Raw genomic sequence first — 144,179 nt, 5'->3', positions numbered from 1 at the left:
ATCTCTGGGCTGCCCCACTCCTGCCACCCAAACTTAATTCAGCTTCCCAGCCCGCTCCAGGCCCTTGTGCATCCACAAGTATCTCCAGCATCACTCCAGTTCTCTGAACTGGCATCACGTTGGAAACTTCAGTCTTTCCCTTCTTCTTTTCCTCAGCCATGGGCAATGGAATGAAGGGGTCTAGAGTATATTTTTCTCCTTGATAGGAATGATACTATCTCCTGGATAAAGCCAAAGCTGCTATGGGCAGTTTATAACTATACCTTTCTCTGTCTGTTAAATTCACACTCCCACCTTACCAACGAGGAAGCTGACACTGAGGATCGCCCAGCTGAAAAGTGGCAGAGCTGCAGCTCACATCCAGGCCTGACTCACTCTGCTGGTCCCCTGCATCAGCGGCTCTCAAACTTGCATGTTGCTGAGAATCACCCAAAGGACTTGTTAAAACAACACAGGTTGCTGTGCTCCAAGCTCTTGGAGCTTCTGAATCAGTAGGTCAATGAGGGTGGAGCCCGAGAACATGCATTTTTATCATGTTCCCAGGGAATGCTTGTCCAGGGACCACACTTTGAGAACACCACAGTAGACCATGCATGGTTTGAAGCCAGGGTGTGTGTGTGGGGGAGGAGATCATGGATATAAATGGTAACCTTTGTCCTTTTCTCACAATCCTTAAATGCTGCACCCATTGTTTCATACAATCTATGCGTTATATATAGTCTCAATTACAAAACACTTTTCTGAAAAAGAATTGCCACCTTGGGGTCTTGTAGTCTGCTGACCTATGTTGCTACATATCAGTTTACTGTCATACCAGGGGTTGACAAGCTACCACCCAATCCAGCCCATTGTCTGTGTTTGTGCAGCCCATGAGGTAAGAATGGTTTTTATATTTTTTAAGTGAGTGAAAAATTAAAAGGATACTTGTGATACATGGTAATTATATAAAATTCAAATTTCAGTTCCCATAAATAAAGTTTTATTGAAACACAATCACGGCCATTCATTGATGAATTGTGTGTGTGGCTGCTTTCCTGCTACCACAATAGAGTTGAGTAGTTTTAACAGAGACCCTATAACTTCCAAGTCTAAAATACTTAGTACCGTCTAGTGGTCCCTTACAAGAAAGTTGACCTCTGGTCTATATTCCCCTTATTTCCATCCTCTGATTCCCTTAGATAAATTTAATTCACCGGGTTTTCTTATAGTCAGTATGATTCTGTATTTTTCTACTTAACTTCCACTCTTCAGAGCAGCTACTTGATTGTCTTCTAGCCGTGGTGGGATATATTGATCCTGGCACGTTTCTCAGAAGCGTTAGTGTACACTTACCTACCTTTTCCTCAGTTACAAGTTGCCCTGCCTGTATGCAAGTTTGGGAAACAAACATTTCAATTTTCTTAGAAAGTTTTTGTATATACTGAAATTGAATATGATCATTTCTTTGGCAACTAGAAACCTGTAATATAAAGCCTTGAATCAGAAAATTCCCAGCTTCTACTTGGAACAATTTGCTCGAGCAACTGTATCTCCCTATATAAAAATTTTAACACATACATTGAGACATGTAGTTGACGCTTGAACAACACAGTTTTTTGTTCAACAACACAGTTCAACAACAGTCTGAACTTATATGCTGACTTTCTTCTACCTATGCCACCTCTGAGATAGCAAGACTAAGCCCTCCTCTTCCTCTTCTTCCTCAGCCTACTTAACCTGAAGCGGAAGAGGATGAAAACCTTTATGATGATCCACTTCCACTTAATGGTAAATATATTTTCTCTTCCTTATGATTCTTAATATTTTCTTTTTTCTAGCTTACTCTGTTGTAAGACTATAGTATATAATACATATACAAAATGTGTTATGTTTAACAGAATTTCAATACAAAACTTTCTAAGAAGCTTCAAACAGATGCAGGGAATGTTCGGAGTTCATGTTCTAGTTCCTACTCAAGAAAGCGTGTGTAGCAATATGTTTCCTTACCCAAAAATATGCTGGGATCTGCCTGGAAGTCAAATGCCTTCTTTGGCTTTCTGGGCAGATTGCTGCATGGTCTTTATCTAGGTCCCCTTAACAACCAGCGCAAAGGCACAGATTTTGCAAAACCCTGACAATAGTCATCCTTTCTGAATAGAAGACAAATTTCTTTGCCTGAGTAATAATTTTCTAGCATCTGTGGAAAAGTCTTACATTCAGGGAAACGCCACAGTTCTAGCACCAGAAAAGAAAGAGCCATCTGGCCCCTCTTGGGTTCCTTGGCTTGAGTTCCTGGGGCCATTGTTACTCTCATTTGGGAGGCCTAATGCAAAGGCATTCCCTAGGTGAATGGGGACAATAGGAGACAGGTAATAAGCTGGAGCTTGTGACAGGAGGAAACACGTGAGCATTGAAAACCCTCCTTCCCTTTGAATGAACCGACCACAGCTGTGCGACACCAGTGCCAGGGGATGTAGAAGGTGGGGATGTAGGAAATCTGGTCATTGTGCAGTGGGGGGACTGCAGTGTTTATATAAAGATTTCTCTATGTGCTCTCTTGACAAATGGTGGCCCATGTACAAGTCCTTGGAGCTATATTTAACACATTAACTGCCATGTGTGTTGTATTTAACTCATGCTAATTTTGAGCCTGGGGCGTCGTGAAGCATATGTAACTCACACATGTCTTCACCTTGGAGCTGCATGAACTAATTTTCAAGTTGCATATAACTCATGCACAGAAAACAAAAAATAACAATTTTTCATTAAATTAGAAAGTATCACTTTGTTTTCAAAGTTTTCATTCTATTTGCATAATAAAACACAGTGGACCCAAGGCAAAAATTTTTTTTTTCTAGTGCAGCAGTCACTGTGTTAAAGGGGGAACTCTTTTCCCAATAGGGGAAGCAGAGAATACATTTCTGCCAGAAAGATGCAGAAAGGACATTTTTGGAAAAAATGCTTTGTAGAAGCTAGGTCCTTGGGGGCAGAGTGTCCACAAAGAATTGGTTTAGTGCCTCAGTAATTAGCCGCTACAGGAAAACACTGCTGTAGAGATGGCATTCCACAGCACGCCTAAGTGGTGCAGTTTTGGGGTGTCAGTTGTACTTTCCTCCAACCCTGTGAGCCCACTGTGTGCCTTGACAGCTGGGGTCCCAAGCAGCAGAGAGACGAAGCCCCTCCTCCCAGGAATGCCTGGAGTGCTCGGAAACCAGTGTGGACTTTTCTTCCATTTGCTTTAATCCTCCCCCACCCAACACTCAGTTGATACCGGAGTTTTTCCGTTTTCTTTGAAGGGGTTTGCCCGTGTGCTTTCCAGACTCCGCCAGCCTTGGTTCCGGTGTGGACTTGGTGGCTCCAGGCAGCAGTAACAATAAGCAGATGGCGTCTGCCATGCCCCTCGGATAAGCAGCCACTGGAGCAAAAGGCACCTCCCGATCCAGGGTGTTGGGCACCTGACCGGGCAACTTCTTGAATCAAAGAAGAACCGGCAAAGAGAAAATTCACTGCCGGAGGACACAGTTCTGGGACATGGACAGTAAGTGAAACATTTCTTAGCCTCGGTGGTCTAATTTTATTTATGAAATCATACCATGTACTGTTCCTTCCTCCTTTCCCATTGACTGGATTTATAAACAGTTGCCTTTATGCAGTTGGCATCATGGTGGGGCAAGAGGAGGAAGCCCTGCCATAGCTGCGGTTACAGTCAAGGCCAGTAAATAGGTCGGAAAAGCGAAGGATGGGAACATAGCTCTATGGAGCATCTAGAATACGCCGGGTGAGCACTTTATGAGCATGAGGTCATCGAATCCTCAACACAACCCCTCCCACCCCCGCAACCCAGCCACAAGTTCAAGGACACCCAAGAATAAGAACTGAGGGAACAGAATTCCAGCCCCCTTTCCAGACAGAAAAGTACCTTTGCCAAATGTACTGTAAAAGCACTCACCAGTTCCTGCATTCTCAGAAAGTCTATAACGGAGCAGGAGGTATTTAGAAAGAAGAACAAAAAATGTGCAAACATTTACAAAAAGAAGTTCCTTAAACATCATTCTGCGGGCATGGCAGGTGAGGACTGTGGACCCAACCACGCTTTGTTACTCTGACAATGGTGACTTCTGCTATTTGCCAATAGTGACTTTAAAAGCAGGAAAGGATGGCAAATACTTGGAAAACATGAACCGAAATAAAGCTAATGCTTTGTAAGTACTTACAATGTGCCCTGCACAAATCCAAGCACGTGGCATTGTTGACTCATTGAACCTTTCCAAAAACGCTATGAGGTAACTGCTCCAAATAGTCCCATTTTGCAGATGAGGAAACTGAGGCAGAGAGTTAGCCAACTGCCAAAGCTCCTAAGGCCAGTGATCACAACAGTCAGGATCCAAACCCAATCTGACTCTAAGGTCCCTACGCTTAGTAATTACACTGTTTTTGCCCTTGGACATAAGCAATTACACCATAAAGAAACACAAAGCTCACTCGACAGGTCAAAGGGCTAAAAAAGGCAGATTCAGCCTCATTCATTGATGTCATTGCCAAGAAAACCTACAGTGACTGCTGTCAGCACCAGGCGACATGGGAGACATATGTCTAATTAAAACAAAACATATCTTTTAACTGAGCACACAATTCTCTTTGAGTTCTAAATATAGCTGGGTTTAGATTTTAGTTGGAAATGGCCAGAGGCAAAGCAACTGTTAAAAGTAGCTTGGGGCCGGGCGCGGTGGCTCACGCCTGTAATCCTAGCACTTTGGGAGGCCGAGGCGGGCGGATTGCTCAAGGTCAGGAGTTCGAAACCAGCCTGAGCGAGACCCCGTCTCTACCAAAAATAGAAATAAATTAATTGGCCAACTAAAAATATATATACAAAAAATTAGCCGGGCATGGTGGCGCATGCCTGTAGTCCCAGCTACTTGGGAGGCTGAGGCAGTAGGATCGCTGAGCCCCGGAGATTGAGGTTGCTGTGAGCCAGGCTGACGCCACGGCACTCACTCTAGCCTGGGCAACAAAGTGAGACTCTGTCTCAAAAAAAAAAAAAAAAAAAAAAAAAAAAAAAAAAAAAAGTAGCTTGGATGGCTGGGCGTGGTGGCTCACACCTGTAATCCTAGCACTCTGGGAGGCCGAGGCAGGTGGATTGCTCTAGGTCGAGAGTTCAAAACCAGCCTGAGAGAGACCCTGTCTCTACTAAAAATAGAAAGAAATTAATTGACCAACTAAAAATATATATGTATAAAAAAAAATTAGCCGGGCATGGTGGCACATGCCTGTAGTCCCAGCTACTCGGGAGGCTGAGGCAGATCGCTTGAGCCCAGTAGATTGAGGTGCTGTGAGCTAGGCTGATGCCATGGTACTCACTCTAGCCTGGGCAACAAAGTGAGACTCTGTCCCCCCCCCCCCAAAAAAAAGGAGCTTAGATGGTACAAGTCAGTGTTCTGCTTCCTGTGTCTGTAGGATTTCCCTTTTTAAGGAATACAGGAGACACGCCTGAGGTTAAGTGTGTGAGTAAATGTCGATGATATTTGCTCACCCTCCCTTGTTAAGGGGAGGGTGCCCACATGGAAGGAGGTGTATCCTTAGCAAGACACTGAGCACCCAGTGGGGTCTAAGGGTGCTCACAGTCCAGCCGCAGCGCCCCCTGGAGTCTGGCCCTGCGTTTGCAGATTGCAGAGGTGACGGCAGCCAGCCAGGGGGAGGGCCTGGCAGTTCTAAGGCATCCCCACTCCACCACCCTGCTAACATGTAACCCGGAATGATCTCGTCTTTCTGCCTTGGGCAGGGCAGTGGGTTTGAGTGAGCGCTGGCAGACCCTGTGAGAAGGGGTACCCAGGGAAGGCGGGTGGAAGAGTCGGGGTGTTTCACTCATTCCTTGTCTTTTTCCTCCCTCTCTGAGGTAGGTGCAAGCTCCTGACATAGACAGCAGAGGCCTCCTTGCCACAGATCGCCTTGCCGCACTGCTAGTAGCTGCCACGGGGCAGAAAGCAGCTTCTCAGAGCAGTGGCCAATGGGCTGTCATTGCCCAGTGACCGCTGTCCCTTCTCTGCAGGCTCCTCTCCCTCCCTTCTTCCCTGTTCTCCTTGCAGACAACTTCCACTCACGTCACATGCTGATGTGCGTGCAGCCCCTGCCCAGTTAATTTTACAACCACGGTCAGCAGCATCTCTGCTAGGTGCCCAGAAAGGGGTCCCAGGAAGGCTTCTCGGAGCCAAAGGCTCTGGGGCAATGCCCAGTGTCATCCATGAGGTTCCCTTTGAAAGGAAGCACAGAACAACTGAGCTGTCAACATAGTCCCTTCCACTGCCTGCCACTGTCCCCAAATCCTCCACACCGGAAGGCTCAGACTGTCTATAGGAGGAAGCTGTCTAAAGTCTGAGGACCATGGACACAAAAAAGGCCACACTCAGACCCCCCAAAGTAGAATCTCTGGGGGTAGGCCTGAGGAATCTGCAGTTTTAGTAAAAAGTGCCACTAAACTTGCAGAACCACTGCTCTAAACAGCCTCGATCCCAGTGGGAACACCTTACCGAGCAGGTGACACAGTGATGGTGCCCGGGGGAGGCCCAAGAGAGGGAGCAGGAAGCCCAGCCTTGTCCCTAGAGAGCTGCTGTGCCCTGAGGGCCCGGGGGCCTCCCTTCCTGGAGCCCCGGCTCCTGGGAGCACCTCAGAAGGTGAAACCCCTTCCCCTCCATCCATCCTCCAGCGCAGGGCCTTGCTGGTGTCAAGGACAGAGTGGAGGCCCCCAGGGTGTGTGCGCTCAGGTGCCCTTGGTGGCGAGTGCCAGGATTGCACATTCCAGAGAGGACACCTCGCTGGACTCCTTCCAGATAGATCATATGGGGCCAGATGGAAGGGGGCGCCGTGAAGAACGAGGCAGGGACGGGCTGGGCTCCTACAAGGGCACAGGCCTGCTCGGGAGGTGGAAGGGAGGGGAGACGCCCGGGGCATCTGCATGATCCCCTGCCGTCTACCAGGGCAGGATCAGAGAGCGTCCCAGGACAGAGCCCCCGTGAGTTTAGGATGTTGCACCATGGGGCACCCCCCACCCCAGCCGGGACTCAGGCCGGAGCGGCTCCAGGTAAGGAGCTGGTAACTCAGGTGCAGGCTGCATACTGGGGGCAGCCACAGCTCCCGGCCTGATCCAGCCCCTCTGCCCTGTCCCCTGGAGTCCCCTGGCACCTCTCCGCATTTGCTCAGGCCTCACAAGTGACCTAACACTAGTAGAAGGTGACCCCCATCTGTGGATCCAGATTCTTCGGGGAGCCGACCAGTGTGGCCGTGGGCTCCGCCGCATTTCCAGGGAGGTTCTACGCTGGCACGGGCCCGCTTCCCTTAGCTGCCGCAGCAGTCCGCTGGGGTACTGTACCAAGTGGGTGGCTGAAACCACAGAACTGAATTCTCTCACAGCTCTGGAGGCCAAAATGTTGGCAGGGTTGATTCCTTCTGGAGGCTCTGAGGGAGTCTGTTCCCTGCCTCTCCTCCCGCTTCTGGTGGCTGCTGGCAGTCGCTGGCGCTCCTTGGCTCACAAGTGCATGGCTCCATCTCTGCCTCTGTCGGCTCCCGGGCTTCCTCCCTGTGTCTGTGTCTCATGTCCTCTTCTTATAAGGACACCAGTCATTGGATTAGGGACCCAGCTACTCCAGGATGACCTCATCTTAACTCAATTGCATCTGCAAAGACCCCATTTCCAAACAAGGTCACATTCACGGGTACCAGAGCTTCAGACTTGAACATATATTTGTGGTGGGGGGTGCACCCAAAAAACACTTGGATTGGAGAAGACTCAGTGACCTGGTAAGATGTCATTTAACCTCCCTGGGCTGCAGCTCGCTCATTTGTGAAGGGGTTAAATTAGACAGTGCCTTCCAGGTTTAATGGTCTCTGAATCTACTTTCTCCTCTGTTTACTCTGCTTCCCCCTCCAATTGGAAATGGGCTGGTGTCTGTCACCTGCCCTCCCCCTCCCTCTCAGTCCCACTTGCAAGTCTTAAAGCAAGGAGTTTTGTCCGATATCCTGGGTCCCACACTCAGTTTCTGGTGTGACAACAGAGTAAGCCGTCTCCATGTGCATACAAATCCCCTCAGCTCCCTCCCGCAGGCTCCCGTCTCTTGGTTCCTTTTATTTGTTTGCATTCCCCACTCTCACCCCTTTCCTACCCAGCCCCGGCTCCAGTCTCTCTTTCCGCCCATTGTCTAGCTGCCAGCCTGCCTGAACACTCTATTTGCCGCCTTTCTCCCCACAAGCACCTTTGTTTATACAGAACACACAGTGTTTGGCATCTTGTCTACAAACTGTCCGCGGCTGCAGGTGCCGTGGGGCCAGCTCCAGGCGGAGACAACAGGCCCGTGTTTTTACCAAGATGTGCTGCTCCTGGCCTGGTGTGGTTCCCTCCCCCTCCTGTGCCTCAGTTTCTCTCATGGATAATGAAGGAGTTCAGCCTCGATGGGACTAACAGGCTCTAAGAGTGTGAATGAAGAAGGTGAGCCGGGAACCCCAAACGCACCCTCTTTCCATCTCATATTTGACCCACTCAACTCCAAAACGACAGACACAACTTCCCCAAATATGGGGCTCCCCCAGCCTTGAGGATAAGGCCAGGGCTTGCTTCTGCTTGTGCAGCCCATCCCCCAAGTATTGAGATAAAAGCTTCTCAGGATGGCTCCCTAAAATAAGCTTCTAGAGATCAAAACCCCAGGCTTCAGGGGCTCGGAGGAAGCACAAATGCCTGCATTGAAGGCAGAGCACTGGTCACCTATTTTGACTCCAAATTTTGGGAGGAATTCAGTGAGCTGTTTTGTAAACTGCACTGACGTAAAGCTGCGTCATGGCAACCGATGCAGGCAAGATCTCTCGGGAGAGGCCGTGTTTACCCTTGTCACAGAGACTAGAGGTCAACAAAAGTGTTTCAGAGACAGGGGTCAGAGCAGGAGCAGCAAATGGAGAGTCCAGGAGGGAAGGTGGCAGGTTCAACCACTTTCCAACAACTTTGGCCATGAAAGGAGGAACCCTTGGGACCTCCCTGTTCCTTTGCTGGGCACTTGCACGCACGATTTCCCTTTGGCTTCATAACTCTTGCAGCATGGCTATCACCATTTTTGTTGCTGTTTTAGCTGAGGGGAGAGAGGGTAAATCCCCCAGATACGCACAGTGAAAGAGAATGTGAAGATGTGGGCCGGACGCCAGCCCATGCTTTTCCTGACATGCCCTGCTCTCTGTGCGGTGTGAGGGGAGGGACAGCAACACGGTTGTCCTGAAGGGGTAACAGGTTTCAGGAAATGATTTTGCTTTTATGTCAGGAGAGAGGCACACATGGAAAAGGAGCTAGCAGCAAGGGGAAGAAGAAGGACTCCAAGACCAATAGGAAGGTGAAAACCAAGAGGAGGCTGCTGTTTCCCTTCTTCCCAGAGTTGAGGAGCTGAGTTTGGAAGGGAGGTAAAAATCAGAGATCTTTCTCCATTTGGAACGGTTTGCAAATAGCCTCACACTTGCACCTCCCCACTGCCTTGTACCGGCCTCTTCTCTAACAGGTGTAAGCCAGCAAGGTGTTCCTGTGGCATCTTTGCTGAGTCATGGCCAAGTTTGCCTAGAAAAGCTCAGATATTGTTGATTCAGTGTTCATTCCTCTTACTACTGTGTTTCCCCGAAAATAAGACCTACCTATAAAATAAGCCCTAGCAGGATTTCTACGCATTTGGGCAATATATGCCCTACCCCGAAAATAAGCCCTAGTGATGGGCGTGGCTACGCAGCGCATCTGCACAACCCATGCATTTCATCCTGGAGTGGTAAAGACGACGAGCAGCCCTTCTCATCTGCCCCATGAGAGCTCTGTTGCTTGACATGAGAAATTGGGGCCAATGGGTCTAAAGGAAATAGAGTCGCAAGAAATTCAGGATGGAATTCGGAGTTTGGAGAGTTATGATGATGTTCCAGAAGATGACGGCTTAACTATATTTGAACAAATGTAGATTGTTGTACCATACTTTAAAAAAATAACACATTCCCTGAAAATAAGCCCTAGGGTGTCTTCTTGAGGAAAAATAAATATAAGACCCCGTCTTATTTTCGGGGAAACACGGTACCAGCCTTCACTACCCCAGATGAGGTCTTCGCTAGGAGAGGGCAGAGACCAACAACATGAAAACAGAGAGAGGTCATGACCTGGATCAAGTCTGGTATTAAAACACCTAGAAAAAAATGGTATTTTTAATTTCTCTGTCATCAAAGTGAGTCTTTGTCATCATTACAGAACTTAATGCCCCAAGATGACACCTTTTATTCCTAAGCCTCCTATACACAATGCTAGAACCTGACTGAACACTGTAAGCTCCACTTCAGAGGGGGAGAAACTGAGTCAGAGAGCGAGCACCAGACCTATCTGAGCTCAGCGGAGTCAGAGACTCAATGGAATAACAATCTTGGAGAAAGGATGAAGTTCAGTCTTCCAGCAACGGGCTAAGGTGTCTTATTTTGTCTCAAGTAATAAAAATTCAGGATTTCAAAGTACACTTCCTTACTTACCCTGGAGGCCTCAAGCACTCTTTCTTTTCGTTTTTTATGGCTCTGTTTCACCTATAGACGTAAGTGGCACTATAAATCCCGAATAGCTTCCTACCTGCTGTTCCCTAGCGAACTTCGCAGTGATTACTAGAGATGGTTCCAGGCTCTGCAAAATGATAAGAAACTTAGAGAGAGTTTGCTTTCTGCTCAGGTTTACCAGGGGGAGAGGGTAATTTAAACGGCATTTCATTATCTCAAAAGAGGTGGCAGTAAATACGTTCTTCCATTACCGAGGACAGGTACTTAACTAATTGCTATTACTGGAGCTGTTTCCATTGGAATTAGAGTAAAACGTTCAAGTTTGAACACGTTGCCTTTCCTTATTAGACAATCTTATAGTAAAATGTGACTCTTTAAGACCAGTTGCAGTGGGAACTCGGCATTTCTTTGAACAGTGCGGGGAGGTAGGGAAGGGAGGATGGTAGCATCTCCCCTGCCTCAGCCCCCAGGAGGCCCTACTCACGCTGGACCAATATCTAGGCTGCCTCCCCGCTTCCAGATGGGAAGAAACTGGTTGACAATCTCCAAGTTGTCTTTTAAAGAAGACAACACCTGCTCCAGGCCCCAAGTTATTAAGAAGTACACATTAAACCAGAATCTCATTACAGCCGTCAGAATTGCAATGATTGACAGCTGGGAAATCTCATTATGCATTTCCACAGCATTGCAGCAAAGCTTTGATTAGTACTTAGGTATTCACATTTGCAAAAGCAGTTCTTTTATTTGCTCTTAAAGAATTTCTGGTAACGCTCAGACCCAGCATTGAAACTCTACGGTGTGCTGAGGAGGCAGGCAGTGCCACACGAAAAATCAAGCTGTGTTTTGTTTTGTCTCTACTCAATTTTAACCTGGCTGGCTCACCTCTGATTTTCCTTCTCCTGGACAAAGAAGGAGCTGAATAGAAGTTATTCAGCCTGTGATTTGTGCCAGGAGATGACACAGACTTGCTCTTGACCTCTGAAAAGCATTTCCAAATTTTTATATGTAAGGAATGAATGGCAAAGCAGGCCATTTTAAGATGAATAAAACGAAGTGCCATCTTTATTTGCAACCAAGAAGGATCAAATCTATACATTTGGCTAAATAAAACTCCATAGTTACAAGAAAATTAGCATATGGTCAGTAAAGATATTTTCACAGGATCTTGACTTAATATTTAAAGTCATTGCTGACTAATGGTGAAAAATGAGATTTTCACTATTCCTACTGCTTTTGGCAGAGCATATGGCACTGTTGCACAATAGAGGCTATAAGTTCCACTATTGGAATAGTTTTTGGAAATAGTGATTGTGTTGGTTTTGGAGCTGTCGCTTCTCCACCCCAAATCCACTATTCCATACTCTGCTTTGCGATTCTGGAGTTGGGATGCCATAAATCTCATTTCTCCTTTTTTCTACTCTATTAAAATAGCCCTTAAATGATGTAGAGAGTTTTATTTTACTAATACCTATTCCAAATAGAGAGAGATTTTTGAAATCCGGTATTCAGAGCGTTTCATTCCCATCACAACTCTTCCACCTGGGGCACTTTATGGAAATGGAATGCTTGCTGAGGCCTCTAAGGTCAGGGACTGCCCTGTAGATTAGACTCTCATCAGCGATGAGGAGCCCAGACCAGATGTGGACGCCGCAGATCTATCCGAGAAAGACCTGCTCATTCTACGATCTTGTGATACGTAGATAATTATAGAAAACCATCACAAATCTCCAAGGCCACATAAAGCTGTCTATTCCCTGCAATACCCACCCCAGCTAACCACTCTGAATGAGGAAGAAGTAATCATTGGAAGCCAGGGCCCTGAGGTGTCTCTTTGTAGATCTCGCACAACAGGACAGGAGCACTCAAGTTCCCTTCCAAAGCACCACAAACCAGAGCCCTGTGTGCCCTTCCTACCCAGTGGGGAGGGCAGAAAAGAGGCTCTGATGAGCCAAGTGGCCAAGGGGGTATAGGACTCACCAGGAACATCAAATTCTACCTCCGAATCCCCAAACCAAACTTAATAATTCCCATGTTAGCCATTTTTAATATGTTGACAATCAGTCTCTGGACGACTCCAGAGACTTTCTCTTGAAATTTCAATATGCATAAACACTACTGATAACTGTAAGCATTTTCCCTATAAAACACATAAAAGAAAACACGAAGAAACTGGTGTGGACGCTAGGTAAGCCACTATGAATGTGAGTGACCGGCCCCCACTCCCCCGCCCAGCCTCTTAGGACACAAACTCCTTCAGAGCACAACAATGCTGTCAGGACATTTGCATTTCATTGAATCATGTAATTCATTCATTCAGATCATGTCTCAAAAAATTAAATTCCTAAGTCACGGCTCTTCTAGGTCATTTGCTAATGGTGCCCAAGAATAGTCTAGCAAACAGTCAAAGCTGGGAAAGTTAAATCTACAAATGCCAGGGGTCTAGTTTGTGTATTTACATTGGTTGGTCTATTTTGATTAAAATTTAGTAACTAAAGCTCATATGAAGTGAGCATGCAGCACCATGCATTGAAAACAGAAGGAAATTTGGAGGTAGGCTTTACATATAAGTCCTTCGGCACAGATTTGACCTCCTGAAACCTTGGTTCCTTCATCAGTAAGATAGAACCAATAATGGTATCTACTTCCACGTGCTGTCATGAGGATAAATGCAACATTTTATGCTGAAACACCCTACCACAAGGAGAACTTCTAAGCCCAGGAACCACTTTATGGCCCCTGATATCTCCACGGCTAATACAGTGTCGGGCATGTAACGGATGTTGAATAAATGTTTGATGATTGAATGAATTAATTACATGATTTAATGAAATGCAAATGTCCTGACAGCATTGTTGTGCTCTGAAGGAGTTTGTGTTGATCTTAAAGGAGCCCATGTCAGGGGAGAAGCAACCCAGACACTGGAAGGATTCGAACCATTTAAAGTCTTAGACTGTGTTGTAATTCGTTTCAATATGATCTTTCCCCTGAGGAGCTTTAAAGAATTTTCCAGGAATTATATCATTAATCATGAGTCCTGATAAGAAAGAGAGCGAGGAAACTGCATCCCAGCTACCGCAGCTGTGCTGCAGGGAAAGAAACCGAGGGGCAAGCCTGTTTACCTTGATCCACTGTACCCTGCCCTTGGCCTTGTGGGACTCAGAGGTTGGCTGTTTCCAGAAATCAGGGAAAAAGAATGGCAAACACCTGTCTTTGGGCTATAAGTAACCTACCTGCATTTCTGCTGGCAGACAATATTCTTATTTCTTCTTCACGCTTCTGAAATGGAGAAAAGGCGTAGATGTTCCCCACTGACCCTTGATACGGTACAGCCTGCTGGTGGAATTTGCTCAGTAAATATCGTTGCAGGTTCTGGCTTCTCTGCAAAATAGCCTCGGTACTGAGATGAAATAGGACATGGAGATCATCTGACCAATACCCATTCGGTCCTCTTATTAACATGTCTGGCCTCAGCTTCATGCTTCTAATGAAAACAAGACCCCACAGCTTAGACTGCGGCAGGGGAAGGCGCTGACTGCCCCCTGTCCCTCGCCAGCCCTGTTTCAAGGCCACTGAAAATCTGTGACCAGCCAGATGAATTTCCCAAGCATTATCAGTAAAAATATTGTTGCTTCGAGGAATCCAAAGATGCTGTTTATGTTGCTCAGAGCACTGGGCATCATACTTAAATGTTAGGCAAAGCTATAAATAAAACTCAGGTCTATTTATATGTGGCCATATTCCTTCTGAATCCCCTCGGTAAGACACCAAGGACAACAGCAAGGATAAAGGCCCCTCACAACACCCTGAAAGGGCAATGCAGTAGCATCGCCACCAGCAGCTACTTAGGAGCGTGAAATGTCATATCAAGGTGATTTGTTCTTGGAAACAAAAAGTAGTAGGTAACCTGTGATGAATGGCAAAAACTGATTTTTTTTTTCCAGAGCAGTCAGATGTCAGGGATGTCAAAAATAATAGTTTGGGGGTTAAGTTCTATAATCACAGGTGATTCTACCAACGTTCAATGGTTCCTAATAACACACTAAATCTGTGGCTGCATGTACCTTTGTAAGGCACATTTAAGTGAATTGTCTAGAAGCCTGTCCTTCCCCCTTGACCATGAGCTCCTTGGGAGCCTCACATAGAGTAGACATAGGAAGAAGGAAAGGAAGGAAAGGAAAATATAAGTCACTGCTAAAAGCGCATACTAGGGAAGACCCCAGAAATCTCCATAGAAGCCCCTCTCTTTTGAGGACATAAAGGGCCATGTCATAAATGGGAGCAGAGGACCCCAGGAGGGACAAAGACTAGCCACAGTGGGGACACATTTTCAAAGTTGACCAGCTCCTTGAGTTGAGCTCAGTGGTCTCCCCGAGCAGAGGCAATACATGACAAAAAATACATATTTATGTTCACCTAACATCAGTTTCACCATCTTTTCAGCACTTGCCCACTGATAACCCACTTCCTCGGGCTTTCTGGATGCTTCTTTCAGTCCCTGTTAGGCAGAGCTTGGAGGATGGAATCCCAGATCTGCCATTCACTAACTCTTGGCATCTCCTTAAACTATAGTTCTTCAACTGAAAATAAAGACGATAACAACTACCTGAGAATAACGTGAAGATTAAGTGTCCAAGGAAGTCTATCATAGTTTGCGATAGCACTTGATTTAAAAAAAAAAACAAAAAACTATTGGATATGTGCTATATTCTAGCAACCTCCTACTGCTATGGGCTGACAGCTGTCAGATTCTATAACACACTTGGGAGGAGTGAGAAGATGGGTGGCCCAGAAGTGTTAAAAAATAGAGATTATTACAGGAGAGTACTCATCCAAATACCCACGCAGCACCATCGTTATCGCTCCATAAATATCATTATTCCTTCTTCAATTACAGTAAATGATTGTGACCCTAAAAAGTCATAGTTGACAACAGAGTAGAGATTCAACAGAGCAGAAGATGTATGGGCACACAAAGACCTTCTCTCTCCTGTGATAATTCAGATCAAAATATCACCAGTTTCATCTTGGATAGGCAAATAAAAAAATTATATGCGTAGGAAGCCTTTCTCATCTCTATGTTCATCATTTAACTGAATCATCTAAGAGGCCTGTTCAGAAGCACTGGGAAAGCACAGCAAGGATACGATGAAATCTTGGGAGAATTCTTAGGTCAGATGCATCAGAAGCAGTGTGGTATAACGGCATGGGCGCTGGAGAGCCAGATCCTAGTCTAACTGGTTGTATAGCCAAAGGCAAGTTCCTTAACTTCCCCAAGACTTGGTTTCTGTCTCTGCAAAATGAGGCTGTCCATGTATACTTTGCAAAGTTGCTGGGAGAATTAAATGAAATGAGGTCTACCCAGCCTATGGCATATAAATATTTGTTTTTCCTCCTCTTGAATTCCTCTTATGATGACATATCTGGTTTATACCATATCATCAATCATTGGCTTATTCCATTCATTATAATAAGGGCTGACAATCTGCATTCTTACTTAAGGGCACATATATCATTGTAAAGTAAGTACTTTGTCTAAGAGAATTAAAGAGATCTGGCAGTGGTTTCAATTACCCTTCTGTCATGCAAGCTTCTGGTGGGCAAGGACTGTGTCTTACTCATCTTTTTATCCTATAAGGTGTCAGACACAGTGCTAGTCACATAGCAGTGCTCAGTAAATATTTATGGAAAGTAAACCATTTGTTTCAAAATATTTAGATGGTCCATTTTATTAGTTCTACATGGCATCTCCAAAATAAATCATGGCGAGCCTCAAGGACACATCTTGTTCAGTGGTTCATTTCCATCTTGAGTTTTTCAACTCTTGGGTTTCCAAAGGGACCTATAGAGTTGCAAAATTTGGGAATCATGTCATTTATTCATTCTTTTCATCTTTTCATTTCTCCCTGTTGGGCAAGGCAGTGAGTAGAGCCACCAGATAGTGTGATAGGATCCTGGACCTGTCATTGGCTCCTTGTGAGACTGCAGACAAGCTTCATCACCTCTTCAAAACCAGATTATTATTCCAATCTTACCCAAATTTATCTAAATGAAACACAAGGGATGGATCTGTTATTCCAGGGATAACTATAGTAGCTTTTGCTTCTGGTTATATTCAGCCTGGAAGAACCATTTATAATTGCAGATAGAAAAAGTGGTGACTACAGATATTTGAAGTGTTCCCTCCAACTCAACTCACAAAAAGAATTTGTTTTTATTCTCACTAACTTGTCCAGGCTTCTAAAATCCCATATACTAAAGAGAGATTCAGTCTCTGGCATTGTCCAGAGGCATTGTTAAGGCATTGTCCACCTGCGGTCCTCTTTCTCAGAGTCCACAGTCAGACTATTTGCTTATGAGTTTAAAAATAAGAGGCTGGTTCCTCAAAAGATTAAACATAGAATTACCATATGATCCAGAAATTCCACTCCTAGATTTATACCCAAAGAATTGAAAGCAGGGATTCAAACAAATATCTTCACGTTAATGTTCATAGCAGCATTATTCACAATAGTCAAAAGGTGAAAACAACCCAAGTGTCTGTCAACAGATGGATGGATAAACAAAAAGTGGTATATACATACAATTCAATATTCTCCATCCATAAAAAGGAATGAAATTCTGATACATGCTATGATACAGATGAACCTTCAAAATATTATGCTAAGGGAAATAAACCAAACACAAAAGGACAAATATTACAGGATCCTATTTAAGGGAGGTACCTAGAATAGTCAAATTCATGGAAAGAAAGTTGAATGGTATTGCCAGGGACTGGGAGGAGAGGGAATGAGGAGTTATTGTTTAGTAGGCACAGAGTTTCTGTTTGGAACGATGAAAAAGTTCCAGAAATACTAGAGATAGTCGCAAAACATCATCAATGTACTTAATGCCACAGAATTGATACAGTTCTGTTGTATTTTACTCTCTAAACTCTTGAAGTATGGCAACTTCTATTATACCATGATGAAATTATTTTTGGTTGATTGATGGTAATGATTACTTTTCAAATTCTAATAGAAAAAAAAAAAAGGAAACCGGATTCAGCTACCAAGTTCACCTCAACCTCAAAAGGGGTGGGTGGGAAGCGAAGTCAGGTGACCGAGACAAAATGATTCTGATCCTCAGAAGCCACAGCTGTCTCAGAGCACTTTAATTTCTTCATTGATTGACTGCGAACCACGGCTAAATGTCTGAGGCGCAACTTCTCATCCAGAAAGTTCAATTATATAGTGTGAAGTTAAGTGAAGGAGTGTTTTCTGTTGGGGGGATGATGGCGAGAAGAATTGGTTTTAAATGGGTTTTCGAGAGGAAGAGCATGGGGAGGGGGGCCACGGACTCAGACATTGAGACTGCCACTGAACGGCCACCTCGGATCTGGGGGATCCTTGGAAGATGAAAGGGTTGTTTTGTTTCGAAGGCACTTTCACCACTAACTTGAGATTTTACTGCCCATATAATGTAGGCAACTAGCTGCTGGGATGACTTAACACTGACTATTTCCCAAGTCTCATTTCAACACCTAAGTGTGTTAAGGTCATGATCTTGCGAAATGTCACACCTTCCTTCTCTCCTTAGCACAAAGTTTAGAAGAGGTGGTTATGGGAAGTCAGATGGGCCACAGAGGGAAAGTGAAAACTGCAGACGTCTGACGACATTTCATACAGAATAAGGCCTGTCCAAAGGAAAAAGCAGCTGCTGTGTTTTTAGTTAATCACACCATATCAGACATCTCTGCTTCTTGCTGAATTCTTGGGCCCTAAATCGCCTCTGCAAAGTTGCTTTCATCCCGGCTGGCTACTGAAAGATGAAATTCTGAGGAAAGGTTTTCTTCTCCATGAGTGATGTTAATTGGCACCCTCTGAAAGTAAGGGGGCCGCCCGCATTGACGCCCGGCCTTATCTCCGGAGAGCAGCCTCTCGGCGGCAGAATTTGTAGTCCCTGCCTTTGCGGTGTCAGCTGGGCATTGCCGGGCGCTGACTCCTGCACCTTGCACAGGGCCCTGCAGACACCCTTCCCCGCCAACGTTCACCTTGGAAGTTTCCCATCACCCTTTTGTTTCCACGTCCATTCCTACGCCTGTGGACCATGCTGTATAGTCTATTCATTTTTTCCCACACGTTCTCTTCTTGGGGCTGCACGTATATCTTTGGGGACTGCAATGACTCTGTTTTCCTTACTGCTGTTTTCTGTCTCCCTTGGCAACCTGCCATTTGCAGGGGCTGCAGTGACAGTGTTTACGTCCGGCCTCTCTGTGGATGAAAAGAGGCCCCGTTCCAGCCTGCCGAAAGGAGAGCCAAATCTCAATTTTTCCCACCTGATTTAGCCTTTAATAAGATTTTGGAACACACATTTGGAGTAAAAGAGAGTTGGATCTGAATTCCCATTCCATCATTTACTACTTATCTCCGTCAAGTTCCTTAACCTCACTATGCTTCAATGTCCCTTTCCTATAAAGTATGGCTAATAAGGCCTATCTCAAGGGATTTTTGTAAGAATTTAATAAAATGTCATATGTCAAAATGCCAAAACCAGCTGAATACCTAAGTGGTAGTTCAACCTCCTTATTAGTTGGAGCCTACTGGCATAATATAGTGCCTGCCTTGGCAATTATTTGAAAGATTTTACTTTTGTTGTTTGGTTTTTCATTTTATTTTTAGTTGTTTAATTAAATATCTTACATATACCAGAAATATGTATATGTTTAAGGTATAAACAACAACACAATAACCCATGAACTTATTTTAGAAAAATAGTGTTATTACCTGTGACACAACTTGAGTCCCCCATGTCATCCCCTCTTTCAGATAAACAATTATTTTTAATTTGAGGATCACTCCCTTGCTTTTTTGTTTAGTTTTAACTTCATATTTGTGCCCTTATTATTTTGTGATTTTTGACTGTACATTCATGTTCCTTAGAACTTTATCTTTGGGAATTATTTTCAGGTCTGCATGGAAGACAGTTTTTTCCAGAGAGGATGTCTATTTCTTTTGCCAGATGCCTGGTGTGCCAATTGACCCTGGCCTACTCTTGCCTTAAGGTTTAAGAGGTCACTGAAAATGTTGTTAAGTTTTTGGCAATAAATATGTATGAAGGTAGGCTTATAATTCTGAATCATCAAGAAAGATTCATTTTCCCTCTACTCAGCTCCAAGATTCAAGGTGGGCAGTTTCGTGGTAGCTTCCCTCTCCTCCTTCAGCCCACGTGTGGATTCATTTCCAGTTCACCATCACCCTCCAGACATTGCCCTATGAGTCTCAGCTTTATGGATGAGACCTTTCATCAGACACGCCATAGGTGGGTCCTGGGTTTTGTCAAATGTTCCCATCCCCGTAAGGCTTTGAAAGCCAAGCTCAAGTTGACTGGGTTTCAGTGAATATGCTCACGGTGAAAGATTGGTTCAGTGCTGCATTTACTTCCATAGGTTAAAGCTTTTACTTGTATCTGAGTATCTCTACCTTTTTGCTTTCCCATTGATGCATTTGAAAATAATTTTAAAATAATTTTAGGGGCAGAGTCAGTATGGTATCCAGCCTAGCATGTTACCCAAAATGGAAAGATACCTTTAATTTTGCCAGGTTTCTAATGAAGTGTGAATTAATTTCACAATGTTCAACCACATGTCCAGTAAAATAATTTAAAGGGCTTATTTTTTCCCCAATAATATTTATATGGCTTAATGTGAAGCAGATGCATATGTAGCTTTAAGCCAAGGAGATGGGAAAGGCAAGAAGGAGGTTGTACACTTTGTCACCTTAAGAAAATTTTCAGCAAGGTATTTGTTCTACTCCTCAAACCTCATCTCATGTCCATCTCCACACAGACGGACTGTTAAAATATTTTCAGACATCCCTAACGAAGATGAAATGACTTTGAATCCCTATGCTTTGCTAAAGCTGAATGCATCTAAGAAAATATAAAAATATTAGCCTAGACATTTTTAGACCACTTTTCAAGACACCTAGCTATCCACATCCTCATACTCCTCATAGGTTATAGAAACATGGGGGTTTAAAACTGGAGGTCATTACTCCAACATTGTGTTCACTAACTAAGGCAGTGAGGTCCAAAGACCTCAGCTAGAGCTAAACCCATACCTTATATGTTGTCTAGCTTATAGGAAACAAGTGGGTTTAATTCAAGTGGCCTAAATCCCAATCCACTTCTCCCTCCACCCAGCCCCACTGCTGATGCCTCTATTCATACAACCCAAGTCCTGTTCTCTGAAACAATCTTAGTTTTGTAGTGCAAACATTCACCCAGAGAAACTTTTTCCATAGCCTAATAAAGCACACAGAACTATTGTTAATTTATGATTTCAAGTGAATTTCAGCTTCTATTTTAGGTCATATCTTTGATTTGGCCACTCATAATTTTTAAGAGCTTTTCATGTACTTTATAGCCCATTGGGAGCCTGTTATATAACGTACACAGTACGTTCATGACCAATTTATAGGGATTACTACTTTAATTAATTGAATAGGTTAACAGTTCTGTATATTTGATTTTATGGCACGTATTTCACATAGCCATGATTTATTTGATATTGCATTCTGGATCAGAACTGCGACCCCAGTTATAGCACAGTTCCCATGGGAAAATATAGCTTGCTTTATGACAGTCACTTTGTGACAACATTTTCTAGAAATGACTGATAGTCTACATATAATTTGTAGCATCAAATTTATGGGTAATGGGATTAGAGCGTGTGGCCCGAGTGTTATAATTTGAGGGGTAGTCTCAATAGCGCAGAATTTTGACAATGTTCCATGGGAAAGTCAAGGTTTTATGATAACTTGGTGGAGGAATGGGGATTGGAAGTAAAGCATTTAAAGAAAGATTACACATTGACTAATGTGATATACAATGATCTCATGCCACTAGTCAAGAACGCTGAATTTGTTATTTTATAACAGGCTGTCTCCAGGTGTATTGGTAATATACTTTTCATGGGAGGATGGAAAATTGTGCCTACATATATGATTTGCTATGCTACTTTAGACAAGGAGCAATAATGACTCAGGTGTGACTTGGCTTTACAGTTTTAAGAGAAGGTACATTAGAGATTTAGGGTGCTGGAAAATGTCAGACATGAGTTATGGTGGGAAAGAAGGCAACATGAACATAAGGAGAATCATCATTTGTTCCAGGGAATTAAGTGAAATGTTGACTTAGCATTAAATACTTCCAGAAGTTCGGATTTGATTTTATGTCTTTTGTTGTATTCACAATAGTGACTTCTGTCACCATTTACTGCTAACAAGTCATTGAACAAACACAGTGACCTGCTATGGGAGCCCAGGTTTGCTCCATCACTGCAAATTCCTTCCCGTGCAGCGTCACCAAGAGCAGGAGGTTGTGGGTGAGCTATGTCCCATGAGAAACAACGTGGCTTCCAACAGTGATCGGCCATTCAGCGACTGGTATTCACCTCAGTGTGAATGATTAAAACCTATTCTCACTATCTAATGATCACTTAATCGGATTAGCACTGCTCACCACATTCCTAAAACAAGTGCTATGAAACTAATTTAAACCTAGTTGGTAACTAACTTAACATTATTCATAAGGTGGCCATGTAGGTTTATCTGCCTCCTTGAGACCCATAGGCTTCCCAGTGATGGAGGTTTGCAAGAAGGAGCTGGAGGATCTCTAGGGCCACTTTCAAGACTGCGCTTCCCATTTCCTAAAGGAAGGTGTCCGTGACAATAAGTGAGAGTTGGAGGTGCTCAGATGCCTGGAGAACATGGGACACAAAGAGCAATCAGAGTTGCGAACTTGCCACTTCAAGTTAAAGCACCTTCAACCTGAAATTCACCCATTCAAAACATTCACCCACGTGGTATAAGGAGAAAAGCATTTGTCCAAAGTCAAGAATTCTAAGTTAAAGTCCCAACTGTGTCGCCGAATATTAAGCAAGTTTCCTCACCTTTCTGAGCTGACACAATACTGAGTAATCCCTTCCAACTCAACCTTCTGCCTATTACCTGATTGGACTAAACTAATCCATTTTCCATTTCTCAAGGAGATATATGTCCAAATCAAAGTTCACCATCTCTCTTGGCTGTCTCAGGTATGGCCAAGAATGCATGGGAGGCATCAAGGGAGGTTATTTCAAACCTCCCTTGGGGACACAAGGGCCTGGGGACACAAGGGAGGTTATTTCAAAGTCGAGAGCTGCATGAATGGAGTCACAGCGGTAGGATGTGCAGGGCTTCTGGAGAGAACAGTGACTCACTTGTAAGGGGGCAAAGGTGAACGCTGGGGTATAAGACTGACCGGAAAGTTAGTAATGAATCTGATAACGAAGACGTTGAAAATATTAATAACCCAAAGAGTCCATACTCAATGCAGGAAGTAGGCGGGTATTGGGAAAGCTTGAGTAGGTGGGGATGGCAGGGACTGGGGTTTGGTGAGCTCTGCCAGGGGAAGGTTAGACAGGCATCCCTTTGTAAACTGGAGTTGCTAATAGAAGGGGAGGGGAATAATAAGAAAAAACAAGATCAGAAGAGGGGAAGGAGGGTAAAGAGGAGGGGAGGAGGGAAGGAGAAGGTCTCTTGGCAAACACCTAGGTGGTTTCTGAAGTAAGGCCGGAGTGCAGGAGGATTGTCAGGCTGAGCCTGGACATGGGAGGAAACTGTTTTTGTTTTTGGAGACAGGGTCTCTCTCTGTTGCCCTGGCTAGAGTGCAGTGGCGTCATCATAGCTCACTGCAACCTCAAACTCCTGGGCTCAAACGATCCTCCTGCCTCAGCCTCCCAAGTAGCTGGGACTACAGACATGTACCACCACACCTGGCTAATTTTTCTATTTTTTGTAGAGACTGGGTCTCACTCTTCCTCAGGCTGGTCTTGGACTGCTGAGCTCAATCTATTCTTCCGCCTTGGCCTCCGGAAGTGCTAGGATTACAGGCGTCAGTCACTGCACCTGACCTGGGAGGTAGCTTTTCATGAAAATAAGTGCCCTTCCTTGGTCCGAGGCATGGGACCCCAACAGTTCTTGGGAACTTCACTCCGTTTCTCATCCTGTCTCTTTCTCTCTCCTAGACCCCCAAGCCTTCCTTTTCTCCTGGTTTTCTCCCATCTGCACGTGAACATGCTTAAGCCTCAACCATCTAAGAAAAAAAAAAAAACTCTACATCCACTTCCAGCGACTGCTCTCTCTAACCCTTTCCAGCTGATTTTCTTCAAATAATTTTCTATACTTTGCATCACCTATTTCTTCATCCCTCAACCATTACCTTCAGCCTTGCATTCTTTCAACTCTACTGACCACCTCATTCTCCTAAAACTAAACAGATGTTTTTCAGTTCTTATCTGGCTGGACAACCGAGCAGCAGTTTATCCTGTTTAAAGAAAGGGACAACCCACCCTTTCTTTAAATAGGCAACTGATTCTGTCCCTGTCCTGTCACACCAGGCTCCACATTCACCTCCCACCACCTGCTCCGTCCTGCCTTCCCCGCCCCACCCTGCAGGCTTCCTCCCAGGCTACCCTCCCTGCACGCCCATTTCCGTCCTGGCTCCAACTTGGCCCTCGCTGTGCACAAGCTCTGCGTGCCCTGACCCACCCCTTGCCTCACGTGCGGGCATAAGCTGAGGATCCGAGTCAACACCCAGGGGAGAGGTCCCACTCCAGAACTCTAGACCCACAGAGCCACTGGCCTCCTGGACACCTCCCCTTGGGTGTCCCACATACATCTCAAACTCTGCATGTTCAAATCTGAACTCATTTTGGCCTCTCCCCACCTGTGATGTTCTGATATCTAGATAATGGTCTTGCCCAGGGTTCCTGGCTCCTGACTCCCATGGCCTTCATTAAAGTGACTAAAACAATAAGCATACCTTTGGTTAAAGCATTTGGCCTTCTGTCCTTGGTTCCCGAAGCAGCTTCTGAAGGGCCTCAGAAGCAGAATCTCTCTGACCTTCCTCTGCCCTCCTTTCACCTGTTCCCTTCCCTCCCCAAGACAGATCACAGAAACTAAAATATACTTTACTCTTCCCCGGCCTTTCTGTCTTGGAACAGGCCGTAAAAGAAATTCTCTGATCTGTCCTGTCTGATTATAGGTCATAGGATGCTCATTTCAGAAGGGTCCTGCCCCACACCCTGGAGGAAGGACGCTGCACAGAGAGGCCAAGAGGAATCTGAACACGCAGGCCTTGCGCTCAGTCTGGTAGCGTTAGATCACAGCCTTTTCATCCAATCACAGCTCTATGCACTGTGTGTGCTTCCATCAGTCCTACCCAATGAAGTCCCCACAATAGGCACAAGAGGACCAGGACACATGGGGGCTCCTGGAGGGTGGCATGCATGGGGCGGGTGGGGGGGGGGCACGGTGCCCTTTCACACGCCTTGTCCATCTCTTCATCTGTATCCTTTGTAATATCCTTTGTAATACACTGGTGAATGTAAGTGTTTCCCTCAATTCTGTGAGCCGCTCTAGCAAATTGACCGAACCCAAGAAGGGTTCAGGCAGTCAGGAGCACAGGTGACAGCCTGGGGCTCAGGATGGGCATCTCCAGGTAGACAGTGTCGGAATCGCATGAGAGGCCCCCGCTGGAATCAGCTGCAGAAATGATCACTTGCTTGGAGTGTGGGGAAGCTCCCTACGCACTGTGTTGGGAGAGCAGAGGAAAAACTGTGTTTTCTCAACACACCATTGCACACAGACCAACTCCTTCTCCAATATGCCATTTGTTGAAATGGCAGAAATATCATAAAATACCCAAATCAGGAAGTTCCTCCTTTCATGCCCACTTCCCATCAGTAACAAGCATGTTCGTTACACCCCTCCTGGGGCATTAGAAAATCCTCAGGTGGGCCAGTGCCCCCGAGAAGAAACTTGACAACGTTCTGCCTGTCTGGGAGGCCACTGACAAGCTCTGTAGTGTGTAAAAAGGAAAATGTTTAATGGTGGTCTGATCCTCGTAATAGGAAAAACAATTTGAATAATCAAATGAATTGACATTCACCAGTAATAAACAAATACTTGGGGCTGATGTAGTAACTCGGGTGTTGAGCATGTTCTTGGAAGTCTGCTTCCGAAGCATTTGAATATATTTGTTATAAAAGTGTATATTTAGTATTGGTGAATGTGATAAGTTACTTCTAGAAGTCCCAAGAATAACACCTGTTGTTAGGTGATAGGGCATCGGTGTGAGGGCCTCTGGGCCCTGAGGAGGCGGCCAGGTCAGCTGGCGCTGGCCCGTGAGGGCTGGTTAAGGGCGGGCCTGTCTGTCGCCTCCTCCAAAACCTGTGGGAGGCTGATCAGGTTTCCAGAGTCCCTCTGATGCTCAGATGCTTGGCTTACTAGAGAGTGCAAATCCCAAAGAGGGTAGCATCCTCTTACCTGCCCAGACCCTCCTCCCCAGTCTACGTGGGGCAAAGAAGGTATATGGAAGGTGGTGGCCATAAAACCATGCCAGTGGCCACTGAATTGTCTTTGCCATGACCAGAACCTCTTACAGGGTATTATAGGCAGGTTGAACTGTGTGTCCCTGTGCCACCCTCCAAAAATGCTCAAGTCCTAACCTCCAGGTCCTGTGAATGTGACCCTATTTGGAAAAAGGTTCTCTGCAGATGTAATCAAGTTGAGGTTATACTGGAGTAGGGTACGTCTAATCCAATGGCTTGCGTCCTTATCAGGAGAGAGAAATCTAGACCCAGAGACCCACAGGGAAGGCGGCCACGTGATGATGGGGGCAGAGGCTGGAGTGATGCATCTCCGAGCTAAAGGATGCCACAGATTGCCAGAAGATACCAGAAGCTAGGAGAGAAGAGACAGATTTTTCCCTGAAACCTCACAGGGAGCCTTGATTTCAGACTTCTGGCCTCCGGAACTGTGAGACAACGCCCTTCTGTTGTTCTAACCACTGGGTGTGTGGTGCTTTGCTGTGGCAGCCCAACGAAACAAGCACAGTGGGTCATTTTTAGAGGGGCAGAAACAGGAGCCAAAAGGGACGCCCCGGAAACCTCCAGCGGAAGCAACACAGAGCATTTCAAACAGCTCTGAGATCCACCTACTTCTCCGAACGAGGCCTGCGGGCCATCTTGCCTGGATGCTGTAATGGCCTCCTAGCTGGTCTCCCTACCCAGTGCCAAGGGAAGGGGACACCTGAACAGTCACAATAGTCCCGTTGCTGAGAACTGCATTCCCGAGACTGTCGTAGGGCGTTCGCATGATGTGCAAAGTGCAGGCAGAACCCCAGTGGGGGTCCCCCGGACCTCAACCTTCACAACAGCCCCCTGCGATGACGCAATGGGTGGCGGGATAAATCTCATTTCTGGCTGGGGGTGGGGGGGATGGAAGCCCAGGGGAGTTGAGTTATCAGCCTGAGGCCACACAGCTGGAATCTGAACCCTGGGTAACGGGAACGCTTCACTGGGGTCCAGTATTGCCTGGGGACAAGCACAATCCAGGCGGAGACCCCCTCTCAAGACAATCCTTTGGAGCTGGGAAGCAGCAGCATTACCCTTATTTCTCAATGGAGATGCTGCGATCTGAGATTTACCTACGATCTCAACGTGAGTCTGAAGGTCTGGCGGCCAGAAACACCGCGTTCTGCACTTTCTCTTCCCCTCCTAACCGCAGCTGTTCCTTCCTCCGCCTCCTGCGGTGAGGCGAGCGGAAACATCCCAGCGCCAGCAGCGGCAGGCAGCCAGATCTCAGGGGAGACTGGAGGCGAGGGCTTTCACATGTTATCAGTAACTTCCCCAAGAGTGCAGTGAGAGCTAATATTTATAAAGCGCTCTGAGAGCCACTGATAAAGGATGTTAAATGGCATTAATAGAACACCTTCTGTGGGCTCCAAGTCTCAGGCGGGATTGATGGATACCAGTCTCTCCTGCACGGTAGGTGGGCTCTTTGCTTCACATGAATTGAGCTCATTAATTAGGATCCTGCCTGCAGTTTATCTCCAAGGATGCTCAGTTATTACCGTAATTAGGACCCTCATCCAAACCTGAGACTATCTCACTGTAAACATATGAGCAGAGGGGGGGCTGTCTCCTTGAACCCATTGTGCCCACAGTTGCTAAATTCAAGCCCACTGTCTCACACAGACAGGCAGCACAGGCTGCCATCCAACACGGAGAGCACCGATTTCAACGTTGTTTCTTGGATGATCCCTGTGTAAGCACAACAGTGATCGATGCATTGCTTAATAGTGCTTCCCTATTTCCAGACATTAGCACAATTCCGCACCTGTAGCATTTCTATACATCATTTCCACTCAGCATCTAATAGACTTTTTAAGGCATAATCCAACTCCTTTACCCATTTGCCATCAAGGGGCTACTTCTATTAGCCAGAAAAGCTGCAGCATCTTTAAGGTAATCCTGCAGAAACCTGCACATTCAAAGCCACTAGCAAGCATTAAAAAATTCTGATGCCCAGACCCCAGAAATTCTGATTCATTTGGTTTGGAGTGGGGACCAGGCATCAGCATTTGTGTGTGTGTGTGTGTGTGTGTGTGTGTGTGTGTGTGTGTGTGTGCACGTGCATGTTGGCATCTTTCTTTTTTTAATTAGTAGACTTTATTCTTTAGAGCAGTTTTAGGTTTACATAAAAATTGACAGAGAGTATACAGAGTTCCTATGCACTCATACCCATGTATCATATAGAATATTTTTAAAAAACACCCTGAGTGATTCAAGTGTGAAGGCAGAGCTAAGAACTCAATTTTAGTGCAAACATTCCCTACACAGCTGGTAACCACCAGCCTCTTTTTTTTTTTTTCTTTTCAAGACAAGGTCTTGCTATGTTACCCAGGCTGGTCTGGAACTCCCAAGCTCAAGCAATCCTTCCACCTCAGCCTTTGGAGTAGCTGAGATCGCAGATGCACGCCTGTGATCATGCCTACTGCGCCCAGATCAATTGCCTTTTTAAAAATAATATCTGATTAAACTACAGCCCAGACTCTTCTAGGTTTTCTCAATAGTTTTCCTTAATGTAACAGCTCGTGCTTGAGAACAGAACATGATTGGCATTCATTCAAATGAAAATGACTCCGCTCACCATCATGGTTTGTGCCTTCGAATTGCATAATGAATGGTCTTATCAATTATTACAGGTCATGGAGAGTTCTCTTCCTTATTAGATTAAAAGGAATATAAATAGAGATAATACAAACAGTAGCAGTCTAGAGCTCTTTTGGAATGATTGATGATTTGCAGAACTTGGGGAAAAATACCACATTACTTCTAAAAAGGAGTTATTGGAATATTTTAACATTAGGAATCATGTTGGAAAGATAATTAAACAGAGTGAAGGCAGCAATCCAGCTGATAAAATAGAAAATATGAATGAATGTTTTATAGTACCCTAAAGGAGCTATATGCTTAACCAAATCTTTTGGATCCATAATTATCATTTATTCATTAAACAAATATTTATTGACCACCTATTATGTTCCAGATTGTAGGTGCTATGCATGAATAATAAACCAAATAGACAATACAGCTGCTATTATAAAGATTATATTCTGGTGGCATATTAGAATATATACTCTTCCACTTATCAAAATACTGTTGGAATTGTGTAAGGACAATTGGGTATGTTGAGAGAAGTAAAGTACCGAGTAAATTCTAAACGTCATTAACATCACTATAGCCTTTCATCACACCAACATCAAGATACAAAAGAAACTCCAGAATTCACTATGAAACAAACACCATTAATTGTTGAATTTTGACTTGAGAGAAAGTTAGTATGCTTTGATATTGATGTGTTATAACAATTGGATTATTGAAGTATAAATCATAAATCATATATATATTGAAAAGAAATAAATTCAAGTTCATTTCATAGGTTAACAGGTTATGGGTATGTTGGGTCTATTTAAGTTGATAGCCCTGGGCGCTGTATATACTCAGTTCTAATTGTTCCCAGTGAATACAGCCCAAGGAAGATGGGGCCTTGCTGCGTCACTACCCTTCAGGCCGTTCTAGGATCTGGAGGTACACACCCCCTGCATTCCCTAGACAGTGCTAAGTTCCAACTCAGGACGTGAGGCTTTCCTATCTTAAAATGGCTTTATAAATAGTGTCATACACACTCCTGATCTCCAAGCGGAGACCAAGCCCTGTGTCTTTAAGAAAAGAGAAAGATGTGTGTGATACTGTTGTGAATGTCTCTCTCCCAGGACTCAAACCCAAACTGCCTTCCTCTTTCTTCAGCCAAAAGTATGAGTCACTGTTAGAACCACTTGTAGGGGACAGAACATGCAGAATTCACAGGGACTGGGCCAGGCGAGAGGCTTAGGGAAAAGAGAAGACCACACCTCTCAGCCGACTCAGATTGGCGCTGTCCCCTCAAGGAGGAAGCATGGTCAGGAGGGGAAGCCCAGAAGAGTCTCTTCTAGTATCTACATCTTCTTATTTGGAATTTAACAGAATTCATGTAAAAATTTGCTTTGTCTGGGATTTGGATATCAAGTTTGATTATAATAGCCACAAGTCACTCCATTGCCTTGTGCAGCAGGTAGTATAGTCTAGCAGCCAGGAGACCAGACTCTTGCAAACAATTCCCTCAAGTCCTGCTGCCACCACTCATTACCCGTGTGACCTTGAACAAGGTAGCCTGTGCAGGCCTCAGTTTCCTCATCTGTACCACTCAGGGTTCTCCAGAGAAACAGAACCAATAGGAGATAGATGGATGGATGGATACACATACAGAGAGACGGGGAGAGAGAGAGATTTCTTCTAAGGAATTGGCTTACATAATCATGGGAGCTGGCAAGTCTAAAATCTGTAGGGCAGACTAGCAGGTGAGAAATGCAGGCAAGAGTTGATGCTGTACTCTTCTAGAGTCTGAGTTCCTCCAGACGGCAGTTTGGAACCTCAAGGCAGAGTTTCTCTGTTGCAGTCTTGAGAATTCCTTTTTTTTTGAGAAACCTTAATCTCTGCTCTTAGGACCCTCAACTGATAGCATGAGATGCACCCACATTATGGAGAATAATCTGCTTTACTCAAAGTTTACTGATTTAAATTTGTTTTCTTTTCTCTCTCTCTTTTTTTTTTTGGAGACAGAGTCTTGCTCTGTTGCTGGGGCTGAAGTGCAGTGGCGTCAGCCTAGCTCACAGCAACCTCTAACTCCTGGGCTCAAGCCATTCTCCTGCCTCAGCCTCCCGAACAGGCATGCCCCACCACACCTGGCTAATTTTTTCCATTTTTAGTTACCCGACTAATTTCTTTCTATTTTTTAGTAGAGATGGGGTCTCACTCTTGCTGAAGCTGGTCTCGAACTCCTGAGCTCAAGAAATCCTCCCACCTCAGCCTCCCAGAGTGCTAGGATAACAGGCATGAGCCACCACACCTGGCCTGATTTAAACATTCATTACATCCATAACATACCTTCTCAGCAATATCTAGACTAACGTTTGACCAAACAACTGGGTACCGTAGTCTAGCCAAGTTGACACATAAAATTAACTATCATACTATCATTAAAAGGAAGAAAAATAGTACCTATGCCATAGAACTGTGATGGAACAATGCACACAAAGCAACGAGGATGGCTCCTAGCATTAATCTAAGTCATCATCTTATTGCCTGTCCCCTACAGATACAGTGAATGCTGCTTGTCCATGTAAATTTGGGGTGAACAGATTTGGTGGACCCACGGCAGGGAAGCTGTCTTATTCCTTATAGAACCAGAACTGAGCATTTGGGGTTGGTTTTAAGCTGATGTTTGTTTTCAAAAGAAAAGGAATTTTAAAAGAGGTCTGATCCTTTAAGACTGAACTATTGCTTTAGAGACCCATCACCTAGCAACAGGAAGATAATACTGTCTCTCCTCCAACAGGTAAACCTCTGGCTTATCTAATTGAAATTTCAGGCTTCCTGCCACACTCCTGAAAAACTATCGCTTTAAAGGGATCAAACCATACAAGCCAAAGTCAGATCTGAATGTGCTACTTTTCAAATGGTAGGCTAATGAGATTTTCATTGGGAAAAGAGATTTGACGTTTTACAGCTCATAATTTAAGTAGCTTTGTTCCATTGGCATTCACTGAATCTCTCAAAAGGAGTCTGCAGTAAGATTCCCATTGGGCTCCTGCCTGGGGATCAAAGATAAATGTTAAAGCAGAAACAAAGTGTAAATGGTAAGTGAATAAAGGAGTATCTAGACTTCTCACCAGGTTTATCTTTTATTCCTCCTCCCCCTTCCTGGGCCCTGGGCTCCCGTAGTCATCACAAATGCTCCCCGTTCTGCTTTCCACGATGGCTCCATGGCTCATTCCGTCCTCTGCCACTGCCCTTTTCAGAGCTCCTAATTGGTCTCCGACCAGACTGTCCTGATCTAATCCACCTGTCACATAGTTGGCCGGTTTACGCATTAAAAGACACAGCTTTTCCTCATTCAGCTTCTCTGCTCAAATCAAAGGTTTCAAAAGCAACTATTGCTTTTTTTCAACCAAGCCCAAACTTGCTTGGCATTTAAGCCTCCTTGTGATCTGACTTCAAATTTTCTTTCCAAGCTTATTTCCATCTTTACTGTCCACCAATTCCAACCAAACACAAATTTCTTGCCCTCCCCAAACACACTCAGCTTTTTTGATTCCTGTCTCTGTTTATCCTAGAACCTCTTCAAATGCCCTCTCCTTAAATCCTAGTAATTCATCTAGGCCGAGGTCAAATGCCACTTCCTCCAAGAAGCCTTAATTTCTGGTCTCCTAAGTACAAGCAGACTCTTGTCTTTCAATTATACTTTTGTTGTGAGATTTATCAGATTTAGGGAAGTCAACAGGGCACAATGGCTAAATGCACAGCTTTGGAGGCAGAAAACTGGGTTGGAGACCCAGTTCTGCTGCTTTCTAGCTGTGTTACTTTGGACAAATCACTTACCATCTCTGAGTCACAGCTTGTGTTTGTCCGTTTTACAAAATGAGGTACCCAGAGATTGTGAAAGTCAAATAAGTTAAATCATGGAAAGTGCTTAGCCCAGAGCCTAGGACATAGCTGATAGTCAATAAATATTAACTCATTTTTTTAAAAAAACATCATATTTAACGTGTATTATAGTCCTTTTGTATAGTTGCCATCTCCTTTCTCCATTGTAAAATCCTTTGAGGACAGAATCAATCATCGTAATCCCACCCAGTCTTCCTCTCCACAGTGCCTTACACGTTAGTACTCAAAAACATTTTGAATGAAAAAAAATTTTTTTTTTCAAAATCACATTCATCATGACCACACAAAGCAAGCATTGCCTGTATTTGATTTTACCAGAAAATATTAAACTACGCAGAGGCGAGACACTGAAACTCAATTTCCCAACCATTTGTCTTAGTCCATTTGCATTACCATAAAGGAATGCCTGAGGCTGGGCAATTTACAAAGAAAAGAGGTTTGTGTGGCTCACAGTTCTGCGGCTTGTGTGAGAGGCCTGGGCCAGCATCTGCTTCTGGTGAGGGCCTCAGGAAGCTTCCAGTCCCGGTGGGAGGCGAGGGGGGAGCAGATGGGTCACACGGAGAGAAAGGAAGCAAGAGAGGAGGGGAGGAGGTGCCGGGCGTTTTTAAACAATCAGATCTGGCAGGAACTCATGGAGTGAGAACTCACTCACTACGGGCCACAAGGAGGGCACCAGGCCATTCATGAGGGATCCACCCCCCCAAACACCTCCCATTAGCCCCCACCTCTGACATCGTGGATCAAATTTCAACATGAGATTTGGAGAGGACAAATATGCAAACTATATATCACCGTTTTTTTTCCTGGACTCCACACAGTAGCTCACGCCTGTAATCCTAGCACTCTGGGAGGACGAGGCGGGTGGATTGCTGGAGGTCAGGAGTTCGAAACCGGCCTGAGCAAGAGCGAGACCCCGTCTCTACTATAAATAGAAAGAAATTAATTGGCCAACTAATATATATATATATATATATATACACACACACACACATAATTAGCCGGGCATGGTGGCGTGTGCCTGTAGTCCCAGCTACTCAGGAGGCTGAGGCAGGAGGATGCTTGAGCCCAGGAGTTTGAGGTTGCTGTGAGCTAGGCTGACGCCATGGCACTCACTCTAGCCTGGGCAACAAAGCGAGACTCTGTCTCAAAAAAAAAAAAAAAAAAGAATGTTTTTTTTATAAATGACTGTGACTTCTCAATAACAAGAACTTCTTTCAATCTGTCTTAACACCGCTGGTTGTCATGGTCTTCTTTCTTTGTCTCCAAACTACAAGTCTTCCTAACACATAAGTCATATCAGTTCATGAGTTATGATCTTTAATTCAACACCAGTTCACACAAAATACTGTAGCTTGAATCTAAAAACGAACAGCTGATTTGTTTTGGTAAAAATGCCTTTAGCATCTGGGGGACAGCCTCCTTATGCAAGGATAATCAAGCCAATGCAGGAGGCACGAATCCCTCCCCAGGACTGAAAGGTAGATTTGCATGGGTCTGTCACACCTTCTGCCCTTTGAGCAAGGACAGGTATTGGCCAGAGCATGAGACATGGTGCCCAATGCCACCGGATATGGCACATGCTTTGACTTTCCAAGGGATGAAGTCCATTTCTTGGCTGCATGTGCACGGTGCTCTAACCAACTGGATTCATGAGTCGGCTTTGTTCCCAAAGACACCCCCAAACCTATTGATTAATTATGGACCCCAACCCTACCCAGGCTTGGTGCTAGGAAAACCAAGGGTCTTAAGGTGCAGTGTATGCACCTGAGGGTCTTACAACCTAGTTAGGGTCATGAAACAGATCTACTTAGTGACTGTGTTTCCTGAAGCAGAAGTAAGGAACAAGTGGGACAAAATAATCAAATTTTCTGTTTCAGAAAACCTGGAACTTTGTGTCGTTTCTATATTACATCATAAAAGGTAGTGTGTGATATTGAGCAGGAGTGGTATAGACCAAGGGCCACAGGAAGGAAGCACTGCCCAGGGAGGGGTGGGGGGACTGGGAAAACCTCTACTAAGGGGTGAGATAAAGGGGAGGGAACTTGCAAGTGACACAGGGCACTTGAATACCCACAGGAGCCAAGCAGAGAACATGAATGAGTGACGCTAAGCACAGGATGGAAATATTAATTCCGCATGGCCAGTGTAGACAGGGCAGCACCTTCTTGATTTTTCAAGAAACATTAGAAATCCAGGTATTTGTAAGAAACAGCCAGATTTTTAAATATTGGCAACTCAGAGAAACACTGTTGCAGGTCAAACGAAACAGTAGAAACAGTCTCTGGCTTGCTAGACGGGGCTCCCTCTTTGTAGCTCTGACCTCCATCGGACAAATGAGAAAGTTCTTCGTTTTCCTCTCCCTCCGAGCCCATTGCATTTCCAATGACCCTAGTTCTACTGTGTGCAGAATTAGTTACACCGATATTAGATCCCGTGCATTTACTTTGCATAATTCTTTGATTTTGAAGAGGAAATCTAAGAGATTTGTCTCCTCTCCAGATAATTTTGCCCTGTCAACAGTGATTGTCCTGAGCCTCTGGGTGCAGGGGAGAGCTGTTGCCCGCCTGATTAATTAAACTCCGTTTGCTGAGCGCAAGGGGCAGCCCTCACCTGCTCCCTACCTCCTCTACAACAGTGTGAGCCTTCCTGTACATTCACTTTTTTTTTTTTTTTTTTTTGAGACAGAGTCTCACTCTCTTGCCTTGGCTAGAGTGCCGTGGCGTCAGCCTAGCTCGCAGCAACCTCCAACTCCTCTGCTCAAGCAATCCTCCTGCCTCAGCCTCCCGAGTAGCTGGGACTACAGGCATGCGCCACCATGCCCGGCTAATTTTTTTTATATATTTTTAGTTCGCCAATTAATTTATTTCTATTTTTAGTGGAGACGGGGTGTCACTCTTGCTCAGGCTGGTTTCAAACTCCTGACCTTGAGCCATCCTCCCGCCTCGGCCTCCCAGAGTGCTAGGATCACAGGCGTGAGCCACTGCACCCGGCCTCCATTCACTTTTTAAATTTTAATATTTACTTTTTTTATTGGGAAAAATATATATAATATTTTCCATTTTAACCATTTCTGAGTGTATAAGTCAGTGGCATTAAGTAGTCCCAGTGCTGTGTAACCATCACCACCATCTATTTCCAGAACCTTTTCATCATCCCAAACAGACACTTGGCACCTATTGTACATGACTCCTCATTTTCCCTCCCGGGAAACCTCTATGCTGCTTTCTGTCTCTATGAATTTGCCGACCCCAGACACCTCATATAAGTGGAATTGTTCAAATTTGTCCTTCTGTCTGGCCGATCCCATGCAGCATGACATCCTCACGGTCATTGTGTTGTAGCGCATGTCCCCTTTATATTTTATTTTGTTCCTTTCCCCCATGTGTCCCTCGGCCTTTGCTCTATTTTAGTTATAAATATATACAAAAAAGATGATGCTTTTCATATTAAAACTGCCTAATTATACATCATTCAAAGCTTTAATTCTCTTAAAAGGAAAGGATCCTGATGTATCAAAATCCATGATTTTCCACTGGTTAGATTTTAACCCTCCCACCATTAACTACCTGTACGGCCCTTAGAAAGTTACCTAACATGTCTATACCTCAGCACCCTTATCGGAACTAACGAGTCTTAGGGATGCTAATATCCAACGTTCTGTGCAACATGAATATACTCGAACACCATAGCACCCATTCATTCAGAAAACTGTCTGTAATTTCATTCCATGTCAGGGTCTGCTTGTACAAGAAAGGACTATCTACCTTCTTAAGTGTATAAGTATGTTTAAGTAATCTAAACACAATTTATTTAAATTAGCCCTTGTTCGCTAATCCAGACTATTTACTGACCGGGGACCGATCGCGGGTGAAGGACTCTCAGTGGTAAGACAGAGCTGCCCCGAGCCCAGAACGTTTCCCTGTAGACATACGGAGGCCTCGGCCTCCACGCTGCAAGTGGGAAATGGAGAGCACACCACACAACAGGACCACAGTGACAGCTCTCAGTGGGACGTTGACAGACATATTTGGAAAGAAAGCAGAAAAGGAAGGGGGAGGAATAGGGAGTACAAGAAGTAATCCCGGCAGAACAACGTGGGCCATCTGATGGAGGCCCAGGAATCCTGGCATACCTTTCAGTGACCCCTGGGAGCAGCAACAGAGTGTCACTCTGTCACCCCAGCTAGAGTGCAGTGGTGTCATCATAGCTCACCACAACCTCAAACTCCTGGGCTCAAGTGATCCTCCTGCCTGCCTTAGTCTCCTAAGTAGCTGGGACTACACGCGTGCACCAGGCTGATTTTTCTATTTTTCTGTAGAAACGGGGGTCTCACTCTTGTTCAGGCTGGTCTTGAACTCCTGACCTCAGGCAATCTTCCTGCCTCTGCCTCCCACAGTGCTAGGATTACAGGCGTGAGCCACCTCGCCCGGCCAGTGTAAACATTTCTGATAGCCAAGCACCGTAAAAAGCAGTACAAGTGGGAGAAAAAAATGTAAGTTAAGATCCTAGCCTTGTACAGGCAGATCACAAACTAGTAGGGGCTAGAGGCGCATAAGCCACTGAGTGTGATAAGACTTAGATAAGCACAGGAACAAAGATTCTTATGATAGGGGGCACCACAGAGAAGGGACGGCTGAGCCTCTTCTCATATGGTCAGAGAAGCTTCTCAGTGTATAATAAACAAATACAGTGCTTCTTTTATTAGTCTTTATAGTCATTCATTCAACAGGTATTTAATGAGCATTTACTATTAACTGAAATGCTTCCCTAACCCTAACACTAACTCCTAACCCTAACCCTTCCCAGACATGGGCGCTGGATTTTGAAAATTGAGTGGCAGTTTCCCAGTTAGACTAGACTCACGGGGAGGGAGAGACAGAGTATGGACAAATGCATTCTGGGAATATTTAGCGTCATTTGACACTGCTGGAGCTCAGAAATAGTCAACAAGTGATTGGAACCTCCTGAGGAGCATCTAAATCAAGGCAGTGACCATAAGGAAATAAAAGAAAAATAAATAAAAACAAGGCTTCTTCTATTAGTCCTTCTAGTCATGCATTCAACAGGTATTTAATGAGCATTCACTGTTAGCTGAAGCATTTTGTTAATATATGTTAGACTTTTAAGCTTTTTGAAGCATTTTCATAAACTTCATTACCTGGCTTGATCCCCAGAGTTATTATGTGAGGCAGGAAGAGCCGGTTTTATCATGCCCATTTTGCAGATGAAGAAACCGAGATTCAGAGAGATGAACTCGTTTTTCCCAAGGCGATACAGACAGCAAGCTGCAAAGCCGGGGTCAGACCCAAATCTGCTTACTCTGGTCCAGGCATTCCTTCCACTCCCCCCTATGGTATCATCAGCTCAAAACAATTTCCCTATTTATGCAACCCTGGGACATAAAAGTTTGCTCAACCATCGACTATCACTCATAAAAATGAAACATTTCAAAGAAAGCTGAAACTCTTAGCAGAGTATAGAATTCTCGGGGTTACTGATCTGGACAGGAATGGCTTGGCGCATGGGAAGAAATGCAGAACTGGCTTCGGTTTGGCTTTTTGTTTGTTTGTTTCTTAAACATCAGCAGCGAATCCACCTGTATCCACACATGGCGCAGTGAACAAGGAAGATTTATGAGGTGCTGACAGGCTGCGTTTGTCTCCTCTCTGCTGCCAGGGTACGATCTCCACATTAGATGGCAAGGCTAGCAGGGCCATGGAGATCTGTCCCCATCAGTAAGGAAACCAAAAAGTACTTGGTGACCTGTTTAGGCTTGATTTGCTTTTAGGCATCTCTGCCACCCGTGGGAGCCGAGAGGGGCACTGTCGTTGGTTCAGCCCATGAACAGGCACTAATTTTGTCTGGTGTGTCCGTTCTTCTGCCTCCCAAACGTGAGTGTCTCCAGAAAGCCCAGCTCACATCTTCCGGCCCTTGCCAAGCACATCCTTTACTTGCTGCTCCCAGACCTCGTTGTCGAAAAACATTTTCCATTCAGTCAAATCTAGCTGATTTCATCAGTGCATTAACATGACTGGGGCTGTGTTTTATTGCTGTAAAAAGAGATTAGTCCTGCTGGGATAAAATTTTCCATTTAGAGAGAACCTTGGGCTAAGAGGACCGACCATTCAGAGTTTTGCAGCTGTCTTTTACAAATCAGCCACTTTATCCCATCAAACTTGGCGAAGGCACCAGAGGGGATCTGGGCCCACCTGGGAGAGGGAACAGCCTTAAAAAAAGCTATGTTGCCAATTTGTTTCCTGAACCCCCATGAGAGAGGCTCCCAGAGCCTTTGAAAATGTTTACTACAGGCCAATTCCTCATTTACCAGATAAGAAAACAGAGGTCTGGAAAGATGGGTGACTCACTCAAAGGCCGAGAGCAAGTGACAGGGACAGCGTAGTGTCCCCACAGGTCTCCTCAGCCCAGGGAGAAGCTTTCTAGTTTTCTTTTGATTTGTTTTGGTGTTAGTGCTTTTCTCCAGAGCGGGAATCTTCAGAAGATCTTCAACTCTGCTCCCTCTCTGTTTTGTTCCTTCCTGACCCCCCCACGCCCTACCCCTGTCAGTGAGGACTAGCATCTTTTCTTTTTCCCTCCTTGAACCCAGGTTGAAACTACCGGAGACCTTGCGAGGACACAGGGTCATGAGTCCTAGAGCCTTCTCTTTATTGGATCACAAAATAAACAGACCTGGGGGGAAGAGCCCAGGCCTTTTAAGAGGTCCCCTCCATGGACCCTTCTCTGAGAGCTCCCCCTTGCCCTGAGGCTGAGCAACGTTTCTCCTCTTGCTGTGTATGCCAATAAAAAGCAGTATGAGCCTGACATGCCAAGACCCAAGGAAACTGCAAGACCAGCTTGCTTACCCAAGCATTTCTAGAAGGGAAGAGTCCTTTTGACTAATGTTTCAGGCTGTTCGCAATCCACCTATCACCCGCTCTTGTTTGCCAGTCTCTGGCAGATCATTTATATGTGCCCAGAATCCGTGGGTAATGGGCGTGCGATAAAAATAAATGGAATAAATAAATTAGTTCCCGAGCTTCTCAAATAAATCCAGTTGAATTAGATGTATCTAAAATCACTCAGTCTTGAAGAGTAAAGTCGAGACGGTAATGAAATGAGAAACAGCCTTTTGATTTGAGGAAAAGAGAGAAAAAGGGGGAAAAACTCTCAAAAGGCGTGAACAATTCAAAAAAGAGAGTCTTATTCGTGCAGAGAATTCGTCATTGGTATTTTGGGGGGCAGAGGTTGTCTCCCAACTGCCTTTTCCAAAGCCTCAGCCTCAATTCAGCCTTTCTCTCCAGAACCCTCCATTGAGAGTTGAATACAAGTCTTTCAAGTGGAATCAGTAATAGTTTGTTATTAGACAAATATTGTACATGCTCAGAGAGAAGGTGAGTTTCCTTACCCTCAAAATACTACACTTCAGAAAGGAGGAAGTAGCCTAAATTCACTTTGCTATCACCTTTTCTATGATGAGGTTCAGATACTAGAACTAGGGTGTGTAACCCAAGTATTAATAGAACAAAGTTCTACTTGGGTTGCACACATGGGCTAGAAACAAACATCACACTCACACACACACACACACACACACACACTGCAGCAATCCTTTGCTGAGGCTTCACACTGTACCCAGCACTGTCCTAAGTCCTTTATTTGCATTAACTGCTTTATTCCTCGCAACAACCCTATAAATCAGATAGTATTAATATTATTATCCCCATTGTAATATGAGGAAACTGCAATAGAATTGTTTTTTTAAAAAGAGAGAAATAGAATAAAAGCATACGATTTAAAATGTATTGCATAATTAAGGTGAATTATATTCCAAGTAGACATTTCACCTCTACGTCTACAAAAGTTTATATATTCAAGTTGGCCCGAATCTCATTTTTCTTTTTTAGATCTTCTCACTGGGAAGATAAGGTATCACTTTGTAATTTGGAGTATTTGATGCTTTGCCATGTGTAGTATTTACTGAGCACCTACTATGTACGGAAGACTGCTTTGGCAACTGTTCAGGAAACCAATGATGTGTATCTGATCTTACCTTCGATCCAGTTACGATGAAAACTAACAAATCACACTCACGCGTGTCCTCCCTCCCCCTTCCAGAGCCAGGACTGGGGTGAGGCAAGGGGGGCCTGAGCACCCCTGCCATATTCTTATAAGGCCAGGCGCCTTACCTGCCCCACAGCCCCGCCCCCTCCCTTCTAAACCCACCGCACACATCACCATTAAACACAACAGAATGGAGTGTGATAACGTGTTCAGAGTAATGAACTACCGGGAGAACACACAACATCTGTAGTGGTCGAAGTAGGAGGGCTGGTGGAGACCTGACATTAGTTAATTCTGATTAACAATCGAAGTTGTCAAGCTGGTCAGCCTTGAGCATGAACATTTGGATGAAAAGGAAATGACTTTATTGCAAGACGACAGGTGAACAGGAACAGCTCATTAAAATGGGTTTGATGGGCAGGAAGGAGAAAATGAAATATTCCTCACAGCAATAGCAAGAATCTAAGTGCAGAAAATGATGAGATCTGCAAAGAAGAGAGTCCCAACCACCAGAGTATTCCAAAACTGTCAGTGCCTCCCAAGCCTAACGTGACTCCATTGTCTCAGCAGACAAGATGACTCACACGCACTCACTCATTCAGCAAATACTGAGCAGCGATCACTCGCCTGGGTGTGCTAGGGGCTGCCATGCCGAGTGCAAGGCATGGGGAGACACAGCCTGTCAGAGCCACCCCGGGCTGGAGCAACATGCTATGCTCTCCTCTGTCAGTGGTACCTGGTCATGAATCTCTCAAAAGAAGTCTGCCCCATCGAACCCCCATTCATCAATTCTGCTTCTCTGCAAAATTTACATATTCAGTGTATCCTATTTTTTTTAAGCCAAACACCATTTCCCATTTGATATAAACAGAAGTCATTGTAAAACAATAGCTATCTCCATATAAATCAAAACCATCAATGTCTTCTTTGGGAAAGGCTGGAGGAGCCGGGCTGAAACGTAAGGAGATGCAAACATTTTACTTAGGAATGAAGTTTACCTTGCCAGTGAGAAGACAGAATGGTATGCGATAAAACCTGCACCATTTCCTGGTTGTCTGACATAAAGCTAGGATGGAGGTGTGATTGGTCCTAAATGGTGCGAGTCGGGTGTGTAATTTAATAAGGAACTTAACCCACACACGGTGGGAGCTCCTGTGTTTAAAGTACATAAAAACCGATAGAAATTTATAGAAGCACAGATAGTCCTTCTCTTGCCTATATATTGAGCATATTTGAAAGTAAATATTATATCCATTGACTTCATTCCATGAAATTTATATTTCTATTACATTGATGTTTTGTGATATGGAAAATTGCTTTATTTTTCATTTATGTCTTGCTCATCTTCATAAATTCCTTTATTTGTTTGCCTAATCCTCTCCACAGTAGTTCTCAAAGCAGGGCCTTCTGCTCACAGGGAGACCAACAGGTCTTCTTAACAGGTCGCCCACCAATCCCAAAGCTTTTTCTTAAATGCCTGAATGGCAGCAACTCATTAATAACTGCCTACAGATGTTTTGCTAAATGTGGCACTTTGAAACTTAGTGTTTTTCAGAGCTTAGAGAGGTTAGAGAGGTTCCAATTCTGTATTTTACTAATTCAGAATTTTACTAATTCAGAATTTTACTAGCATTGCAAGGTTCCTACGGCACAAGTGCATGTGCAAAGAGTTGAAATTCCTACAATTTGGGGGCAGGGTACTTATTATCAGTACTCCCTTAAATTGATCATGTTTTTAAATTGCTGCTAGAAAAGCTTCTTAATAGCAAATTATTGTCAGTTTTGTTCATCATTATCAATTTAGTTTGTTGTGGGCTGTTTTCAACCCCACAATATGTAGTAATGAATATTTATGAATCTTTAGCCTATAATTTTCCAAAACTAGATTCTGATATGTATGCACTGCATTCAAAGATGATTCATCCATACCCTTGCTGCTAAGCAGATGTACACATGTTACCCCATAATTTGCTCATTGGTAATATGTGTAGTACATGATTTTTAGCATGCAAATTACTTAAACTATACCATCAAGGTAAGTCTAATACAATTATTGCGTTTGTTTATGTTTGCATAGTATTACTTTAAAATAAAAAAGCAAACACAAGCTAATGATTTAGTCTTCTTATATAAATAATAGGCACTTAATGTATAATGTTTTTTGTTTGTTTGAGGCCAGTTTTTATCACTTCAACATGGAAATGAATGGGGTAAGTGAAAATCTTGAATCATTTTTCAAGGCCAACATTCCCGTAACTGTGTTCTACCAGATGTTAATAGATATTCTGGAAATGATGGGTTCTTGACTCAAATAAATTGGGAGAAAGGAACCCATATTATGTTCCCCTTTTAGACATTCACAAGGTCCTTTAGCATACTGTGATGGTTAATTTTATGTGTCAACTTGGCTGGACAATGATACCATAATATTTGGTCAAACAATGGTCTGAATGTTGTGAAGGCATTTTTAAGATGAGATTTACATTTAAATCAGTAGACTTTGAGTAAAATAGATTGCCCTCCACAATGGCAGCTGATGGCCTTAAAAAGAAAAAGGCTGACATCCCTTGAGCAAAAGGGGATTCTTCCAGAGGACTGCCTTTGAACGCAAGCTGTAGCTTTTCTCCCTGAGTCACCAGTCTGTGGACCTACCCTGCAGATTTTGGACTTGCCAGGCTCTTTTCTCTCTTTTAACACATGCAAACACACATACACACACACACACACACACACACACACCCCTTATTTGTTCTGTTTCTCTAGAGAACCCTAATACACATATTAAAAGTTCTGAAAAGCTCCGTAATTTAAAAATCCTGTTTAACCCAGTATTTTCCCCAGTTTATTTAACCACAAAACACTTTTTCACGTAATATATATTAATGCTAATATCTCAAAAGACAACTTGGAAAATGCTTTTCTCGAGCCTATACCTTAGAGGTTTATCTGTAGCCTGTCAGCAATATTGGACTCTGAATCTGCTTGATTCATAAACTAACAGCACAAGTATTGGAACAAAAAAATTCCACACATATTTTCTTCTGCACAGGGCACTGGCAGAATAACTACATGTTATATGAACACAATGAGGCAAATGTCCACTGTGGATCCAGTTTCACCTATAATTATGTCTTATGAAAAAATATTTACCTGTGAGATAGACCCCATAGCTGTGCTTTCATAAAATGCTCTTTTATGGGTGTCTTTGTTTGAGCTTCTATAACAAAATACTATAGACTGGTGTCTTACGAACAAAAATTTATTTCTCATAGTTCTGGAGGCTGGGAAGTCCAAGATCTGAGCCAGGGCAGCGTCAGTGTCTGGTGAGGCCCATTTCCTGGTTCACAGATGATACCTTCCAGCTGTGTCCTCACTTGGTGGAAGGGGCAAGGCCCTTATAAAATAGACTCTAAAATACACCTAAGAGTCTATTTTATAAGGGCACTAATCCCATTCATAAGGCCTCCACCCTCATGACCTAATCACCTCCCAAATGCTCTCTTTCTTATTCTATATCACTTTGGGGGTTAGGATTTTAGCACATAAATTTGAGGAGGACACAAACATGCACATCACAGCAATGGCTATTTCTGGGGCCAGGGCAGTCACACTGAACCAGCATCAATTGCAGCATAACTGGCACAGACGATGCCAGGGAGCAGTCCCCAAACGCCATGCCTCTTTTTCTTCTCTTGTCCCTTCTTGAGTGTGTTTCCAGAAATGGCCCTCACTAACCGCAGGTCATCCTTCAGACCTTATCCTAGAAGCCACTTCCTCCAAGAACCCTTCTCTGACCATATCCCCACCCAAACCCACCAGGCAAGGCTGCTCTCTTCCCTGTCACATGCAAACACCCTGCACCCCTGCACTGGACTTAAACATTATCATCAATGTCTGTCTCTCCCATAAGACTGTGAGATCCATGTGAATGTTGGGGTTCAGAACACGGTACCTCAAATTATGGCACCTTGGATGCTGAGTATTTTAAGATGAAGGAAATGAAGAAAACTGCAGAAGCAGGAAGGGCTCTCTCAACTTCTCCTCGCCTCCTCTGTCCTGAAGTGGCCACAGAAACCAGAAGCCCCCTCGCTCCTCCCCTGAGGCAGGCCTTAGAGCCTAGGAAGGTCCCTGTCTGGCTTTCTGCCCTGAAGTCCCCCAGAGGGAATGAATGCCACACGGGGACTCCAGGAGGAATCGGATCACACAGGCCCTGTGAAGGTCCCCCCGTTTGTCACCATCAGAGCACATCCTTCCATCCTCCAGCTGTGCCTCCCATGACTATCCGTCAAAACACAGCTGCCCCTGGCTCTGTGCGTCTTCATTTCTGCAGGCTCCTGGGTCACACAAAGCTTATATTGAATACATCTGCTACACTTTTCTACTGCCAATTTATCTTTGGTTGCAGGGGTGTCAGCCACGAGCTGTGGGACGGGACACTATTTATCTCCCTTCCATGGACAGGCTGCTCCTGTCTTGCTCATCTCAGCAGCCCCGTGCCTGGCAGCCAGTGGGGACTCCGAGTGAAGGGACAAAGGACTGAAAGGGGCATCCTTCTGCCTAATTTTCCTCATGCTTCCATAGAAATGTCTTTATTCAGAGCTAAATCCCAGTGTTTTACCATTACTCTGATCTCTCCTTAAAGATCTTCACCCTCCTAACCTTAAAAAGAAAAATCTGTGCCAAGAGTCCATGAAATGTTCCTGTGTGTGTATATACACAGACACACACATACGGGGACACACACATGTGTGCACACACATACAGCTACACATTCCCCTACTCTTGCAAAGAATAATAATAAAAACAAATGATCATCCACCAAGCGCAACACTGGGAAGAGCGATGGGGACTCCGGGAGCGGTAGGTTTGGAGAGAGAGAGAGGCCGAATCCAATTACAGCTGTATCATTTTCTGGGTCAAGTAAAATTGTGCAGAAGTTTTCAAACCTATAAAAAGAAAAGCAGAGGCTTGGCCTTCACTCTAGAATCCCTTCCTCTCCCCACTTCTGCCACTTCCCCAGCCTAGTGCGACATTGTGTACACGGACAATGGGTTCCTCTTCCAAGAATTATCACTGGAAACAAAAGCATTAAGAAAAATAATGCATTGGCAGATAGACAGGCTTTCGTTTCAGGAAATTTGGCCTAGTACTGGAGGGCTTGTGGGTGTGTGGAAGGACCTAGGGTGACGGTGGCATGCAGTGAATGCCGGTCCTGGGGACAGGTGCTGTGTCCCTCTGCCAGACCTGCAGCGACTCCTCGCATGCACTCCTCCTCTGCAGGGAGGGCCAGAAAGGTGAGGATCCTGGAGCTGACATGGCCTCACCCTGTCCTCCCAGCCCTTGATCTAGCGGCAGAAAACCTGTGCCACTGACAGTGTCACAGTGTCATCTGAAGAGGTTGCCAATGTGGGCGCCCCCAGGCCAGATGCAAATGTAGGGCTCCCCCATGGTCCCTGCTCCTTCATGCTGCCCCCCTCAGGTCTACAGATGAGTCTCTGGGTTAGGCTACAGACACCATCATCCTGCACGGGGGCTCTGGGAGGAGCTAAGCCCTGGAGAAGCCTCAGTGCACGAAGGGCCCTCTGCCTTCTCCAGGCAAGCCCTTCTCTAGCGTGGAGAAGTGCCCGCAGGAGCAAGCAGCTGTAACAAAAGGGAATTCCTACCCACCCGCCCACCTCTGCCCTGCTACTTGCCACCTGGGAAATTCACACAACCAATGTTTAAATATGCTAAATATGCAGAACCATCTTTAAGCCAGGAAAAAATAGAAAAAAAAAAGGAAAAAAATAAACGAATATTTGAATATGCTGAATAAATTTCACACTTTCAAAAATCTAGACTCCCTAATACAATACTCCTTGCTTTTGTGGTACAAGAAGTGGGTATCGAATCACAGTGACGTTTCACTTTTAAAGTTATGGGGATTATTTTTTAACATCCCAGAGAGCGCCAGAGCATGCTGACGCCAGCACTCTTGCATATCACATCACTGACAACCCTTAATTAGGATTAGGCTACCTGATAAACCGAATTGAAATTCGTTGATGTGATCCAGTTATCAAAAGCCAAGATGCTTTTTAGCAAAAAGGCCCTTGGAAATGCCTTCTTCCTATTGATGAAAATATTTATTGAAGGATAGCTTCAGGACCCAGAGCCAAGAGGTCAGCCACTGTGCCTCAGACTACAGAGAGGCTGCGTGATGTGGTTCTCTATGCAGTCCAGAGTGATGGCCCACCTGGGACCCGAGGCCTGCCCTGTCATTTCTAAACAGTGGAGGGAAAAGGCAGGGACACCAGAAGCCATGCAAACCCAAGCTGCAAAAACAAGCTTGGCTTACTCATTAAAGATGCGTTCTTCCGCCTCTCAGAGGAGCCACTTGAAAGTCACCTTCACTTAAAATCCTTGGCTCAGGAACACCTTATTGGGTAACTTGCTTTGTTACCCAAGTCTATGAAACTCTTAGAATAACTGATGATGAAAATCCCAGCCAATTTTTTTTTTTCTCTTCATGGGGTAGAGGGAAAAAAACCCAATGCATGAGTCTATTTGAAATCATTTTATGAATTTTAATCATAGCAAATGTGTTTTAACAGTAGTCATAAAATCAACATTACCACATATACAAAGGACAAGACACCAGTTTGGCATACAAAAATACCATATATTAAAATTGGGTTCGTTGGAAAAAAACTCATGACTGGCTAAGACACCATCTATAACAGAGAGAGCAAGCAAGGATGCTTTTAAGACATTCAGATTTATAAACAGCAGCTTGATATCCCCTTTACGAAGTCAATATTTGGCAACATTTGGACAATATTTTCTACACAGCCCAGCAGCTCATTTATCTGTAGGGCTATTTGGCCCTTAAAAAAAAAAAAGCTCCTAAAATAAATAATCCACATAATTGTAAATGAAACATGTCAAGGACTCGAGTTAACAGCCTCCGAGCAGCATTAATCTAGCCATTTGACTGGAGTATTTGTCATCGAGAGGGCCAGGGACCCGCCAGTGGAGCTGTCTGCGTGGAAGGAACCCCAGGCAGCAGCTACAAGGCTTAGGTTGGGAGTTTGCAACCGCCCCAAGCTGAAACCAGCTTCCACACCTGTAACTGTCAAGTGAGGCAAACGTGAACAAGGGGTAGAATAAAATATAAATAATAAATGACAACAGTCAGGATATTTTCCCCGGCAGTATTAACACACTCAAGTCAGGATAGATCCACACACAGAAAAGGCATTGCGTCCCACAGTTAAGAGGACGCAGGAGTTTGTACCAACTGGGCAACCAACGCTAGAGCAAGCTCTGAAATCGTCCAGTGTGCCGACGACCCAAGCCCAGAGCATAGCATAGGATGGTGGGAAAAATGGGGCCCCCTTACACCTTCTTGTCAGCTGAGCACATTCCCCATGTCTTCAACTTAAGTCCCCGGACTTGCAATTGGTAGTCCACACCGGAATGACAGGTGTGCTTGACTAAGTTATTCCAGCTGTCCTGTGCTTCTTTCTCCAGCTGGTTTCTTCCAGGATTGATCTTCAGCTCCTATGTTGCTATAATCCCATCTGTAGCTATAATCCTATTACAGATTTCCCTTCCTTTATTTGGTAGTTCCTTACTCTCTGGGCCTATCTGCCTGTCTGTGGATACAGACACAGGGCTGTATCTACTTCTCCCACAGCTCTACTTAATAGCTGGGTTGCTCTCAATGTAAGATGCCCAGTTGCTGTTCTCCTACTATTTAAATAGAGGTAACCCAGATATCAACTTGTTCCTTTTTAAAAGGCCTCTGCTGTACCTATTTCCTTCTTTCCATAGCCTATATTCCTCCACCACCATCCTATGCAATCATCTACTGCTGGATTCTCAAAAAGCAAATGTCAAATTAAAAAACTGACTATCCCTTTGGAAAACTCTTGCTAGAATAACTCAATAACTAACACCCAGGGAGATGACAGAAGACTTTCACATGGGCTACTAGCCCTTCATCCTGTAGTGCTGAATTTTGTTCTAGAAGAACAAGGCAGTTACAGGGGACACCCCTACAAAAACAAAGAAAATGCATGCTGTTTCAGACTTCAAGAGGCCCCTCAGTACTGTGCCCCAAATATTACTGACTGTCCCTAAAAATATCATAATATGAATAGTATCAAAACCCTTAGATCAGAATAATAAAATCAAGCTAACGAGATGAGTGTTTGAAGCACCACTACATTGTAAGTGAGATATACACAGTGGGATACCCCAGGCAGTGAATCCTGAAAATAAAAAAGAAATCATTGACTCGACTAAGCAAAGAAACTTGTGTAGAAAAATGAGAACCACATTGCAGGAGTTCAGGAATAATGGTGCACTATCCCTGACCACTTGAGCAGGGCCAAAAAATAAGATATTTGGAAGAAATTAAATGCCTCACCCGCATATGTTCCTCAATGGTCAAATGGCATACACTTTATTGGAAAGCCAACTGGCTTTCCAATAAAGTGTATCCAGTAGAATCACCTTTTCATATATTTGAAAACTCTCAAGTGTTTACATAGACACTCCCAAAGGTAGCTGGTTTGACATAATGTATGCAGCCCACAGCAACTGTTAAGAAATTAACATCTAAATTCAACATTGTATAACCACAAACTGAAACATGACTTTTTTTTTACTTGATTTTCAACTCCAATTACAGCTAAATCGTGTATGTGACTGTGTGTGTGTATATGTAGTAAGTAGATTGTGTCAGAAAAATCAATGGCTTTAATTTCCACTTATTTTTAGTGGAACATTTTTAGAAATGTTTCACATTGAACAAAATCCAGCAACTGATCATCATTGCTTTTGAAACAGACTACTACTTTCAAAACAGGTACAGAATCAACTTGGCTATCCTAGTCTTCTCTAGAGTTTCTGTTTTGGTAAGGACTACCTTATGGGTGACAATTTACTGAGAATGATGGAAATGTCAAGGAACAGCTTCTCCATCTAGGTCAAGGATGACAAATCTACTGATAGACACTTCTCATGTGGGAACAAAATGCTGACTGGTTGGTAGCATCATTTTTCTAAGGGAAGATAGAAATTGAAGTCTTTTGCATATCACTCCTCTCATAACAATTACCTTTGGACCACTAATGTCCTTTTATATCTAAAGAAAAACTACCATTTTGGGAAAAATTTAAAAATAATTTTTAAAGCTAAAAAGAATAGTCTTGCCCATTGTTGAGTCCTAGGGGGGAAAAATCAACCCCAATTCTGCTAAACTGAAGTAAATTCATTTGGTTTACATTCCATTTGGAAAACAACGAAAAAGCAGACTAACCAATTCTGACACAGGACTGGTTTTCAGATCAAGGGATGGGAACTCTACAAATCAAAATCTATACTGGAATAAACAGCAGACTATCAGCAAGAGTCTGATCTCTCCATGAAAATATGTCTCACAATAACTTTTCTGCTTCCTTTTATTCACTTAAAATGTAATTCTAATAGTAACCTTCAAATTTTTAAATTTCATGGGCAATGTTTTCCACTGTTTAAAAAAAGTGCTTTTGTGCAAAGCTTCAAATCTTTTAGTTATAACTAAAATTTTAAAAAAGAGAGAGAGAGACTAAAAACAATGTCAAATCTGGCTCTAAAAATAGTACCTCCATTTCAGTCTGGCATCTGAAAAATGACGCCCACATATGCCCACACCAAAGAGAATGACAAGCTGGTAGACTTCAAGGAGACACAAAAACGTTGAACCAAACAAAACATGCTTGCTCTTGTGTTTTGCACCTTACTAATGCAGCAATGACATTCGGATACAATATTGGAAGTGAATAGGGATTTCATTCGGCTTTTTTTTTTCTGTAACATTTACTTTTTGGCCACAAGACCCTAAACACAATTTCACGGAACAAATCATGCATAGTTTGCAAGTCAAACGTTTTACAGCTACTTTCTAACTACTATTTTTGGACAATAGGTTCACATGCAGCTAATGATCCCAGAAAAGGGGCTTAATAAAGCACTCTTTTAGCTTTTCTGATCATTCCTTGGCCCAAAGTATTTAATATATCAATAAGTAACCCCAAAGGTTATTTAATCAATATACATTTTTACTGTCATACTTGAGATCACACAATTTTTAAGGCCAGAAAGAAATGTTTCTCTTTTTGCCAACTGCATGTTGCTAGCCCACAAACTCCCTTCTTAGCCTCACTGTTACTCCATTAAAACCTTGATGCTAGATCCCCATGCAAACTATTCAGGCTGTGCTGTTCAGTATGGTAGACACCAGCCACATGGGCTATTTAACTTACTTAAAATTAAATAAAATTTAAAATCCAGTTCCTCCCTCATACTAACCCCATTTTAATTGCCTAACAGCCAACGTGGCTAGTGGCTACTGTAGTGGACAGCACAGGTTATAGAGTATTTCCATCATCACAGAAAGTTCTATTAAACACTGTGGATCTAGAAGATCCCATGGGCTGTACCAGTACATAGTTTAAGCTTGCAGGGACCTGCTCCATAAGCCATGTACAACATTAAATTTAGTTATATTTTTAAAGAAAATACCTTAGAGCTTTCTGATCATTAAGCATGACTGGAACTGAAACCAATTTGCCTTTTCATCACAACTTATGCCCCAGGTCATTATACAAAAATTTTCCAAAGACAATGCTTTTTGCTAGAAAAGTTGGCTCTACTTAACATGTTAAGCATTCTCTTGCTTATGTCAAGATCATTAATAAAGGTGAAAATTCATGCTTCTTATAGATTACTATTTACACAACACTCATTGTCCTTTACACATAAGGGGGTGTGTGTGGACACCAACGTTTTGCAGTTTAAAAAATTCAGATCACACGGTTTGATAGTTTTCTTTCAATGTCTCTACTCATCCTTAAGTCAACCCTCCTTTCCTTTCCCAGAGAGGTAGATGCTAACTGAAATGAATATATAAACCTACAAAAATTCCTTAAAGTAATAGTTGAGTTAGTAAAGGGTATTCATCAACCCTGAAAAAGGTCAGAGCCAGATAGAGATGACAACAGATCTAGGAAGGAACGAGAGGACATTCATTGCAAGGCAAAGTTCTTGTCCTGCTCTTGCTGCAGAATTACAAGTTGCCACTCACCTCTGCGGGCCTCGGGGGACTCATCTGTACAAGGAAGCCACCAGAGATTACTTTCAGCTCTAAATTTCTGTGCTTTCTAGTAGTGACTTTTCACTGATGTGCAAATATGAATTCTGGCTGCTTGTGTCACTGGACTTTCATCACATGGGGTAGATGGTTTGTTAGTGTCATTGGTAAAAGCCAGCAGAGGCCAGAGCAATGGGATTGCAAATCACATTAAAACATCGTTAGGCCTATAAAAATTCTACATGGCAGGCTGAGACATCTCTCTCTCTCTCTCTCACACACACACACATACACACACACACACACACGCACATCCTAACAAGCAAGTACACAAATAACTGCAGGCAGAATCCATTTAAACAATGTTTCTTATGTCAGTAAGAGTCACACAAAAAATTCTGATTCTGGTCGTTATTGTTAAGATAAATTGTAAGGTCAAGAATCTACCATACAGCTGATTAATTTTTCACTGCTTAGCTGCAGCTCTAGCACAGGACTGCTTTTTAGGTAAAAGTTCTGTGGACGTTTTTACTCTACAGTTTTGCACTAAGAAACACAGGACTGTATCATCACACACATTAGTGTCTATATATAACCTACTTTAACAAGTGGAACTCTATCATACTATACTACAGGTTCGGTCACTTCATACTATACACAAACGTATGCAGATATCACTCATAAAATTAGTCTGAATATGGCATAGCTTAAAATTGCAAGGGTAAAGTCCATTTGAAATGTAGCATTCTTCATACAACATTTCTGTGTGTGTGTTTTTTTTTTTTTTTTCCTCCAAGAGAAATAGAAATTAGGTCAGACATGCATTACAGCAGCCTGGGAGAGTTTGAGAAATTGACACTAACCCAACAGTATATTATGTTACATAATAGAGGATAGTATTCAGCTAATATGATACCTAAATTATTAATACCAAACAAATCCTAGATTATTGTTGTATAATGCCCAATAGCTTACACAATAAAATGGCATTTTAACCTAATTTCTAGTTTGAGCTTTCAAATACATTTCCTAAAGGTCTTATTTGACAAATTTGAAAAATTTGAAAAACCAGAGCTCATAATTTTATATTGAGTTCTCATGCCAATTAACAGTGTTAGCTTTGTATTCTAGCCACTATATTTTTGTTTTATTTCACATTAATTCCATCATTTAAATATGCCTATTTTGTGCTGCTTGAAGATAACAGTTAGCATATAAGTAAATGAAACTTTCTTGATCTCACAGGGCTACTTTCTAGCCTTGCTTTTTGGAACCAGTAACACTATTTGTCTTGCCTTCACCTCCCCTCACCCTCCCCATCATTTTCATGGAATCAATGGAACATAAATAAAAACAGTTATATTTGAGTGGAGTCCTTGTCACATACCACTTGTTTCATGAATTCCACAGAATTAGAACTGTAACGCTTACAACTATTTCTGAATGTACATGCACCCAGAGATAGGAATTTATCACTTAATACTAGCAGTACATTATCCATGATCATCTATAGACCACTGCACATTTAAGAATATTTGACAGTTGATGAGGAGCTGGTCCACTTACATTGGGAATGTGAGTTGTTAGTTTACCTTACCACTTTTCTCCATAAAAACATATCTTGAAATACAAGAGATTTTTCTCACATAGTCCCACAAGAGAAAAACTGGAGTTCTAGCTGGTTTAAATCACATGGGAAAACATCTTTCAAGAAATAATCACAGACCATCTATTAAAATGCCCATCTGGGTTTGCCATCGATTAATGACACTCATGGCCATTCCAATACACCAAAAGTGGGAGAAAAGAGAGATTCTTCCATTATCCTCCATTTACATCTTACAAAATACAAGACTTAAATACACAGAAGAGGAGCAAGTGTTGGAGGGAACAGGTAGGGGACCCCTCACCGGGAGGGTTCAGGTGTCCATGAGAGAGGCCCACCATAGCAGGTACACGATTCATTCATGCCCACGACGTCTTAATCCTAGGATTCTTCTACAAGGACTCGACAACCTGAGGTAAATCAAATTAAACCACACATACATACACACACAAATACACAATATTTACATTTTTAAATTCTCATTTTGTGAGATGGCTTGAGAAAAATTGGCATACAGGTTTCCTGTGGGATTAGGCATTTCTCATTATTTCTCGGTTTATTGCTCCCCTGTCGGGCTTTCTGTTTAATAAACACGTAGCGATCTCTAATTACAAGTGAGGAGAAATGAAGGTGCGTGACAGAACACAACACATTGGAGACATTTGTTCAAATATTTTCTCTAAAAAACGATTGTCCACTTAACTTATTTTGATCTGGGTGCCATTCGAAATGTATAAAAAGCCTCAGCAACTAAATGAAGACTGGGTTTCATTTAAAAAAAAAAAAAGTAAAGAAGCCAGCACTGCATGTCTTCACTGAATTTTTTATACATGGATTTGCAGGTTTGATTCTACTTGTATACACAGCATCTTTGTTTTAATCTACCGCATTTAGAGAAGATCACATTGTACGCACTTGTACAATTTGACATCTAAATAGAATATGTCTATCTCGTAACATGATTTTGAAAAATCATAAATTACAGTCCATTTAATACATGATTATGAGGATGCATGCAATCTTCATCAAAGCCGTTGCCATTAAAACTCAGAACAATTCTCCTGGCGTCTTGCTGAAACCTCACCTTCCGCCCTTCATGTCTGTCTTGGGGTGAATCAAGCGGCAACCCAGAGGCCAGCACTTGGCACCAAATGGTCAGTGTCGCCCCCCAACTTCTCCCTGGGATCCCATCACCAACACCTGCTCAACCCCTAAGTTGGCACCCACAAGCGACTTCCCGGTGGCCTCTTCAGCCACAGGATATCACAGTGAAGCGCTTGGAAATGCAAGACATGTTGTGGAGCACGATGCCCAGAAGGAAGACCAAGACGCAGGCCACCAAGATGACAGTGCACACCCCGGACCAGGTGGAGCTTTTCACCACGCCTCGCCGGTCCTGCTCCTCCTCCACTGCCTCGGGGGCGGCCCCGCCCTGCAGAGGCTGCTGGTCGGCTGGGATGGTCACCACGGTGACAGACTTCTGCTGGCTCCCAGGCAGCAGGCGGCAGCCCATGTCTCCGGGCAGCAGCGCGCGCTCCTTGGAGATGGGCAAGGGCAGCATGTAGCACCCATTGCTGGGAAGTTTGATGAAGACCGGGGTGTGCTCAGAAGTGTGCGGAATGGCGATGACCGCCAGGACCTCGGGGTCGTCAGGGAGCTGGGACACGGAGAAGCCCGGGGGCAGCTTGGTGACGCCGCGGCACCAGGGGCACCTCACGTCCTTCTGGCTTGTCCTCATCTGCTGGAGGCACACGGAGCAGCAGGTGTGTTTGCAATCCAGCAACTTGGGCCTTCGCCGCGGGCTGTAGTAATTGAAGCAGATCTGACATTCCAGCAAGGAGTCCTGGGAGAGCGTCTCCATGGCGGACTGCGAGCTGAAGGGCGAGGCCAAGGTGAAGGAGCTGGTCCTCGGAGGCCACCGCTCTGCGCCTTCCCGATGCCGGCAGGCTCACGGGCTTCTAGCATTCACAGACTAGCATTCACGTCTGAGGGAGACAAATAATGCAAACAATATTAATTATTTCAAATAAGCTGAGATGTCAACCCATCCCAATTGCTCAAAAGTCTTGACACTGGGGTCAAAAGCATAAAAATTTCCCACGCATGAGGCCATAGGATTCCTGCAATGTCCAGAGGAAGGTGAATGAAAGTTGTCTTGGACAGCAAGCAAATATTTTGCTCAATGATAAAGAAATAAATATCTCCAACAGGACAATGCCTCCATATTTCGTACAGAGGGAGTCAGTTGTTTGTGTTTTGTACATTTCACCAAACCCTGGACTGTCCTTCTAAAATAGACTCGAGAACCTCTCTTGCTTCCTCTAAGTCTGTAGCATTTCCTAGAAAGTCCATTTCTTTTCTCAGATCCTCTGACCTTCTTTTCCTGTGTCTACTTACCCTCCTTTAATTTTAATTGCCGGATTCAAACAACTTCAAAAACCTAAATACAACATGTAACTAGCACGCTCAGTTTACGTAGATGGGTTAGGACTGTTCATCCCTCATAGGTAATTAAACCAACTTCATATGCATAAGAAGCATATGAAGGCATCTTTTATCTTCCCCATCAAATCATGTGAACCAAAGTAATTTGTATCTATTGGTTTTAAAAAGAGACAAAACCAAACCAAAACAAAAAACCCCAAACAACCACAAAACCAGAAGCAGCAGTGAACCTTAAGGCAAGGAGGATCCCACAGGCCCACTCATCACAAAAGCATCACGAATTTTTTCCAGTCAGTTCTTTTTATCTCATTACTATTTAAGCTTGCACTGGGGAACATGACTAAAAGCTGGTACAGCTGACCCTTGACCCACACTGGTTTGAACTGTGCGGGTCCACTTAAATGCAGATTTTCAAAATAAATAGTCAGCCCTCCCGACTGGTTCCACATCCACAACTAAAGGCAGATCAAAAATACAGTATGCATGAGACGTGGAGTCCACGTACACAGAAGGTTGGCTTTTTATACTCTCAGGTTCAGCAGAGCCAAGTGGAGACTTAAGTATTTGCAGATTTTGGTATTCGCAGGCCATCCTGAAACCATTCCCCCGCAGGTACAGAAGGACGACTGGCTGTACTATTGATTCACTAATGGAAATCAGATATTATGTAGTGAAAGGCTGTCAGGGAAGACTGGCAAGCATCCCTCACCGTGAAAAATACGAACAGTGCTAGCATGGGGCAGAGGCAGAGTAACTTAGTCCAACTGAACTGAGAAGTGGGAACCCAGTCCTCTGCTGCCTCAGTGGCCTCTCAGTGGCCCCGTTCTGTTTCCTATTAAAAGCATCCAAATCATGTGTCTCTGCATAGAGCCACGATGACTTTGGGGAGAACTACTCAACCACTGCTGTGAAATAACTGCTAATCCTAGAACCACACCTACACCCAGAGGTGGAGCTAATAATCAACAGAAAAGCTCCTTCACATTTTTCTTAAAAATGAACCTTCTTTTTTCTTCCTAACTTTCTTTGCAAAGTTAAGGAAGCACGCCCTCCCCATGATATACAATTTGTTAAAATCAAAATTAAGAATGCAGGAAAAGCAAACCAGTTTAAAGACAAAAAAGTAATCACTGATAAAAACTAGGTGACCATGAAAAGACCTACCTATTTTAAAATATTTCAGCTGTATTCAAAGCACCCAAATTAAGTTATTGAAAGTAAAATATGGTAATGTAGCATTCGGAAAGTTCATATCAGAATCAGCTACATCCCTATCCACTAATTCAAGAACTGTTTATTAGCTATCATGCACAAAGGACAATGCTAAATACTGTAGGACAGTGGTCCCCAACCTTTTTGGCACCAGGGACTGGTGTCCTTGGAGACAATTTTCCATGGATGGCCGGGGGAGGGGGCAGAGCTCAGGCGGTGATGGGAGTGATGGGAGCTCACTTGCCTGCCACTTGCACCCTGCTGCCTGCGAGGGGAAGGGGGTCCTTTCCTAAGTTTCACAGAAGACAATTCACAGACCGGGGTGGGGAAGCAGAGTTCTGCGGCCCAGTCCCTAACAGGCAGTCTACAGCCTGGGAGTTGGGGACCACAGCAGATGTAGGATATAACTCAGACCCTGAGACTACTCACAAACAATTTAAAGTTAGGTAAGAATGAATGTGAGAATACCTTGTTCATTCATTCATTCATTTGTTCAAATTCTCATTGAATATCTACTATGTGTCAAGAACTGTGGTATTTATTTTTGTCCCTTGTAACTAAACCTTGTCACTGCCCATAAGGAAGTCCCAGCCTCGAGGTTGGACCTCTAAGTACTTAAGCAATTGTCACATCAATACACAGTGTCCCAAAGCACCTGGAGGAATCTGGGATGGTTCAGAAAAAAATCTGGATTCTGGATAGGAATTAGTCAAGTAAAATCAGGGGACAGGCTATTCAGGTTAAGAAATCAGCATGGGCAAAGGAAAAGAGGTGAGCAGTACAGAATTATTTCTATACTCTAGCTGTGACACTGGCTTGAGGGACTTTTTTCTTAATACTAGAGTAACTTACAGATGTCTTCTCTAAGAGTTTTATAGTTTTAGGCCTTATGTTTAGGTCTTTGATAGAGATGTCTTTTAAAGAAATAAAACTCAGAGAACCTACAAGCACACTCCCCAGTCCTAGCCAGGGACAGGAGATTGCACAGGGAGGGATGAAATGAGCTTGTGCACAGTCTGGGGAGGGGGGACAGCCTCGAAGGCCAGGCCAAGGGGACTGTAGAGTGGGCAACAGGAAAATACCAGAAAGGTTAAGAGTAGGAGGATGATTTATTCAGGGTATTCTGGAAAGACCCGTTGGGAGTCCTGTGTAACACTGGTCAAGAGGTAAAGAGCTGAAGGGAACAGTGGCAATTAGGATGAACAGATGAGACCCGGGGAGAGGTCTCTGGATCATGGAGTGTGCTGTAAAAAGTAGGATGGTCGCTCAGAGGGAGGAGAATCGAGGCGTGCTTCTTTTTACTTTTAGAATAGAGAAATTTGAGTGAAGAGGGGCAGAGGAGGCAAGTTGAGGTGCTGAAAGCCAGACAGCCTGGTCTGTGCCATCCAGTATGGTGACCACTAGGCACGGGTGCAGGCGGAAGTTAGTGTGCGGGGAGAGAGTGGAAAGGGGAGAGAGTGTACGGATCGCTACCGAGGGGAATGTGGAACGGCGGCAGAAATCCCCAATGTGCCAGTGAATAGAGTGATAGTCTTCTAATTCTATACCCAACATAATACATATTTTTTTTCCTTAAAAACAAAAACACAGGGTTAATTTATGAATCTTGCTCTCCTGAGTGTTCAAGCTCATTGGCAGAAGTCAGGTGACAACAGAGACTCTTAGGAGATGGGCATGTGTATGGGGGGGAAGGTAGCAGAAACAACAAAATTAGGGAAAGGTATTAAAAAAAAAAGTACAGAGTCTTGCAATTTTATGAATTTGGAGAGACCTTTCCTTAACAATCACGCTCAGTACAAATCATTCGCAATGTAAATGCAGTCGGGGGCAAAAATGTTTCATCACATCAATATCAAAACAGTGACCACCAGTTTCTATATTAACCCTCCTTCCATATTATTTGCCTTGCCTGCCGTATAACAATGTGGGAAGCAGCGTAGCAGAGTGGGAAGAAAAGGGGTTCTGGTCACAAAGAATCTTGGGCGCAAATCCTAGCTGTCACTAGCCAGCCATGACACCAGAGAGAATCACTTCACCGCTCTGAGCCTGCTACCTCGCCGGCGAAGCAGGCATGACATGACGGAGCCGTGGTTGAAGGTCAAGCGAGTTCGGAGAGTCCACGAGACACAGTGAAGGGCTCAGAGAGGGCAGTGCTAGCTCTCTCCTTCCCCTCCACTGGGTACAGCGCTGTGTGCGATCTGCCCAGAGGCACTTCCTGGCTGTCAAAGAGCTGCCACTTGGAACAGCTTGGGAGGAGGGCTGCAAGTGTTCTTCTTGGCCCTGCCCCAAGACCTACACACCATCATTTTTCACCAAAACCAACAAGCAATTTTATTCATGAATTTATGTTCCAAGTAATGTCCTCTTAATTTGTGTTAAGTTCCCTTAAAATTAGATTATGCTACTCAATTTCCAACTCCACTCAAGTAAGTTCTAGGCCTTACGACACAGGCTGAGCATAAAAGCAGAATGGGAAAACAGTTCCTATTTTTGAGGCTCAGCCACTCGAGCCATTTTGACAGCAGCCTCTCTGATTTATACACTGATTTGTTTTACACGAAGCCAGCCTGTATTGCATTCTAGTTTATTTTCTGGAGCATAATTAGTAATGATGATGATTAGTTAGGTAAAGAGGTGGAAAATTTATGAGGCTATGGACCGAAGCTAATGATGAATCATTCTTCTCCTCTTTCATCAGAAAGTCTAAAGATGTGAGTCAACAACAGAAGAAAGGGAATGGAAACAAAGTCTACGTAAGCCAGAAAAGGAATTCAGAGCTCTCTGTCAAGCGTGTTATACGCAAGCTCATACTGGTGATTGCTTTAGGAACCTGAGTGTGGCATTGCTTTCCTTACAGGAAGAGCAAAATGTAATGTTCAAATAAAATACTCATTAAGTTTTAAAAGGAAAAGGTACTTTGGTAAATGCATAAGCACACGTATATACGGAAATATATAGAAGCAATTTTTAAATGTCACTACAATTTATTTTAAAAGAACCTGAAGTAAAGATCAAAGAGAAAAACATCACACGGAGAGGAACAGAGAGGCCCAGGGAGGGCATTTTCCAAAAAATTATGGCTCACAAGTAGAACTTATTTTCAAACACACCTTCATAAAACAGCACTTAGTTACATAAAAAATATCAATTGTATAATATTTAGATAAACCAAAGGTGTGTGTATGTGTTTGTGTTACTGTTATTTTGGGTCCGTGGATATTTGGTGTTTTGGAGATACTTTACAATATCAACATATTTTCACACAATACAATTTCTTTTTAAATTATATATAATTTTATGAATCTTCATAAAAGATGTAGGTGGGGTGAACTGCTCCCATGAATATGGTGGGTGGTAAAACAGCTTTGGTCTACAACACTGAATTTTTATAATCCCAGTTGCTTTTAGAAGTCCAGGCATACAAGCCTGAGGATAAAAAAGCCAGTGAAGTAAATAATCCAGATAGTTTTACTTTGTTTATGCTCTTAAGAACCTTCATACATTCTGCGACAGCGGGATTAATTATGAAGCCTCTCAGTGAAACTATGGCATGATCTTGTATTGATTACGTGTGGCTGACCTTGAATTGTTCCATTCCATAGTCTCTATGAGGACCTTAAATGCAATGGTTGTGTTGAGCAAAAATCTCAAATTCAGAGATTAAACTAGGCACTACACTGCTTTTCTCTTTCTGATGAAATAGCCCATCTTTTTGATACAGGCCATCCATTTAAATCCTCAAGAAAATATAAATATTTGAAATGAGATTAAACAAAATAATTACAGTTCCATTTCATCCATTATTTCAGCTGGCAAGACCACTTAGTTATATTGGATCTTAGCAAACACTCCAATTAGTGGCAAGAATGGGAATGCCGGTGACAGATGTGTCATTGACTTTTTGTCCTCTGGGAGCAGAGAGCAGCCCTCCCAGGACACAACTGCTGTGCCCATGTAGAGTCCAACTGGTGTAACGACAGTCGCTTTAACGGAGCAGGACAGCGGATTCCAGGACTTTGACAAATCTCAACTGAGAATTCCACCAGCCCGAGCTCCGCCATTTGCGCCATTTTCTCCTATGCGCACCCTTGCTTGCTGTATTTAACGAAGCAAAGAATCCAGAAAGTGAAAGCAGTGATTTAAACATCTGGGATGTCCAGGGGAAGCTGACAGTGCTGAGGCCGCACGGATGAAAAGGAGAAAGCAGCAGACCAGCCAGGATGTCAGGGTCGCCCCAGGGACTCTCCATGCAACCGAAGGCCTGGCCTGCCAGCAATGCCCAGCAGGACAACTGTGGACGAGACAAGCCTGGCCACAGCCTAGGCGCTGTCCCCATCTGCACGGGCCACGGAGTGATGGGCATGCCACACCAGAAGGCGCTGCCAGGGTGCCTGCCAATTCTGTTGTCACAAAGACAACCGACTAACCAAGCAGTCACCGTCACCAGAGAGGTAGTTACTCGGCCACAGGGGCATTTCATTTAGGTCAAGTTAGCAAAAGATGAATGAATTGGACCCCTCCACGGTTTGGAGGGGTATATTTAAAATCAAAGTATTCTGGAATCAAGACATTTTTAGGAATTAAAGCCACATGTCGGTACTGTAATGAGGGATGATAAGCACTGATTTTCATTTGAGTATCTACCGATCATTACTACTAGGGATTGGGAGATAAGGATTTGGGCTCTTGTCCTGCCCTGATGTAGGTGGGTTACCTTAAGTAAACGACGTCTCCATGAGCCCCCGTTTCCTCACCTGTAAAATTAGGACTCTGGACTAGATGGTCCCCTCAAGCATCTTCTAGTAAAAATATTCTATGACCTAAATAATTGCTGAATACACAGGCGGGTTTCCAACCGCATGACAGCACTGCCAGGCTGCTGGTTCTGTGCTTCTCATGCCTCCGAAATAATTTACAAATATTACCTGCTAATGATCTTGCAAGAACGCATTTACATGAGGTAGGGGGAGTGGGCATCTAAACTATTTTAAATGTGTGGCAACTCACATTACAAAGTTCTTCTTTTATGCCTTTGGTTTAATGAAAACGCCCTAACAGAAGCAGCCACAAGTTCGATTTTTAGCAACAACCAAAAGAAAAATTCTTTTATGTCTAATCAATATCCTTCCCAGATCAAGTAAGACATCTCTATTACTCAAACTTGTTACCAGATGAAGGTGGCCCCAACCTTCCCTTGAAAAGAGTCCGCACAGCTGTCCAGCCCTTGCAGGAGGCCAAGGTTAACTCTGGCATTCATTAGACACGCTGCTTTACCTTCACTTGTTCCCACCACCCAGTGACAGCCTAGGAAAAGCTGCTGATGGGCGTTTGAAAGCAGAGAAGAGCTATACAAGACTGTGAGGGGATGTCACCGGCTCCCTAGGGAGACCAAGTGATAAAAGATGCCATCAGACAGACAGGCAGAGCAAATAAAAATGATCGACTACCACGACTGCTAGGATTCTGAGTAGAGTTGAAGTCACTGACAAGCCAGGCACACAAGTGAAGCCAAAGAGATAAAAAACAAACCTAAGTCTTACCAACAGTTCTACATCTACAAAACATGTAGTGGTGGGTGAGCAAATATTTACTGGGAGACCACCGTGTACATTATTCAAGGCACTGGGGACACCATGAAGAACAACAGCCTTGTTACCAAAAGGTCAGCACTTGTCCCCAAGGCTGCATCAGAAGAACGAGGATGAGTGGTTTGAGAAGGAAAGAGGAGGTTATTAATTTGCTGGCAAATGAGAAGGTTGGCAGACTCCTGTCTCAAAGTACTAACCTCCTGTTTCAGAGCAAAAGTACAGAGTTTTTAAAGGTTCTGATCAATCCCATAATCCCATTTTAGGCTAAGGCGATCTTTTAACCTCTGCCGGAGCAATTCCCTTGAGCCATTTCCTGTGGCACAAAGAACAAAGGCCACTCTCCGGCCCCTTCCGACCACTGGCCTGAGGCAGGGATGTAGTTCAGTTCTCAGAAAGAGTGAGGGGTGTTGGAGGACACAGAAACCATTTTTGCCTTTTTTCAGGCCATTCTCTCTGTTACTGTCCCGACCCCAAACAACCTGAAGAGCAGAACGATGCAAACAGAGCCATGGAGAAGGGGGAGGGTAGACAGAGCACTGAAAGGAGACGCTTCCTCAGCTGATCACGTGTAATCAATAAATCATGCATAGGGATTAGACAGAACCACCAAAGAACCATCATTGCCTGTCGGAGCCTGCCAGACACTGGAATTGAAGGAGCCTACAGGCCCACTGTTCTATCATTCCAGAGACAATGGAGAGAGCAAGAAAAGTCAAGGGAAGGACACTGAAATTTCCTTTATTTGATTAAGCATCACAGCTGACCTTGTCTGCATCTTGCTTCCCTGGGATAAAAACAGGCTCTGAGCCTGTCAGATGCAAGAGTTTAAGGTGTTGCCTCAAGGTGGGTCTAAAGACAGCCCCGGGCAAGGGAAGCAAGCTAGTCATTTCTAGGGGTGAGGGCAGAGGGCTAGGAGCTGTGCTCAAAGGACAGCAGGGGTTGGCAACCCCCTGGAGAGCAAGGCCTCTCTCTGCTACAGACCCCCGGGGCCCCCACTCCCCCTGTGGAGGACACAAAGGCCCAAACAAATTCCCACATATCAATTTACATTTTTATAAAATGAACCACCCATGTATATTCCCCACTCCTAATTTTTCCCCCAACAACAAATTCCAGAACAAACTGAAAGCCTAAGTCAATATTTTTTTAGAATGTTTTCTCATTATATTTTAGGTACATCAGAGACCCACAACCTTCTCCTATAAAGGCGTAGGTAACACTTGCAGCTTCTAGGCGTTGAGGATCATGCCGTTTTCTTTTGCAGATACTCAGCTCTGCGTGGAAGTGTGAGAGCAGCCACAGACGACACGTGAAGGAAAGGGCAGGCAAGGCTCTGTTCTGTGTGGACCCACTGGGAACCCCAGAGCTGATATAAAGATTATTTTAATCCAAAGACATTTGAGATTCAATAGATGCAGAAAGAGCTTCCCTTATTTGACTAAAAGGAGAAACATCTGAGAAATGAGACCATCACCACGGCCCTTTTGTTACGACAGGGGAAGACACGTTCGTCGTCTGTGGTGAACGTATCTTGCTCTTGCTCTGTGAACCTAGCTTGTCCTTCCTCAATCCACTTCGTTGCACGCTCAACCTGGCTTTTGGTGTGTCTGGTCATTCTTCAGCCAAGAGCACACCAAGAACAGATGACTACGACCCAGCAATGATGATAGCTCCAGATTAAAGGCAAGTCCTTATTTGATGGAACTTCACAAACACGTGAGGATAAATTACTCCGGATAGCCTGAACTTTGGACACAATTCTGGTGTTCATTTGCATAGTCACAGCAGGCCATGAAGTAGCTGAACACATTTAGGTTTGGCCAGGTTCATCTCAGCTCTGCACAGCAGTATCTTAGGGTGGTTCACCTTTACCATCTAGAAGGGACATTAGGTGAATTCCCCAGACACATCGAGCATTCCTTCAGAGTGCCAAAGTTCATATGTGATTTATGATGAGTAGAGAGAGATCCATTAATTTGAGGAGCTCCCCGCCTGGAAGGAGTTGCAGGGAAGGAAAGTCTTGGCTCATTTAAAAAACAAACAACAACAAAAACAAAAACACCTAATTGCTAAGACTTATTTACTTTCACACATTACAAAAATATATATTTCTTAGAATTTCTATCAATGACTCAGAGACATTCTATACTCAACATTTGAAAAGAATGGCAAATTAAAAAGCTGGTGGGTTTTACAGAGATTTTCTTAAATAAGTCTATTATTCCAAAGCCATTCATAACATTATTTTCTTTGAGAGGGAGTGTTTATTGCTGCAATCTCCTTACCTACTCTCAATATTGATGATTCATCGCATGAGTTAAGCCTCAAACTGAAGTTGCAAAGAATTCCTACAGGCATCGGCACTAAAATTAAGCACCACAGGGAGTCAGCCGTCAGTCTGCTCATTACTTCTGCTTTTTCTTACTTCCAGCTGCAGTAACTCAATGAAGGTTGATTTTCCATTTAGGCAAGGTAAGGAAGAAAGAATAAAGAGCAAGCCCCGAAACTAGATATTGAACAGTGGTGCAACCAAACACCATCCATCATTAATCCATCTTTGCTAATCTAACAATAAATCCAGATTCCTCCTCTTGCTTCCTCAAATTTATTTTTAAGTTAACTTTGAGGCAAAGTGTATCAACAATAAAATGCATATATTTTAAGTGCACAGTTCAATGAGTTTTGACAAATGTAATCAACCATGTCACCAGTACGCCAAGCAAGATATTTCTACCACCCCGAAGGGTTGCCGTGTGCCTCCTCCAGTTCATCCATCCTTCTTGCCCCACCCCTGTCCCACTCCTGCTCTACTCCTGCTCCTGGCAGCCACTGCACTGCTCTGCTCTCCACCTTGAATTTGTAAATTTAAAACCCAATCTAGGCCAGGTATGGTGGTTCACGCCTACACTCCCAGCATTGTGGGAGGCTGAGGTGGGAGAATCGCTTAAGGATAGAAGTTCAAGAACAACCTGGACAATATAACAAGATCCTCCGTCCCTACAAAAAAATTTTTTTTTAATTACTTGGGCATGGTGGCCCACAACTGTAGTCCCAGCTACTCAAGAGACTGAGGAGGGAGGATCACTGAAGCCCAGGAGTTGGAGGCTGCAGTGAGCTATCACTGTGCCACTGTATTTTGGCTTAGGCGACAGAACAAGACTCCATCAAAAAAACAAAAAACCCTGCCTAATCCTAGGTGTTGGTCTAGGAAAAAATGGTAATATTAATATTCTGAGTATACTTTTAGATGACCTAGCACTGTGTTTTTAGAAATAACGTCTTCATTTAACTTCACATTCATATTTCCCAGAGTAAATTCTAGAGTAACAAAACTATTAATACTATTAATGCTATGAAAATACATATTTGCATTCATTCAAATATGTATTGATGATGCAGCACTGTTCTAGGTTTGGGGGATCTAAAGAAAAAAAGATGGGGCCTTCCCTTGCCAAGGCCACTGGAGAACACAGACATCCCTGCCAGACATGAAGACAACTGCAGCCTAATGTGACCTGGGCTTCATGCAGGAGTATGAAGAAGAGCTGGAAGAGGAACCTGTGTCTGCCTGGGGCAGCCAGGAAAGGTTTTTCAAGAAAATACATAAAATACATAATTTTAACTTCAAGGGTGAAAGCTGAGCGTGTGCAAAGGCACAGGGACCAAAATGAGGCAGGTCAGGCTGGTGGACACGAAGAGGGACCGGGCCTGTGGCCTCCAGGAGGCAACGCAAATATCCCGGCACAAGGGCAATGATACCAGCTTCCGCCCCACAGGGCTGTCAAGGCGAATGTGCGAGACTACATGGTGAGCACCCAGACAGGGCCTGGCACGTGGTGAGCTCATCCTGGTGACACTGCTATTAGGTGAGCCGGGGAAGGGATGTCTGGGCAGAGCAGAAGGACGGTCTGCCCAGCAGGGTGGGCTTTGAGCAGTCCTAACTGCATTATTATGACTATTGTGGTTAGTACCATTTTAACCCTTTGAAAGTGTCCAATTCAGTGGCATTGAGTAACTGTAATGTGTAACCACCACCACTCTCCATTTCCAGAGCTTTGTCACCATCCCCAGCAGAGCTCTGTCCCCACTCAACACTAACTCCTCTGTCCCCTTCCCCTGGCCCCTGGGAACCTCTATTCTACTTTCTGTCTCTATGAATTTGCCTATTCTAGGGACCTCGTAAAAGCAGAGTCATACAGTATTTGTCTATCATTGTCCTAAAATTTGTCTGGCTTATTTGACTAGGCATGTTGTCAAGGTCCTCCCATGTTGTAGCATGTATCAGAACGTCCTTCCTTTTAATGGCTGAGTAATAGTAGTGTGTTATTTGTTCAGAGCTCCCCTGGCGGCAGAATGAGCATGCACTGGCCATGGGGCCCACTGACGGTTCCAGGCTGGAAGGAAGCTAGGGACAGGGGTAAGGGGAAGAGCAAACCAAGAGGGATTGGAGAGCGAGGGAGGAATGTTTGGGCAAGATTCCCAGGTTTCTCCCTGAGGCAAGTGGATGGAGGTAGCGTTTTTGAGGGGCGCAGCTCTGACAAAATGCAGTGAGGAGAAGCGTCTGAAGGTGACAGAGATGGCCAGTGTGCTCTGGATCTTGAAATTCTGTACCTACCAAAGTCCTGACTTGTGTGTGAAATTTAGACAGCTATTGAGAAACTAACTTCGCCACATATTTTTACTTATAAGAAGTTATATTTCACCAAGTCAATTATTAGGCAATAAAGAAATAGATATCGTCACTAAAGGCCTTCTACAATAGAAAAAAAAGGGGGGGAAGGCAGAAGACACAATGAATCACAAATGTTTTAAGTATACAGATTAAACTTTAATAGCATTCGAATTCTTCTCATCTCTGAAAACCTGCAGCAAAATACTCGTGAGAGGTTCTGTGGTACCAGGCTAGAGCCTGGTAACTCAACCAACCTCAGGTTGCCAACTAACGACTGTCTCTAGGCCACAGCCATTTCTGGTCTTGCAAATTCCTCTCGCTCTAAACACTGGGCTGTGATTACAGAATCAACTCAGGAAATACTAGGATTCATTATCTCTCCCTTCATGAGCTTCTGCTTCCTCTTCAAACAGACATGTCTTCACAGATGAATGAAGCTAACCCAGCAAAGAGTGGCCGCTCATTTATCGAATAGTGCCAGGATGAAAAGAGCATGCCTGACTCCCACTTACTCTCTTATCACAATAATAAGACTATTCGACTTTTTAAGGAGCCAGAAATGGACATGTGCATTTAATGAATTATTCAAATTTTTATATCCAAGGCCACATGCAAAGTATTTAAACTGTAAGAAAAAAAATTAAGCAATTTAGGACACAAGGCTCACTCTCTAGTGTTGTCACCTACCCTCAAAGCAAAAAACACTGTAAAAATACAATTTCTATGTCAGATAGAAAGCAATGATTCATTTTACTCAAAAACTTTACACGTAAATGACTTCTATAAAAAAGTTAAGTTGTCCTGCTAAATGATAAAGCTTAAGTCTCATCACAAAGAAACAATTTACTTCCAAAACATTTTTTAAAAATTATATAACCTATTTAGAATGTAAATAATATTCTAAACATAGTAAGTATGTGTGGGTATAAATGTGTCATGATCTATAAGTAGTTTATTTATATACATAGGCCATGTAAAATCCAATTCATTTTCTTGAAACTAAGAGACACAATTCCTAAGCCTTAAGCTGTTTTTGTTAGAGTCACTGAGATTATCCTTCACAACATCAAATGTATTCAATTTTAGGGGAAGTAAAATATTTAAGTCATATTTTTAAACTATTAAGAGTCATTCAGACATCTGAATTAATTAGTAATGATCAACAAATTCATAGTAATTTCTATCAACACATAAGGATTTTTGTTGTTGTTAGAGTGAATTCACCCTAAAGCATTTTGGATTTGTACAAGTAGGAAAGTCTGTATTATTTGTTCATATTATGTGGATATTTCATTTTTGCTTTCTACACATATGTATACATATACTACTCAGCTAAAACTACCTAAAACATAAGAATATCTATTTTTACAGAACAAAATATTTATTTGTCCTAAGCTAATAATGTTAGTTAAGTAATTGAGTTTCATTTGGTGAAAACTGCTATCCCATTCAGTAAAGCAGAAAATATTTCCCACATAATCATGCATACCCTATTGAATTAATCCGGTTTAATCTACCAATAACTTATTGAGTTTCAGCTTTCATTTGTGAAAAATGTTCTAACTTATCTTTCTCAGAATAGTCACAAAAAGTATCTAAAAACAGTAAGTTAATATTTTTTTAAATCACCCAAATTCTACCTATGAATTTTTAAAAAAAAACAGCCTGACTTAACAAGCATGCATTTTGTAAGTAGAACATCATTAAAAAAAATTGACAGGATTTTAGAAGTCACCCTATAGTTAGAGCCCACCTGTATCATTAGGTCTTGCCAGATACCAAGAGTGTGTTTTTAATCACCAAATAGTAATCTGATGATAATACTTTTTGCCACTTGGTATATCATTACCTGCTCTCCATACGGAGATACTGCTGTGGCTTTTGTCAGCTGTTCCTATTTTACAAGTATCTATAACAACATGATAAATCTATGTCTACTTAATTCAAGATATTTATCAAAGCAGAAGAAATGGCAAGGCATGTTTTCTGCCACTGCAATTAAGCAATGACAGCATCCTTCCTCCCATTCCTGAGTCTATGCTTCTACTAAAATCCACTGACGTTTACCAACAGAGAAAATAATTATCTCCCTGCTTTATGCATATTCTGCTGGCTTTCATGGAGATGTGGCAATAATGGGAGTAAAACAACAAACACAGATTTAAATGAAAATAGATTTCTCACAAACCATTAGCTGATGTAGGTCACAAGAATCAGATTAAATTGGTTTATTGAGACAGCCAGTCTATTTCAGAAAATAATTCTCTAATGCTCTCAAGTTATTGAGTATGTAAAATAAAACAAGGTCAAATTTAACCTGCATTGAAAAGAGGGAGAAGGTCGCAAAGCCTCAAAGAAATTCAAATCTAAGGTGATTCACAGTGCCCCATTGCTAGGCCTGCAAATCCAATTCCAGCTTCCATTCCGCCAAGAATGCCCGCCCTTCAAATGATCATTTTAATTGTTGAAACTCCTCTATATTTCCACCTAATGAAATATCAATGAGACTGCAGAACCACACACACACACACACACACACACACAAACACGATTTCCTGAGGAAGTGATTCTGGAGCTAGCATAGCTGAACACCAGGGCCGTCTGTTAGTCTCATCTGTTTGTTTTTCTTTAGCTGATGGGAAACATTACGAGGGCTCTCAGGGCCAAAGGGACTATGCATTTTTAAAATGTCATCTATCCCTGAAGCTGGATTATAATAAGCAGATAAAGAGACAAGAACATCGTGACAACAATTTGAAGAGATTTTTCTTTCTGTCCCTAAATCTAGAATGGGGCAATACATCACTGAAGGTCACCTCTCTCTCAATTATGGCTACTTTCATAATCTGATTGTGTAAAAAAAAATCAGTTTTATCCACAAGATAAAATTATCAAGTACACTGGGAACATCAACTCCTTTAATTATGAGTGTGGTCAGCAAAAAGCTAATGCAAAACTGCTCTAGTCCACAAATCAGCAAGTCGTCATTCATTCAGTCAACCGCCCAATGATTTATTGAGTCCCTACCAGGCACCAGACACTGGAGCAAAAGATGAGGCCACTGGTTAGTTGTCCAATCTTATTTTTGTTATGTCCTGGCTTGAATCCCACACTCCAGGCACTCCGAATTGCTTGCACTTCTCTAAAAGCAATACACCTCTCTCATCTCTAAGCTTTTCATTTTCTTAGCTTGGGATGCTGTCCTTCCCTTCTTTGGTCTGGAAAAATTCAGCCCCAGTGTCTTATCACCTACTCCAAGAAGCCTTCCCTTGTCCCTCCAGCTAGGTTAGATGTCGCTTCTATATTCTCCTAGGACTCATTTCTAGAATGTTCATGTTCTCTCTACTGGTCTCCCCCACTGGAAAGTGAGTTTCTTAAGGGCAGTGACCCACACACACAACTAGCATTTGGCCAACTGAGGGGCTCGAAGGACTTTTAGTTACCTGCATCTCCCTCAGCTAGAAAGAAGATCCTAAGGACAGGAATCTGGTCTGTCTTGTATTCCTCCTTCAATACCTAAACAATACTGGTACTTAGTAAGTGCTCAATAAATGCTTGCAGAATGGATGAAAACTCATTGAAATTGGGCCATTTCTGAAAAACTAAGGATAGATGGGCCGGGTGCAGTGGCTCGCACTTGTAATCCTAGCACTCTAGGAGGCCAAGGCAGGATTGCTTGACCTCAGAAGTTCGAGACCAGGCTGAGCAAGAGCGAGACCCCATCTCTACTAAAAATAGAAAAATTAGCTGGGCAACTAAAAATATGAAAAATAGCCAGGCATGGTGGTGCATGCCTCTAGTTCCAGCTACTCAGTAGGCTGAGGCAGGAGGATTGCTTGAGTCCAGGAATTTGAGGTTGCTGTGAGCTAAGCTGACACCATCGCACTCTAGCCTGGGACAACAGAGCAAGACTCTGTCTCGGGAAAAACAAAAAGGATATATGATCACCAATATTTGTGGGTAATTCAGAAATCATGAGTATAGTAAAATTCATGTATTATCAGTATGCTATTATTTTACCTCCTTACAGAATGGCACGTTAAAATAAAGGAAAGAGTGACTGTATAGGTAACTAAACTTCCACAAAATTTTGTAGTACTTCTACAAAATAATTTGAATCATGCTTCATGATTTCCATTGAAAACCTGATAAATTAGTATCTGGAAGTAAGGTCCTCATGCAAAGATCTGCAAAAAGAAAAGTCTTCCTTGGGTGATTCCAATGTCAATTGAGGGTTGAGAGCCACTGATAATTCCTTGTTCTAACTAAAAAGGGCTAGAATCTACCCTAAAATAGACACTCTTGAAATTGCTGTTGTGAGAACAAAATGGTACCAGGGGAATGTGGCATTATCTAATAAAGCTAAATATGATTTTACCTTTTGATCCAGCAATTCCACTTGTAAATATTCATTCTAAATATACCTTTCTCTTATAGATAGAAAATAATATATTCACAAGGTAATTCATCTCACCATTATCTGCAATAGCAATATGCTAGAGGGAAAAAAATCTAAATTCCAATCCAGAGGAAACAGATTAAACTAAATCTGTCTACCCAATAGAGTAGTATATGTTTGTAAAAAAGAATAAGGAAGATATTTGTGAATAGCTTTGGATAACAGCCAGGTTATACTGTTAAGTGAAAAAAAAAGGCAAAGTGAAAGAGTAAGAATATACATTTGTTTATTTTTACAAAAATAAATACAGAAAGAACAAACCAATTAAGATAACGAGTCACCAATAAGGGGAGAGGTAGGAACAGAGAAGAGTTGGCATGGGAGTGAACCTTCTTTCAATACATGAATTTGTCAATTTTGAGCCACGTAAATGTTTTCATATCAAAAATAATAATAAATTAAATTAAAAAGGATGAACAAAATCCAACCCTAAAATTAAATACAAACAGAAACATGTAAACTGAATTCAATTTGATAATGGAACCACATTCAGGTAACATTTGAACACAATAAGCACTCTGCACACATTTGATGTATTTGTTAACAACAGTAATAATAACTGCAAAGCAATCTTGAATTTTAGTTAGTTGGTTTGTTGCTGGTATTGGTATTGATGCAAGTATAGTAGCAAACCTGAAACTATTTTGTATATACTATATGCTCAAACAAGCAATTATATTGATGTTGTCAACATAATTGGGAGATGAGACACGTCAGACTGGTGTTGGCACCTCAAAACTGTCAATGTCATAGAAAGGAGAATGAAAAGCAAGGAGATTGTTCTAGATTATGAGAGACTGAAGAGGCAAGGAAACCAAACATAATGCACAAACCACAGTGAGATCCAGGACTGAGGGGGGGAGAAGCCACAGCAAAAGACATTTTAAAAGACATTTCTGAATATGAACTGTATATCAGCTGATATTATTGAATTAATGGTGGATTTCCTGGGTGTGATAATGGAGTTGTGATCACGTAGGGTAATGTTCTTGTTCTCAGGAGACACATGCTGGACATGTTCCGGGATGAAGTGTCATGATGTCTGAAAATGCGGAAAATGTTAAGACTGGTGACTTTGTACGATTCTCTCCACCTTTCTGTAGATTTACTACAGGCTCACCTGCATTCCCACGTAACAAAATACCGCAGACAGATCATCTCCATCCCACCTGCTCCGTTATTCCTTTTATTTCTAAGATTCTCCGTGGGAGAAAGTCTCAAAACAGGGTTAGAAAGCCTCTCACATTTCTAGAAAAGCTGCCAATCACCCTTTAAACAAAATGTGTGAGGATCCACAAAAATAAAGCTTCCTAACGTTGTGCTTTTCTTGATTAAAATTCTATTTTGCACAAGTGAAGTGTCTAGCAGACATCCTGGCTCACAGCACGTAAACACACTCTTTCCTCCAGAATTTTCGAGGGTGGCACACAGGTCCTTGGGGATCTGGCTCTGACAGTACCCAAGCCCCATCTCCCGCAGGCTCTGCACACCCTCCAACCTCTGGTTCCTCCCCTCGGCGCCTGTCTTTGAAGAAACGCACACAAGGCTCCTCCAACTCAAAGCCTTCCTTCCCTGCTATACAAAGTTGGAGGCTCCTTCTGCACCCCCAAATTCCCCAGCCCTTCATCAGCCCCTATTAAACCATTCCCATGCTGCCTTATAATTACTTGTTCATTCGCAATTCTCATCCCCACCAGACTTCGTTTCCTCTAGAACAGGAAACACATGTTCTTTATCTTTGTAAACTGCAGCATCTAAGCACATGCTAGGCATTCATATCCTTTGGTGAATTAAATTAATATGAAACACAAACAATCCTATAATTCAATTTCAGACTCCTCTTTCAGCTTCCCATTTGCTTTGGCATGCTCAAGGGACCAGAGCAGTCACAAAAGACTCCAAAGATCAGCCTTATAACCAAAGACAGAGAAGTCATACTTAAATCCTCACATTGTGGACTTGTCCTGGAGCCAGCCTGATTTTCACTAGCATTAGCAGAAGTGAATCACAGAGAACCAAGATTCAATGAAATTGATCTCAGTGTGAGCTTAAACCCATCTCCCTTTCTACAATGAACTGTTGTAATCCTTCTGAAGTCCCCGGCAGCCCCCCACAACTTGGCCCCAAAGCATCTATAGATAGCCAGAGTGTCTCCAGGTAGCACTGACATCCATGGCTGGGAACAGAGGGAAGGGCTGCTTTCTACCTGGACGGCACCAGAGGGCTGGCCAAGGGCAGCACTCTCCGATCGATGCACGTCTGCCTTTCAAACCCCACTCGAGGCCCAGCTTGCACCTCCACATTCAGAGCTGTCAAAGGCCTCCCCAGCCTTTTCTCACGACTCAACTTCTTGACTCCCAGGTACTCCTTCCTTTTGTGGGCTGATGCTCCTTTACCATAAGCTGACGACAGCACATCCCATCTGTTCTCTCTCCCGCCTCGTCCCTACTGGAGCCTGCTTCTCTGCAAAATATATTACAATCTGCCAAGTCACTCTCACCTTGCTCATACTTATGCAACCTGAGCAGAACTTTGCCATCATCTCCGCGACTTCAGTAAACATACTGATTACCCACTGGACCCCACTTTGTTGCAAATTACAAATAACTTTCCCCTCCAACCATTCTATAGGAAGCTGCAGATCTGAGGTCCCATTACCTCCATACACTAAGAGTATTTCCTACATCAACTGCAGTACAACCATTAAAATCAGGAAATTAACCTTGGCGCGCCCCAGATTCCATCCAAATTTCACTAAATGTCCTTCTCATGCAATAGAACAGAGTCCAAGATCAGATCACATGTTGCATTTACTTGTTATGTTCCTTTAGTCTTCTGCAATCTGGAAGAGTTACTTAGCCTTTTCTTGACTTTTATAACCTTGATAGTTGTGAAGATTACCAGAAATTATTTCATAAACTATCCCTCGATGTCTGTTTGTCTGATGTTTTCACATGAATAGATTCGGGTTATACTTCGGTGTTTTTTGTGGTGGGGAGAGGGAGGAAGATATTACAGAAGCAATGCTGTAATTTTTCCATTCCATCCTAGTGGGTGGCTATGTTAACTTTGATCATTGTGCCTCCTCCTCCCTATGTGTTTTATAAGTATTTTGTGGAGTGATACCCTGAGTTATATAAATATCCTATTCTTCATCAAACTTTTGCCCACTAATTTTAGCATTCTTTAAAATTTCTTGCCAGTGATGATTACCAAATGATGATTTTTTTAAAGTTAAAATCCTCCCTGTCTTCATTAACCTGGGTGCTAGTTACATAAGGTTCAACTCTCTCTCTCTCTCTCTCTCTTTTTTATTTTCTTTTTTTTTTTTGAGATAGAGTCTCACTCTGTCACCCTGAGTAGATGAAGTGGTATCATCATAGCTCACTACAGCCTCAAACTCTTGGGCCCAAGTGATCCTCTTCCCTCAGCCTCCTGAGTAGCTGGGACTACAGGAGCGCACCATGATGCCTGGCTAATTTTTCTATTTTTAGTAGAGACGGGGTCTCACTTTTGCTCAGGCTGGTTTTGAACTCTTGAGCTCAAGCAATCCTCCCGCCTCAGCCTCCCAGAGTGCTCAGATTACAGGTGCGAGCCACTGCACCCAGCCGGTGATTTTTTTAAAATCCCATTCTTTCTTCTACATGTATTAGTTGGCATTCTGTTGAAGGTAGTATATTCTCATTTATTTATTTATCATTCGTTCGTAGTGACATGGACTCATGGATTTTATATTACTCAGGGAGTTACAACCTATTACTGCTATAGTTATTTTGATGCTGAGACTGTCCCTGGTTTGGCCAGTGCTGGTTCCTGTGCCCTTTGGACTTGTCACCATCATTCTTTGAGCATTTCCTTACTTTGTGGCACAAAAAATACCTCAGATTCATCTTGTATTTCCCTGAAAAATATATTACAATCTGCCAAGTGACTCTCACCTTCCTCATACTTATGCAACCTGAGCAGACCCAGGCCCAGATCAGCCATTTCTCTAAGGAACCCATTCCTTTTAATGAAAAATGCAGTTTAGCAACCAAGAACCGGGTAATAGGTGTGCTCATTGCTGCTGGGTACACAACTCCCAGGCCCGTCAGTGGACACAGAGAAAAAAATATACTTAACCTATGACACCTAATGGAGTGGTGGCTCACATCTGTAATCCAAGTACTCTGGAAGTCCAAGGCGGGAGAATTGCCTGAGGTCAGGAGTTCGAGACCAGCCTGAGCAAGAGCAAGACCCTGTCTCTGCTAAAAATAGAAAAATTAGCCAAGTGCGCCTTTGTAGTCCTGGTTACTTGGGAGGCTGAGGCAGAAAGATTGCTGGAGCCCAGGAGTTTGAGGTTGCTGTGAGCTATGCTGACACCATGGCATTCTACCCAGGGTGATGGGGTGAGACTCTGTCTCAAAAAAAAAAAAAAAAAGAAAAAAAAGAGAGACTTAATGGAGATATCTGCTATGTTCTGAATGCTTGTGTCCCCTCCAAATTTATATGTTGAAGTTCTATCCCCCAAAGTGATGATGTCAGGAGGTGGGGCCCTTGGGAGGTGATTAGGTCATGAGAGCTGGAGGTTACTGTTGATATTAAAAAGGCCCGAGGGAGTTTGTTCACCCCCTCTCCCATGTGAGGACACAGCAAGAAAACGTCTATGAAGCAGGAAACAGGCTGTCACCAGACACTAGATCTGCCGGCACTTCAATCTCAGACTTCCCAGCCTCTAGAACTGTGAGAAGTAAGTTTCTGTACCACCCAGACTATGGTATTTTGTTATAGTCCTAACGGACTAAGACAATGTTTAAAGTCTGGCTCCCATGAAGCAGGCAAGCTTCAACATCAATAAAATCTCCCAGGATCCTGGTCTGTCTTTTCCTCATAACTCACAACTGCAGGGGCTGTGGCTACAGAGCAGGGGATGGGGCAGGGGTGCCTGGCTCTCAGAGGTCCTTCTCTTCTTCCAAAGCCTAGTTCCACCCAAGTGCATCATTCTTGCCATACCACTGTTTATGTCTGCTTCTAACTTTGGGCTTCACAGATGGCCTTTCAGAGTCCCTGGGCCCCAGACAGCCTGAGAAGCATCCTGCCCCTTGCACTATTCTATTCCAGCTCCCAGAACCCGGGACAGGCTTAGCACCCAGGGACCTATTCGTTTCAACCTATTTGTTTCAGAGGAGAATTCTCCCATTGGAAAATAGCACCAAAAAGGATTTATATTTTTAATAGTGATGGTCCATCTTTTTCTACATTAATCTCTATAGATAGTTAGATAGTTGTAGCAAACTGACATGTACCTTTTTAGGTTTGTGGGAGTGACATTTTGATCCCAAGGTCCATTCTCCTCAGTTAGTCCTGCGTTTCTGAGCTTCCTTCCTTTCTCTAACTCTGAAACCTCAGTTTCCTAAAAGCACCATAGTAGCTCCTCCCTCCATTGTTCCATACAACTTCCACCTCCAGATGCACCTGTCCACCTGGGTAACGTGAGATCACATATAAGTCCTCCGGTTCCCACTACCTCCTGCAGGAGATTGCTGAGGGAAAGAAAGACCCACGGGCTACATGGAACAGCCACTCACAGGAAAGGTGATAGGAAGTCACGTTCAACCCGTTTTAGATTCTGTCTTCTGCTTTTTAGAAATTCCTACAGAGTTCCATACACAGGGGATGTTTAATAACATTGTCAGGCTAACTAGTGGTGATTTCTAGTTTCCCATAAAAAGACACCACAAGGCCTAAAACTTTGGATATCACAGCATTCACTTTCTCAAGGTGGGAGAGGCACATAATAAATATCTCCAGACCTGGGATGGGATATGACACTAGCTATTAAGGCTCAAAGAAACAATATCCACGAAATAGTCCCTTATCCATTAATAATAGTTACAAAGTGACACGCTCCACCACTGTGCTGTGCCTGCAAATCCATATTCTTTATTTAAGAATAATAAGTAAATGAGCTTGAGCTGGCTCTGACTATTTTTCGTGTAGACAAGTGAGGTCTTCGTGACCGTTGTTTCAAACACGAATGCATTCTCCGTCAGAGCTTTGCTTCCTAGCCTAGTGATTCTTAACTCCTTGAAATTACAAATTACTCCTGAGAAAGTGATGAGTGGTACAGACCCCCTTTCCCCCTGAAGGGTCGTAGAGCTGCATAGAAATACACATTTGTGCACAGAATTGTGTGTATAATTTCATGAAGTCCAATCACTGAAGCCCCATGTGAAGAACTGGTCTTAGGCCAATGTGCCAATGAGTCACCAATGCTGCTTTTAGTGGCAAGGTTCTAAAACGGGGTCAACCACATTTTTATATAGAAACAGATGGTAATATTTTAGGCTTTTGTGGGCCATACAGTTTTCTGTTACACCTACCCAACTCTGCCATTATAGCATGGTGCAGCTATAGACAACACATAATAAATGGAAATGCTTGTTTTTATTTATAAAAAAACAAGAGATGGGTTGCATTTGACTCCAGGGCTATACTAAAAGTTTTCACTTTAAAGCTAGCACAAGGAATATAATAGCCAATCACAAAACTAAAGTCAGTTCTGAATTTTTTTAAGGGTTCACATTTATTTTCACCACAAACTTATTGTATTTACTCTGTTATTTTCTTAACCAGCAATTCCACTTATTACATTTTTTTCCTACTGAACAATTTGTCATAAACAACCCCTTGTTCCATTTTCCAGGCGACACGAGAGTTGGTATGATTCCACATTATATACATTTCCTGAAAGACCCTTTGTGGCCTAGTTTTCTAACTCAGAGTTCCATTAATTGACAGCTGACCACAGACCACATACCGCAAAGCTGAACACATTCTTTTGCATTCCCAGTGGCCCATTTCTCTTCTGGAGGCCGCTGTCATTGATTGAACAACCCTGGCAGCTGTCACACTCATGCCAATGGTCATAAGGGCTTTGTTTCCCTGGAGACTTGTTTTCACAAAAATTAGGACCCACACAAGGCTCTTCTCTGGCCTCTCGCTCCATGGCAAGAGGTCAAATGCTTGACTGTTGAGCACCGTCGTGGGTGAGCTTCACTGAGTCTCTTCCTGTTTCATGACTGGGGTTGGTAACCCCTTCAACCACAGCAATGTGACTGCACAGAATGGAAGTGGTTTACATGGTCTTCCTTCCCTAGTGTCCTGAATTTGAAAGTTCCAACCTGGCCAGGCGCTTGGCAACCTACTCTGGGGGAAAGATTTGAGCATGCCAGTCATGTACCAAGAGTACCTCAACAACCGTTGTTGAGTGACTGAGAAAACTATTTTCTTTTCTAATCATAGACACCCCAAAGAACAGCCAGCTCTCACCAGAAATGACTTAGGTCAATGGTGTGTTTCTAGCCACTTTCACTGGTTTCTTAGAGCTCACCAAATTAGATATTAACATTTTTTAGGATTTGTTGACTATTGTTTAAAAACCTATAGTACCAACCATTGTGGAAAACAGTATGGCAGTTCCTCAAAAATTAAAAAGAGAATTACCATATGATCCAGCAATTCCACCTCTGGGTTTATACCCAAAAGATTTGAAAGCAGGGTCTTGAAGAGATATTTGTACATCCATGTTCATAGCACCATTATTTATAATAGCTAAAACACAAAAACACCCAAGTATCCACAGACAGGTGAATGGATAAGCAAAATATGGTATTATCCATACAATGGAATATTATTCAGCCTTAAAAACAGCAGGAAATTTTGACACAGAACAACATAGATAAATCTTGAGGGCATTATGCTAAGTGAAATAACCCAGTCACAAAAAGTCAAATACTTCATGATTCTACTTATATGAGGTACAGAGTCACAATCATAGAAACAGAAAGTAGAATGATGGTTGCAATGGCTGGGGGAAGAGAGAATGATGAATTATTATTTAATGTATATAGAGTTTCAATTTTACAAGATGAAAAATATTATGCAGATGGATGGTAGTCATGGTTGTACAACATTATGAAAATATTTATTACCATGAACTATATACTTAAAAGTAGTTAAGATAATTTTATGTTATATGTATTTTACCACAATGAAAATAAATAAACAAGGGAAAAAAATAAACAATAAAGAGAAAAAAAACCTATAGTACCTAGGTAATTAAAAAGCAAAAGTTTAAAACTCTGCAAGGCACAAATGATGTTTATCATTTTATATGAAAGCCAAAGTCAAATTCATGAACAAATCTCCTTTATAAAATCTCACACAACTAACCTGTAAGGAGTTATAAGAAACAGAAAATTGGGGACTCATAAAAGCCAAACCCTACTGCCATCCTTTGCCATGGCGAAAGGAAACCATTCATTCCCTCCACCTGGGAGAACGAGTCCACCAGCTTTGGTGTTTTCATGTGCTTGTTGGTATTGTTGTTTGTGTGCAAGAAACATAATTGGGACTATAGCATTTTCACAGGAGCATTTCTGATCTAAAAGATAAGCTTACTTTTTGAAATGATGAGCACAAATAGGCTAATGTATTATTCACCTTTTATCTACTCAATAACTCCGGGGGTTATGAGAGAGTAAAAGCAATAAGAACATGGGTCTATAGGTCATATGTGCTTAAAATCTGTATTTATAATGAGGGCAATAAGATGCAATGAAACTTGATTTATCAAGGGAATGTGTGAAATGCATTTTAACCTAGTTTTTATAGGCTCTGATGACCTTTGCATATTCACAATGGCCTTGCAAAAAAGGCATTTATTCACCTACTCACCCTAGTGATTAACAATTTATGTAGGGCAAGTAACAAAGACCCTATTTCATTCATTCTATTCCCTCTCTTCCTCCAAGGGCCATAAGTAGACACGAGGACTGAAGATGTTGGTGCCACTGTAGGATTTTTATACAAGTAGGGAGGCTGGGTTAGGATGATTTTCTTTTTTTTTTTTTTTTTTTTTTTTGAGACAGAGTCTCACTCTGTTGCCCAGGCTGGAGTGAGTGCCATGGCGTCAGCCTAGCTCACAGCAACCTCAAACTCCTGGGCTCAAGCAATCCTTCTGCCTCAGCCTCCCAAGTAGCTGGGACTATAGGCATGCGCCACCATACCCGGCTAATTTTTTCTATATATATTAGTTGGCCAATTAATTTCTTTCTATTTTTACTAGAGATGGGGTCTCGCTCTTGCTTAGGCTGGTTTTGAACTCCTGACCTCGAGCAATCCGCCTGCCTCGGCCTCCCAGAATGCTAGGATTTACAGGCATGAGCCACCGCGCCCAGCCAGGATGATTTTCTTATTCACCTGCAGAGGTGACAGTTTGGCTGTGCTATGTAAGAAGGGAGATGCTGGGGATCTCAGATAAAACCTCAATAAAACAATGAAGACAGGTCGGAGTGCCAGACCTCTCGCCAAGCCCACACACGGGCCTGTGCCAGCCAGGCACGTGGTGCCTACCACTCAGGCTGCCGCCCAGACACACTTGGACACCCCTCAGATGCACTTGGCCACCCAGCTTTTGTGCTAGAAGACAGCGACCCTTCTTCTAGTTGGGCATGGCAATTTGAAGTTTACAGTCAAAAAGTTTGCTTCCTTGAAAGCAGGTTTTGAAAAGTCTTTATATCATTTCATTTTAAATGGGTAGCTACACTCATACCTTAAGACATCCCTGAGTTCATGTGAAGTCAATCCTCCACCAAAACAAGGCTATGGATGAGTACCCTGCAATACACTCGCAATCCCCACTCTTCAATGGGTAGACTCCCCTTAGCAGAGGCAGCCCGAATGATAGTACTCCCGATTAAAACCTTCCTCTCAATAATCCCTTTCATTGGATGAACTTGAGTGTAATTCTATTCAAAAATTTAGCCAATGCTCATTGCTGTGGCCTCAACATGTATGTCCCCCTGAAATACACCTGTTGAAACCTAATCATCAACATTAAGGTATTAGGAGGTGGGGCTTTGGAGGTGATTAGGTCACCAGGGCTGAGCCCTCATAAATGGGGTTAATGCCCTTATAAAATAAATCCAAGGGAGCTCATTCACCTCTTTCTACCATATGAAGACACAGCTAGAAAGTGCCATTTATGAACCAGGAAATAGGCCCTCCCCAGACACCAAATCTGCTTTGATCCTGGACTTCCAGCATCCAGACTGTGAGAAATAAATTTCTGTTGTTTATAAGCCAAGCAGTCTATGGTATTTTGTTATAGCAGCCTCAAAGGACAAACACACACACTTTACGATTCTTGATACAACCAGGCTCTCTTTTGTTCTTGCCTTTTCCCCAATCTTTCTTCCAAAAAAAAAAAAAAAAAAAAAAACCCTCAAAAACTATCTTGCAGAGCTGTAATGGTATCATGAAATAAAGAGTCAAAGACACAACAGTCACTTATTACTAAATAGCAGGCTCCCTCCTCATCTCCCCCTACCCAATCTCATCCATTCCAATCTCATTGCCACTTCAGGCCTCCGTTCATGCTGCTTCTGCTGCTGACAGTTTCTTCCCTACCTCCCTCCACCACGGCCTGGACAATTCTGTGGCTTAGAGGCTAAGGTGAGCGGGAAAGGTGGTGGTCCCAAACTTACTGATGCATGCTCACTGACACCTCCTGCTTGCTCTCCTCGCAGTCTTCTCCCATATAATTCCTTAGTGAATGTTTGCTAGAGACTAAGCCCCATGAGTACTTGCGGCCACCTACCCTGCGCTGAGAAAACACTTGGCACATCACAGGTGTTCTGCACATTCCAGCGAACTCATAGAACCATATATGAAAGAAGAGCCAGGCACAGAAATATTAATATTGTTCCCTTCAACAGTGAGAAGGCCAGACAAAGCAATGTGCTGACACCTAGAAGCACTAAATTGCCCAAAGAGAGAGCTCTGCTTGAGCAGGTTTGAGGCCCAAATTGGAAATTCACTAGTCCAAATTAGAACCTCAGTTCTTGTTACCGACTAGCTACACAGCCTTATACAAGTCAGCTAACCTTACTGCTTCCACATCTGTAATTCTGCTTCCACATCTGTAATTCAGGGACAATCATGTCTACCTCAAAATATCATTTTTAGGATTAAATGACAGTAACTAATAAGGTATCCAGCCCAGTAGCGCACACAATAGATGCTCAACAAACCCTGGTGTTCTTTCCCTGTACTTAGAGTCTAACTTCACTATTGGGAGCAACTGTAATACTGCCAAAAAGAAAAGAGAACTTTCAGAAATAAATTAAGAGAAAAAAATAGAGACAAAAGCAAAGAAAGAGGTACCAGAGTAACATTTAAAAGCAAATATATAACTAAAAGGACAGCAAAGCTTTATCATACAAGCAAACTAGGGCTTTGGAAAATATGCTATTTCTATTTGCATGGGGTCTGCTTTTTGTGGCTGACTTGAAACTATCATTGCATAACACACAGCTCTGCTCTGGAAAATGTTTGGTATTGTTACTATCAGAGCTGGCAAAACTGTGGCAAACATCTCTCAGCTCAGAAAAAAATTCCCATGAGTGTCCCTGAATCTGTTAACGATGCAGAAGTGGTTTTGAATCAGTGAAAAATACAGGTATTACATATTCAGCCCTGAGGCTTACTCTCAAAATCACTACCAAAACCATGGTGTAAACATTTATTTTTCTTAAAACACACCTCAGAGAAAGTGAACCATCAAGGGTGATATAATTTGAAACTTAAAACTACCAAACATTGACAATAACCACACATCAGAGGTCACCACTAGGGCTTCCCACAGATGTCGCAAAACTGATAAGCCCAAGTGGAATTCTTGGTCTCCCCACCCCTCCATCCACTCCCAAACCCACTCCTTGCAGGGTTGACCCCCTCAGTAAATGGCCTGGCCTTGCCACTCACTCTTCCTCTGCCTGGAATTTCCTCTCAGATACTGGTGTCTTTTACCTCTTCATTCCTTTAAGATTGTGCTCAAATGTCACTTACTTAAGAAGACCTTCCTTGACTTCCTTTTTACAAATTGCAGCATCTCTCAACACTCTCTTCTCCCTTTTCTTTGATTATTTTTTTCCAGACACAGATCATCTCCTAACATTTTGGAAAATCCAACCTACCTATTTGACTTTGCTTGCAGTCACCAGCTATGTCCCCAGAACATAAGCCCCATGTATGTTCCATTCAGTGCCACATTCCCAATGTCTAGAACTGTGTGCCTGGCACATACACACTGGATTTCAAAACTGCCTCTGGGCTTCTCTATCAGCTCGAGGTAGCAGGAAGAATGAGCTCTTGCTAACCCTGCCCTGTCTCTCTCTCTCTGACCCACCACACCAGCTGCAGTTTTCTAGGTTTCTCAATATTTTTGCAAGAGATATCATTGTTTCCATAATTTTTCTAACCATTAGTGATTATACTACATGTTTAAACAATTCTGCATCCTAAATGAAAAGCTCTAAGTTTATATGGCAGATATAGTCAAAGAAAAAAAAATGAATACCATTCCACTATCATCGTCTTCCCCTACATAAAACCGAAGGCAGTCAACAGATCAGCAAGCAACGTCCACAGGCTAACCACACAGCGCACCCCGGTCTGTGCGTGGCCTAAGCTGGACACAGCTACGTTCCTAAGGAGTCTTTGAAAAGAGGCCACGGATGGAACTGTATGTAGGTCTGTGCAGGGTTAAGGGTCCTATCGAGGTGCCCAGGGAAAGCCCCTACCAACCCCCAGGGTTGAGGGGACGAGACAGAAGCTGTGACTAGAATCAGTAGAAGCTGGTAGCTATGGAAGAGGTCCTGCCCAGCAGCAGCTAATGTACAGATGGACAAACGGGGCTCAGGCCACGAGGGGCACAGAAGGTGGGGGAAGGAGGGAAGTCCTCTGAACTCTCGTCTCATCCTTTACCAGTGGCCTAACCCAACCTGAAGCCAGAGGGTGAGAAGGCTGGGGTGCTTCCCAGAGGTCTGGGAAGATGGGGGAATGTCCAGCTCACTCCTGTGACCCCACGGAGACCCTGGACTCCTGCCCAGCACAGGGCAGGGGAGCCCGGAGAGAGGCCGTGAGCATTCCTCCCTTCCTTCCTTCTCACTCTCAGCGGTTAATCGCCTGGCATTTGGGAGCCAAGTCTGTGCACACCTGTGCTATGGTCTCCTCACTCTGATGAGGGAAGATGGATGGAACATCAGGGATGTTCTGCCCTAGGGGGCGGTTAACAGCTCATACCCTAAGCACTGAAAGCCCTTGGCCAAGGCACATGGTCTCCAGTGTTCAACACATAAAAACCAAGCAAGACCCAATTGCTATGTGGTACTATGTGGTATGGCCAGAGAGTTTCCTTTTTAGAAAATCTTCATTTTTGCTACCTGGAGGCTGACCCTGAAGAATTTCCCTGAACCCATAATTATACTTTTGAGAATTTGGCTCTCTTTCCTAAAGTTATGTCAAAAGCATTGTAAGTGGCAGCCACTAAGCACTTTCAGCCAATACCTGGAAAGTTTTGTAGGTGCCATTAACACCTATTCCTCTCTGTAGCCACAAGGAAGGTGAAGCAACCTGTCCAAAGTGACCACCGAGCTGATGCCAAAGCCTGGGCAGCTTTTTTTTGAGAAAGCGTCTCACTCTGGCTGTCCCCTGAGCTAGAGTGCAGTGGCATCATCATAGCTCACTGCAACTTCACACTCCTGGTCTAAAGCAATCCTCCTGCCTCAGTCTCCCAAGTAGCTGGGACTATAGGCACACACCACCATACCTGGCTTATTTTTTTTTTTTCCTATTTTTTGTAAAGATGAGGTCTCGCTCTTGCTCAGGCTGGTCTCTAACTCCTGAGCTCAAGTGATCCTCCCACCTTAGCCTCCCAGAGTGCTAGGATTACAGGTGTGAGCCACCACACCCGCCCTGAAAATTCTTAAACATATGATTTCAGATTACCCTGAAACAAAATGGATCTCTCCACCATCAGTTAATTTGAAAGTGTGCGATTATGTGGACTGAGTCTTCACCCAGTGAGGTGGAGGAGCACCTGGCTTCTAGGTTAAGTTCCATTAGGTAGTGTGTGACCTGAGGCAATTCTCCTTCTCAGCACTGTTTCTATCTCTAAGATATCTAAATATGATGCCTCCTTATCTAAACCTGTCAGGGACAAATTGGGGTGAATTAGCTAATATATTCTTCCTATATCTTTCAGAGGCTCTTCTCTCCTAATCTCCTAAGTCTGGATTTTGCCCAAGGCAATAACACAATAGTATGGAAGGCATTCATGAGTCAGCCCCATCTGGAATCAAATGGTAGACCTTCCACTAACAAGCTGTTTAAACTTGGGCAAGTTATCTAACCTTGTTATTCCTTATTGCCCCTCATCTGTAAAATAAGAAAACTAAGAAAGCACCACCTCATACGGTTGCCTGGTGATAAAACGAGACTATGTGTGCAAAGCATATTGTCTAGCACAGAATAACCACTTGAAAGCAGAATGCCATCATTATCATCATCATAATGCTCATCATTTCTCATATGTGGTTTTAAGTTAAAATTGGTGAAAGAACAAAATTTCTCTGAGCACTCTCTAGAATTATTCTATATCCTTAAAATAATTCCTTTCTACTCTTGGAAATTAGAGTTAAAAATAACACAAGTGGCTATTATGATCTCCACCAAACTTGATTAATAGCTCTAATCACTAAAAAAATTCAAGTTACTAACAGGCAGATGCAAGCTACATATACTTGGTTAGAACATAAGAATTTTGTACTATGGGAATCTTGGAAAAAGAGATTTTCAGTTTGGGCCATTTTTATGAAAAAGGTATACGTTCGTGGCAACAAAGTAAACCTGCTTGTGAATACTACCCTAAAAACAGGGGATTAAAAATACATGATTTTATAGTTTATCCACAGTGCTTTTTTGTGAGCTCAGGGATCTGATGAAAGCTTACTCAGGCTCCTACCCAGCATTTGCACTGAAGGTACCTCACCCTGAGGCTATGAGGTCTCCAGGGACTCAGGAGGCTGCACCCAGGCAGGGGCCACATACTTGACAGCTAGCACAGCACTGGCACACAGAAATGTCCAGTCACTGGGTTTGCTTTGATACACGATTGACTGTGCTGCCATCAGACCACAGAACCATGGCCCCTCCCCAGGGTGCATCAGCTTGGTACCCAAGATCATCCACTGATACCCACAACTATAAGAAACATGTTAGGAAGTGACTCTGGTTGGTGCTAATAACTATTTGAGGTCTTAGAGTTCTGACCTACCAGCAACAGGCTCTACTCATCCACTCCCTCCCTCTCGTCTCTACTTTGCTATTCTCATCTTAAATCAAACTTCAGATCTTTCAAGTTCTTGACAAGAGTGCTCACTCTGCATAAACATTGTATCTACAGTGTATCTCCCAACAATAGTAGGTGCCCAAGAGATGTTTATCGAAGGGAGGAAGGAGGAAGAAAAAGAGGAGAAAACACTTAGCAAACTCCTGAGCTGCCCCTCCCAGGGTGAGGCTATGGTGAGAAGCCAGGGACTGTGCCCAGTTTTCTATGCCTTGTCTCATCCTTACAACAGCCCCATGGGAGGATATCTCATTAGTCCATTTTACAGATGAGGAAATGGAGGTACAGATATGTTAAATAACATTTGGAGTGTCCCTCAGACAGTAAGTTTCAGAGCCAAGATTTAAACTGAGACAATATAATGCAGACTGTCAACTAGTCACCCAAATTCACCTAAGGCAACCTTGAGAAAGCCAAGTATTAGTGTTTCCATTTATAGTTAAGAAAATGAAACTCAATCGATTAAGTAGGCAGTAAGAAGTTGTATGGTACTAGAGCCAGTGCCTTTACTTGGTCATTAGAGAATCCTTAGAATCCTAGAAAAATCAAACCCCATCTGTTCCTATACAGTAGTACATGAATATAACAAGCTTATTCTGTGGGCTTTCTGTCATCTTTCAACCTCTACCCAGCAGTCTCATCGAAAACATAACAGCAACATCTGCACAGCACCTTGTGGTTTATTAAAACAATTTTATCTACAATAGCACCCTTGTGACACACATAAGGCAGATGACATCACTGGCTGTCGAAGGCCAGGGCACTCAGTGACAGGCAGCCCAGAGCCTGCCAGAGTGGCGCGTCTCTGCTCAGAACACCCAGGAATACAAGGAAGGCAGCGACAGCAATTTTCAAAGACCGTGGCTTCTGCAAACAGTGGTTCCAGAGGAAGAAATTTCAACATAATTATTTTCTCCTCTGAATTGGAGACATAAGGACATAGGACCCAAGTAAAAACAACATTTATCAATTCTCACGGGACTCGCCCTTTGAGAACGCCTAGACGTCTTCCTTTTCTCTCCCTCACTATTGCTTTTTTAAAAACCTCTGGAGAATAAAATGAGGAATGTCTTCACTGATTGAAATTGTGTCTGCAATCAGGGCGCACCAATCTGTTACACATGCTCAGGAGGGCTGGGTAACTCATACTTTTGCATTTCTTGCCAGAATTACACCATAGCTCATAAACTGACCTGTGAGTATCCTTGAAAGATACCAGAGAGAGTCCTGGACAGACCATTTCCCCCGAGCCCCCAAAACTCAAAAGAACATCTAGTCTGGCAGTCTTCAAAGAGAACTGACTTGTAATCTTATTCGGCAGACACAACACCTCTGCGGTGGTCTCAGCCTCAGCAGTCACCTGGGAAGCTTTGAAAAAAATTCCACCTCTCTGGTCTGACTTCCAAGGGTTCTGATTTAATCGACCGGGGGCACAGCCTGGGCACCAGAGTTTTTAAAACCCTCTAGGTGCCTCTACTGAACAGGCAGGGTTGAGACCCACAGGTGCGGACGGTAAGACACACACCTGCCTGCTCACCTACAAAGGGCCTCACAGGTGCTAATGACCAGGAATAATTTCGCAAGTACGAATTATTCCACAACATGGGTTTAAAATTTTCAGACACAATCTGTTCACTGCCTAATTAAGAAGTCTTTATTATCATTCTCCTGGTTGTCCTGACTTTTAACCACTTAAACCTGGAAATCGAGGTGAATATTAAAAAAAAAAAGAATCCATCTTGAAAGTCATAACATCTCTCTAGCACTTTGAGATTTATAAATATATAAGATACAATGTCACATTTAGCCATTACGAGATAGGTAAGTGTATCAGTTTCCTATTGCTCCGTAACTAATTACCAGGGACAGCGGCTTAAAACAACATGAACTTATTATCTCACGGGTCTGGAGGCCAGATGTCCAAAATTAGTCCCCTGGGGCTACAGTGGAAGGTGCTGGCAGGGCTGGTTCCTTCTGAAGGCTCTGAAGGGAGAATCTGTTTCCTTGCATCTTTTAGCATCCAGTGGCCGCCTGCATTCCCTGCCTTATGGGCCCCTCCTCACATTACTTCAGCCTCTTGCTTCTCTCATCACAGCTCCTACTACTAACTCGGACTCTTCTACCTCTTTTTTATAAAGGCCCTTGTGATTACATTGGGCCCACCCAGATAATTCAGGACAGTCTCACCATTTCAAGATCCTTAACCTAACCGCTTCCACAACATTCCTTCTGCCATGTTAGGTAACATATCACAGGTTCCAGGGATGCAGACAAAATTCAGACTACCACAGAGTAAGGCAGACATCCCCAACCATTACTGCTGTGCCCATCTCCCCTGCCCCCCATGCCCATTTTTCAATTGAAGAAACCTATGCCCAGGGTTGCATGACTTGCCCAGGTCCCACCTCTTGGACAGGGCCAAACTTACACCTCATCTCATAACCGCAAGCCCCACTTTTCTTCCTGCCACTCCTGGTAGCCTCCCCACAGTAAGGTGGTGTTTGCAGTACTGTATTCTTTTTCAAGCTCTCACCATGTTGTTAAGAAGTGTTTTCGGCCAGGCGCGGTGGCTCACGCCTGTAATCCTAGCTCTCTGGGAGGCCGAGGCGGGCGGATTGCTCGAGGTCAGGAGTTCAAAACCAGCCTGAGCAAGAGCGAGACCCTGTCTCTATTATAAATAGAAAGAAATTAATTGGCCAACTAAGATATATAGAAAAAATTAGCCAGGCGTGGTGGCGCATGCCTGTAGTCCCAGCTACTCGGGAGGCCGAGGCAGGAGGATTGCTTGAGCCCAGGAGTTGGAGGCTGCTGTGAGCTAGGCTGACGCCACGGCACTCACTCTAGCCCAGGCAACAGAGTGAGACTCTGTCTCAAAAAAAAAAAAAAAAGAAGTGTTTTCATTCTGCCTCAGTTATTATCTCTGTCCTTCGGGCAATGCATGCCAAATGGAAACTAGCTGAGCCTTCCCTCTGGTCTGACAGAACCAGCGAGCCCAATGAGGCAGTCGTGATACAGACTATGATGTCACAACCACCTGAGAGATCGGTCATGCAAGAAGGTATATCAGGGAAAAAAGCAGCAAGCTCTCAGATTTTAGAGTGCAAAACAATCTGAACTTGCTAAAACATACACGCGCACAGTGACAATCTTGGGGGAAATGTATAAAATGTGACACCATGTCTTCCATGTTTGACACAATCTATTCAGAATTAAACAGAAAACCATCCTCTCAGTGATTTTCCATGGTTTCATCTCTCTCTTCCTCTCAACGGAGGGAACTAAGAGGGCTAGAGGCTGGTATTTGGAGTCTCAGCTGGTTGTCTTCTGGAGTGGGGTGTTATGTTAGCTGGGGTAATCAGGAGGGAGTGACTAAGATTTTCTACATGAAGGATATTGTACTATGATGGTCATACTTCTACAAATAACTTGGAATTTCATCTCCCTCTCCTTTCACTAACGCAACAGGGAGCACGGAGCTGGATCACAGCCACCTTAACAATGGGAGAAAGCAAACAGCCAAGCAAAGCTCACTGCCAAGCATACATTTTGCCTATGTCTGTGATCAATCTGATGTGAAAATAGAGGGGAAGAGAAAAAAAAAATCAATGCCGCATCAGCATGCAACTGGTATAAAAGCAGCAAGTTACACGATTTTCCAGAACTACACAAAATTCATCAACTCCATCTCAAAAACCATAAAGTAACAGCAAACAGGGCTTTTAAAGGTCACAAAGAATTCAAACAACCGGAATATTATATTTTAAATAGGCTTATGGTGGTGGAAAGAAAGGGGAGTTGCTGGCTTGTGTTCATGCCAAATCCATGCTTAGAAGCGATCACCTTACACAATTGTAACCAATGTGTGGAATGATTTTAAGGATCAGCAAGATTCCCTGACATCTAAGAAAGACTCAGTTGTCGTCACTCATTGAGAAAAGTAAATCCATACATTTTGTGAAGCTTTCCAATAGGGTGGCATCATAAGGGAATTCTGGTTTATCAAGAGTCAACCATAAAAATGCAACAAAATTAGGATGTTTGGGTTCATGCAACTCATTATTTTGATAATATCATAGCCTCAAAAATAAACTAACTAAAAGAAAGTACATCTACTAAGTATTCTTGACTCCACATACTTAACATGACCACTCAATGTTTCCCTACATCCAGGTATTTAAAGAGCCCTGGGTTCTAGTCCCGACTCTGCCATGAGCTCACTGTGTAACCCTGGACCAGGTGCTCAGCTTTTCTGGGTGTCGGGATTCTCATCTGGAAAGTGAGAGGGCTGGACAAGACGATCTTAGAAGCTCTTTTCCAATTCTAACTCGAAAAGCTTCCAAAAGAGCCATTAACAAAACTCACTGGCTGATTTCTGTCTGAAATTAGATTCTAACTGAGTTGGTGAGTAAAGTGACCACAACGAAACCAATGTTCAAGACTCTTGAAAACTAAACGCTGGAGAACACACATAAGCTGGAAAACAACACGGTGAAACACATGACAGATTCCTCTCCCGGGAAAGCTACAAAGCCTGGGCACCCAAGAGTTTATTTCAAAGATACCTGTCGGGCACTCGTCTACAGGAGAGACCTCTGCTTTCACGCCACCTCCTGCACTCAGAGCCCCCAGGAACAGGCACGGAAAGGATGGATGGAGTGGGGGGACCCCTCTGGCCACCGAGGATCCAGTACTGCCTTCCAGGTCATTCTCCTGCAGGGACAGCCATGCCTTGGAGTTGGAAACTGCAGCATTCAGGAGATGTGCTACCCCTGCCTCCTGCTGTCCTCAGTCATTCACATCCTTTCTGGGGTGAGTGGAGGAGGCAGCAGAGCAATCTTCACACTCTTGAGGGGTCTGCAAAGTTAGCCACAGAGAATGAGAAGTGGAATCACAGAGCTATTGACTTCTCTTGGCATTTAGTTCCCTGTACAGCTAGCTCCACGTAAGAAATGTGTTTGCTTAAGTGGGAGAGCCCAGGAAAAAAGTGACAGGAAAATTGAGGACTAGCTATAAAACTCATCTTCAAAAAGCCATAATTATCACAATCGTGTCACCTAAGCATTATTTACAAACATCCTTACGCACAATCCCTCCTCTTCTAACAGCCCTCATCCAGATTCGGTGCTATTACTCAGGACAACATTTTAAATTAATTAAGTAGTAAAACAAGGAGAAACCACCATTTTTCAATCAAAACTCTGGAGTGAATATAATTAAAATGGATGCAGGGGAGTAGGCAAAAAAGAGAGAGAATCTGACTTGTTGCCTCCGTGCTGACAACTCCTAGTTAACACTTATATGACACGCCAGTTCTCAAGCACGATCACCGTTACCCCTGACCCTGTAAGAGGGAGAAAATGGAGAAATTCTTTACATTTTGCAGATGAGAAAGCCGAGACTTCAGGAAATTGAATGATTTGTCCAAAGTCAAGTCACAACAAAAACCCAGATCACTAAATCCCTTATTTCTATGCCTGTTCCAGACATTACACACTACATCCATGTGATTTTATTTTCACAGTAACTAAAATAATTTTTATATTAAACTCTGTCAAATATTTCGCCTGGAACACATTTTTGAACCCTTAGGGCCTTAGAATAGTCTGGTCTGAATCGTGACAAAATAAAGCAACTCTGCAATAGCCACAAAAATGGCTTTTTCTCCATAAGCAGCAACAGTCAAGAGAACGCTCCCCACAGCCTGTCGTTATTGTTGTAATTCTTCTCCAAATCTATTGTGACTTCTTTTAAACAACAAAACCTTCTGTTTTATGGCTGTGTTCTGCTCACAGTGGGGCAGAAAAGTAGCAGACAACCCCACATCACAGTTTCATGCCTTTCAATCACCTGGCTAGGGACCCAAGATAGGACTGTGGCCTCTGTTCCTTCTGTTCATGGATGACAGCCTGTCACAAAACACCTTTCAGCCTCAGCCTGTTAATCAATAGTCATTTAAAGTAAATTTGTCATGGAAGTGTATAAACACCCACCATCAAGAGCGTTTTCCAAAATAACACATTTGCCCTGTGACTATGAATAATCAGACAATTAAACAACAACAGCAGCAGCAGCAGCAAAAACCAACCCTAGTCAATGGCTGAGCAATGGGGATGAGTTTAGCTTTATTTTGGAGTCCTGTCTGCTATAATCTATTGAAATAAATGAAGCAGGGCCACCCCTGGCAGGGGCTGGGAAAGGCAACTGTTGGTCCCACCTGGAGCCCACAGCTCTCTGCTCACAACAGCTGGCATTCCCCTCTCCAGCCCTAACCTTGGGAGAGGCACCAAGGTGGTCCGGTGCAACCCTCTGGGACTCCTCCCAGGTCCCTCTGACTGCAGGCTTCACTGTGACCTCCTGCCTGGGGCTCCTGTTCACGTGAGTTCTTTCTGGTTTCCTTAGCTCCCTAGAGCTGACACCTGCTAGACTCCTGCCAAGCCCTCCTACCCCAAAGCCCCTGGACCTGATCCCCTGCAACTCTGTAGGCTTGGATGGGGAGTCTATCCCTGACATCCAGCCACCTCTGGAAATATTGCTAATATGGTCTCCCTTGACTTCTCATCACAACCTGTTACCCTGAAGGATGCCCCAGGCCCCCAACTGCAGCCCTAGGGATCCCACCAGGCAAGTCCACAGTACCCATCCTTAGGTCTGGCAGGGCCTGACAACAACACCAGCAGTTACTCAACTAACCCTGTGCCTTGTAGACCTTGCTGTTACTGAAATCCGCCTGCCCTTGCCTAAAATCTCTTTACTCCATGGAGACAAAGCTAGAGAGGTGGCTGTCCTCATCATTACCCCTTGCTATTTGCTTGAGGTCTGCCAGCGGCCCGCACACAGCAACCTATTAATTGCCTTGCAGACATCATGATGCAGCAAATTCCACTATTTTCACAGAAATGAGAAAACCCAAATCCCATTTTAATAAGAAATGTGCTGAAATTCAGTCAGCAAGACTGGGGCAAAACCAGGACTAAACTCCAATCTCCTGGTTCGCTCTTACTGTATGAATCATATTTGGGGAACTCCATGGTTCTTACGCAGCAGGTGACATCAATTACCGACTACAGGAGGGCAGAGGAGGCACCTGCCAACCTGCAGGGGCCCATCCGATGTCCCTCAGCCACGTCCATAGGACGGACAAGGGCTGGTGGCTCCAAACCAGTCGTCGTGGCCACTCAGAAGGCATTGTGCACTCATTCCACCTCACAGATTGGGACAGAGTATGCATTTGCTCAAATTCCCACTTCAGTACTTCTGATAAAACCAATTGTTTCAAATAAAACTGGAAGGACTTTTGTACTTCCCACCGGTACCATCTAAGCCTCTCAGTTTCAGGCTTAGTTGACTTAAGCGAAATAGGCAACGGAGCAGGAGAGGGCCACTGTGGTGCAAATTCAAACTCAAAGTTGCCTCAGAAATGCTGAATAAAATAACTCTCACACACCGTGTTCCCAGGGGCTCCGTGACACGCTCAGGAGACACGTGACGACGTGGCTAAGAGTTCTGGAGAGAGGCAGGGAAGCTGTGCTCCTGTCCAGGGCGGTATAGGCTGCCTGCTGAGGAAGGGCTGGAAGCTGCCATGTGAGGGGGACAGGTTGAATTGTGTCCCCCAGAAAGGTATGTTGAAATCCTCACCCTCTAGTACCTCAGAATGTGGCCTTACTTGGAAATCGGGTCATTGCAGATGAAATTAATTTGAGATCACCCTGGAGTAGGATGGGCCCTTACTCCCACATAAGTGGTGTCCTTAAAAGCAGAAGAGACACATGCAGAGAGAAGACCATGTGACAACAGAGGCAGACAGCAGAGTGACGCACCTGTGAGCTGGGAGTGCCCAAGCATAGCCGATGACACTGGAAGCTAGACATGCCAGGAAGGGTTCTCCCTTCAATTTTCAGATACCTTGATTGGGGACTTTCAGCCTCCAGAGCTATAAGACAATGAGGTTCTATTATTTGAAGTCGCCTAATCTGTGGTACTTTGTTAAGGCACCAAGTAGTTACGTAGTTGCCTGGCAAACTAATATAAGGAGGAAACAAGCAACTGAGGAATCATAAAAACCTCTCGATTTAAAAGCAACACCAAATAGGAAAGGGAAAATACAGTCCTGTGCCACATAATGACATTTCAGTCAACGACAGACCACATACACAATGGTTCCAAAAGATTTTAAGGGAGCTGAAAAATTCCTATTGCCTAGTGACATCGTAATCATCATAACATCATAGCACAATTACTCCTACGTTTGTGGTGATGCTAGTGTACACAAACCTACTACACTTCCAGTTGTATAAAAGTGTAGCACATACAACTGTGTATAGCACATAAAACTTGATAATGATAATTAACAACTGTTACTGGTTTATGTATTTACTATAATATTTTTTATCGTTATTTTAGAGTATAGCCTTTCTACTTATAAAAAGGAAAGTTAGCAGAAAAACAGCCTCAGGCAGGTCCTCAGGAGGCATTCCAGCAGAAGGCATTGTTGTCACAGGAGATGACAGATTCATGTGTGTCACTGCCCCGAAGACCTTCTAGTGGGACAGGATGTGCAGGTGAAGACAGTGATATTGATGATCCTGACCCTGTGTGGGCCTAGGCTAATGTGTGTATTTGTGTCTTAATGTTTAACTAAAAATTTTTTTAAGTAAAAAAAAAAAAATTAAATTTTAAAAATAGAAAAAAAAAAGCTTACAGAATAAGGACATAAAGAAAGAAACTATTTTTGTGCAGTTGTATAATGTGTTTGTGGTTTAACTTGTGCTACTACAAAAGAATCAGAAAGATTTCAAAACTTAAAAAATTTAAAAGTAAAAAAGTTCCAATAAGCTAAGGTAGATTTCTTATTAAAGAAACAAATCTTTTAACAAACTTAGTGTGGCCTAAGCGCTCAGTGTTTATAAAGTCCGTGGTCATAAGCAGGGAGGTCCTAGGCCTTCACATTCATGCATCACTCACTCACCGACTCACCAAGCAACTCCAGTCCTGCAGGATCCACTCATGGCAAGTGCCCATTACACGCGTACCATTATTATTTTAGTCTTCCATACTGTATTTTTACAGTACCTTTTCTACATTCAGATAGATTTGGATACACAAATATTGATCATTGGGTTACAACTGCCTACAGTGTTCACTACAGTAACATGCTGTACAGGCTTACAGTCTAGATGCGTAGTAGGCTACACACCTAGGTCTGTGTAAGTACACTCTGTGATGTTCACACGATGATAAAATCACCTAATGACATGCTTCTCAGAATGCATTCCCGTCGTTAAGAGATGCATGACTATCCATGTTATGCTCAATGTCTTAGTCCATTTAGTGTTGCTATAAAGGAATACCTGAGGCTGGGTAAGTTATAAAGAAAAGAGGTTTGTTTGGCTCATGGTTCTGCAGGCTGTACAAGAAGCATGGCACCAGTATCTGCATCTGATGAGGGCCTCGGGCTGCTTCCACCCATGGCAGCAGGTGAAGGGGAGTCCATGTGTACAGAGATCATGCGGTGCGAGAAGGAGCAAGAGAGAGAGCGAGAGTGAGGAAGCAATAGAGAGAGAGCAAGAGCGAGAGAGCAAGAGAGAGAGCCAGAGAGAGCGAGAAAGAGAGAGAAAGTGCGAGAGTGAGCAAGCAAGAGAGAGAGCGAGAAAGAGAGAGAGAGCAAGAGTGAGCAAGCAAGAGAGAGCGAGAGCGAGAGCCAGAGAGAGAGAGAGAGAGAGAGAGAGAGAGAAAGGAGATGCCAGGCTCTTTTTAACAAGGCTTTAATGGAAACTAACAGATTGAGAACTCATCCACCGCACCCCAGGGAAGGCATTAATCTCTTCACAAGAGATCTGCCCATATGACCTATTAGGTCCCAACTCCAACACTGGGCATCAAATTTCAACATGAGATTTCCAGGAGACAAACATCCAAACTCTTGCACTCAGGAACATCTGTCACACCAGTGGCCACCTACTTGAATTGGAGTAAAGAATACAAGGCCCTGAGCCCCTCAGAAAAACCTTCCCTCCCCAAAGGAGCTGGACAGGTCCTCAGCAGGGGAAAGACCAGGGGTGGAGATGGTAGGAATCGAGGCTTTCTTCTCCCTGTTTACACAGAGTTCTGCCTCCTCCATCAGACTCTCCTTTCTCCTCTCTGCCTCATATGATACGTTCACATCCATCATCTCATTGAATCTTCACAGCAATGTGTGCGGCAGGGAAGGACGCACGAATTACCATTCCTGTTGCCCACACAGGGAAAAACTAAGGCTCGAACAGGATCAGAGACTTCCCACAGAGATAGCTCTCTGGAAAAGAACTTCAGTTCACAAAGCAAGACCAAACGGCCTTTTAGAAAGGTGAGAGGGGAGGGGTAAGAAACAGTCCCAAATATTATCTTAAAAAATTAAAGGGGCCAGGCTAACCAAAAGTTCTAGAAGCCATCCATGTCCCAAACAAACCAAATTGCTTGGCCTTAAAACATCTGCACTTGAAAAGTAGCCCCTTGACCATTTCCAGTTGTTCAGGTGACAGTGCTATAGACACAATCTGCCAACTGTCCTACCAACTTTTTACATGGAAGTATCTTTGGGGGAAAAAACTGAGCACATTTTCCAAGCTTGAAATGTAAGGACTTTGGCCTTTGCATTCTATCTCATTCTGTGCCTGCAAATCTTCAAGCAATCCTGCAAGTGACCATATGGTCCGTCCACAACTGGCACGATGCACAAGGGTGCGTTTTCCTGATGCTGGGCTTCAGAGAGTGTTTGAGAGGCCGGATCATCAACCCACTAGTGTTCGACTCACCTGACGACTGGATGAACCTTTCCCCAAAGCTACAGATGGGGGGAGAGAAGGCAGCACCAGAGTGGAGTGGCAGGCGCCCCAGGAAAGGGCAGGACTGAACGGTTAAGCTGAAAAGCACTGGAGATAAGAAACCTGGGTGGAAAGCTCTGGCCCTAATCAGCTGCCTTTTCCAGATATTCTAATCTTTCCCTTTCTGAAAAACACCTGGTCATGGGTCACCAAGAGAACTTGAAGTCACCCACAGAACACTTCTGACATCAAACGCATGGGTTTTTTCCACATCAACAACCAATTCTCCGACTTTCCGGGTACCAGTCGGGTACCCGATGATTCAATTCAATGGTGACACTCACTACCCAGAGTTACAGATCCCACAGGTGAAGGGCTCAGTCCCACAAGACCGTCCCCACCTCAGATGCTGATCTCAGGTCCCTGGCCTCCCGTACTTTGGACTGACTGGCTATAAATCAGGGGTTCCCACGACCCCCTCCTCAGGTTAGAATGGCTAGCAGAGCTCAGAAACAGTTTATTTACTGTGACAAGTTTATTATAAAGCATACAACTCAGAACAGCCAAATGGAAGAGGTACACTGGGCAAGGCACAGGGGTGCACGGGACACACCACCCTCAGTGCCCCTCCACCTGCTCACGAACTGGAACCCTGTCATTTAAGGGTTTACAGAGGCTCCATTAAAGAGGCATAACTGATTAGACCCCTGGCCACTGGTGACTGGCACAACCTTCAGCCGCTCTTCTCTACTAGGAGGTCCAGGGGCAGAGCTGAACATCCCAACCTTCTAATCACAAGGTCTGTTCCTTGGGCGACCAGCCCCCACCCTGAAGTTAAGAGCCCACCAAGAGTCACTTCATTGGCATAAACTCAGGTATAGTTGAAAGGAATTTATGATGAATAACAAAAGATGCTCCTCTTACTCCTATAACTCAGGAAATTCCAAGGGTTTTAGAAGCTCTTCTGTCCGGAACCAGGAACAAAGACCAAATATGGTATGCTCTCATTACCCCTATCCCTCAGGAAATTACAAAGGTTTTAGGAGCTCTGTGCCAGGAACTGGAAGATGAAGACTAACTATATATATATATATTTATATATATATATATATATATATATATATATATATATATATATATATTTCTTATTATATCAAAATATCACACCCCTAAAACCTATAACCAAGTTGTCCGGCACATAGTATACCCCAATACCTACCAAGAGTCATTCTGGGAAACCACATATACAAAATGCCATCCCCACATGGTGTCAGCTTGAAAATATTAAACAACACTGAAAAAATTTAAGGTTTCTTTTTCAGATTTAAATGTCTGCTTATTTCAAAATGAATTAGTGGTTCTCTGAGTTTCATAATGTTTAATTCATTAATGATAACGACAGCTCGAGAATTTGAAAGGAAATAGCTTCCAGGATAAAATTAAATGCAAAACTCTAAGCAGTGATTCATGGCTGCTCCTATCTAAATTACTAATCCATGTGACAAACCTGGTTGGCAGCACAAAAAACCAATACTATTTTCCCCCATTGCCTTTATATACTTTGCTGAATTGTTTTGCAAACTGCCTAAACCCAAGTCCTAGATAATCCCCTGCTAGCAGCTTCCATTCCATTGTGGAATTTAGTACTTAGAGTCCCTATTGCCACAAAGAGGTTCATAATGGACTAATACTTTTGTGGCTCAGAAAAGACTTTCCTCAACCTTAGAGATTAGACATATAGCCCAATGGACTTCAAGGAAACTCATTTTAAGTTGAAGGCAAATACTTCCATGATATCTGTTCCAAGCCCCAAAGAAACCTACATAAAGCCTGCCATGAAACTCTTAAAATGGCTATTTTCTTTTAGTTTGCAAAGAAGGCTAGCCAGCTGAGGTTGCATTATCTTCTTGTTAGGACAATCAGGCACTAGAGTAACCATGTTGTCCAAAAGACAATGACCATGCTGTCCAAAAGACAATATAATGCTTCCTAAAGTTCACCAAGCCCAGGTTACCCTGCCTCCTAAAATCTCTCTCAGGTCTATTCTTACCTCTGCCTGCATTTGGATCCTAGGTTAGGTGGGGGGACAGGCGGGGATATTCCTGGCCACATACCCCACCCCACCTCCAATGGACCTTGAAGGGGAAAAGTTGCACAGAGTCCACCTTGATGCCTAGATCACACAGAAGCTCTGCAAACTAGTTTCTCCCCCTACTTTGTCTGCAATCTGTCTCCCATACCAACTCTCCAGTCTACAGCTCCTAGATAGCAAGTCAGATCTAGGGGGACCCTCATGGAGGGCTAATCCACACCAGGTGCTTTACACATGGTGACTCCTTTGTCCTCGGGGCCAAGCCAGGATTCACCTCCACACTCTCAGCCCACTTTTCCGTGCTTTGAACCATCTGATGATGACAGACCACAGCTCCCAACAGAGTGAGACCCACACATCCCAGCAGGGTCTGGTTGCATTTCCATCTGACCCACACCCTCCATATCTCCACCTTCTACCCTGGCTTTCCCAAACTATATGCACATGCTGTTCCATCTGCCTCCCCTCCTGGGAGGTCCCCATGGGTCCCCTCAGGTTTCTCTTCTCGCCCCGCCGTGTGCTCTTATAGTGCCACGTTCATCCTTTACCAACCACTCACTACTTTATGCTGACATTGGGGGTGATACTCCTAGGATGTGACCTCCAAGGCAACAGCTCTGGCTGTCCCAATAGCTGCCCCTCTGTCCTCATTGCTCAGCAGGGCATAGCGAGATGGTCCCCACACCTTTATTTAGTACTAAGGAATGTGCTGTGGCAAATCATCAGTGAAACTTTAAAAGGCAAGCACAAAAACAAAAAACAGACTTAGAGGCTTGTCCCAAAATGAGTCAGTCAGGTCCCTTATGAGTAGGGGTAGGGAGATGGGAAGGAGTTTATATGAACTTTTTAAAGGTTCTGCCCAGCAAGGATTTTTTCCCCCATCAAGCATCAAACATTGCAACCAAGTGAGGAGGAGAACACATAGATGCTCGCTGGCTAATGGGTTTATGACGCAAGCCCGTTTCAGATTTAAATTTGGCAAGAGATGATCCCCAGAATGGGAACTCAAGAGTCACCAATGCATTGTAAAAGCAAAGAGATCACAACTGAATCTTCAACTCAGTCTGGTTTTGATTATTGTTTCCTAGGAGTATAGGGAGGGAAAGAGGGAGCAAAGAGACATTTGAAAGAAGTTCAGTTTTTTTCATTTTTAAAAAGGGAGTGCACCCACTATTGCTGCAACCGTCCTGGCAACCCCTATGACAGGGAAAACCACATGTAAACCTGGCTGCACTCTGCACAGCACTAGTCTTACCATTCAGGGATACATTTCTGTGGCATTAAATAAACCCAGATACCACTAGCAACGCAGCAGGCAAAACAAAGATAACAATTGAATTCATAGTAATCATTTAAAATGTAAAATACCGTTCCTAAATCCCATAAAATGGCCACAAATGTCCGGTCCACACTAATGTACGAGGAACCCCACGGTACTATAAAAATGCACAAAACGCACATAAAAACACAACTCTACTATTATGTAAATTTAACCTTAAACTAATATGCTACCTAACACAAACAATGTATTAAATCAATTTTGCTCACCTTCTTAGAACTTAATGAGCCTCGTAGGGGCAATTTGGATACCCCAGCTCCTCATTTACAAAGCTGTCCGAGGAGATGCATGTTAATGCTCTTCCTGTCTCTCTCCCCTCACTCTCCTCGTAGCCATCACCTGCAGGCAGAGCAAGCTGTACACAGGCTGGCCTTCGAGTGCTGCTGTAGGATTACAACGCATGCCTGTGTTGTGTTCAGGGAAAAGCATGTTTAAAATATTTCCCAATATTCCTCCACTCCTCCCAGTATTCAAAGTCTCAAGAGCAGCTGCACCTGCTCAGTATGCTTCAAAGTCATCCAGTCAATGAATGAGAAGCATACATCAGTATTTTGCCTTGTAGGGATGTGGTGGAAAGACACAGAGCAGCAGAGTGTGTAGGCAAGTCAGGAATGGGCATCACAAAGGCAACTTCATGGAAAGATCGACAACATGCACAAACTGTCCGTGACTCAAAATCAGGTTGACAACGAATTGTCTAGATTTGAGGCTCTTAGGGGTTCCTGCTTCAATGATTAAATAGAATAACTAAAAAGCATTCCTCATTTGTATGAACACAGGTTTTTCATAAGCATTTGAGCTTCTGAGAGAAGATTTTTAGAACATTCTAACATCTTGCAGGTAATCTCATTTGTTCTATGAATTTCTTAAGTTTGCCATTTCTTTTTTAGGACAAGGTAAAGGAAAGCCTAGTCTTAACCATTTCAGTGACCACAAACATCCTAATTAGGGAAACCCAAGTTTAAATGAGAAACTTCTAGCCTCAAATTTCAACTGCTAAATCTACAAATGATTACTACGTAGGGCTCAAAGTGTCAGGGGCCTCTTCTAGTCACACTTCCAACTAACTCATGTGTTAGAGCAAAAGTGGTCCCCAGGAAAGATTCATCTTTCAGCATACAGAAAAACAACCCCTACTTCCAAACAAATGTGGCCCATGGAGATCTTGTCCCCAATCCCTGACCAGAGATTACATCACTGGAAGGAACTAAATGTAGAATGTCCGTGTCAGCCCATGACAGCACTAGAGATGAACACCTAGAGACTCAATTTATAAAGAAACACAAATTAGTCGATATTATTCCCATTTGTGTGGGTTCACTTTACATTCAGACTTTCAATAAAGGATGCAGCAAAGTTTAGCACCAGGAACTCTCTCAAGAGAGGAAACCCCAAGCATGTGAGTGTGCACACACATACACACAGACATGTACACATACATGCACACACGCACACACACATGAGCACACACATATGCACGCATATGCACACATGCACACACATACACACATGCACACACCCACACCCCCCTGAAAGCATATCACCTTTGTGACCTCAGACAAGCCACTTAACCATCAACTACCTCAGCTTCCACGCATCCATGAACTTGGCACAACAACGGTAAAAAGACAAAATGAGAAAGTAATTTGGATGAGAAACCATGAGAGAAATGGTGTAACTAGCATTTACTAGAAGCATTTGTAGTTTCTGATATAGGTTCATTCATAGACTCTGATTTCAATCCAAGGAGGAAAAGTTGAGCAAGTCCACCGACTCCAGCCAGGCATCACCATATATCCTGTTATACCTAGGAAAGCATTTCCATGCCTTCCAAACCTCGCCTTCTCTTGGAAATAAATAATTTGAAAATACTATTTTACTGTACACATATTTATCACTAATCCCCTGCTTTTAGGATTATAAGAAACTTCGGTGGGGGCAGGGATGTAGATAGCACAGACAGCAGGAAGCCTTCGGTGGCCAAATTCCGCTGCAGCTGTGACATGGCCTGTGCACCCCAAAGAGAAACAGGCTTCACCAATCAACGAGGATAGGATTCATTGCTGTAAACATACACAAGCTTTTGGCAAATCTTCAAGTCTGATACATTTCCTGTCCTTATCTCCCACATGGCTTTTTTTCCTCTCTGGGCTCCCAGCTGCTCCATTTTCTTCCACCCCTGGAAGAAAGGGGGGACTGTGCCTGTCACCTCAACCCCTGGCTCGCCATCCTTCGAGAAGAGGCTTCAAATCCTTGCCAACTCTGTGGCTCCAAAAGCCACTACCATGTTTGTGTCTTGGCCAAGTATGAGCCCCAAGTGCTAACCCCTTTAGATTTTGCTTCAGGACATTATTTCTCTCCTTTTTTAGGATTGGCAGAGAAGAAGAGTTCTTTAAAAGCTAACCAAGAAAGAAAAAGGAAAAAGTACTTTTTTCCTACCATGGTTTGAAGACCTCACTTCTTCAGGTCCAATGAAGAAGAAGTGAAACCCAACTAAGGGGCCAGCTTCAGTCCAGGGCAAAATGGTCTAGTTGAAGTTGAGTGCCAGACCTTCCTCCTGTGCCCTTGCCTCTTTCCAGACTTCTGATGCTCACCTGGCTCCTCACCTAACCCCGTCCCTGGACATCCCACCCACCACGCCATCCCAGGTCTTAGGACAGCCCATCTGTCTAGATAATGTGCCAACTTGCAGACTTCTTTTTCACATTCCCTCCATCAGACACCCCAGCTTCCCCCCATCCTCTAGTCCACCAGCCCAAGGCCCTGCACCTGCTTCCTGGAGGGCTGTCTGGCACCTGATTCAAAAACTTGGCTACTACAACCTTATGGAGGTGAATGTGTTATGCTTCACAAGGGCACTGTCATTCTTGCATAGGACTCACGGACATAAAACCCAGACAACAACAACAAAAAGGGCAAATGATTTATACTGAATTGTCTGCATACCAGCTTCTGACCTCAGACACATCATTCTCTGGGCCTGCCTATGGGTCCAACCTCAGACTATCATTCTGAGAATTAAATAACACACATACAATGCTCAAACAGCACCCAGCACCCTATAAGTGCTCTGGCAGGTCAGTTATCAGTATTAACCTTCCCCACGACCTCCCGAGATAGGTATTGCTGGTCTCATCTTAAATCAGAACTTAGCGGCTCGGCAAGACAGAGTAATTTGCTCAGGATCACAGGGCTGATAAGAAGCAGAGAAGGGATATCACCTTCAGCCTATCAAGTGACCAAAAATTCATGCTGTTTTCACCATGACATTAAGAAATGAACCTCTAATGGTAAAACCCTGGCTACTCTGCAGGCTGAGGGATCGAACTGCAGGAGTCTGTGGTCTGAGGATTTCCCCAACTATAAAATGGGAACAATTGACTTGGTGATAAGCCGCTCACAGCTAACTGTGTGTTCGTGGCAAAAGCTACAGTCTCTTGTGAGGGAGGCTTCTAGAAAGGATCCTATATTAAGAAGGGCAGCAAACCTAATGGTTGAAGATCCTTCTGATATTAGAGGTAGAGACTTCATATAACATTCATTGTCAAGCTAGGCACTAACAATGCTTGTTTAAGAAACCTACTATCGGAGCCAAAAATACTGCTAATGACCTTGATAATGTCTAGTTAAAAATTCTGAATTAACTCTTGGCAGTCCAATTTTTAATCTCCAAAATATTCCTGCAAACCTAGCCACTTTCATGATATATTAATATTACAAATCTAAAGTTAGACCTCCTTCCTGTCTGGCCTGCCCTACATTTGAAAAGCATTCACCATCCTACCGAAGCAGACTTCCCTCAAAATAACCTCATTATTCTCTACTTCCACAATTATGTCATTGATATAATTACCACCATCATGACTTTAGCAGCTATTTTGTTGCACTATAATTTCCAGATGAATCTCTGGTGTAGAAACAAAATAGCCACAATAAGATAATTAATTACAACTCTATTATTACTAAAGCAGAGTGGCTGGAATTAAAACTAAAATTTTTAGTATTTCATTTTCAATACCATGTTCATCATTGTAGTAAGCAAATATTACCATAAAGGTGCTTATTGTTAGTTTATTGTGTTTCTGATAGTAGCTTCTTTTCAGTAAGTACTACTCCAAAGTTTTGAAAGACCACTGTATTGTAATGGACTGCATGTCACTGCTACTACTGATCAGACTTCAAGTTTCCATCCTGGTTCTGCCACTTACTAGCACAATCTTGAGCAAGCTACTAAACTTCATTGTGCCTTCTGTATGCTCACCAAAAAAATGGGGATAAAAACAGAACGTACTCCTAAATTATTGTGAGAATTAAGTTGGGTAACTTTAACGTAGAGTTTCACAGAACACCTGGGATTTAGTGATTGCCAAGTATGTTAGCAATTATTTTTTTAACTAATAAAAGCACAAATATCTAAGAGGTTTAGTATTTAAAATTTTACTCAAAAGTCTGCAATCTCCATGCTTAAAAACAGACAGACCTCACAGCTTACATCAGCAAAGCTACAGCCACCAGTTATTTCTTTTTCTACAAAAAGTCAGTTATGAACATCCACCTAGCACATTATCTGGGGAAATAAAACTTCTTTCTCCATAACCCAAGGAAAGTGGACTTGTTTTCTGAGAAAATGGAATAGTCTAGGCCCAGGACAGCAGATCCTAACTAATTGGTACTAATTACTGGGAGATTTTTGAGGCTGGTGAAGCTGAGATTTTATTTGTAAACAAACTTCACAAAGGAAAAGTAAAGCCCCTGCTTCCTCCATTCCTCATTCCATACTAAGTGAATTTTTTCTAATTAATTTAAGTTTAGAAATATAATAACTAATTTCAGACTTCCATTACTGTTTTACTCCATTTGGGCCTCAGTGTATTTCAGTTCTTAAAAAACCTACCCTAACACGTTAAGTGAAACCAAAGGCAGAGGCATGTACTAATTTGCCCCAAAACTACTTCTTCGCTGCCACAGTTTGACAGTGTATTAACTGACCAAAAACAAGAACGAATCAAGATGTCAATGTGCCTTTGGAATAGTAGACAGATATAAACAAACAGTAGACAAATACAAGCCAATGGTGATAACCAACATATCCCACTTCTGATTAAAGATCTAGGATTCAGCTACCAAGTTGCAGTGAGTGTGCACAGAGAGAAAAGAACATTCTTGATGATGCAGCCCTCAATCAACCAACCAGGACCACTGAAGATACCATATCCGAAATTGTGTGGGAGGTATTAAAAAAAGCATTAGGTCACTGAAGTCCTTAGGAAACAAAGAACTATTGAGAGACATAAGATAACAGTTCACACCAACATTTACTGGTGAAAAAAATAAGCTCGGTGCCCGAGACACAAAGATGAATCAGAAGGACCCAGTCCTCAGAGACCCACCTCCATCAGCAAGGCAGGTGCAAGATGCTAGAGGCAGCAAAGGTCATTTCCAGCTGGGATCTTCAGGGATTCGTAGGTGGGATGTGAACAGGTTATTGAAGGAAGAGGTAGGATTTGAACAGAAGGACAGAGGAAGGAAGGGAAGGCAGGCGTTCTAAATGACACGGCAACCTGGGCAATGTCTGGGAGCTGATGAGTTCATGGGTTTCAAAGAAGAGGGACTCTTCCCACCAGATTCCCAATATTCCAGGCAGTGCCCATATGGAACAGTCCTTACACACAGTCTGTAAAATACTGTTAATATTTTAAATCCAGCAGAGATCATAACCAATTTGGGAATAATAAATATAAATGAAGCTATACCATAACTTTCAGTAACACATCACTGTTAATTTTCCATGCATGCCAGCGTCCTCTGTCCCAGAAGACAATTTTATTTTCTCTGTTCCTACTATCTTTCTGACCTGTGCCCTTTCACGGCCAGATCTCTAGAGGGTTTCTCTCCTAGTTGGCAACACGGTTCAGCCTCAGATTCACAATGACCGTTTGGGCGGGGCTGACTCTCAAAGGTACAGCTCTGACCTATCTACTTAATGTCGTTTCCAAAGTGAACTTCTTACTTCTCACAAATCTGACTTTTCCCCCTACAATTTTATATTTGTTACCATTATTTACCCAGTACCTTTGACTTGAAAACCTGTGTATATCTCACCTCTCATTCAGTCAGTCCCCCAAATTCTCCTGATTTTGTCTTGAGATGTCTCTTGCATTCACTCACCCTTCCCCTCCCTGCCATGCTCGCCCGGGGCTCAGGGTTGAGCTACTTGCCTGGCCCCACCTTCGTCCCCTCCGGCTGCAGTCCACACTGACTGCTGAGAGATCATCCTTCCGAAAACACAGCTTCACACCCGCATCCTCCTCCAACCCCCAAATGGCTTCCTCCCAATGAGAAATTATCAATGGCTTCCTCCCAAACAAATCCCACAATCTCCCTTCCCACCAACCTTTCCAATCCTTTTCTGTACTGTCCCATCCCCATATTTCATACTCCAATCCTAAAGCATCATTTACTGTCTGGGAGACAAGATCCATCCTCTCCTACCACCGTGCTGTTGCTGACCTGGTTACTGCACTCGAATGCCAAACCTCCTGCCCACATGTCCAGATAATTACTACCTAACCGTCAAGGGCACTGTCAGCTGCTACCTTTTCCATGAAGCCATTCTAAAATCCTCTGAACTCCAACACCACTTCATCCAGTACCACCTGGCATTTGCATCCCTTGTATGTGTGTTCTTACTCTTACAGGGTAACCTCCTAAAGGAGCATCTCAGTAAAAAAAAAAAAATAATAATCCAATCAACATGCTAATGAAGTACCTTCTGCCATGGAAGCATTATGCCAAGAGTTATGGAAGATACAAGAGCATCGGCCGACAGCTAAGTTGGAAAATTATGCTCAATCCATACAAAAATAAAGCAGTATTACCAATAACTCTTTTTAAGCATCATATGCAGATGTTAGCTGAAGTCATGAAAATAAAGGAGATCTCAGAAAAAGTGAGTATCCTTAACAGAATGAAAGGGCTGAGGCAGCACACTGCCAGGTTCATGGTTTACAGAACCAACTCAGGAGCCATTCTGGCCGGGTTCTGATCCTAGCTCTGGCTTCTACTGGCTTTGTGACCTTGGGCAAGTCATTGAGCCTCTGTGTGCCTCAATTTCCTCACCTGTATATTCAAGGTAGTAATAGTACCTTCGATCTTACTCTGTGGGATTGTCGTGAGGATTATGCACACAGTTGTAAGCAAAACAACTAGCCCTGGCATACAATTAGTGCCATAAATGTTAGCTAGTCTTATTTTTACTGTTGTGTAAATGCTTTATATGGGGTGGGAAAAAAACCACCAGGCAGATATTTGGTAGTAAAGATGCCTAGAAGGATTTTTACTAGAATGAGAGACTTTACCATCTCATGGTCAAGCCAGATTTACTACATTTCCTGACAGAGGCTCTGACTGACTGACAGGTAGGGTGAAACTCACTGGGGGTGGCTCCTTGTGCAGGGGACTGGATCCCCTGCAGACACAACAGGCACACAGACCACTGAAGCAAGCACAAAGCTTCCAGCCAGCGAAGAGCTCATCCACAAGCAGCCATTGTCCCCACAAACAACTCCACTATTGTCATCCAGATGGGCACCTAATGAAACCTTTTGACTCACGCATTTTGGTCGGTGGTTCTGTGTAGAGACAACCACAAATACAAATAATTGCTGCAGAAAAAAAAATATCTGGAATTTTGCACTAAATTTAGTCTGATAAGCAAGCTTTTGGGTTCAGCTTTTTAAAAGACACTAATCCACGACATTCGGTTAGACTAAGCATGTAAGAGTCCATTTCAAAGACCGTCATATCATATAGTGATTTATTTAATAATGGTGTGGGAAACAGCTGTGACTACAGGGTATCAACATCTGTCATTTTTCCCTGTAAAAAGTTAAAATGCATTAAACATAAATTGCTACAAATATCTCAACTTAAACTTGTGTTACAGACACATATACATACACAGTGAAATGAAAACTGCTAGTATACTTGATGTTTTATTACTTTTTACTAAAAGTATTTATAGCTCAAAGCTGCTTGGTATTCACATGTCAAAATTATTAGAGTGGTAGGAATAACAAATTCTGTCATCTGATTTTCTGATAAAATATTGAAATTACAAGAATTATAGCCATGAGGCTGATGCTATACAAGAACAAACGAATTAAAAGATGTCCCTTTTTGCATGGTTGGAATCTCTATTTTTACTCACTACCTATAATACTGGCACAGCTACTTCAGCAAGGTCCTTTCATTCTAGTGTCAGGGAAGGTTAGGAGGGTAGGCTGCCAAAATGAAGACCCCAAAATCTCAGTGGCCTAATGCAATAATGGCTTATCTCTTCTTCACACTGCATTCCCATGCAGCTTGGTAAAGGCGGTTCTGCTCCACATGGTCACTTAGGGACCCAGGCTCTTTCCAGTCTGTGGCTCCATCATACCCTAGGGCTTCAGAATTCTCCCTTGGACCTCCTGAAGTTGGCCAGAAGATCAGAAAGAGAACAAATGTGGAAAAGTCACCCCCACCCTGAACTGCCTCTCCTTCCCACACACATACCATGGGTGAGGACAAGTCATGTGGCCACATCTAGATATAGGAGATGGTATATATAGGACAGCGACTGTCGACTGAGACATTTGGCAATGTCTGGAGACTTCTTTGATTGAACTAACCAACTGGCACCTAGTGGGTGGAGACGTGGGATGCCACTAAACATACCACAGGGCAAGGACAGTCTCCCTACAACAAAGAATTATTCAGCTCCAAGGTCAAAATGCTGAGTGTTTGGTAAGCATCTAGCTCCGTTGCTGTAGTCACATAACATATCCATGATCAGGTCTACTTTCATTTTCCACTCTAATCCATCCTAACAAACCCACGTGTTAATTCATTCGCTTCTTTGTACCTCCATTCATTCATCCAAACACCTGAACAAGACGAGGTTTCTGTCTTAGTCCACTTGGACTGCTATAACAAAATACCTTAGATTGAGTAATTTATAAACAGTAGAAATTTATTTCTCACAGTTCTGAAGGCTGGGAAGTCCAAGATAATGGCACTGGCAGATTCAGTGTCTGATGAGGAATCTCTGCTTCCAAGATAGCACCTTGTAGTTGCGTCCTCACATGGCCGAAGAGATGGAAGGCTCTGGCAGCTCTCTGAAGCCTCTTTTATAGAGGCATTAATCCCATTCACAAGGGCGGGTACCTCATGGCCTGATCACCTCTTACAGGCCCCATCACTTAATACCATCACCTGGGGTTTAAGTTCCTGCATGAATTTTGGAAGGACACATATATTCAAATGCTCGCAGTCCCTACAGTCAAAAGAATTCATGATGGGGCAGCAGAAGCAACCGTACACAGAATTATCACATGCAAGGGTAAGTGGGATTAAAAAGAAGAAACAGAAGGAAAATTAACTCTGTCTGAAGGAGTTGCAGGAGTATCCATAGGGCAGGTGAAATGGAAATGGGGTCTTGAAGGAAGTACTCTTGCCCCTCCATATCCATGGGTTTCACATCCCTGGATTCAACCAACTGGGGATTGGTTGAATATTCAGGGGAAAAAAAGAAAACAATGGTTGCATCTGTACTGAACATGTCTTTTTCTTGTCATTATTCCCTAAACAATGCAGTATAACACTTACATTTACACGGTATTTACATTTACATTGCATTCCCATTATATCTGCATAATATTTACATTGAATTAGTATTATAAGTAAGCTAAAGATGATTTGAAGTATAAGGGAGGATGCACAGAGGTTATATGCAAATACTACTCCATTTTCTATAAGGAACTTGAGCAACCATGGATTTTGGTATCTGAGGGGGGTCCTGGAACCAATCCCCCATGGATATTGAGGACAAATGCACATACAGTAATTAAGGATTTTCACTAAGATGTTGTGTTTTAGAGGAGGGGAGAGAGGAAGTGAAGGGAGAAACGGTGTTCCAGGAAAAGGGAACTACATGAACAAAGGAATGGAAATATAAAAGAATATGATTTTTTCCATTTACCTAGAGGAACAAGATTGTAAAAACATTTTCTGTTCATAATTTTTTGGTAGTGTACTCACACAAGTCATAAGCTCCCAGCATCTGTTTGAATCTCTCGTGCCACAACATATACTGGTTTTCAGTCAAGTGACCCTTCAAGAAACAATTCACAGCACAAGACTTCACAGAAACCTGCATTAGCACAGGGCAAAGCTCAGGTAATAACCAGAAATCTCACCGCAAATTTCCCAACAGAACTTGCACCTACACCTCTAAGTCAACATCAAATTGATCTGGGCAGACGGGTGACCAAATTGTCCGCCTTTGCTCCCAAAGCCAGGCTGGTGGAGAAGTCAGATCTCTTTCTAGATTGTTCCACTGAACCAACCTTCAAAATTCTTTTGATCCTGAATCCCAGTTACGAGTGTGGCTTCCAGGCTCCCAGGCAGTTAAGAGGAAGACTCCACAGACAGGCTTCTAAGGGCCAGATCCCAGCTCCGGTGTAAACACACAATGGAACCTTGCACAAGTCACCTCGCCTTGCCAGGCTCTACTGCCTCCCAAATAACGTGCTTAAAACACTTCAAACTTAAGGCACTTGAAGCACATAATAAACACTATCTGCTATTATATTTGTACTACACTTATCCCCCCACCCTCTAAAATTGTCTTTTGGTTGTCATGAAATACATTGTAGAATCCAACATAGTTTGGGAAGGAAATATCTGATAAACATCCATGTCATCTTGTAGAACATTATTAATAACAACCTTCAATTTGCTTTGGGCAAAATGCTCTTAATTACGAAGCCAACACTACCACGTAAACAACAGTTGTTCTCGATTTTGAAGCTAAAATTGAATTTAAAAAATACCATACGCCTACACAATTCTTTACCCCCATTCTTCTCTTTACTCACTCTTCCTCCCTCAAATTGTGGTCTCTCTCTCCTTTTCTTATTTTTACTGTGATCAGCTTTGGGAAAACAAAGTGTATTTAGCTGTTAAGTACTATAGATTATATCGAACGACACTCAGTCACCTAGCACTAAAAAGCCTCATAAAAAGAAGGAATTTGTCTCTTTACATGTCAGAATCTCTAGGGAGAAATAAAAACGAGGGAAGCAGACTTCAGAACCCATAGGACAATGAACCTGTTCAGAACTGCTTCCTCAATGGTGAGGGGAGAATTCCAGCCAGCAAACAACCTGCTTCTAAAGTTTTAGTTGAAGTGACACTACGTTCACCTTTCCTCAAAGTGGTAACAGAATCTAATGGCATTGCCCTTTGCAAGTCAAAGACGGAATCAAATGAAAGCTGAGGCAACCAGAAGAACTAGACTGAATCAGGTCTGGAATTCAAAATTGATTACCACTGCCCTCCTAGTTTATAAGGAATTTTCGATTGCCTGGATGACCTCCCTTTTCCAAGTTCCATTGCAAATTGGACTCGACTTCATGGGAATGTTAATTTAAAGAGCAATAAAGAAAGGGCATGGCATGTCCATGGAGAGGCTCTACAAATAAGGAGAAATGAACTTGGGGTAAAATCTGACATATTCTTATTTCCTATTTAGTGAAGACACATTTCCTTGAAAATTAACAAACTTCTTATAGGACGGTGTGACTGCCTTGTGGATGCAATTCTCAAGTATCTTATTTTGTTTGCTACAAGCCCAAGGGTGCATGCACAATTAATTTTTAATAGATTTGATTCCACTGTTGAAGAAAAGAAACTAAACTACAGGGTTAGCATCCCAAATCCCCAAATCCAAAATCTTTAAATCCAAAATGCTCCAAAATATGAAACTTTTTGAGCACCAACATGACGCTCAAAGGAAATGCCAATTTTGGATTTGGGATTTTCAGATTTGGCATACTCAACTAGTAAATACAATGTTTGAATGTTAAGTATAATGCAAATATTACAAAATCAAAACAAAAAATCTGCAGTCCAAAACACTTCTGTTCCCAAGCATTTCAGATAAGGGATTCTCAACCTGTACTGACTCTGCAGGGAAACACTCTCTGAACTAATATTTAGCACATTGTGTGTAGAAAAAAAGGCAATTTACTAAACGTATTCTGTTTGCCTAAAAGATTCCCCTTCCATAGACAAGCTATTTACCTTATTATTAGGTGAAGTAATAGACTATGAAGAAATCTGGCTTATCAGTAACACAGTGAATAGGAGCACGTATCTTGGTGTGTATACTGATTACATGAGAAAGAGTCACACAAGTGTCTGGCAACTGCCTTCAGGTGCTATGTGCATGCGATTTACAGAAATGGCAATCAATAAATTAACTACTGTTTCTGGCGATTTGCTGCAGGTCCCAAGGAGAAACAGAACACAAAGGGTTATGAGTTGAGCCATCAGCTAAATACTGGAACAATCTGTGGCCTAAGGACATTATCAGTTTCCACCAATCCCACGTGTTAGTAATGGAGATTCAGAGAGGAAAGGCTGGCAATTGGAGGCCAGCTCCCAAGCTCCCCGCTCTGGGGTGGAGCTAGGCCTGGTTCCCTTCCCAACCCCACTTGGCATTACAGACTCATCAGGACATCCCTCTGGCATCTTTGGGAGGCAATACTGGGGACTGTGTACACAGCACCCCCTGCTCAGCCCATGCTACCATCATGTTTGCAACATGGGCATGTTTCAGAAGCACCCATCCTAGCTTTGAACAGAAGACTGCTTGCATCACGTGGTTCTACCAAGAAGGGAAAAAAGCAGTCAAGAAGAGCATAAGCTCATACATAAATACACTCCAGATATCAGCACAAGAAACCCAGAGTGTATTTAAATGCATGCATTTTCAAATTAGCTACAGAAGGGCCCAGAGAGACCAAGGCACAGACTGGTTCAAATCTTACAATGATCAGCACCTCGGCCTGGACTGGAATGCAGGCCCCAGAGTCCCCTCACACTTCTCCGTGCAGTCCTCAAGGTTATTTCTGAAGAATAAACTGCTTCCGCCATTGCAACAAGTCTTTACTGGGTGCCTACTGTATACCAAGCACTGGAAAACAACACTCACTACCAGGCATGGCAACTACCACCGTTTGGGGGGCTTTCTAAAGATCTTACTAACTTTATATTTATATGGTATCATCTAGTTTCTTTGTCTTTATTTAAAAAGCTCTCTTCTTCTTTTTTTCTTTTTTTCTTTTTTTTTTTTTTTTTTTTTTTTTTGAGACAGAGTCTCACTTTCTTGCCTAGGCTAGAGTGAGTGCCGTGGCGTCAGCCTAGCTCACAGCAACCTCAAACTCCTGGGCTCGAGTGATCCTTCTGCCTCAGCCTCCCGGGTAGCTGGGACTACAGGCATGCGCCACCATGCCCGGCTAATTTTTTATATATATATCAGTTGGCCAATTAATTTCTTTCTATTTATAGTAGAGACGGGGTCTCGCTCTTGCTCAGGCTGGTTTTGAACTCCTGACCTTGAGCAATCCGCCCGCCTCGGCCTCCCAAGAGCTTCTTCTTAACTATAATGATAAAGATTTTATTCCAAAACACAGATTCCTAAACAAAGGAATTGACAAAGCCATGATGGCTGCTCCCATCTTATTCTGCCCCATTTTCTCTCTTAGGATGGCTGTATCTCTAACAATGTTAGATGTCCACAAACCTGCTTCAGGATGCTGAACGACTATCACAGAACAAGACAGAAAGATCACCAACTTGTTCCAACTCTCCTGGGACTGTTCTGGTTTTAAAATGGAAAGTTCTATGATGCAAGTATGCTCTTGGGCAAACTCGGGGGTGACCCCACCCCCAAGAAACCAGACCCTAGGCAAGAGGGAGTCCACTGCAGGATGCTCTTCACTGCACCTAGGAAGGGTGACACCACGGGGAAAGGTAACAGGGATACTTTAAGGATGGCTCAGGTTGCCTGTGGGCTGGCTCAGGACCTCTTCCCAGCTGCCCCACCTTGCTTCCAGCTCCTTCCAGCTTTCTCCGGCCTCCTCCTGAGCAGGCCAATCATTTAACCTCCAGACCATTTAAGCAAAGCTCTACAAAGACTTTCCAATGACAAGACTCCAATGATAATGACATGCAAAAGAAAATGTTATATAAATGCCGAAGGCTGAAGTTACATGAACACAGTCATCTCTTTAGCTAGCTTACAGGCTTCTTCAGGTTAGAGGATGCCTATTCCTCCCGATATTGCCAGAATTGAGCATAAGACTGGTAGATGCTGAATAAAATGGACATTAATAACAGCTACCACGTGTTTAGTGCTTATAATGTGCAGGGCAGCACACTGAGCAGTTTTTGTAAGTCTCTCTTATTCTCCCAATAACTCAAGGAGGCTGATCCTCTCCCATTTTGCAGCTGGAGAAACCAAGGCTCAGTCAGACCTTGCTTATTCAAGGTCACATGGCAGAGCTGAAATTTAAACCCAAACCCATCTAGCTTTAAGAATTCCATGTTTTTAACCTCTCACCTGAATGAGGGCCATGTAAGGTGAGCATATACAGGAAGGATGACAATTGAGAGAAGAGTTTCAGATACATCTCCTTTATTGTCTACCCTTTTAGCTTTGTCATTCCAGAAAAAAAAAGTAGAAAACCAAATCAATTTTGAGTTCAGTAGTAATACATACCTAAAGCTAGGAAGTGAAGATTTTTGTTAGAATTGTGCCTGGCAAAAAAATAGGCACTCAATATTTGAATAAATTTAATGAATACAATTGTTTACCCAATAGGTGGTTTAAATCATTGATATTCAGTGTTTTAAATGCTATTTTACATACCATGACAAGTGAACAGATGGATCCCTACCTTAGGTTTCTGAGGTATCAGTGAGAAGGAGTGGATGGGAGGTATTTATCCCAGTTTAGGACAGCTCTCCACCCACACAGCTGAATTAGCTACTACTCACCTAAAATGACAAGAATCCTATGTGTCATCCAACAAAGGGGCAAATTCTCCAAAGTACAGAGATTTATCCACGTGTTCTCCAGACACTTTTAACCTCATATTATTAATCTACAAGGAAGCAATTTGCAAGCCAACCCCAGAGCAGCACAACTGCAAAACAGTATCACAGCTAATGCTTTGTTTTTGAGACATGTACCTTAGCTCCATTCACGGCCCTTCCAACTGACAGCGTTATTTTAACATTGGTATATTCCTGATCATTTTCTCCAAGTAGCTAAACATATTTCCCTCTTTTATGATAACACTTTCTATAATGATCCAGTGTTTTGAGTGTCAAAGAAGAGTTTCTATCATGTGAATGAATGTTCCAAATCAAAAGAGGTGAGGTGAAGCAGATGTATGTGTATCACAAAGGTAGTGACACCTTGAGTTAATTATGAAGGGAAACGGGGTGGTCAGTTACAGGGAACCATCACCTGATCACGTCAAATACAGACATCACAGCCTGCTCCCTTAGACTGTGCAGTGGCCTGATGGGTTATAAAGTCCTAATGCTGCATGTCACTAAGGACAGGTGTTTTTTTGTTTCTTATTTTTGTTTTTTATGGGGGATGGTGGAGGAGAGCAGCAGGCAAATAGAAGTCAAAAAACAGATTGTTAACCACTTCGGTACGGCGCTCACCAGCCACGAAACCTTGCCCACAGCCGGCACTCACAGTCCCCACAATAGTTTGTGCCGTGCATTGACAACGAATCCGTTTTGCTCTTGTGTGATGAGGAAAGCTTGAAAGCACTGAAAGCTTGTTTTACTTTACAGGCAGCTTTACTGGTAATGTAAATCAGAACAGGTAACATAGACATACATGTTTTCATTACGTTATTTTTAAATGTTCACAATTTTATTTTGATAAATGAAAAATTAGAAAAGTCATATCATGGCTGTCGGCTAAAGTAGCTGTGCGCATTCATCTGTGGCTGTCAACTGTAGTCAACGCTGGTCCCAAAGTGGTTAATAACAACTAGTTTTGCTAGAAAGATGACCATCAATGAAAACATTCACTTCCCAAACATTGGTATGCACATTTCAGTCTGGTAATTCTAATTTAATTCAATATTTAATCATCATTAATGCAAGTAAGGGAAGCTCTTAAAAACAAGTCTCTCTCTTCTGAACTCCCTTTAAGAGTTCAGGCCAAAAGTGTCTATAATTCCTTCACCACAGCGCATCAAAATCATTTTCTGTGTTGTCAAAGATTTACCAATGATTATTTTATTAAACCCATGTGCAAATGTGGTAGCAAATACAAAATGGGGTCAAATCTCATCAAGTCCTCATCTTTAAGGAGCTTGCAAGAGAACTGAGATTCTGTAGGTCGTGACTGCTACATCTGCCAGCCCTAGGGCCCCCCTGGAGGGAACTGTAGTCCCCAACCTCTCCACCAGCTAAGCAGGTCCCCAGGGTAAGCAAACTGCTGGAAGAGTCCCCTTCACTGCAACTCTTGGAATGTGAGGCTTGATGACAAAAGACATCCTGGTGTGTCTTTTCAAAACACCTCCCTTTATGCGAACTAGCTTGAGTGGGATTCCTGTTCTTTCAAATTAAACAGAAAGAAAAAGACACTTCAATCTTGGGCAATGATATAAGATAACCTATGACAACTGCCCTTTGTAGAATGAATGAATGAATGAATGAATGAATGAATGAATGCTGAAAGAAATAAGAGATGGAAGCAATTTTGCCAGAGAACGTTGGAGTAGTAAAATATTGCTAAGGACTAAAGTGACTGAGTTAAATTTTTTAGAAGAGTTAAGAATCGAGCTTTTAACAACAGGATGGAGGGAGAGGAAGAGAGAGGGTATCTTAGGCCACAGAATGTGCTAGAACTAAGAAAAAGGTTATGTATGCAAAGCATTTTAGGGGAATGGTGGAGTTTTAAAGTCAGGCAGAGCAAAAGTCAAGGTTGGAAAGGAAGTTTGGAGTCAAGCTGAGGATACCTCTAAAAGAAAGACTAAAGAATATGAGCTTCCTCTCACAAAAAAAAAAAAAAACAGCAGCCACTGAAGGTCATTAAGTGAGGGAATGAAGGATTTAATAGCTACTGGTCTAAGAGTGACAGTATTTTATAATATGGATTGGGGTGGGAAGGTCAGGAAGGGAGGGTGACCACTGTGATAGCCCAGAGAGAAATAAGGTTCTCAGCTAAGATGTGGCAGGGGCATAGGAATTAAGGGAGATGCAGGAACTGTTACTAAGGAAGGACAGTTACTCTGCAATATTAATAATAATAATCCCTATTTCCACAGGATCTGTGGAAGCTTTTACCAAAATCCCATCAATTCTTGTCAAACCTCAGTGAGGAGTGCAGTAAGTGTGATTATCTGAATTTATAAATCAGAGCTAGGTCAGAAAAGTTATATTTCCTTGGTAGGTGGGAATGAGATAGTAGGGATGCAGGGAGCAGAGAGAGAAGATATGAGCACAGAATGCAGCATCTGTAGATTCCACTTCATCATAACTTTGCACCTATCAGTAACACATCTTCATTTCATCGATTCCTTTTTTGCATAAAGGTCTGATACTGCAGGAAGCCAGTGTGATGTGAGAATAAGTTTCATCATACAGACTGTTTGCAATGAGTTTTATTTATGCAGGAATTAATACATCAAGTGGTAAATGAGGCACCTTTTCTGACTCATCCCTTCCACTCCCAGCAGATCACAGCAGCCCCCGCAACTCCACGAAAGATGCACTCCAGCCTCGGCAACCACAGATGCCTCGGCCTGGCCACCGCGGGCCTGAAGAACCAGAGGACCTGCGGCTCACATATGCATGATTGAGGCCTCCCTCTTTAAATCCTGCAATGACGGTGAGTCAACTAGAAAAAGAAAATCCTCAAACATAAAAGAAGTACAGGCAGTCCCCAACTTAGCAATGGTTCAACTTAGGATTTTCCGACTTTACAATGACGCAAAAGCAACAGGCATTCAGAAGAAATTGTGCTTTGAGTACCCCTCCAACCATTCTGTTTTTCACTTTCAGTACAGTATTCAATAAATTATGTGAGGCATTCAACACTTGATTATAAAATATGCTTGTGCTACATGATTTTGCCCAGCTGTACGCTAATGGAAGTGTTCTGGGCACATCTAAGGTAGGTGAGGCTACACTGGGATGTTCAGTAGTTAGTTGTATTCAGTGTATTTTTGACTTACAGTATTTTTAACTGAGGATGGGTTGACTGGGACATAACCCCACCGTGAGTCGAGGAGCATCTGTACTTATTCTATCCCAACTGTGATTTCAATCATGGAGGCAGACTGACTGCTGGAACACACAGTGGAACTCTGAGGCCTCAGGGGAAGAAGGAGGAAAACCAACGCCTTCCTCCTTTCCGGTTTCCATGACATCACGGAGATGGGCAGTGCCAGAAACCACTTTCACGCCACAAGTGTCCTGTACCTAACCAGGACAACTTTGGTTCAAAATTAAAGTGATAGGGATGCAGAGGCAAAACAAAATATAGAAATGCATTTTGGACCTTCCCAAATATAGCTCAAGACTAGTCCCACAGGACCTCATTTTCTTTCTCTCTCAGTCTGTGCCTGGGCCTCAGCCCGACCCCAAGCACCCTGAATGGTTCCTGGATGGTCTATAGCTGCTTCTTCCTGCTGGTTTTCCCTCTGCTCGTCTCCCAATTCAAAACCCCTTTAACTGCAAAACCTTGTCACTTGAGTGAAGCTGGACCAGAGGGTAGCCTCTAATCCTTAGGTCAATACCAATGTCCCCTCAGTCACTGTGACTTGGGGACTAACACAGTTTACCGTATCACTTCTACATATGGAAAACTGTCTTATAAAAATGACTTTGCCAAGGTGATCACTGAGCCAGAAGCAATACTATTTTGTTAAATTCCATGCTTGTGCTTAGGATACTTATCAAGTCTTAACAATTCTAATGCATGCATGTAGTTATCACAATGTGAACAAAGACACATGAGTGACCAGCTCTTCCCAAAGCAAAATCTCTCTACAAGCCACAACTGCTCAATCCAGAGCCTCTTACAATGCCCAGTACAGTACCCAACTCTTTTTAGGGAGAGTAAGGCAAGGAAGGCTTTAAAACTTACCACCCTTGTAGTCAACACAGTTGCTGATGGAAGCACAAATGCCCCAGAACTCTCTGGGTGTTCTATTAGTCTTGTGACCAGAAAAAGCCTCTTATCCAAATTGCTTTTTCTAAATATCAAACTAATAAGAAGGTGACCCAAGGTTACCCTAAACACATTCCTGCCCCCCTTTAGATCTTATCTGCTGCGGGAGGCCACCTCCTGGGTAACTCCAGGCCCACTGCCACTCTTTTTCTACCCTAGGCTGTTCAAACCAACTCAGGGAGTCTAAGACAAGAGGCAGATGGTGAGGAAGAGAAAGTCTGTAAGTAACACCTCTCTGTTACATAATGCTAAGCACATAGCCTCCTAAAGCCAGCCTTGAAATTACCGACTGGCCTTTCACTTCAGAGTAAACAAGTATTCAAAACAGGCAAAGAGAGAGGATTATAATGCCTTTATTTGATGACCGATGACCAGTGTACAATCATATTAGTAAATATCATATCTACCTATTAGTAGTAACAGGTTGGGCTAAGACCAGACTCTTTATAGGATATCTATCACTCATTTATTCACTCAATACTCGTGTAACACCCAATACCTACCAAGCACCAAGCCAGGTCCGACAGGACACACTTTCCACCTCACCTAGGCCAGATCACTATGGAAGTCATTAGTGCTACTCACCTGGATCCACTTCTCCCTTTTTTAGCATAATTGAATTGTGATGAAATGGGATCATATGCCTAGCTCTGGCCAAAGAGATGGAACTCACCTTTGGGTGGGATCACACAATGCTAGAGCAAGACCCTGCAGCATTTCTGTCCCATTTCCGTCCTGCTCTAGTGATCTTGCAAGCCCATGTGTAGACGGAACTAGTCCCTGAATGACTACAATGAGCAGGGCCCGCCTACCATCCCGGCTGGACACAGCATGGGAAAGAGAGAAATTCTATTTAGCCACTGAGATTTGGAGGTATTTGTTACTGCAGCATAACCTAACCTATCTTGCTGATACATATATCCCTGTTCAAAAAAGAAAGAGAAACCTGCAAGAGCACCCCCCTCCATCTGTTTTCTAAATCAGATAATACAGAAAAGCAGAATTTGTTTCAAAATTCAGGTGCAGCAGGGACTGAACACTATCTTGAAAAGCAGAGGGTGCCAACAATATAGACAGGTACAAACAATTCTGAGGGAATACGGGATGAAAACACAATGACCTCTCAACAATGGTGGATGGAATCTAACCATACGGAATCTAGTTTAAGAGTTTAAAGATTACAAAGAAAAGGCTACCTTCTGATAATAGGCCCAGCCATTTATTAAGCATTCACCCCTAAGGAATGAGGCATTCAAGTAGAGACTGGATGGTCATACTCTCCCTCCTCACAAATCCAATCCCCCACTCCTTTTTCATCTCTCTGCAGCTTCCACTGAACTTAATCAGAATCAGGTCTTCATTTCTCCATCTTCCTACAAGCTCCCTGAAGGTAGTTTATTTTATGTCTTGGTCTCACCCCCACCCACTGCCCTCAGCACCTATCACAGAGCTCATTATCTATCAGGTGCCAATAAACAGCTGCTGAATGAATGAATGAATGCTGCTGAAAGGACTGGAGGCAAAGGTCAGTCTAATAACCTCTAGGGCTCTTCCAGCCTAAAGCTAAACACACTATTGCACACATCTAGGGGTGGGGAGGCCCTGTTTTAAAAAAAAAAAAGGCATCGACACAACACTTTATTGTGATTTATTACTGTGCACAATTTAAAATCACAATGAAATCTAACGCTGCACTGTGGCTATCTTTGTTCTGGGATGTGCATTTACATGTGCAGGCAGCTGTTTTCCCATGTGGAATTTTATGTGTGAGGTATTTTTAAATTTAAAAAAAAAAAACCACACCCTTATTTCTGTTGCATTATTACATTCCCTATTATCCCCTCATGTGGTTTTTCTTCTTATGGCAACACAGTACACACCCTGCATTATTACTGGCATAAAAATCACTTGTCAAAATACCTCTGTCCTAGCACCATGTTACTAATCTGATCTTTCCAAAGCATTGGCCTTTGTTTTAGCTGGGACTAGATAACTCATCTAGTTTTCCTAGTGATTCTTGAATGCTTTCAGTAGAAGGATAAATGCTAGTGTCACTTATGTTTTTTAAAGTCACATTTTAAAACAAAACTACCCTAGAGGTGAATGAAAGATCTTTCAAGTTTTTTAACTTTATTTTTCAAGGGGCTGGGGGGGGGAATGGTGAAGAGAAAATCTGCCACTGATACCACAATGGTGCAGCTGCTGCAGTGTACAAGAGAGCACCAGTAGCCTCTGGTCTTCAGCAATCTGTCTTCCTACAAGAAAAACCCCTAGTGCATTTCCATAACCATTCGTATCCCCTGCTGCTGGTGTAGGATGCGCAGGACTCTGCCCTCTAGGAGAAAATGCCAATGCCGAAATGTCCTGAGAAGTCTGAAGGTTACATTTCCATGACAATCTTATCAAGATAATCCCACATCTGGTCAGGCTAACATCAAAAGAGAACTATCCTAGGAAAGAAAAGAACAGGCCAGAGTTTTTGGAAAAGAACCAATAACCTAAAGATAAAATGCAGAATGAGAGTCTAATGGTTCATGGCTATATAAATGGAAACTTCACCCCAGCTCCGTTTTTCCCTTTCTGCTCCCCACAACAGCCCTCTCCCCCACCTCCCAGTACTTACTGCTAGCTTGATGTTGCAAACACTGTCACAAAGAAGGGATGGAAGAAAGAAAGACGTTGCTTCCTAAGAAGGTCACTGCATTTGACCAATACTCTCACTGAGCACTGGTCAAATGTATAATCAGTTTACAATGATACCTTTTCAACAAAGGATACCACACCTATAGACTGAAGCCAAAACATATTATTACAAATAAGACAGCAGGCATATATACAAAGACCACATTGAGATACAGCTGCCCATGTATTGATTATATCAACCAAGTGGAATTTCTGCAATCTCAAATTCACCTTGCCCCCTGCGACTTTTTCAGAAGGAAATTTGCAATTCCTTTCTCTGAACCAGGAGTTTCAGCAGCTCCCACATCTTCTCACAGATAGGAAGGATGTTGATGCAGAAACCACCCAAACAGCTCTGTGCCACCACTGCCGGCCCAAATGACCCAGAGACACCCAGGCGGCTACCCAGATTGTTGGGGGTTACCTGAATCTGTCACCGGGTCCCTTTCACCCCCTTCTGCGTGATGACATCAAGTGGAAATGGTACGCCTTTGGGAGGCAAGAGGCTGACAAGCAGGAAGCACAATTGAGACTGAGCTTTGTTCAGCCTGCGGTGAGATACATGCAGGAAGGGTTAGACACTCGCAGCAGAGAAGGCAAGCCAAGCGCCCCCGACCCACTCCTGGACCAGCAGGGCCGGGAGTGGGTGCGCTGGGCGAGGTGGAGCAAAGAGACTGAGGTGTGGAGAGCTGGCGGGCCTAGAAGAGGGCGTCACGGCTCCTAATTGTCTCTATAGGATAAATAACCACCTCCCCCTCCTCCGCATTCTCCCCCGCCCCCAAGTTCCCCTCTGGTGGTAGAGCCTCCACTGGCAACAGTAATCCCTCAGAAAGAAACCCAGAGGGTGGAGAATAACGTCTCGGGGCAAAGATACGCTGGCAAAATACACTAGGTAAAGCCGGTCTTATGGGAATGCGGGGCGCCTAGTCACCCGCCCAGACAGACACACCAGCGCTGCATTCGCGAGCATCCTTCCTTCGTTTGCCCCTGCCCGCCACCTCATTAAGTCACTGTCCCTCCGTTTTGCTGATTTCTCTACTCTTTCCAAAACCGTGCCGCTCTCCCCCACCACACCCCCACCCTAGGCGGGATCCCGAGCAGCGCCCCACGAGTCCAGCCCGCTTTGTCCTGCCGCCGTCCTTCCCGGAGCAGGCGCCCCAGGCGCGTGTGTCCGCACAAAAGACCCCCAACATCTGGCCCGCCACTGCGCCCTCTCCTCCTCCGGGGAGGGGCTCCGGGGCAACTTCTAGGGGTGGGGAAGGAGCAGGTCGAGGGGACCGAGAGGGGTGACCGGGGTGTGTGAGGGCTGGGGGCGCAGCCGGGGCGAGCGCGCAGGCACGTGCACCCCCAGCGGCGCGCGGCGCGGGCACGAGGCGAGCTCCCTCGGACCGGAGCTCCAGGGGGCATCCGAGGACTCGGCGGAGCCGCTGACCGCGCCGGCCGCCCGACTCCGCCAACGCTCGGGAGAAACGCAACTCCCGAACCGTCTCCCCGGCGCCCCGGGTCGCCCGGCCCCGCCGGACCCCGCGCTCCCCTCCCCGGGACGCCTGCGGCCCCGCCGACCCCATCCACAGATCCCCCCGTCACACCCCGCGGCAGCTGTCCTTTCCCGCTCGCTCGGCTCCCGGGCGGCCGCCGCGCGGGCGCAGACATCCCTGCGCGCCCCTCTGCGCCCCCAACCCGGCGGGGCCAGGGCTGAGAAACAAACCGAAACTCACTGACCTTCCTCCGCTGCGGGCTCGGGCGATCGCTACAGCGGCGGCGGCGGCGGCAGCATCGCGGGGTGGTCCTGGCGCGCCCGCCCGCTCAGCCACAGCCAGACGCGCACCGCGGGCCGGCGACCGCCGCTCCTCCCGCCGCGAGCCACGAGCCGCGGGGCGGCGCCTGCAGCCCCAGCTCCCCGCCCGGCCCTTCGGGCGGCGCCCCACCTGCCCCGTGCCCTCCGCCTTCCGGGTCGGACCCCGCCACCAAGAGCGGGGCACTGAGCGGGAGCTTTTCGTGTCACCAAGACTGAAGCACCGAAGGGGGTGGGGGCGGGAGGCTGGGCTCTGCGACCCGCGGCACCGCCCCCCGGCACCGCCCCCCCCGGCGACTCCACCCCCTTCTCTCCCACCCCCACCCCCACCCCAGCTCCGGCCTGTCCCGGACGTCTGTCTGTTGGTCCAGAGTCGCCGACCTCCCCAGGGAGGAGAAGCTGCCCCCCCTCCCTGGCGCGCTCCCCCGGCCTTGCCCCCAGTGCCCACCCTCGACCAGGACCTCGACGTTGTCCTTTCCACCGCGCGGGAGCAGGACCTGAGCTGGAATCAGGTGTGAAAGGAGGCCGAGCCCAGCTGGGAGCAGAGGCGGGGCCGAGCTGGGCGCCGAGGCTGCGGGGAGGGCGCAGTCTGCAACTCGCGACCCTGGACAGCGAGAGGGAGGAGTTTAGGTCGTCAGGTTTCCAGAAACTGCCCTGGATTCGCGTCATCCCAGATACTTTTCGGCTGCCCCTAAAAGTTCACATAATCTAGCCAGGGTGGGAGCCTGCTTTCCAAAGAGGCCCGAACTACCCACTACCTGATCCCTCGAATGGGGGACGGGGAGAGGGGAGCAAGGAGATGCAAGATTTGGGGGCTATATGGAAGCGCGAATGAACCACCAGGACGCCGGGCCCACCCTGTTGCTCACCCTAAGCCTAACTTCCACTTTAGGGACATGCTGAGCATGTCTTGTTCCCCCAAGAAATATGGTCTGCCTCTTGCGTTAACTGCAAAATGGAAGAATGGAGGAGGAAGGTCGCCGGTAGAAAGAGGATTTCCATATCTTTTGGTGCCTTTTTAAAAAGAATTTCCTTGCAGAATGAAAACCTACAACTCTATTCTGTGACTCTAGTGAAGTTCAGCCAGCCCCTTCCTGGGTCTCCAGCAGCAAGGCTCAAATGAATGATGCCCCCAACCGCTGGGATGGAGCTGTCTTTCCTAAGTTCTTATCCACAAATAAGGAACTCCCCATTCTCCCTCCCCCAAGTAGCTCCTTGAAATGCTTCTGCCAAGATAATTTTTTAAAGTGTGGGGGTGCTATGAACTCTATGAGGAACACTGATGGGACCTCTGTGTGATCTACTAAAATTCATAATGTACTCAGGTGACCCTTGTCCTGTCCCAAAAATACAACCTGTTGATGGAGTTTCCAAACATGCTGTCATTAAGCACATACAGAAAATCAATCACTAGACACAGATAAAGCTTGATGGGTTATCTCTGGGGTCCCAATTAAAAGGCCACCAGACTGATCCTTGTCCCTTTGCTCCACCAAGTTATAACCCCTGTTGTACACCTGAGAGGAGTGAAAGCTTTATGCATGTTTTAGATGCCTAAGGTAATCTCAAAGTAGAAGACTTCAAGAGTCTTTATTTTAAGCCTCGACTTTAGGGCAGAAAAAAGAAATTATTTTATGGAGAAGCTAATGGGAGTATTGAAAACTATGATGTTGGCCAGGAGGTTGGAATAAGGAAGATGAGTTATAACACTCCAAGATTTTACTAGGAAAGTTGAGCCTAGAAATATTATGATTATACAAGAGTGACTTTAAAGACTACTTTTAAGAAGCTAATTTCAGGGATCAGTAATGGTTCCAAAATGTTTCAAGTCTTTTTATCAGCTGCTTTCGAAACAATTCTTTGGGGGGATTCAAGCATTCGGCATGGTGTGGGGTAAACGCTTCCATCCTTAGTCATTCATTTCCACTGGCTGGCATTTTAATTCACAGAGCATCATGGGTGTTCTGCCTTCTGTCCAGTCTTGTAAAGCTGTCACCCCGAGAAGGTTAATTAACTGGGGCAGACTGGGATAGGCCAGTTCTAAAGACTAGTCAGAGGCCAGCGCTGGGGCACGCAGCAAGTTCGAGTCAGTGGAGGAACAGGCAACAACATGTCAGAGCAGATCCTTCAGTGAGAATTCCAGGAGCAGGGCAGCTAGGACCAGGCTGTGTTCAGAGCTGCAAGCTGGCAGGCAGCGTGGTCAGAGAACCTGACATCACCCTGGCGGCCCATGTGTGGGAAAGAGAGAACGAAGGCAGCGCCCCAGGTCTGGAAGAACTAGTTACCAGGCCCCAGCCCTGGGCACCAAGATAAAGACCCAAATATCCATGAATTGATTATAACCAATATTCATTGAGTACAGACTATGTACCAGGAAGCTGGCCATAGGGCTAGGACAGAGAAGAAAACACACCCAAATTCCTGCCTTCACAGAATTTAACATTCTGCTGGAGGAAGCAAATAATATATAACGTAATAAATAAATAAAATAAATTGGATGTTGGAGAGTGAAAAAGGCAAGGAGGAAAAATAAAGCAGGAAAGGAGGTTATAGGTCTGCGTACTGGGGGAACTTTGAGATCAGTGGCCAGGGCAGGCCTTGCTGAGAAGGTGCCTTCTTTTTTTTTTTTTTTTTCTTTAGACAATTAGAGAAAGGAAAAGAAGGTGCCTTCTGAGCTGAGACCTGGAAGTGACAGAGCAGGCAGTGCTGGTAAGTGGGAAGAGTCCATGCCTGTTATCAGAGAGGACACGAAGGTGGGGCCCGGGGGTGGAGTGGGTCTGCACTTCACCATGGGCAAAGGTCGAAATACTGGAACTGGGTCACAAGGTCAGTTGGACCTACAGCACTGATTGATGCTGAATCACGTGAGAGTGAATTAAAGCTGCTTACACAGGGGCAGGGATGAGTTCTTATTCATCTTTGTACCTGCAGCCTGGAGCACAGGGGCCCAATAAATGTTTATTGAGCTGAGCCCTTAAATCTCTGGGAACTTGGCGTGGGGGCTGAGATAAATGCGATCCCATAATACTCAGGGCAGCCCTTCTATCAGGGCTGACACTTTCACAAAAGAACGTGATGATCTCTTTAATCGCTTTTCATGACTGTCTTCCTGACCCGGGAGGGCAGAGATCATCTTTCAGCTGGGACAAGGAAACAGGCAAACCCCATTCAGTGCTTGATACCCAGAGAGATCCTAAGCCAGCCCAGGACTGAGGGTGAGTTTTCTGTTGAACATGTTTGAATTTTACATGTTAAAATTACATCTTGAAACTGTTTTAGGGTGACAGTTGCACAACCTAGTAAATCTAAAAATCACTGAATTCTACCCTTAAAATAAGTGGATTTTGTGGCATGTAAATTATACCTCAATAAAGTTGTTTAAAAACATTGAAGTGGGACCCCATGTTTAGACAGCTTTCACAGGCTGTCAATGATAAGCCAAGGAGGCATCTTTAACCAAACACATTATCATCCTTCCTAATGGATGTTTAAACCAAATTGATCTGCAAATTTACTTTTCCCTTATGGGATATTATTAGCCACCTTAAAGTATATGTAGTCTTTAAAAAGTCTAAAATGTCTTAAAGTATATTTATTGTAAAATAGCTTATTAACAATGATTGTTAAAGATCATGCATATTTCAAAACTGGTTTTTACAAAAACTAGGCCCAACAGACTTATTAGTCTGGTATTCAGAATGAGAAAGGTATTACTATGTCTAACACACTGTCTACTCTCTTAACTATTTAGAACCCAGTGCTATCTAAGGGAAATGAAGCCTCATCTACAACAAAATACTGAAGTATTTTGAAACTCCAAAGGATTTTAATAGGAAATATATCCAGATTGCTTTTCTAAAAGTAGAGATGGGTTGAAGAGAGAGCCAGTCTATTTTTTGTAACTTCATTTTTGATATGCACAACACACATTCCAAAACACCTGGCTAGAATCATGTGACCGCAGTCAGGAGTAATAGTGCACACATTTAACAACCTGTAGGCACAGGCCTCCACCAAGTCAGTTCAATGATGACCATAAGCAATCAGTATGCCCATTATGGTGTGTCCTGGTTGAATGTCAACCTAGACATGATGCCAAAGTCCTCTGGCCACCCTTCTCAACAACAAGTATCTGCTATTTCTTATCGTATTTGTATAGTTTGGGGTTGAGCAAGATCCTCAAATCCACTAGTAAATTGCTGGTGTCTCTGCTATAGGTATGATAGGGAGAAATCTTCATAAACTGAACTTTATTCCTTTTACAATCAACGTTAAAACACTGTTGTTACTCCCTAATGAATTGGAGTGACAACACGTGATCAGCCAGGGAAGGGCTGGAATGTTTAGCCCTCTCTCTTCCCACTGTCCTCACCTCCATTATCTGTTCTAGTCTCCTTGCCCCAGGTGTACCCTGACCTTCTGCCACCCATGAGGTTCCCACTGTCCTCCTTATCTTTCCTTTCCACTGGCTGTCAGGCTCCTGGCATCCACTCAGCTTCTTCCCTCATCTGGCCACTAAACCTGCTGCCAGACAGCAGAATAGTGCCCCTTTGAAAAAGAAAAAAAGAACCAGGAAGTTCTACTGCCATTTTCCAAGACCTAAGTCTGGGTCCAGTACCTTGCCCTGCTGGTCCCCAGGAGCTGGCTGCAGTGCCCCCAGGATCCATGCTTCTGTACTCCATCTCTAACCTGTACCTCCCCTACGTGGACCTGGCACCCCTGTACCTGCTCCAGGTCAAGACCTAGCTTTACCCAGCCCCTTCACTGGACTGTCTCTCCCTTGGCCAACGCTTGCCCTCATCATTCAAACTCAAGCAAACCAAGGCTCTATTTCTGCTGCACCAGGATCAAGTCAGGGCACCCTCTAGTGGTCAGGAGGAGAAGTAGCAACCTGTGCACAGTGCCCAGAGGTCAGACCCCCGTAGAGGTCAGCCCTGAGCAATGCTAATAGGACGTTCTCCATGTAGCCCCTGCCTCTTCTCACCTCTATGTTTTTCCTCTGCTATTCCTTCCCAGTGGGTGGAATGTGCTGTGAGAGGGGATGGAGTAAAGACCCCCACTCAATTTTCAACATTTTTCCTTCTAGTTTTTCATAACTCATTTAACATTGTTCACAGCCATTTGGCATGTCCACTTATTTGATTGCTTTAACAGACACCGATTATTCTGCAATAGGATGAGGGAACTTCAGGACATCAAATCAATAAATTATAATAATCCCTCTTTTATCGGTGAACAATTATTGAGTCTGTGTACCAGATGGCATTTCTAAACATTACCTACAGTATTTTGATACACATCTTTGCATGAACCCTAGAAGTAATATGATCATCATATGATAGGAGCTCTAAGGTTTGTGGGCTGGCTGGTTGACTGGGTGGGGGTAAGATACATTTGGGCCATGTTTAGGAAATAGATGATAAGGCTAGGAAAATTGGGTTTCTATACCTTGAGAAGGTGTACAGTGGTGGACTTAGTTTGGTAAGGCTGAAAAGGAGGATAGCTTTGGAGGATGAACTGGAGGGCAGAGATGCTGGAGACTGGAACGCAGCTAGAATTCCACTTACCCAGCTCCTGCGAAGGTGATTAGTTCTAGAATTAGACTAAGCAGCAAGAGGGTGATAATTACAATAACAGTACCTAGTTCTTTTACATTAATCATGTATTTTCGCACTACTGTTTCATTTGCTCCTCCAATAATCCTGCTTGGAAAGTATTATCACATTTTATAGAATTGCAAATTGATTCTCGGAAAGTGTGAATGATTTCCCAGGTGGGAGTAATTAAAGAGCACAGCCAGGTCAGGTCTGCATAGGCAGGTCTTTTTCTATTCCACCCTCACTCCACGTGAGAGTTGCGGGGTGAACTTTCAAACAATGAAATGTCTAGGCTCCGCCCAGGGATCTGATTTAATTGGTCTTGGGCGAGGCCCAGGCAAGTGAGTTTCTCAAAGCTGCTGAGATTCTAATTTGCAGCCAGACTGAGAACCTCTGGGCTGCAGCACAGCCTGGCCATAAGGCAGGGCCCAAAAACAAGAGATTATGGGGAGGCAGAATTGATGAGACTTGACAACCAACTGCAGAGAGATGCCAAAGCGATGACAAGGTTTTTCACCTGAGGGACTAACCTTCTCTTTAACCTCATCTCTAACAGGTCCAGAATGGATATGTGCACACCTGGGAACAGCTGCATTCAGAATTAGAATAAAAGGAAAATTGCTGTTTTTGATGTGATCAAAAATAGTCATCCCGCAGATGGTACCTGGTGTGGGTGCGCATGACAAATGGGTTTCCTCAGGGGGGCTGAGGATGGCTAACTGTAAAGGCAATGCTCCTCTAATTGTCCTGAGGACTTCTATTCAATGGTACTAAATCCTGTCCTTGGAAATATTCCACGAGATGGTTTGCCTCCTGGATTTCCATATCTATACCCAGTTAGTGGCCCATGGGAAAGCAACCTGGGTGATGCCAACCATAGCAGGGCCATCCTTGAGATTTAAGGCAGGCAGGCAGTTCAGGGAGGGTGGCAGGAGAGGAAGATAATTTTAAGAGACCAAGTGTTCACAGCATGTCCAGATGGAGAAGATCAGTGAGCAGTTGGAAATGTAAGACTGAATCCCTGGAGCTGGTCTGGGTTGGATCTTAAGCAATCCAGTAGAAACTGGCCAATATCCTAGACGTGGATGAGATCAACAAAGAACTCATTAATGAAAGAGAAAAGTCCAAGGACCAGACGGTGGAGAATGGCTGCCCTTAGGGGTTTGGGTGAGAAAGGGGATGCACAAAGGGTGTTTTACTTTTGAGTAAAGCCACTACCTTTCCTGACCATGTCCCACTGGTTTCTTACTTGTGCCACAGAGATACATCACTGAGACTGTCCCTAGACCCTGAACATAACTTTCACTTTTCCATCTCCTTGTTCTTTTTCCTGAACTGCTCCTTCTCTTCTCCACATGCATATATTTATTTGTACAGTCCTCTGAAAGACCCAACTCCAATGCCACCCTCTCCTTTGGAGACTTTCCTGCTATCTGCCCCACCATGTGGATGGCACTTCTCCTTTCTTTAACCCTCACTGCTGCACTTCCTTGTAAAGCTCTCATGCACTGTAACAGTTACCTATTGCTACATAACAAACCACACCCAAATTTGTCAGCTAAAAAAAAAAAAATCAAACATTTATTATCTCTCACAGTTCCTGGGGCTTAGGAATGCAGGAGTGGTTATCTAGGTAGTTCTGGCTCAGGGCCTTTCCTGAGGCTGCCCTCATTTGAAGGCTCTGGGGAGACTGGATCATCTGCCTTCCAGATGGCTCCCTCACATGGTGCTGGCAGGAATGCCACTGCTCCTCGCCACAGGGTTACCTGAGTGTCCTCACAACATGGCAGCTGGTTTCTCCAAGAACATGTGATCTGAGAGCAAGAGAGAGAGAGAGAGAGACCAACAAGCCACTTGCCTTTTATGACCTAGTCTCCCAAGTTGCACACCATTATTTCCTCTTTATTCTATTTGCTAGACGTGTGCCCACATTCAAGAAAAGGGAAATTAGGCTCCACCTTTTGAAAGGAAAACTGTTAAAGAATTTGTGGACATACAGATAGTTCTTTTTTTTTTTTTTTTTGAGACAGAGTCTCGCTTTGTTGCCCAGGCTAGAGTGAGTGCCGTGGCGTCAGCCTAGCTCACAGCAACCTCAATCTCCTGGGCTCGAGTGATCCTTCTGCCTCAGCCTCCCGGGTAGCTGGGACTACAGGCATGCGCCACCATGCCCGGCTAATTTTTTATATATATATCAGTTGGCCAATTAATTTCTTTCTATTTATAGTAGAGACGGGGTCTCGCTCTTGCTCAGGCCGGTTTCGAACTCCTGACCTTGAGCAATCCGCCCGCCTCGGCCTCCCAAGAGCTAGGATTACAGGCGTGAGCCACAGCGCCCGGCCACAGATAGTTCTTGACTTAAGACATACAGATGATTTTTCAACTTTACAATGGGTTTATTGGGATATTAAATGCATTTTCAACTTGTGATATTTTCAACTTACAGAGGATTTATTGGGACAAGTAAATAGGCATTGCTGTACAAGTACAGTAAGTGTTGTAATAGAAAAATGAAGAAAGCACAAGGTGAGAACACAGCTGAGAGTGACTCAATGTCAGGGAGTCAGATAAGGTTTCTCTGTCTTATTTTTTACCTAACACAGCACTGCTAATGACAGGTGCTCTGTAAAGGCTTACCGAATAAACAAATGAACTAAAACCAAGAGTTTGAATGTAGGAAAGATTATGGTAAGTGCACATGGTGGTTTAAGTACAGATGATTTTTGATTTATGGTGGGGTTTTGTCCCAATAAATCCACCATAAGTTGAAAATATCATAAGTTGAGATCCTATCTCAGACAAAAAACAAAAAGAAGTCCTACTACAACAGGAGATTATACAGAGCTTGGTCTCACAGATCGAGCAGAAGATTGTCAGATGGAGACATAAACAGGCTTCAAGGGCATATCAGAGAGAAAGAAAAGAATGTACAAATACAAAGTCATGTGTTCTAGAGCCAGGAAAGTCCTGCATGGCTAGAGCAGAGGCTGCTCTGGCTGGACAGGTGAGAATGAAGATCCTGGACAGTGAAGGGCCTTGAACTCCAAACACAGAAAGGTCAAGTGTTGGGGTGGGGTTCATAAGAGGAACACTACTGTTTCTAGCCACAGTGTTCTATAATATTCCATCTCTACTTCAGAAGGGCAGGATAAATAAATAAATAGCATACAGATAGAGTGTTGTGTTTGCCGATTTTAAATTAGAAAGCTCTTTAGATTACAGAGAGCGGAATAATGCAGTAGCTTAAAATATTTGGAGTCACAGGAGGGCTGGGACAGTGCCCTGAAAAACATTATCTGTAACACCAGACAAGAACCATCTGTTAAGGGGAGAGGTCCGGAGTACATAAAAAGGGTAGTATGTTCCTACAAGTAGATGGAGAAGAAGTAGGACCTCAACCCTGAGTGGAAGAGCTGACAGCTACATATTATCAGCCAAACCTCTGGATCCTTCTCTGGATCTCAATTACTCCTAGCTAAAGAGACAAAAGCATTCAGCAGCTCAGGTGGATGACATCCACCTTCCCCACTTTATATGGGTACTGGTCCTGCTCTCCAAACTTCTGCCCTCAAGGCCAGAGTTGCTCATAACTTCCTGGCTGCCTTTTGTCCTCCCCCCGCCCCACTCTCATCCTCTTGATCAAAAGGGGTAAGAAGAGGAAAGCATCATGAAGCCTCTGCTCAGATAAGCCCTTACTCCCTCTTTGTTCTCTACTCTTCCTAACTAGCTTCAGGATAAAGCTGTCTTCTACCAAGCAAAGCCAAAGACCTTGATGTGAGCTTTGGAATCCAAACCCAGTGCAAGCTCTTTCAGATCATGGATCCCATCGGATCATGCCTTTACCACCTACCTCAGAGCAGATCATCAATGAATGTTTAAAGGTTTGAATTTTAAGAGAGTGAGTCGTGAGGTACTGGTGTTTATAGGCTTCTAAATACACTTCTAAATACTTCTCCATGTAGTTAAGGTGAGAGCTGGGCCTATCTCAAAGAACTACCAAGATTAAGAGCCGAGTTTCTAAGGCCAAAGAGACCTAAATGTGTGTGTATACAGAGAAGGAGGAAGATACTGTAGAGTTAAGAAGTAGTCTAGGAATATTTGACTAATGTATTCAGTGAAGTTGACTTAATACCTGTATTCATTTAGAATACACATTTATAAGTATCCATTGAAGATTTATAACATATACATACATGTATATATACATATGTAGGTGTGATACACATCCTACTATGCTACCTGATTAATTCACATTGTATGCTTGTATCAAGACATCACATGTACCCTCTAAAGATATACAACTATTTAATATTATATACCCATAATACTTAAAAATTTTTCAAAATGCAAACCATTTAAAAGGAACATAAATTAGAACTATACATATTAAAAATTAAAGAATTCGGCCAAAATTGTACCCAGAAACAGGTTCAAAGTTTTAAAAATTTTCATTGTTATTCAAGAAAGATTGAAAAAATAAAAACTAATCATTTGACTTCACAAGCTATAAAATGATCATAAGATAGCTAAAATAAAGAGAAAGAGGAAAATAAATGAGGTAAAAATTCCAAAATAATAAGTTGGGGATTGACCAACAATTTTAAGAAATTTATATTTGAGAAAAAAAATAAGCCAAATAGACCATGTCTAAAAAATTAATTGAAGAAAAACAATAGAAATAACACAGATTTAGAAATGGTACAGTATACAACAAGTAGTATAATGGAAAATTTAAATAGATCAGCATAAGCTTGTATATGTAATTCTTGTACTATGTTCAGTTTTATGCTAATTTCAGAATCTGGACATTTTCTAAGAAATATTATATAAATTTCCAAAATTAAGAAGAGAAATAGTAAAACATACTAGAGCAATAACAATAAAATAAACTGAAAAAAATATAAAAGAACTATGTCCCCCAAAAGACTCCAGGAGCAGATCATTTTGCTGGAAGATTTTTTTTTTTTTCAAATTCTCAAAAAATGAAAATTCACATCCTCTATGATTTGTTCTCAGGCATGTAAAAAATGGAAATTCCTCCATTTATTCTGTAATTCTTCCCTTCACTTTCTTTTGTTCTTTTATCACTTATTTTATTGGTCTTTTACACTCGGTTAACCCCATATTCTATCAGACTTGTTGCCTGACCAAAACGGTTTAAAAAATGTTTTTTCTTCTGGGAAGCTTTTAATAGGCTACAAAACATGTTTATAGGTAGGAAATAAACAGAAAGATGTTTTTCTTATCCTCTTCAGAATCCAAAATTTCAATATTAAATATGTTTACCGTGGGTGATCTATATTCTCCTTTTTCTAACAAAGACAAATGGTTTGTGATTATAATTCTGCCTTTTGTATTTTAACTTTAAAATATAAGTTTTGGGGGCTTAGTTTAGTTTATTTAATATCCTTCCCCCTTAAAATATCTGCTAATACCCCTAAAGGTCTAGGTTAAAATCTTGACTTTCTAATTCTTACATTTGCAATGATACCATACCCATAAGTGTTGTTCTTTGCCAATTTTTTTTTCTCAAATACCAATTATTTAATATTCAGGATCAACTCCTCAGTAAATAAGCCAGAGTTATGAACAAGTGAAGAAAACTGCTTGACTACAGGAAGAAGGTTGCCACCACCATTGGCACACCTGCTGGAAACTTGAACACTGTGGAAACCCAGGAACTCATTCCAATTTGCAGAACTGTGTTCACCAAGTTCAAGGGCAAAACTAGTGAAAGGAAAATCTTGCTACCATAGTTTTCTGTTGTGCCTCTTCCTTGGAGGTGGGGAGGAAAAGCATTTTCTCCACCTGTCCACAAAGATTTGACTCCTTCCAAAAAGATAAGGGCACAGTTTTGCTGAAAGCATTCATAGTTCATTCAATGTAACCCAAATCATCTATCTTTTAGACTCTTTAGCATCTAGAACAACAATGGATGTTCCCTTCCTTCTGCCTCCTTTGAATTTTGTTCTTACCATGGAACTAACTGCATTAACATTAACACAGACACACACGTGTGCACACGTATGCTCACACATGCATGCACACACTCTAGATGCTTGATGGAAGGCATGATCTAACTTTTTGTTCCTCCGGGCCCGGCATAGTACCTACCACATAGTTACACTTAATAATTGTTATTTGAAACTAAATCAAATCACATTGAATTGAATATAACTAAAATAAAAGTATAAAGAAAAAGCTATGAAAGCAACAGAGGAAAGCAATTTCTAATTCTGCCTGGGGGAATTAGGAAAAGATGAAACAAAAATAGCACAAAATGTGTTTTGAGTTATAAGAACCATTTTCAGAATACAATTTAATTGCATGGAGCAAACATGTATTTAATCGTAATAATAAATATTTACACATTTTTACACAGCATTTTAATCTTCAAAACCCTTCCAGGCACTAAATAATTGAATTTTCTAGATTACATTCTTCCAAAATCATCCATATTGATTTAATGTTCCCAACAGAGTAGTTAAATGGAAATATAAGCAAATTAAAATAGAGACAACATAAAGCTTAAGACTCCTCCTTTACATTATCCCGACCACCCACTGCGCAGGAGGTGATACCATAAGGATACATATGGCCCCCATTCTGTCCCTGACAAATGGGAACCACCTGTGTCAATGTCACAACACCAGCATCATCTTACCATGTGCACACTGGAGACGACCTACCAAGACACTCAGATCCTCTATACCCTAAAGTGAAAAAGGTCAGTATTCAAAGCTTGACATTGGTAATTCTTTCCTACTCACTTTCTGTAGTCTCTTTGTTCCTAGTAAAGAAAAGAACTTCTAAGGAATAATGTTTGTCGCTGATGAATCCCCTGATCACATTAAGTGCAGATTCTACACTGGAACCCTAACCCTAACCCTAATATCCTAAACCTATGCCGTGATATATGTACCTGTTAAAAGATGTTTAATGGAACTTTTCTTGTTGTCATATATTTGAGTACAGCCCCAGTGCTGGGAACAATCAGAGAAAAATCCCAAAAGTCCACCTCCAGCTCATTTAAGAAAGGCTAGAAATGGGAAAAAGTAATTGGAGAAAATTATCAAGTGGCAGTGCAAGAGCTTCCTCCCGCCTGAGCCAGAAGTGGGAGGCCCCAGAAGACCCCCTTCCCAAAGGCAGGGGTGTCTTCAAGAAAACAGTAGAAGGCCAGGACAGGGGAAGAAGAGCGAAGGAACTGGCTCTTTTTGCTGCATCTCTAAGCCAAGGTGAGGTCAGAGGGAAGGAAGGAAGAAGCTCTGGATGGAATGGGAGACTGAAGTTTTGATTTAAACTTGGGGAGATATTTTAACTCCTGAGAGTGAGTCACAACTACCTAAGTAAGATTATTCTTATAACCGAAAGTCATTCAAAAGCAATGAGACCTGCCCAAGGTACTGTCACGGGTCAGGGAACAGAGATCTGACAAAGCCATGACGGAAAAATAAGTAACTCCATGTCCTGCTTGTTTCCACTGAGTTTATTCCATTTAATAAACTATTTACATTTCCTTAAAATATAGCCTCATTTGCCCTAATGTGGCCAAAATAAATATGCTGCTATGTAGGCTATTCTGTTAGCCGACTTAATGACTGAATTGGCTTACCCACATGGTAATCCAAGTAATTGTACAAAAATCAGCCATAATTACTGCTGAAAAGTCTAAACAGCCACACAGAGACTGACTGAATGGCCATGTGTAACTGCAGCGTTAAACTTGTCTCCCTTCTTTCTCATAATATAACGCCCAATAAAACTGAATAATGACATGTAGTCCCTGCTGTCATTAACCTGACAGACATTATAACTTGTCTGGATTATCAAAACCTGGCAGATGTTCCGTGTCATTGTTGTTTTAAACAAATGCTTTCAGTTTTCCACTCAGAAAGGGACTAACCTCAAAGATTAATAAGGACAAAGTTTAGCCGGAGAAACAAATTACAGCCAACACTTCAAATGATCCAACCTTAAACTATTTTTTGAAGGGACAAGCTGCGTAAGTGATATATTCCGATCCCTCAGGTGCTTGTGGAAATGGCCTCATGATTTTGACTCACTGAGACCTCCAGATTCATTCATCACCTGCAAGGAATCCGGAAACCATTTCTTTCACTATCAACTGCTTTCATTTTCACCTGTTGGAAAGGTCCATAATCCTAACCGAAAGAAAAAAACAAACTGATCAGGAGATGGCTAAACAGATTAATAAAATTGGAGTGCTTTGTAATTGTATGGTAATGACCATATTAACAATAAAAGGGTTCACAATTTTAGTGAACAATCCCTAGTTACTTCATAAAGCACTAGTATTCTAGAGGCAAGATTATCTATTCACAGAGCTTCTGCCCATCTCATGTACGATGATTCTATAATGGGTAAACTGGAGATAAAATGGGAGTTGTAATATGATTATAGGTCAGTGGTTTTTGAATTGTTAATGTACAAAAGACCCCAGAGGCATATGCTGAATATATAGTCCGTGAAAGACACAATTAAATAAACAAAAAGCAATTTGCAAGCTGGAAAACATTTTCAGTTCTCATGGAGCGGTACAACACGCGTCCTCCAGCATCCAACTCAACGGGGCTGAGCTGACGCCACAGAAAAGAGGCAGGGAAATTAATTTCGCTTCATAGGCCCAGAGCCTGAAAGGAAATAGCTTGTGGAAAGGATTTCAAAATGGAAAACATGAACCACAGGACCAGACACAGGATTCTTGAGGGCATAGAAGCTCCTTAGAAAGTGATTCATCCTAGTGATACTATAATGAAGATGAGATATTGATTTTATCTGTTTGTTTATATATTTGCCGCACCTAGTCCACATCCAAAAAGGATTCACAGTGAATAAGAAAATCCCAGGGGAGAGGGGGAATATTTTCAGTCTGCATGGAGTATTGTTTTTTGTGTTGTTTTGTTTTGTTTTATTTCAGAATATTACGGGAGTACAAGTGTTTAGGTTACGTATATTGCCTTTGCTCCTCCCGAGTCAGAGCTTCAAGCATGTCCATCCCCCAGATGATGCGCACCGCACCCATTAGGTGTGAATATATCTATCCCTTCCTCCCCCTTCCATCTGCCCAACACCCAATGAATGTTACTACCATATGTGCACATAAATGTTGGTCAATCAGTACCAATTTGAACATATCTGAAAATCTATCATGTTAGTGCCAGACCGGTGACCATGCGAGGTGTCTGACACACAGCTTCCTTTCTGCAGTGCAAGGGTGGCCTTGTCAATAGCAACCAACCTACTCGGCCCTATAGTGGCTCATCTAGGCCATCAGTTTCTAACCCTGAAATGTCCAACTGGCAGCAGCAATCCAGGGAGAAAGACGGCCCTCACCAGCACACACACTGTGGAGGCCCGCAGAAGAAACACACACACCTCTTCCTGGCACCAGCCTAGAAGTGATGCAATGGAAAACCTATCAGAAATGAACACTATAGGCTCTCAGATTCTCTGATTTCCCAGTATCAAGTGGGTGTTCAACAATCCAATTCAATTCTCAAACTAACTACCCAGGGTAGTTAAACCTCCACAGATTTAGCGGTTCAGTTCCTAAAGCCAGCCCTCACCTCAAACACCAGTCCCAAATGGGATGTCTGGGCTACTGGCACTTCTGTCTGATGTAGCTACAGATTTGTGGGGTTCCCATGTGGCAACCCCTTTCAACCATTTGCTAGAATTCACAGAACTCAGGGATAAGCTACACTTACTGATAATGGCTTATTATAAAGGATATGAATGAACAGCCAGATGAAGAGGTATGTAAGGTAAGGTCTGAAAGGATCCCCAGTGGGAGCCCCTGTCCCCATGCAGTTGGGAGGCACGTCCTCCCTGCATGGGGATGTGTTTGCCAACTTGGAAGCTCCTAGAACTCCACTATTTAGGTGATTTAATGGAGATTTCATTAAGTAGGTGTGATTAATTCATTCACTGGCTATTGGTGATTGAATTCAATTTCCAGCCCCTTTCCTCTCCTGGACATCAAGGAATGAGGCCGAAAGTTCCAACCTTCTAATGGAGGCTTGGCCTTTTGGCCACCAGTCCTCTCCTGAAGCTATCTAGGGACTTGCCAAGGGTTGTCTCATTAGCATAAACTCAGATATGTTTGAAAGGCACTAACAATGAATAACAAAAGATGTTCCAGTCACCTCTATCACTCAGGAAGTTCAAGAGTTTTAGGAGCTTTGTGCCAGGAAGCTGGGGCAAAGTCAAACATATATTTCTTGCCATAGCACACAGGTTCATCTAGTATTAAACCTAAAAGGGCTTTGACATCATCTAATCCCAGCCAACTATCCCACAGTAAGATACAATGAGTCCTGTTTCCTTTTTACCTCCACAAACCATCCCAGCACATATAGTGGAGATTCAATTGTGTTCCATAAACATTTCCTAAGCCAATTATGGGTGTTGGACACCGCCAGGGGTAGGAGGGCAAAACCTGGAGCTAGCTAATCCCGATGGCTAACATTTACACAGTGCATTAAAGAGCACATCTCTGCCTTATCTCATTCGATTTTAACTATCCTATCAAGTTGGACCCATTTTATAGATGAGAAACCTGAGCCTTAGAGAAGTTAAGGAAGGTCAAGGCTATGTGCTGGTAACCAGCCATGGAAATAGCATTTGAACTCAGGTCTAAGTTCAGGGTGTGAGCTCTTCACACTGCACCATTCTACCTTCCAGCTGTCACGCAGGAGCATACTGCTGTGGAATGAACCACTGATGTAAGATTAAAATAACCTACTATAATCACAAATAATATGAGAGTCAGGCATGTCTTAAAAAGTTATGTCCCTGATATTATGATCCTCAGAGTAATATCTCTGATTACTGTGAGTGAGCATTTTCAGTTATCAGGCACATAACTGGATACAACCACCAAAAAAACTAATATAGTTCAAACAAATTTTTACAAAATAAAGTTTCACTTGAAACAAAACCTCATTAATTCAGATGCCACTAATTTATAATCAGTGTTAAATTAATAAAAACTATGCTGGATTTTACCTTTCCAAATCCTTTCCTAATAAATCAAGAAATTAATTACACAGTTGTGAGATTTATTCATTATGTGGTTCCAAAGCATTTTATTATTCTCAATTAAAATTTGGCATTTCAATTTTGATTATTATAATTATGCTAAGCCAGACTTGCAAAACTTAATAGAAAGGCAAAATATAGTTCTTACTATATGTATTATAGCATTGAGTTATAGTTATACAGCAAATTCTTTTGATTTGGTTATTTTTCAAAATTTACAGAATCAATTTGGCATGAGTTTATGTTGTTTAATGCCTATATACAGAAAAATCTACACTTTTGTGGTGTACTCAATATAATCCTTCCAAAGAATGCAATTCTTGTGGTTATTTCCTAGGTAATGACATTATTCATAATAAAAACTGCAACTTCTAAGACTCCAACAGCATTGGGATCTAAAAGTTATTTAACAACAAAGCTCTAGGGAGACCCTAAGGGCTCCTGTAGGCTATAAGATATGTTCAATCACTTTATAACTATGAAACAAATATTTTTCTTTATGGAGATTTGCTAAACTAAAATATTTTTTCTGTATTTAAGGTTCACATGAGATATGAATCTCTAGGTCAATTTTTAGCCAATGAACCACATGGACATCAGTGGTCCCACTGGAAGTGTTGGGCTTCGAAAGACTTGAAACAAATGCAAACACCCTTTGAGTCTCCTATGTGGGCTTTCCAGCTGAAAATAAAAAAGCTGTGTGTTTTATCCTGGCTCTTAACAGTGTTCGAAAATTGCCAATAGTAGTGACTGAAATGAAGCTGAACCCTATAGCAATCTGCTAAAATGGAGGCAGGTTTTGTAAAACTAGGAATAAATTTTAATGTCAGTGATTCAGAAATGAAAGGAAGAACACATTTCAGTGTGAAAAGGCCCCCACCATTTGAAGGCTGCTGTCAGGGAGCTGTTTGCAGGACTCAGAATAGCTAGGCCCAGCAAGCAGACACTCTGCCCAATCTCAGGCCCCAGGTACAGAGAAACCTCATCAATTCACGTTTGGCAAATACAGAATTTGAGATACTTCATGAAACCATCACCTGTTAAGAATGGAGGGATCCGAGCAAGCATGTTATCTAATCTCCTCATTTCACAGATGGTACAGATGAGGAAACTGAGGGCCGCAGTGGTGTAAAGACTTGTCTAAAGTCATAGGTCAGGTTCCTGGAGAGAACATTCTCCTCCCTGCCGCCACCCCAAACTATGTCCATGGTCACTGCTGTGGGCTGAATTGTGTCCCCCAAAAAGATATGTCCCAGTTCTAACCCTTGGTTTGCGTGACTGTGACCTTATTTGGAAAATAGGGAACTAAATCAAGTTAAGATGAAGTAGGTCATGTTGTACAGGGTGGGCCCTAATGTTTTTATAAGAGGAGGGAAATTTAGAGGACACACAGAGGACAAGCCCATGTGATGGAAGGGGCCAAGATCAGAGTGATGCAGCTGCAAGCCGCCATGGTGGATGACCACCAGAAGCTGGAAAAGACAAAGAAGGCTCTTCCCCTCCCTTCAGCCTTCAGAGGGAGCCCTGCCAGCACCCTGATTTCAGACTCTGGCCTCCAGAACTGTGAGAGAATAATTTCTGTTGTTTAAGCCATTCAGTTTGTGGTAATTCATTATTGCAGCCCTTGGAAACTAATACAGTGACATTCACATATAACAGCACCAAAACCATTCTGTTCAAAAATAGTTTACAGGGACATAAATCTCCAGTGAAGACACACAGCTAACTGCAGGCACATACTACAAAAAGCATGTTTATTAAGCATTTGCCATGGTCTTAGAAGTCATGCCTCACCTCACATAATCCTAACAGCACATTCATGTATAATTCTCCCCATTTTATGGATAAAGAAATAAAAGTTTGGAAGAAATGCAAGGAACTTTTGTAGAGCCAATAAATTAGGACACGCTGAAGCCGGGAATCAAATCTGGGAATGTATACCCCCAAACTCACCCTCTTAGCACTAGCTGGGGCTGGCTGTGCGTGGTTGGCTTGCACACTGAGTGCACTTGAGTTGTGCAGCATGGCAGGCCTGTCCTAGATGACAGGAATGCAGTGACTGCCAACAAGTTGACTAAGAGAAATTGTCGGACGTGTCAGAGTCATTTAATCGCCACTAAAATGTCAGCTAGCCATCCGTATTAGTCTGTTTTCTGTTGCTTATAACAGAATACCTGAAACTGGGTAATTTTGTAAAGGAACTAAATTTATTTCTTACAATTCTGGAGGCAAGGTCAAAGGGGTGCATCTGGTGAGGGCCTTCTTGCTGGTGGAGACTCTCTGCAGGGTCCCAAGGTGGCACAGGGCTTCACCTGGCAAGGAGGCTGAGCGTGCTGGCTCACGTCTCTCTTCTCCTTCTTAGAAAGCCACCAGTCTCATGCTAGCCATTAATCCATTAACCCATTAATCCATTAATCCATAAATGAATTAATCCATTCACTGCCCTCATGACCCAATCACTTCTTAAAGGCCCCACGTCTCACTACTGCCAAATTGGGGATTAAGTTTCAATAAGAGTTTCAGAGGAGACAAACATTCAAACCATAGCACAGTCTGAATATAATAGTTCACCTTCCTACTAAGTATTCCTCTACAGCCATCCTTTCATGTTCATTCATTCTCTCTTACAATAAACACACACCACATGCCTTCATATACCAGCCACTCCCTGGGGGGGCTTCAGGGGCCACTCAAAGAATAAAACGGTAACTTTGCCCCGACACAGCTTACAGTGAAGTTGTGGTTGAAGAAGTTAAAAAGACTTTACTTCTTTGCTGTAAAAGAGTCAGAAAACTTCCCTGTAGTTTCAGACTCTAGCCCTTTAATCTAGGATTTAGGATTTTTCTCTAAGTATTAAAAATGTAGTTCAGAAGGCCCAAGTGCCAGCGGCACACTAATTGAACCCTTT

The 144,179-nt window shown here is 43.3% G+C and overlaps 1 protein-coding gene across 2 annotated transcripts; it reads right to left on the bottom strand.

The window, feature by feature from the left end:
* Positions 1–48,872: 48,872 nt before the first annotated feature.
* RNF152 (ring finger protein 152) lies at positions 48,873–124,831 on the bottom strand. Of its 2 annotated transcripts, none has more exons than XM_012774493.3 (2): positions 124,544–124,831; positions 48,873–55,193 (listed from the first exon to the last, which is right to left on the bottom strand). In XM_012774493.3, the coding sequence occupies exon 2, from the start codon at positions 55,067–55,069 to the stop codon at positions 54,458–54,460; it is 612 nt and encodes a 203-aa protein (XP_012629947.1). In that variant the 5' UTR covers positions 55,070–55,193; positions 124,544–124,831; the 3' UTR covers positions 48,873–54,457. The 2 variants fall into 2 exon arrangements, 1 of the variants encoding a protein (XP_012629947.1); XR_012912872.1 differs by lacking the exon at positions 48,873–55,193 and adding an exon at positions 123,088–123,369.
* Between the last annotated feature and the right edge of the window lie 19,348 nt (positions 124,832–144,179).

This window comes from Microcebus murinus, chromosome 17 (assembly GCF_040939455.1).
Source record: "Microcebus murinus isolate Inina chromosome 17, M.murinus_Inina_mat1.0, whole genome shotgun sequence".
Classification (NCBI taxonomy): domain Eukaryota; kingdom Metazoa; phylum Chordata; class Mammalia; order Primates; family Cheirogaleidae; genus Microcebus; species Microcebus murinus.
This window is presented reverse-complemented; position numbering and strand designations above follow the sequence as displayed.

Excerpts from the sequence above, each read along its gene's own strand:
- RNF152 (XM_012774493.3), bottom strand. The coding sequence starts at position 55,069 with ATGGAGACGCTCTCCCAGGACTCCTTGCTGGAATGTCAGATCTGCTTC.